Source organism: Ranitomeya imitator, chromosome 6 (genome assembly GCF_032444005.1).
Source record: "Ranitomeya imitator isolate aRanImi1 chromosome 6, aRanImi1.pri, whole genome shotgun sequence".
Classification (NCBI taxonomy): domain Eukaryota; kingdom Metazoa; phylum Chordata; class Amphibia; order Anura; family Dendrobatidae; genus Ranitomeya; species Ranitomeya imitator.
In genome coordinates this window covers 517,611,647-517,755,825 of record NC_091287.1, presented here as the reverse complement: position 1 = coordinate 517,755,825, position 144,179 = coordinate 517,611,647, and positions in this window count along the sequence as shown.

The window sequence follows — 144,179 nt, the reverse complement described above, 5'->3', positions numbered from 1 at the left end:
GTTTTACTTTTTCAATGTAGAATTGGCTGGAATTGAGATTGGACGCCATGTCGCGTTTGGAGAGCCCCTGATGTGCCTAAACAGTGGAAACACCCCACAAGTGACACCATTTTGGAAACTAGACCCCTTAAGGAACTTATCTAGAAGTGTGGTGAGCACTTTGAACCCCCATGTGCTTCACAGAAGTTTATAACGTAGAGCCGTGAAAAAAAAAAATCGCATTTTTTCTACAAATATGATCTTTTTGCCAACAAATTTTTATTTTCACAAGGGTAACAGGAGAAATTAGACCAATAAAGTTGTTGTGCAATTTCTCCTGAGTACGTCGATACCCAATATGTGGGGGTAAACCACTGTTTGGGCGCACCGCAGAGCTTGGAAGAGAAAGAGTGCCGTTTTACTTTTTCAATGTAGAATTGGCTGGAATTAAGATCGGACGCCATGTCGCGTTTGGAGAGCCCCTGATGTGCCTAAACAGTGGAAACCCCCCACAAGTGACACCATTTTGGAAACTAGACCCCCCATGGAACTTATCTAGATGTGTGGTGAGAACTTTGAATGCCCAAGTGCTTCACAGAAGTTTATAATGCAGAGTCATAAAAAAAAAAAATATATATATTTTTCCACAAAAAAGATTTTGTAGCCCCCAAGTTTTTATTTTTACAAGGGTAACAGGAGAAATTGGACCACTAAAGTTCTTGTCCAATTTATCCTGAGTATGCTGATGTATAACAGAAGAAAAAAACCCCCATAAAAAGTTAGATACTTTATTAGATAACAATAATTAAGGACATACAGGTAAAAACCTCAAAAAACCCCTATCTACTCCATCCGTCAGTCCTACAGGGGAGAGGATATAATCCCCTACAATACACCCTAATACATACTGGTAGAATGCCCCTCATAAACCATATATAGACATATGTGATTTGTGATACCAAATAGCAGCTATAAGGGTGTATTGATATAAGTGAAAATTACCCTAACAGCTACAAAAAATAAACCTAAAAGCTGATGCTACCTAGATGCGGAGGTTGGCACCCTAAGAGAAATAACGAGAATGGCGCCCCCGCTCGTGCGATGACTATCCCTGGTACTCCTCCTTCATGGAGATGCATGTGGTGTTGTATTACGCCCTTATTGTTCAGGTTTATCCATAGTATTGGCAACACATTGAATCGTCAAACAGGAAGTCATTATCCCTGAGCGTGTGTATATAAGTAGGACCCACGTGGTATTTACTGCAGCCCTATCTTTGCAATTTGTTACTGCCATGCTGTCATCTAGTCTCTCCTGATGAACCCAACTTTGTGGGGGAAACGCGTCGAGAGGTTGTCTGGAGGTGTTATTTGCCCAGTCATCATGGTTTGAGCCGCGACATCTGGATTTATTATCAGCTGTGGACGGTTGAATGCAGTGGATAAGTATATCATTACTATTTTGATTTTATGGTGTATTCACTGTACTATCCACACTGCTGTATGTATCGATTTATTTTGTATCCAGATATATGTGGTGGCGCTGTGTTATATATCTATGTGGTGTATATGTTTTGTATATTATTAGTTAGTCCTCAGTAGTGTTGGTCTTTGTATTATCCATGAGCCAACAAGAGTACTGGTTTATTCTGGTTGTCCTATTAGTTGCTATCTGCTATTTATTATATATATAGTGATGCTATAGTTGGTAAATATATCTATCCTTTGGTCTTACATCACACTGCGGGGGAGGGCCAGAGGTGCTATATTATTGGTATCACATATTTGTACAAGTTATTCTCAGCCATCTGGCCTTCTGTTTCTGTACCTATCTCTTATAGGGGGAAGGTAGGAGACCAGGGATAGTCATCGCACGAGCGGGGGCGCCATTCTCGTTATTTTTCTTAGGGTGCCAACCTCCGCATCTAGGTAGCATCAGCTTTTAGGTTTATTTTTTGTAGCTGTTAGGGTAATTTTCACTTATATCAATACACCCTTATAGCTGCTATTTGGTATCACAAATCACATATGTCTATATATGGTTTATGAGGGGCATTCTACCAGTATGTATTAGGGTGTATTGTAGGGGATTATATCCTCTCCCCTGTAGGACTGACGGAAGGAGTAGATAGGGGTTTTTTGAGGTTTTTACCTGTATGTCCTTAATTATTGTTATCTAATAAAGTATCTAACTTTTTATGGGGTTTTTTTTCTTCTGTTATACATTATTATGTTCCCTTAAGTGTATTGATTAGTTTAGTAAGTCGTTGGAGTATGCTGATGCCCCATATGTGGGGGTAAACCACTGTTTGGGCGCACGGCAGAGCTCGGAAGGGAAGGAGCGCCGTTTTGGAATGCAGACTTAGATAGAATGGTCTGTGGGCGTTATGTTGCGTTTGCAGAACCCCTGATGTACCTAAACAGTAGTAACCCCCCACAAGTGACCCTGTTTTGGAAACTAGACCCCCCAAGGAACTTATCTAGATGTATGGTGAGAACTTTGAATGCCCAAGTGCTTCACATAAGTTTATAATGCAGAGTCATAAAAAAAATATATATATATTTTTCCACAAAAAAGATTTTGTAGCCCCCAAGTTTTTATTTTCACAAGGGTAACAAGAGAAATTTGGACCCCAGAAGTTGTTGTCCAATTTATCCTGAGTACGCTGATGCCTCATGTGTGGGGGTAACCCACTGTTTGGGTGCACGGCAGAGCTCAGAAGGGAGGGAGCACCATTTGACCTTTTGAGCGAGCGCAAAATTGGCTGTCGTGTTTGGAGACCCCCTGATGTACCTAAACAGTGGAAACCCCCCAATTCTAGCTCCAACCCTAACCTCAACACACCCCTAAGCCTAATCCCAACCTGATCCATAATCCTAATCACTAACTCTAACCATAATCACAACCCTTACCCCAAAACAACCATAATGTCAACCCTAACCATAACCTTAATCAAAACCCTAAATCCAACACACCCCTAATACTAATCTCAACCCTAACCTCAAACCTAACCCTAATCCCAATACACCCCTAATCACAACCCTAACCTTAACCCTAATCCCAAACCTAACCCTAATCCCAAGCGTAACCCTAATGCCAACCCTAACCCTAATACCAACTTTAATCCAAACCCTAACCCTAATCCCAACTCTAACCCTAACTTTAGCCCCAACCCTAGCCCTAACTTTAGCCCCAACCCTAACCCTAGCCCTAAGGCTACTTTCACACTTGCGTCGTTTGGCATCCGTCGCAATCCGTAGTTTTGGACAAGAAACAGATCCTGCAAATGTGCCCACAGGATGCGTTTTTTGCCCATAGACTTGTATTGCCGACTAATCGTGACGGATGGCCACACGTCGCGTCCGTCGTGCACTGGATCAGTTGTGTTTTGGCGGACCATCGGCACAAAAAAAGTCTAATGAAACGTTTTTTTGTACGTCGCATCTGCCATTTCTGACCGCGCATGCGTTGCCGTAACCCCGCATGCGTTGCCGTAACCCCGCCCCCTCCTCCCCAGGACATAGATTGGGCAGCGGCTGCGTTGAAAAACTACATCCGCTGCCCACGTTGTGCACAATTTTCACAACGTGCGTCGGTATGTTGGGCCGACGCATTGCGACGGCCCCGTACCGACGTAAGTGTGAAAGAAGCCTAACCCTAAATTTAGCCCCAACCCTAACCCTAAATTTATCCCTAGCCCTAACCCTAGCCCTAACCCTAGCCCTAACCCTAGCCCTAACCCTAACCCTAGCCCTAACCCTAGCCCTAACCCTATTCCTACCCCTACCCCTAGCCCTAACCCTACCCCTAACCCTACCCCTAGCCCTAACCCTAGCCCTAACCCTAGCCCTAACCCTAACCCTAGCCCTACCCCTAACCATACCCCTAGCCCTAACCCTACCCCTAACCCTAGCCCTAGCCCTAACCCTACCCCTAACCCTACCCCTAAACCTACCCCTAGCCCTAACCCTACCCCTAAACCTAGCCCTAACCCTAACCCTAGCCCTAACCCTAGCCCTACCCCTAACCCTACCCCTACCCCTAGCCCTAACCCTAGCCCTAACCCTAACCCTACCCCTAACCCTAACCCTAGCCCTACCCCTAACCCTAACCCTAGCCCTAACCCTACCTCTAACCCTAATTTTAGCCCCAACTGCTGTTCTCCTGCCGGCCAGCAGATGGAGACAGATGGCGGGCGCACTGCGCATGCGCCCACCATTTTCTTTTCCCCGGCAGCCAGGAGGAGCAGCAGGAGGACCCAGGGACACAGGTGAGTATGCTAGGGTCCCCGTCTCCCCCTATTTCTCTGTCCTCTGATGTGCGATCACATCAGAGGACAGAGAATTACACTTTACTTTTTTTTTTTTTTGCGGTCGCCGGTAAACAGTTAATTACCGGCGATCGCAAAACAGGGGTCGGTAAAACCGAACCCGATCATGTTCTTTGGGGTCTCGGCTACCCCCGGCAGCCGAGACCCTAAAGATTCTCCCGGCGCCCACCGGGAGCCACGAGGAGCACCGGGGGAGATAGGTGAGTATTGGGGGGCTACCTGGGACCCCTTTTCTCTGTCCTCCGATGTGCGATCACATCGGAGGACAGAGAAATTAAAAAGAGATTGCGTTTTTTTTTTTCGATCGCCGGTAAACGGTTAATTACCGGCGATCGCAAATGCGGGGTCGGTTAAAAACCCCCCGAATCATGTTCTCTGGGGTCTCGGCTACCCCCGGCAGCCGAGACCCCGGAGAACATCCGACTCTGGGGGGCGCTATTCACTTTTTCCACAGCGCCATTAATTAACGGCGCTGTGGTTTAAGTACCCTTAGCGGCCGCCGTTAAAAGGCGTATCGGCGGTCGCTAAGGGGTTAAGCAGTAGATTGGTTTGTGTTGTTGACGGACTACTTAGGTTGTGAATATTATATAATTTAGCATGATTTGATGGAGTAATGTCCTTTTAATTGTAGATTTAATTTTGTAATGTTAGCTTTATACCATACCTAGAATCATAGCCTACTATTTCTTAGCTGGCCCCCGGTGCTGTATTTTTTGTTGCCACCTCCTATTGTACATGGCGTACTGTTATTTTTGGTACAAATTACTAACAATATAAAAAGGATTGTGCCTGAATATCAGTACAATAAAGGTGTCTAAATGACTAAACAGTCCTGCCACCACCGCACGTCACATTTGAAAAAAAAAATTCTGTACAGTAACACACATTACCGAGTCAATTCTCATCTTGCCAATTATCCAAGAACTATGGAGCTATGAATATGAGGATTTTGTGCTGCCAAAATAATGCTTTTAAATGTACAGAATGTGAATGAAAACGGTAGAAAAATGGCCAATACACTGGGCCTCTGTTATGATAGTATATCATATTAAAAAGGAGATGCTAACAATATCATCCAACATCATCATCCTTCATCAACATTCATCATCATCCATCTTCATCATCTCCTCCATCATCATTATCATCTACTCCATCATTACCATCTCCTCTATCATCAGCATCCTCATCTCCTCTTCCATCATCATCCTCATCTCCTCCTCCATTATCATTATCATCATCTCCTCCTCCATCTTCATCACCTCCTCCATCATCATTATCATCATCATCATCCCCCCATCTCTTTGTGTCAACAGCTGATCAGAGGGGGTGTGGCACCCCTAGGGGTATTTGCCACAAAAATAGTTACTGACAGTAAGTACAAATACTAAAATAGCAAGACTGCACTACCACCTCCGGCCAGAAGGGGGAGCTCCAGAGACTCCCCTTGATCCATTCTGGTCTGAGAGAAGAAATGGCAGTTGGGCTAAGGAGCTGAAAGTGAGAGGTCATACAGTTGAATCTCTAACAGCCCTGTGACTGTTACCAGGCCTAAATCACCGGCCTGAGGAGAAGAGGGATAGAGAAAAAGGACATTGTGAGAACCGGGTAGCATTAATCACTACCCAGAACAGGCGCAAAGACGGATACCGGATCCGTGGCTGTATTCATTACATATAATACAGCAACCGGAAAAACGTGAGGTGATATCAGCTTCACTAGGGTCGGACGCAGCAACAGACACAGAGTTCAGCGGTACTCCTGGAGGGGGTAAGCCGATAAAAGGACTCGGGTTGCCCGTCGAACCAGGACCCGGAGGGGACAGATTGGGCCGGCAGCCAGTTCACATACAGCAGCAGGGCCACACAGATATTGCGTACAATAAGAGGCGAAGACCCCGGCAGGGTCAAAGTAACTCAGAGTTCCCATACAGACTCCGGTGACAGGACTGGTTGTAAATCCTTTTTTGTTAAAGTAAACTGGTTAAACGTTTCAGTGCCTCAGTCTTTCATTTGGACAATAGCCATCTATCCAGGATTGGGATCATCACCGCTGGGAGAACCTGCTGCTGATCAAGTAAGTGCCTGTTCCCTCACGATACCCTTTACACTGTGCATTGCCTGAGGCCACAGCACCGGGTCAAGCCACCCGTGACACCCCCCTCAAGAGACAGACCCCATTGGTCCGGTGCTGGGTATCCCGGTCTCTTGGGCGTCACAATTGGCGTCACGAACAGGATCTAGCCAGCCCATATACCGGGTATTGTGTGCCGTGATTGGAGCCCAAAACTGTGAAAACTTGGATGAAAAATCTTGAAAATTGACTTTATTAAAGAAAAATCCATTCTCCATTGAAAACTATTGAAAGTGACTTTTCCCCATTGGTTATAATGGAGTAAAGATGGCCGCCATCCCCTGAGGTAATCACTTCATAACCGTTAGGCACGAGACTGTTAATTGAGCTACGCCATCACCTGAGCCCCAGTCTAACTGAAAAACTTCAGAATCCGCCATTACAGAGCGCGGTGGGTGGGAGCAGCAGGGGGCGTGTCATTGTGGGCGGCACCAAGCTGAGCGCTCTGACATCAGAGCAAGGGGAAAATCGATCCTGCTGCACAGCGGAACGAATCTACACTATCCCGACGGAAGCGGATGTCCGGAAGGGTCCGGATTAACTAAGGGGGCACAGTATGTCGCAGCACGGAGACGCCGCAGCACCCGGCGACGCTAATGCAGCTGAAAGACAGAGTGTCGATAGAGAGTCTGGTAGCGCAGCGGTGCAAGGAGTGGCGCCCATCATGCCGGTGCTGATGCCATATACCCCGGGTGGCCCATGGCTTCCAATGTATGAAGGTGAGCCTAATACCCTTGACGATTTCAGAGAAAAGATGCTGGCCCATTTTGACATGTTCCCTGTGGGTGAAGTTCAGCGTGTTAGTCTCCTGATGATGCAGTTAAGTGGCCATGCTAAGCGAGAAGTCACAGCATGGGCAGCTGATCTAAAAGGCACTGTTGAACGCATATTTGCTGGATTAAAAGCTACATTTGAAACCACTGCCAGCAGCAAAGCTAAAGTACGATTCTTTAATTGCAAACAAAAAGTTAATGAGGGCGTGAGAGACTTTGCCTTAAACCTGCAGGAAGCCCTTAAATCACTTACACTGGCTGAACCCATTTTTAACACCGGAGCGGATAAACTGCTAAGAGATCAATTTATTGAGGGACTCTACACCCCTTCTCACCGGGGGCATGTGAGCATGCTTGTTTTTAAGAACCCTGAATTGACATTTGCCCAATTAAAGGAGAGCGTTATACGTCTCCAGCTGGCAGAGGCACCTCGGGATCAGGATCCTGCGCAACTCATGGCAGAGGCTCCTCAACAACATGGAGTGCCAGTGACATCAGCTATGTCTGGGGCCATTGCTAAGCCCCTGGGGCCCAGTACTAATGAGGCTCTTCAACAAAAGCTTGACTCTTTAACTGATGTTGTTGCTTCAATGGCTAAAACCATGCAGGAGATGAGAGGACCCAAGATGGAGTTGTCAAACCGTAGAGAAGGTGTTCCATGGATGAGACCCCGGAGATACCCGACATGGAGAGGACGACCCCGCGACCGCTACCAACCGGATGGACAGCCCATTTGCCGCCGTTGCCAGCAGCCAGGCCACTTTGCACGAGATTGTGATTTAAACGGGAATCCCCTGGGAATGCGGGCCGCTTCGCAGGAATGAACTTTCAAGGCCCAACACCCTGGCACGACAGGTACATCGGAGGACGACCCATTATCCCTATCGTGCTGGACGGAATGCCCCTCAACGCTTTGCTGGACACAAGTTCCCAGATTTCATCTATACCGTATATCCTTTATAAGAGGTACTGGGCTGATGCAGATATTGATAAAGGGCCCTCTGATGTTGAACTAGATATATGGGTCAGTAATGGTAAGTTGGTACCGAAACTAGGATTCAGGGAGATGACCATAAAGATTGGTAAAGTAGAATTGAAGAAACAGGGTATAATTGTTGTTGATGTTGACCGGCGGAACTGTGAACCAACTGTATTGATAGGAATGAATGTGTTAGAGAACTGCTTTTCCGAAGTCATTTCTGTCTTACAGCAAATTGCTGAAACTGCCCAATCCTGCCAGCAGAGAGTTCTCCGGAGGGAAATAAAAGTATTGATGTTAAGGCAACAGGTAGAAGTTGCAGGTGGAGAAATCGGCAGTGTGAGGGTAAGTGATCCAACATCTATTGTAATCCCACCAAAAACAGAAATGCTGGTATGGTGTAGAGCAGCCATTGGTACTAAGGGACGAGATTATCAAGCCTTAATAGAACCAGTGTACACCGACAGCAGGCCCACTATACTCACAGCACGAGGGATAGTCGAGGTACACCGGGGACGAGTGCCGGTACGACTTTTGAACTGTGGAGAGGAAGAGGTCACTTTGCCAAGGTATGCTACAATGGCAAAGCTATATACTGTTGACAACAATGCCATCACAACCATTGAGCCCTTAGAACCAACCTGTCAGGTGGAAGGCAATGGCTCAGATGGAGAAATGGAGGATTGGTGCCAACAGCTACACGTGGGCATAAATTCAACACCTACCCATCAAAAACAAGGGGTGTATAGGCTAGTGACGGAATATGAACAAGTCTTCAGTAAACACCCATTGGACTTCGGACGGATAGAAGGGGTAGAACACACAATCCCCACCAGTGACCATCCCCCAATAAAAGAAAGATATAGACCCATACCGCCCGCTCACTATCAATGTGCAAAAGATATGCTGAGGGAGATGAAACAGGCCGGGGTAATAAGAGACAGCTGTAGCCCCTGGGCGGCCCCTCTAGTGATTGTCAAAAAAAAGGACGGAACCATGAGAATGTGCGTAGACTACCGGAAGATTAATAACATCACCCATAAAGACGCCTACCCCTTGCCTAGGATAGAAGAGTCCTTAACTGCTTTGAAATCTGCTAATTATTTTTCCACCTTAGACTTAACAAGCGGGTATTGGCAAGTCCCTGTGGCTGAGCGAGATAAGGAAAAGACGGCATTCACCACACCAATGGGTCTATGTGAATTTAATCGCATGCCGTTCGGACTCTGCAACGCATCCGGTACCTTCCAGCGGCTGATGGAATGCTGCCTCGGACACAAGAACTTCGAGACCGTCCTCCTGTACCTAGATGATGTGATCGTCTACTCAAAGACTTACGAACAACACTTAATAGACCTGGCAGAAGTGTTCGAAGCCTTATCCAGGTATGGCATGAAAGTCAAGCCATCCAAATGTCACCTTCTCAAGCCAAAGGTACAGTACCTGGGACACATCGTGAGTTCGGAGGGAGTAGCACCAGATCCCGAGAAAATAAGCGCCATAAGGGATTGGCCAAGACCTACCAGCGCAAAAGAAGTGAGACAATTCCTGGGATTGGTGGGTTACTATCGCAGATTTATAAAAGGATTTACCAAGTTGGCAGCACCCTTGCAAGACACCTTGGTAGGGCAGACGAAGAAACCTTCAAACCGAAACCCTCCTTTTCAGTGGAACGACGAAAGGGAAGACTCCTTTGAACAACTAAAGAAGGCACTAACCGGAGAAGAGGTTCTGGCATACCCAGATTACCATCAACCTTTCATCCTCTACACCGATGCCAGTAATGTGGGACTAGGAGCGGTGCTGTCACAAAAGCAAGAAGGTCGGGAGAAAGTCATCGCCTTTGCAAGTAGAAAGCTCCGGCCTACTGAAAGAAATTCAGAAAATTACAGCTCCTTCAAATTGGAACTACTGGCAGTAGTTTGGGCTGTGACTGAACGTTTCAAACACTATCTGGCCGCTGCAGAATTTATTGTCTATACTGACAACAATCCGTTGACCCACCTGGACACAGCCAAATTAGGTGCGTTAGAACAGCGATGGATAGCCCGGTTATCTAATTACAACTTCAAGATCAAGTATCGAGCAGGTCGCAAGAATGGAAATGCCGATGCCCTATCCCGGATGCCACACTTGAGAGATGTAGAAGAAGAAATGGGGGAGCTTGAAGAAATTGAACTACCAGCCTTCCATCATCCCAAGGCAAAACATCATCAGTCAAGTACCTATCAGAAACAACAAGAGGTGAATTTAAATCCGTTAGCACACCATAGATGGGCTGACACCCAAGACAGCAATCCGGCTGTGAAGTTGGTGAAGGAACTGTTAACTGAGCAAAGTGCATATCCCGATGAGGATGCCCCAGAAGAGACGCATCAACTCTGGAAAGAGAGAGGCAAAATGTTCCTGTATCAAGGGAAGCTCTGTAGAAGGTACACCAATCCGAAAACACATGAATTGGTTTGGCAGATTATCGTGCCTAAACAAGATGTCAAGATGGTCCTCGAAGCTTACCATAATGGTGCTGGTCACTTCGGTTGGAAAAAGTTAGAAGTACTTCTAAGAGAAAGATTTTATTGGGTCGGGATGAGAAAATCAATCGAACAGTGGTGCAGAAATTGTGGCCCGTGCAACCTCAGAAGAAACGATCAAAAGAACCAAAGAGCACCACTGCAGCCCATAATCACCAAACAACCACTTGAACTTGTAGCCATGGACCACGTGAAGTTGACACCAAGCCGGTCTGGCTATGTCTATGCCTTGACCATCGTGGACCATTATTCACGTTTCTTGGTAGTAGTACCCGTAAAAGATCTGACAGCAAAAACAGCAGCCAAAGCGTTCCAAACGTACTTTTGTAGACCCCATGGATATCCGGAACAGGTTCTCACCGACCAAGGTACAGCCTTTGAATCAGAGATCTTCAGAGAATTCTGTAATATGTATGGTTGCAAAAAGATCCGGACGACGGCCTATCATCCACAAACAAACGGCTTATGCGAGAAGATGAACCATATTGTAATAGACCTACTAAAGACTTTACCTGAGACAGAAAGGAATCAATGGCCAGAGAAATTGCCTGACTTGGTGGATCTGTATAATCATGTCCCGGTGAGCTCCACCAACTGCACCCCAGCTTACCTTATGCGTGCAAGACCCGGCCAATTACCAATCGATCTAGAAATGGGAATTCTGAAACCAGACGCAGAAGTTCAAGACTCCAATTGGGATATCATACGGCAAAAGCAGTATCGCCAAGTGCAAGAGAGTGTGGAAAGAAGCCTTCAGCAAACTAGAGAAAGACAAGAGCGAACTTTCAACCAGAATGCTCTAGCGACCCCATTAAGACCGGGTGACCAAGTGCTCAAGAGAAATCGTCGAACCAATAAACTGGACAATCAGTGGGAAGCCGTACCCTACACAGTTTTACCAACAAGAGTGGATAATCCTCAAATGTGTCTCATTAGCAAAAACGGAGGCTTAACATCTGTACTAGTGTCAAGAGACAATCTTAAATTGTGTCCGGAAGCATTGAAAGAGCCAGACGTTGTCCAGCCAGAACCAGAAGTTATTCAACCCATACAGGTTCAACCAGTAAAGGAAAAAGAAGAGGAAGTGTATCACACCTGTATAGGAGACTTTCCCAAAACCCTACTAACATACCATGGTGCAGTAGTGGTTCCCATGGTGGCCTTTTACCCAACACCGAACCCAATACCAGAAGTCCCAAGACAGGAAGAGGCTGACCCCGTACTACAGGAGGTTCCAGGCCAGGAAGAACAGATTCCTGGTCAGAGTAATCCCATTCACGGTGGACTTGCCAACTCCATAGTCATGGAATTATCTTTAGCAGAGCGGGCAGATACTACATCCGCAGTAGACAGTAGTACACCACATGAAGAGACACCGCTATTACGTAGATCACAGCGTAGTACCCAGGGTCAATTACCGGCCAGGTATGCAGATTACCAACTATAAAGCTCATAATGTGAATTGTATATATGTTATGCCGTATATAGTTAAACAGAAAATGTAGTATAGTCATTGTTATCAGTCTGCAACGTTTAAGCCCAGTGCCTACAGAGACTTGTCTGTATGAACTTCTTGCATATTCTTGAACTTTTTATCAGCCCGGAGGCACTAAATCAAAGCTCTGGAAAGACTGCTTTTTGAACTTTGCTCCTCGCTCTTTTTGAACTTTCTTTAGACTTTATATTGATAACTCCGTTGGAAAAATGGAACTAAATTCCTGGACACTAAGTACAGTGCCTTTCCTAATACCTTCAAGGATAGAACTGTATTAATGGACGCTATTTGAAGTGACTTTTTTACAGAACTCTATTTTTGTTTCCTTGAGTGGTTTTTGTAACTTTTCATTTTTAAGACTCTGTACATATTAATTGTTATTTCAAAATGTTATTGTCCCACAGTCCCGGAGTACTGTTCTTAACTAAGGGGGAATGTGGCACCCCTAGGGGTATTTGCCACAAAAATAGTTACTGACAGTAAGTACAAATACTAAAATAGCAAGACTGCACTACCACCTCCGGCCAGAAGGGGGAGCTCCAGAGACTCCCCTTGATCCATTCTGGTCTGAGAGAAGAAATGGCAGTTGGGCTAAGGAGCTGAAAGTGAGAGGTCATACAGTTGAATCTCTAACAGCCCTGTGACTGTTACCAGGCCTAAATCACCGGCCTGAGGAGAAGAGGGATAGAGAAAAAGGACATTGTGAGAACCGGGTAGCATTAATCACTACCCAGAACAGGCGCAAAGACGGATACCGGATCCGTGGCTGTATTCATTACATATAATACAGCAACCGGAAAAACGTGAGGTGATATCAGCTTCACTAGGGTCGGACGCAGCAACAGACACAGAGTTCAGCGGTACTCCTGGAGGGGGTAAGCCGATAAAAGGACTCGGGTTGCCCGTCGAACCAGGACCCGGAGGGGACAGATTGGGCCGGCAGCCAGTTCACATACAGCAGCAGGGCCACACAGATATTGCGTACAATAAGAGGCGAAGACCCCGGCAGGGTCAAAGTAACTCAGAGTTCCCATACAGACTCCGGTGACAGGACTGGTTGTAAATCCTTTTTTGTTAAAGTAAACTGGTTAAACGTTTCAGTGCCTCAGTCTTTCATTTGGACAATAGCCATCTATCCAGGATTGGGATCATCACCGCTGGGAGAACCTGCTGCTGATCAAGTAAGTGCCTGTTCCCTCACGATACCCTTTACACTGTGCATTGCCTGAGGCCACAGCACCGGGTCAAGCCACCCGTGACACCCCCCTCAAGAGACAGACCCCATTGGTCCGGTGCTGGGTATCCCGGTCTCTTGGGCGTCACAGGGGTTTTGTACTTCTTACCCCAAACCTTCTCATAATGATAACCCATCATCATCTCCATAGTCCTCATATCCTCCTCCTCCATCATCATCCTCATCTCCTCCTCATTCATCATCATCCCCATCCCTACTCCTGCATCATCATCATCCTCATCTCCTCCTCCATTATCATCTCCTCTATTATCATTATCATCAGCTCCTCCTCCATCTTCATCACCTCCTCCATCATCATTATCATCATCATCCTCCCCCCATCTCTTTGTGTCAACAGCTGATCAGAGGGGGTTTTGTACTTCTTACCCCAAACCTTCTCATAATGATAACCCATCATCATCTCCATCGTCCTCCTATCCTCCTCCTCCATCATCATCCTCATCTCCTCCTCATTCATCATCACCCCCATCCCTACTCCTGCATCATCATCATCATCTCCTCCTCCATTATCATCTCCTCCATTATCATTATCATCAGCTCCTCTTTCATCATCTTCTCCTCCTCCTTCATCATCTGCTCCTGCTTATCATCATCTGCTCCTCCTCCTCCATCATCTGCTCCTCCATCATCATCATCATCATCTCCATCTCCATCATCATCTGCTTCTCCTACATCATTATCATTATCTCCTCCTCCATCATCATCTGCTCCTCCTCCATCATCATCATCATCGTCATCTCATCTTCCATCATCTCCCCATCTTCATGTGGGAACTGCTGATCAGATGGGATTTTGTTTGTTTTACCCCCACCCTTCTGATAATGATGATCCATGGATAGATCATCAATAGCATAGTAATGGACAGTTCCTTCAAAAGTAAGCAGCCCTGGGGGGCTTTCACAATCAGCCCTAATTAGCTACAGGGCTGGAGGAAACATGGAAATGGGAACCTCTTTCTTTTATTGGATTTTACCCAGTGTTGATCAAGTGAATCAGGAATTAAATAATCTGGATTAGACTATACTCTGATTTTAGCAGTAACTGCAGGAGTGTGGCCAGAAGTAGCTAAACTCCCACCCTTGATCACATGGGCACAGCTGTTGCCAATATGTTGTGTGAAAAAGGGTTAATGAAAATACATTAGAAAGTTAATTCATTCTTTGTAGCACGGGAAACATCTGAAATATGGTGTTATCTGTACAGAATACAACTCTATATTTCCATTTATATTATTAGCTAGTTATCCTATCTTTGTTTTTTCTTCTCTTAAATGACCTCAAATCCTCAAATAATAATAATCATTTTCAATGAGCAAGAATAAATATATTTATAAAGAATAAACATGTTGTAATATACTTAGCTCACATATCTAGAAATCTAAGGTTAGTCAATTTCCATCCATAAGGTCAGCTTTGTGTAAATATTTCCATTCATAAACGAGTCTTGTTCAGGCTAACGAAGTGTTACATGCTGGAAAATAATGTTGTCACAAAGGAATTAATAGCTGTACTTATTCTGCCTATGTCTGACCATACTAGGTGGCACCAAGACAAAGAGTGGCTTTCACACAGGCTTCGAAGACGGAGAAAAACACAGTGTCTTGACCCACCTGGATTGGGAAAGCAGTTAATGTTGGAAACTGGAGGTCATATCATAATTTAATTGCCAATATCCATTTGCCAAGTGCTACAATAAACCGCAACAAGTAGGCCAGCAAATGTGTTTGACACTTTCATGCCTAATGATTAAATATAGACGTTATGGATGGGATTGAGGTGTTTGGAGCAATCTCAGGAGCTGAGCATGCTTCGCACTGGGAAGGTGCCAGCTGTGTTATCCAGTCAACATCTGCCTCTAACTGGAAGCTTCGATTATCGCTGCTAACCTATTGAATTCAACTGCCAATTATTGATACCGGCATTTAAGGCATGATATCCTGCCAGGATCTTCATTCTATAGACAAGTTTTTCCACCACACCCAATATTATTTTTTAGGCCGGGGTCACACTTGCAAGTGTGATGCGAGAAACTCACACGAGTCTCTCGCATCAATACCTGGCACTGCTGCAGGCACTCGGGATCGGAGCGTGTGGCTGCATAGAAATACATGAAGTCACACGCTCTGGTCTGAGTGCCGGCGACAGTGCCCGGAATTGATGCGAGTTTCTCGCAACACACTCGCAAATGTGACCCCGGCCTTAGAAAGAATACAGATTTGAAAAGTCTTATTGCACCCAGTAGCATCAATCCCACAAAAGTAATAAGTAAAAAAACAGAGCAGTTTGTCCCTTTTTCCAGAATTAATTGGAATCTACCGATGTCAGGGTTGAAAATGTTAAATGGTAAAATGGTTAAATATTGATGTAAACTACCAATCAGCAGCTACCGGGGAGATTTTTCCTATTTCTATCTTTTGTGGTTTATCTACTGGAATGCACTTGCAATCTTCAATATATTGGTCGGACCATTCAGCTCCTTAGCAGTAGAATGAACATACATGGACATAATATCAGGAATGGGACACTTAACCATAGATGGTCCAGTCATTTTCTATGACTATGAATAATCCCCCAGCAATTTACGGTTAACAATTCTGGAACAAATTTCTGACAATTTCCACTGGGAATCCTACTGGATTTTTGAGTAATCTACCCTTACACCTGAGAGACTCAATGAGAGTATAGAAAACACACATTAGCACATATATGTACTTTAAATTAGGGTGTTTTGCATGAGCATTTTGCATAAACTCCACCTTTTTTTTAGTAATTGTTTTAGTGTTTGTTTTTTTACAGAAATATTTTTTTCTCATTCTCCCCCCCCCCCCCCCCCCGTTTTTTATGCTAAATAACTATTTGGGGTATCAAAATTAATTATGGCTCATGTATATAATAAGAGCAGAATAATCACCGTATTTTCCGGCGTATAAGACGACTGGGCGTATAAGACGACCCCCCAACTTTTCCAGTTAAAATATGAAATCTTCTTAAAAGTCGGGGGTGGTCTTATACGCTGTATGTCGTCTTATAGGGCCGGTGACTAATGTGCCTTTTTGGTGGGGAGTGGTCCCGATGATGAAGGGGGCATCTCACAGGAAAGTGTGAGTGGAGTATGCCCCATTACCTCACATTGTAGCTGCAGCCAGCGTTAGCGTGGGGTGCTGGGGAGCGGCGGCGGCTGCTCCTCTTTGTGCCGCATGGGTGCTGTGGGACGGCGGCTCCTCTTCGTGCAGCATCGGGGCTCTGTGCTGTGGGGCGGCAGCGTATCTTCATGCAGAGCCAGTCGGGGCTCCTCCGGCATCTCCTGAAAACCCGGAGGCGCCGGCAGCTCCATTGCTGCGATGCGGTGGCCTCCAGGAAAATGGCCGCTGGGGGCGGCGCATGCTCAGATTCAGATCTCATCTCCCGAGATCTCGGGACGAGATCTGAATCTGAGCATGCGCCGCCCCCAGCGGCCATTTTCCCGGAGGCCACCGCATCGCAGCAATGGAGCTGCCGGCGCCTCCGGGCTTTCAGGAAATGCCGGAGGAGCCCCGACTGACTCTGCGGGAAGATACGCCGCAATTGCCGCCCCACAGCACAGAGCGCCGACGCTGTATGAAGAGGAACCGCCACCCCACGCGGCACAAAGAGGAGCAGCCGCCGCCGCTCCCCAGCACCCCACGCTGAAGCTGGCTGCAGCTACAATGTGAGATAATGGGGCATACTCCACTCACACTTTCCTGTGAGACGCCCCCTCCATCATCGGGACCACTCCCCCCCACCCACCCACCATATACACCCGGCGTACAAGACGATACCCGGCGTATAAGACGATCCCCGACTTTTAAGAAGATTTTCAGGGGTTAAAAAGTCGTCTTATACACCGGAAAATACGGTACATGGGAAATGTTGTTCTTGAAGTTTTTAATGAGATGATTTCCCACATGTTGCTAAGTTTTTGTTAGCTATTTGTCAATGTGTAAAATTGATCTATGACGTCACCACTTGTCCTCATGGAGATAAAGGGTGATATATCTTGCTTAATTGCACTTTACAAAGGAGACGGATCATCCCCTAATTGCGTAGTCCAAATAAAACGTTTCTCTGTTTCCCGACTCTGGTCATCCATATGTATGGCAGCGCCCAGATAACACCACACCTTCTTTTCCTCCCTGGCTGTTTGTTTGGGCACTCATCACCTTCCTACGTAAAACATGATTGCGCGGTACTGATGGACTGTCATTACAGCAAGTTTTCTGAAGGCCCTCTTTTGCTGTTAGCTTGGAAATTTTGTGAAAACTGTAGTGTAATTGCATTTTTTTCAACATTACACCTCACTTGAATAACGTGCCCCTTTTTCAGAACATTATTTGTAATATTTAATATAATATATATCATACATTAATATATGATAATACATACCAATATATCATTTATAAATTACATCTACATGTTATACATGTGATAAACATAAATGGCGTAATTCAAAATGAAAGCACAGAAAAAAACCTCATGCGGCTGTAATGACAGAAAAATCAAAAAGTGTCAATTCAAAGAAGAGGAGAAAACAAAATATAGTTATGAAAATTGGCTGCGTCGTTAAGGCTGTGTGTCTACGATGAGTTTTCACTTTTCTCTGCGTAAAAAAAACTCCAAAAAACACCAAAAAGAGAGAAAAGATGCAGCATCAAAAATGCGATAAAAACGCACTCAAAAACAAAAAGGAAAAGTGCAAGTAGCCTAATTTAATAGGTACAGAAATGGTGAAGAAAATCTGCAACATTAAAAGCTCACCAAAAGCTCATGGGAGTCAATGGGAAAGCCAAGCTTTTTTTTTTCTGGCAGGCCATGCAAAGAGGTCTGCGGGGCAATGAAAATGTTGAAATTCATGGAAAAATGGCTGAAAAGAAAGAGAGCACTCTTTCTCCCTCTGACTCCCAGATAGCTGCTGAGAACAGTGGTGTCACACTTTAACTCCACTTAAAGGGCTGACAACAAAATTCTAAATCATCAAGAAATTGGAGTTTACTATTAACCCCTTAAGCCCCGAGGGTGGTTTGCACGTTAATGACCGGGCCAATTTTTACAATTCTGACCACTGTCCCTTTATGAGGTTATAACTCTGGAACACTTCAACGGATCTTGGCGATTTTCTTGGGATATATTGTACTTCATGATAGTGGTAAAATTTATTCGATATAACATGTGTTTATTTGTGAAAAAATGGAAATTTGGCAAAAATTTTGAAAATTTTGCAATTTTCCAACTTTGAATTTTTATGCCCTTAAATCACAGAGATATGTGTGGCACCCCTAGGGGTATTTGCCACAAAAATAGTTACTGACAGTAAGTACAAATACTAAAATAGCAAGACTGCACTACCACCTCCGGCCAGAAGGGGGAGCTCCAGAGACTCCCCTTGATCCATTCTGGTCTGAGAGAAGAAATGGCAGTTGGGCCAAGGAGCTGATAGTGAGAGGTCATACAGTTGAATCTCTAACAGCCCTGTGACTGTTACCAGGCCTAAATCACCGGCCTGAGGAGAAGAGGGATAGAGAAAAAGGACATTGTGAGAACCGGGTAGCATTAATCACTACCCAGAACAGGCGCAAAGACGGATACCGGATCCGTGGCTGTATTCATTATATATAATACAGCAACCGGAAAAACGTGAGGTGATATCAGCTTCACTAGGGTCGGATGCAGCAACAGACACAGAGTTCAGCGGTACTCCCAGAGGGGGTAAACCGATAAAAGGACTCGGGTTGCCCGTCGAACCAGGACCCGGAGGGGACAGATTGGGCCGGCAGCCAGTTCACATACAGCAGCAGGGCCACACAGAAATTGCGCACAATAAGAGGCGAAGACCCCGGCAGGGTCAAAGTAACTCAGAGTTCCCATACAGACTCCGGTGACAGGACTGGTTGTAAATCCTTTTATGTTAAAGTAAACTGGTTAAACGTTTCAGTGCCTAAGTCTTTCATTTGGACAATAGCCATCTATCCAGGATCAGGATCGTCACCGCTGGGAGAACCTGCTGCTGATCAAGTAAGTGCCTGTCCCCTCATGATACCCCTTACACTGTGCATTGCCTGAGGCCACAGCACCGGGTCAAGCCACCCGTGACATCCCCCTCAAGAGACAGACTCCATTGGTCCGGTGCTGGGTATCCCGGTCTCCTGGGCGTCACAATTGGCGTCACGAACAGGATCTAGCCAGCCCGTATACCGGGTATTGTGTGCCGTGATTGGAGCCCAAAACTGTGAAAACTGGGATGAAAAATCTTGAAAATTGACTTTATTAAAGAAAAATCCATTCCCCATTGAAAACTATTGAAAGTGACTTTTCCCCATTGGTTATAATGGAGTAAAGATGGCCGCCATCCCCTGAGGTAATCACTTCATAACCGTTAGGCACGAGACTGTTAATTGAGTTACGCCATCACCTGAGCCCCAGTCTAACTGAAAAACTTCAGAATCCGCCATTACAGAGCGCGGTGGGTGGGAGCAGCAGGGGGCGTGTCATTGTGGGCGGCACCAAGCTGAGCGCTCTGACATCAGAGCAAGGGGAAAATCGATCCTGCTGCACAGCGGAACGAATCTACACTATCCCGACGGAAGCGGAGGACCGGAAGGGTCCGGATTAACTAAGGGGGCACAGTATGTCGCAGCACGGAGACGCCGCAGCACTCGGCAACGCTAATGCAGCTGAAAGACAGAGTGTCAATAGAGAGTCTGGCAGCGCAGCGGTGCAAGGAGTGGCGCCCATCATGCCGGTGCTGATGCCATATACCCCGGGTGGCCCATGGCTTCCAATGTATGAAGGTGAGCCTAATACCCTTGACGATTTCAGAGAAAAGATGCTGGCCCATTTTGACATGTTCCCTGTGGGTGAAGTTCAGCGTGTTAGTCTCCTGATGATGCAGTTAAGTGGCCATGCTAAGCGAGAAGTCACAGCATGGGCAGCTGATCTAAAAGGCACTGTTGAACGCATATTTGCTGGATTAAAAGCTACATTTGAAACCACGGCCAGCAGCAAAGCTAAAATACGATTCTTTAGTTGCAAACAAAAAGCTAATGAGGGCGTGAGAGACTTTGCCTTAAACCTGCAGGAAGCCCTTAAATCACTTACACTGGCTGAACCCATTTTTAACACCGGAGCGGATAAACTGCTAAGAGATCAATTTATTGAGGGACTCTACACCCCTTCTCACCGGGGGCATGTGAGCATGCTTGTTTTTAAGAACCCTGAATTGACATTTGCCCAATTAAAGGAGAGCGCTATACGTCTCCAGCTGGCAGAGGCACCTCGGGATCAGGATCCTGCGCAACCCATGGCAGAGGCACCTCAACAACAGGGAGTGCCAGTGACATCAGCTATGTCTGGGGCCATTGCTAAGCCCCTGGGGCCCAGTACTAATGAGGCTCTTCAACAAAAGCTTGACTCTTTAGCTGATGTTGTTGCTTCAATGGCTAAAACCATGCAGGAGATGAGAGGACACAAGATGGAGTTGGCAAACTGTAGAGAGGATGTTCCATGGATGAGACCCCGGAGATACCCGACATGGAGAGGACGACCCCGCGACCGCTACCAACCGGATGGACAGCCCATTTGCCGCCGTTGCCAGCAGCCGGGCCACTTTGCACGAGATTGTGATTTAAACGGGAATCCCCTGGGAATGCGGGCTGCTTCGCAGGAATGAACTTTCAAGGCCCAACACCCTGGCACGACAGGTACATCGGAGGACGACCCATTATCCCTATCGTGCTGGAGGGAATTCCCCTCAACGCTTTGCTGGACACAGGTTCCCAGATTTCATCTATACCGTATATCCTTTATAAGAGGTACTGGGCTGATGCAGATATTGATAAAGGGCCCTCTGATGTTGAACTAGATATATGGGCCAGTAATGGTAAGTTGGTACCGAAACTAGGATTCAGGGAGATGACCATAAAGATTGGTAAAGTAGAACTGAAGAAACAGGGTATAATTGTTGTTGATGTTGACCGGCGGAACTGTGAACCAACTGTATTGATAGGAATGAATGTGTTAGAGAACTGCTTTTCCGAAGTCATTTCTGTCTTACAGCAAATTGCTGAAACTGCCCAATCCTGCCAGCAGAGAGTTCTCCGGAGGGAAATAAAAGTATTGATGTTAAGGCAACAGGTAGAAGTTGCAGGTGGAGAAATCGGCAGTGTGAGGGTAAGTGATCCAACGTCTATTGTAATCCCACCAAAAACAGAAATGCTGGTATGGTGTAGAGCAGCCATTGGTACTAAGGGACGAGATTATCAAGCCTTAATAGAACCAGTGTACACCGACAGCAGGCCCACTATACTCACAGCACGAGGGATAGTCGAGGTACACCGGGGACGAGTGCCGGTACGACTTTTGAACTGTGGAGAGGAAGAGGTCACTTTGCCAAGGTATGCTACAATGGCAAAGCTATATACTGTTGACAACAATGCCATCACAACCATTGAGCCCTTAGAACCAACCTGTCAGGTGGAAGGCAATGGCTCAGATGGAGAAATGGAGGATTGGTGCCAACAGCTACACGTGGGCATAAATTCAACACCTACCCATCAAAAACAAGGGGTGTATAGGCTAGTGACGGAATATGAACAAGTCTTCAGTAAACACCCATTGGACTTCGGACGGATAGAAGGGGTAGAACACACAATCCCCACAGGTGACCATCCCCCAATAAAAGAAAGATATAGACCCATACCGCCCGCTCACTATCAATGTGCAAAAGATATGCTGAGGGAAATGAAACAGGCCGGGGTAATAAGAGACAGCTGTAGCCCCTGGGCGGCCCCTCTAGTGATTGTCAAAAAAAAGGACGGAACCATGAGAATGTGCGTAGACTACCGGAAGATTAATAACATCACCCATAAAGACGCCTACCCCTTGCCTAGGATAGAAGAGTCCTTAACTGCTTTGAAATCTGCTAATTATTTTTCCACCTTAGACTTAACAAGCGGGTATTGGCAAGTCCCTGTGGCTGAGAGAGATAAGGAAAAGATGGCATTCACCACACCAATGGGTCTATGTGAATTTAATCGCATGCCGTTCGGACTCTGCAACGCATCCGGTACCTTCCAGCGGCTGATGGAATGCTGCCTCGGACACAAGAACTTCGAGACCGTCCTCCTGTACCTAGATGATGTGATCGTCTACTCAAAGACTTACGAACAACACTTAATAGACCTGGCAGAAGTGTTCGAAGCCTTATCCAGGTATGGCATGAAAGTCAAGCCATCCAAATGTCACCTTCTCAAGCCAAAGGTACAGTACCTGGGACACATCGTGAGTTCGGAGGGAGTAGCACCAGATCCCGAGAAAATAAGCGCCATAAGGGATTGGCCAAGACCTACCAGCGCAAAAGAAGTGAGACAATTCCTGGGATTGGTGGGTTACTATCGCAGATTTATAAAAGGATTTACCAAGTTGGCAGCACCCTTGCAAGACACCTTGGTAGGGCAGACGAAGAAACCTTCAAACCGAAACCCTCCTTTTCAGTGGAACGACGAAAGGGAAGACTCCTTTGAACAACTAAAGAAGGCACTAACCGGAGAAGAGGTTCTGGCATACCCAGATTACCATAAACCTTTCATCCTCTACACCGATGCCAGTAATGTGGGACTAGGAGCGGTGCTGTCACAAAAGCAAGAATGTCGGGAGAAAGTCATCGCCTTTGCAAGTAGAAAGCTCCGGCCTACTGAAAGAAATTCAGAAAATTACAGCTCCTTCAAATTGGAACTACTGGCAGTAGTTTGGGCTGTGACGGAGCGTTTCAAACACTATCTGGCCGCTGCAGAATTTATTGTCTATACTGACAACAATCCGTTGACCCACCTGGACACAGCCAAATTAGGTGCGTTAGAACAGCGATGGATAGCCCGGTTATCTAATTACAACTTCATAATCAAGTATCGAGCAGGTCGCAAGAATGGAAATGCCGATGCCCTATCCCGGATGCCACACTTGAGAGATGTAGAAGAGGAAACGGGGGAGCTTGAAGAAATTGAACTACCAGCCTTCCATCGTCCCAAGGCAAAACATCACCAGTCATGTACCTATCAGAAACAACAAGAGGTGAATTTTAATCCGTTAGCACACCATAGATGGGCTGACACCCAAGACAGCAATCCGGCTGTGAAGTTGGTGAAGGAACTGTTGACTGAGCAAAGTGCATATCCCTATGAGGAGGCCCCAGAAGAGACGCATCAACTCTGGAAAGAGAGAGGCAAAATGTTCCTGTATCAAGGGAAGCTCTGTAGAAGATACACCAATCCGAAAACACATGAATTGGTTTGGCAGATTATTGTGCCTAAACAAGATGTGAAGATGGTCCTCGAAGCTTACCATAATGGTGCTGGTCACTTCGGTTGGAAAAAGTTAGAAGTACTTCTAAGAGAAAGATTTTATTGGGTCGGGATGAGAAAATCAATCGAACAGTGGTGCAGAAATTGTGGCCCGTGTAACCTCAGAAGAAACGATCAAAAGAACCAAAGAGCACCACTGCAGCCCATAATCACCAAACAACCACTTGAACTTGTAGCCATGGACCACGTGAAGTTGACACCAAGCCGGTCCGGCTATGTCTATGCCTTGACCATCGTGGACCATTATTCACGTTTCTTGGTAGTAGTACCCGTAAAAGATCTGACAGCAAAAACAGCAGCCAAAGCATTCCAAACGTACTTTTGTAGACCCCATGGATATCCGGAACAGGTTCTCACCGACCAAGGTACAGCCTTTGAATCAGAGATCTTCAGAGAATTCTGTAATATGTATGGTTGCAAAAAGATCCGGACGACGGCCTATCATCCACAAACAAACGGCTTATGCGAGAAGATGAACCATATTGTAATAGACCTACTAAAGACTTTACCTGAGACAGAAAGGAATCAATGGCCAGAGAAATTGCCTGACTTGGTGGATCTGTATAATCATGTCCCGGTGAGCTCCACCAACTGCACCCCAGCTTACCTTATGCGTGCAAGACCCGGCCAATTACCAATCGATCTAGAAATGGGAATTCTGAAACCAGACGCAGAAGTTCAAGACTCCAATTGGGATATCATACGGCAAAAGCAGTATCGCCAAGTGCAAGAGAGTGTGGAAAGAAGCCTTCAGCAAACTAGAGAAAGACAAGAGCGAACTTTCAACCAGAATGCTCTAGCGACCCCATTAAGACCGGGTGACCAAGTGCTCAAGAGAAATCGTCGAACCAATAAACTGGACAATCAGTGGGAAGCCGTACCCTACACAGTTTTACCAACAAGAGTGGATAATCCTAAAATGTGTCTCATTAGCAAAAACGGAGGCTTAACATCTGTACTAGTGTCACGAGACAATCTTAAATTATGTCCGGAAGCATTGAAAGAGCCAGACGTTGTCCAGCCAGAACCAGAAGTTATTCAACCCATACAGGTTCAACCAGTAAAGGAAAAAGAAGAGGAAGTGTATCACACCTGTATAGGAGACTTTCCCAAAACCCTACTAACATACCATGGTGCAGTAGTGGTTCCCATGGTGGCCTTTTACCCAACACCGAACCCAATACCAGAAGTCCCAAGACAGGAAGAGGCTGACCCCGTACTACAGGAGGTTCCAGGCCAGGAAGAACAGATTCCTGGTCAGAGTAATCCCATTCACGGTGGACTTGCCAACTCCATAGTCGTGGAATTATCTTTAGCAGAGCGGGCAGATACTACATCCGCAGTAGACAGTAGTACACCACATGAAGAGACACCGCTATTACGTAGATCACAGCGTAGTACCCAGGGTCAATTACCGGCCAGGTATGCAGATTACCAACTATAAAGCTCATAATGTGAATTGTATATATGTTATGCCGTATATAGTTAAACAGAAAATGTAGTATAGTCATTGCTATCAGTCTGCAACGTTTAAGCCCATTGCCTACAGAGACTTGTCTGTATGAACTTATTGCATATTCTTGAACTTTTTATCAGCCCGGAGGCACTAAATCAAAGCTCCGGAAAGACTGCTTTTTGAACTTTGCTTTTTGCTCTTTTTGAACTTTCTTTAGACTTTATATTGATAACTCCGTTGGAAAAGTGGAACTAAATTCCTGGACACTAAGTACAGTGCCGTTCCTAATACCTTCAAGGATAGAACTGTATTAATGGACGCTATTTGAAGTGACTTTTTACAGAACTCTATTTTTGTTTCCTTGAGTGGTTTTTGTAACTTTTCATTTTTAAGACTCTGTACATATTAATTGTTATTTCAAAATGCTATTGTCCCACAGTCCCGGAGTACTGTTCTTAACTAAGGGGGAATGTGGCACCCCTAGGGGTATTTGCCACAAAAATAGTTACTGACAGTAAGTACAAATACTAAAATAGCAAGACTGCACTACCACCTCCGGCCAGAAGGGGGAGCTCCAGAGACTCCCCTTGATCCATTCTGGTCTGAGAGAAGAAATGGCAGTTGGGCCAAGGAGCTGATAGTGAGAGGTCATACAGTTGAATCTCTAACAGCCCTGTGACTGTTACCAGGCCTAAATCACCGGCCTGAGGAGAAGAGGGATAGAGAAAAAGGACATTGTGAGAACCGGGTAGCATTAATCACTACCCAGAACAGGCGCAAAGACGGATACCGGATCCGTGGCTGTATTCATTATATATAATACAGCAACCGGAAAAACGTGAGGTGATATCAGCTTCACTAGGGTCGGATGCAGCAACAGACACAGAGTTCAGCGGTACTCCCAGAGGGGGTAAACCGATAAAAGGACTCGGGTTGCCCGTCGAACCAGGACCCGGAGGGGACAGATTGGGCCGGCAGCCAGTTCACATACAGCAGCAGGGCCACACAGAAATTGCGCACAATAAGAGGCGAAGACCCCGGCAGGGTCAAACTAACTCAGAGTTCCCATACAGACTCCGGTGACAGGACTGGTTGTAAATCCTTTTATGTTAAAGTAAACTGGTTAAACGTTTCAGTGCCTCAGTCTTTCATTTGGACAATAGCCATCTATCCAGAATCAGGATCGTCACCGCTGGGAGAACCTGCTGCTGATCAAGTAAGTGCCTGTCCCCTCATGATACCCCTTACACTGTGCATTGCCTGAGGCCACAGCACCGGGTCAAGCCACCCGTGACATCCCCCTCAAGAGACAGACTCCATTGGTCCGGTGCTGGGTATCCCGGTCTCCTGGGCGTCACATATGTCACACAAAATAATTAAAAAGTAACATTTCCCACATGTCTACTTTACATCAGCACAATTTTGGAACCAAAATTTTTTTTTGTTAGGGAGTTATAAGGGTTAAAAGTTGACCAGCAATTTCTCATTTTTACAACACCAATATTTTTTAGGGACCATATCACATTTGAAGTCATTTTGAGGGGTCTATATGATAGAAAATAACAAAGTGTGGCACCATTCTAAAAACTGCACCCCGCAAGGTGCTCAAAACTACATTCAAGAAGTTTATTAACCCTTCAGGTGTTTTACAGGAATTTTTGGAATGTTTAATTAAAAATGAACATTTACCTTTTTTTCACCAAAAAATTACTTCAGCTCCAATTTGTTTTATTTTACCAAGGGTAACAGGAGAAAATGGACCCCAAAAGTTGTTGAACAATTTGTCCTGAGTACGCTGATAACCCATATGTGGGTCTAAACCACTGTTTGGGCGCATGGCAGAGCTCGGAAGGGAAGGAGCGCCATTTGACTTTTCAATGCAAAATTAACTGGAATTGAGATAGGATGCCATGTTGCGTTTGGAGAGCCCCTGATGTGCCTAAACATTGAAACCCCCCACAAGTGACACATTTTGGAAAGTAGACCCCCTAAGGAACTTATCTAGATGTGTTGTGAGAACTTTGAACACCCAAGTGTTTCACTACAGTTTATAACGCAGAGCCGTGAAAGTAATTTTTTTTTCTTCACAAAAATGATTTTTTAGCCCCCAGTTTTGTATTTTCACAAGGGTAACAGGATAAATTGGACCCCAAAAGTTGTTTTCCAATTTGTCCTGAGTACGCTGATACCCCATATGTGGGGGGGGGACCACTGTTTGGGCGCATGGTAGAGCTCAGAAGGGAAGGAGGGCCATTTGGAATGCAGACTTAGATGGATTGGTCTGCAGGCGTCATGTTGCATTTGCAGAGCCCCTGATGTACCCAAACAGTAGAAATCCCCCACAAGAGACCCCATATTGGAAACTAGACCTCCCAATGAACTTATCTTGATGTGTTGTGAGAATTTTGAACCCCCAAGTGTTTCACTACAGTTTACAACGCAGAGCCGTGAAAATAAAAAAAACATTTTTTCCCATAAAAATGATTTTTAGCCCCCCAAATTTTTATTTTTCCAAGGGTAACAAGAGAACTTGGACCCCAAAAGTTGTTGTCCAATTTGTCCCGAGTACGCTGATACCCCATATGTTGGGGTAAACTCCTGTTTGGGTGCACGGGAGAGCTCGGAAGGGAAGGAGCATTGTTTTACTTTTTCAACGCAGAATTGGCTGGAATTGAGATAGGACGCCATGTCGCATTTGGAGAGCCCCTGATGTGCCTAAACAATCGAAACCCCTAATTCTAACTGAAACCCTAATCCAAACACACCCCTAACCCTAATCCCAACAGTAACCCTAACCACACCCCTAACCCTGACACACCCCTAACTCTAATCCAAACCCTAATCCCAACCATAAATGTAATCCAAACCCTAACTTGAGCCCCAAACCTAACCCTAACTTTAGCCCCAACCCTAACCCTAACTTTAGCCCCAACCCTAACCCTAACTTTAGCCCCAACCTAACCCTGACTTTAGCCCCAACCCTAACCCTGACTTTAGCTCCAACCCTAGCCCCAACCGTAACCCTAGCACTAACCCTTGCCCTAACCCTAACTCTATCCCTAACCCTAGCCCTAACGGGAAAATAGAAATAAATACATTTTTTTTAATTTTATTATTTTTCCCTAACTAAGGGGGTGATGAAGGGGGGTTCGATTTACTTTTATAGCGTTTTTTTATGATTGGCAGCCATCACACACTAAAAGACGCTTTTCATAGCAAAAAAGTTTTTGCGTCTCCACATTTTGAGACCTATAATTTTTCCATATTTTGGTCCACAGAGTCATGTGAGGTCTTGTTCTTTGCGGGACGAGTTGACGTTTTTATTGGTAACATTTTCTGACACGTGACAGTTTTTGATCGCTTTTTATTCCGATTTTTGTGAGGCAGAATGACCAAAAACCAGCTATTCATGAATTTCTTTCGGGGAAGGCGTTTATACCGTTTTGCATTTGGTAAAATGGATAAAGCAGTTTTATTCTTCGGGTCAGTACGATTACAGCGATATCTCATTTATATCATTTTTTTATGTTTTGGCGCTTTTATACGATAAAAACTATTTTATAGAAAAAATAATTATTTTAGCATTGCTTTATTCTCAGGACTATAACTTTTTTATTTTTTTGCTGATGATGCTGTATAGTGGCTCGTTTTTTGCGGGACAAGATGTCATTTTCAGCGGTACCATGGTTATTTATATCCGTCTTTTTGATCGCGTGTTATTCCACTTTTTATTCGGCAGTATGATAATAAAGCGTTGTTTTTTGCCTCGTTTTTTTTTTCTTGCGGTGTTTACTGAAGGGGTTCACTAGTGGGACAGTTTTATAGGTGGGGTCATTACGGACGCGGCAATACTAAATATGTCTAGGGGGGAACATCACAGATCGCTGATCTGACAGTTTGCACAACACTCTGTCAGATCAGCGATCTGACTTACAGCGCTGCAGGCTTACCAAGCACCTGTTCTGAGCAGGCACTTGGTAAGCCACCTCCCTCTCTGCAGGACCCGAATGCCGCGGCCATTTTGGATCCGGGCCTGGCTGCAGGGAGGAAGGTAGGAGACCCTCGCAGCAACGCGATCACATTGCATTGCTGCGGGGGTCTCAGGGAAGCCCGCAGGGAGCCCCCTTCCTGCGCGATGCTTTCCTGTACCGCCGACACACCGCGATCATGTTTGATCATGGTGTGCCGGGGGTTAATGTGCCGGGAGCGATCTGTGACCGCTCCTTGCACATAGTGCCGGATGTCAGCTGTGATAGGCAGCTGACACCCGGCTCCCCCCGTGAGCGCGGCCGATTGCATATGACGTACTATCCCGTCACTGGGAATTAAGTCCCAGGGCACCTTGATGGGATAGTACATCATATGGGATTAAGGGGTTAAAAAGAAATGTTAAGAAACATTCTTTCCTGTATAGTTACTTTTCTATAAGGCAAAATTTAAACAGTATTAAAAAAAATAATAATGTAAGTAAACCAAAACTAAATTTTTTTTGTGCAAAATTGGAAATTTCAGTGTAAATTATGAAGGAAACAAGAAGTGCCAAAAATTTGATGGAAGAGGGACTCCGATACTACAATACACCCTGTAATAGACATAAAGGAGGGCCTTATGCATATTCTGTTCTATTTGTCATGCTAGATTCATAAATGCTATGCACTAAGTGCAAAGCCTGCCAAAATTACAAACAGAATCATCCATACAGCCTTGAAGGCACCAGCTGTAGTATTTAATTCAAATATTGTATATTTGGGGTATTCCTCCACTCATAAAACTCCTGCACAGTGTGAAGCCTATACACAAAATCTAAATAATTATGTTGTGTATCCACTCAAATATAATATACCTATAGATGTAATACACAACTACAGCATATATAGTAGATCATAGTTTATTAAATCATAAAAGTTTCATAGTACATAATAACCATAAATACAGAGGAAGACAGATTTTTAGATTTAAAAATACGGGATAGTACAGGGTACATGTTATAGTTTACAATAATCATAATTCCAAAGCTAATAAGTCCACAACCACCTCTGTTAATAAATTAAACCACATAGGTATCAGATTTAAAGGGTATGTGGACATGGAAATATATTAATAGTATTAATAGTATAGTAATCCCTGTATTAGATGCCCACATTAAATGATCCTCAGAATAATAGAATAAAATATATATAGCACATATATACAGGTCCTTCTCAAAAAATTAGCATATAGTGTTAAATTTCATTATTTACCATAATGTAATGATTACAATTAAACTTTCATATATTATAGATTCATTATCCACCAACTGAAATTTGTCAGGTCTTTTATTGTTTTAATACTGATGATTTTGGCATACAACTCCTGATAACCCAAAAAACCTGTCCCAATAAATTAGCATATCAAGAAAAGGTTCTCTAAACGACCTATTACCCTAATCTTCTGAATCAACTAATTAACTCTAAACACATGCAAAAGATACCTGAGGCTTTTATAAACTCCCTGCCTGGTTCATTACTCAAAAACCCCATCATGGGTAAGACTAGCGACCTGACAGATGTCAAGAAGGCCATCATTGACACCCTCAAGCAAGAGGGTAAGACCCAGAAAGAAATTTCTCAACAAATAGGCTGTTCCCAGAGTGCTGTATCAAGGCACCTCAATGGTAAGTCTGCTGGAAGGAAACAATGTGGCAGAAAACGCTGTACAACGAGAAGAGGAGACCGGACCCTGAGGAAGATTGTGGAGAAGGACCGATTCCAGACCTTGGGGAACCTGAGGAAGCAGTGGACTGAGTCTGGTGTGGAAACATCCAGAGCCACCGTGCACAGGAAATGGGCTACAGGTGCCGCATTCCCCAGGTAAAGCCACTTTTGAACCATAAACAGCGGCAGAGGCGCCTGACCTGGGCTACAGAGAAGCAGCACTGGACTGTTGCTAAGTGGTCCCAAGTACTTTTTTCTGATGAAAGCAAATTTTGCATGTCATTCGGAAATCAAGGTGCCAGAGTCTGGAGGAAGACTGGGGAGAAGGAAATGCCAAAATGCCTGAAGTCCAGTGTCAAGTACCCACAGTCAGTGATGGTGTGGGGTGCCATGTCAGCTGCTGGTGTTGGTCCACTGTGTTTCATCAAGGGAAGGGTCAATGCAGCTAGCTATCAGGAGATTTTGGAGCACTTCATGCTTCCATCGGCTGAAATGCTTTATGGAGATGAAGATTTCATTTTTCAGCACGACCTGGCACCTGCTCACAGTGCCAAAACCACTGGTAAATGGTTTACTGACCATGGTATTACTGTGCTCAATTGGCCTGCCAACTCTCCTGACCTGAACCCCATAGAGAATCTGTGGGATATTGTGAAGAGAAAGTTGAGAGACGCAAGACCCAACACTCTGGATGAGCTTAAGGCCGCTATTGAAGCATCCTGGGCCTCCATAACATCTCAGCAGTGTCACAGGCTGATTGCCTCCATGCCACGCCGCATTGAAGCAGTCATTTCTGCCAAAGGATTCCCGACCAAGTATTGAGTGCATAACTGAACATTATTATTTGATGGTTTTTTTGTTTGTTATTAAAAAACACTTTTATTTGATTGGATGGGTGAAATATGCTAATTTATTGAGACAGGTTTTTTGGGTTATCAGGAGTTGTATGCCAAAATCATCAGTATTAAAACAATAAAAGACCTGACAAATTTCAGTTGGTGGATAATGAATCTATAATATATGAAAGTTTAATTGTAATCATTACATTATGGTAAATAATGAAATTTAACACTATATGCTAATTTTTTGAGAAGGACCTGTATATAAAGGTATAAAGGCAATTATGCCATAGTATAGACCAACAATAATAATGTGCTTAAAGAAGCAATAATATCTAGGCAAGGTGCCTTTGTGCAGTAAAGTAGAAGAGAGGAGACATAGTGGTATACTAACCAGTGGAGGAGCCCCGTAGCAGCCCGCACCTGCTCGACGCGCATTTTGCCTGAGCTTAAACAGAAAGCACTAAAACTGTATGTATGAATACCTGAATCCAGACAAATTTCTCAATGCTTTCTTTGTAGTGTTTGTAGTGTTTAATATACCAACAAAACGTACATAAGAACACGTACTTTATGGATGAACAATATAATACCTATAAATTTTTGAACAATTTTTTGGAGGGAAAGATACCCCCAAATGTACTGATGAAATGTACCCTAGAACATGTTATACTCTATGGATTACTAATTTCATCCAGATAGATTTTTGAACATTTCTATGAAGGGTTAGATTTCACATAAATTTACCCCAGACCATGGAATAGTGTATAGCTGAGAAATTTAACCTAGAAAAATTTGTTAACGCTTTTTTGGATTATTATATATCAAAGAAATGTATCCCAGACCATGGACTAATGTATGAGTGAGAAATTTAAGTTTTACATACCACCAAAATGTATCAAGAACCATGGTAATCCTCTTCAAGTGTCCACTTCTTCTTCACCTTCCTCAGGAAGCTAGGGGGACTGCCTCTACCGGCATCTTGGTGTCAATCTGTGACAGTCTTCGGTAAGGAAGGAGTGCCTCAAACTGTTTCTTGAACTGTGACCCTAACTATCCATGTTCGAGGGGGTACTCTTGAAGGTAGCTAGGCCTGAGTCTCCAATCTTACTATGCTTCTGTTAAACCCTGATCTGTCCCCACCCCCAACCAATGAGGCATGGGACAGAAATGTAATGTTAACAACACACAAAGCAAAACAAGGATAACAGAAAACCACTATTATACAAAAGCACTTACTAACAATAGGGAGAAGGATAGGAGCAGGGAGAAATACATTAAATGGGGCAGGGACCAGGAAATAGACACACACGCACTGCAGCAAAACACAGATAACGTCTACAACAACTCTATTTAAAACCACTTTGCTTTAGCACACAGCACAGGACAAATCTTTCACCACAGGAAGACAAATCTTTCACCAACTCTTTGCACACAGACAAGAAGGTCTGACCAGTTTATATAGGAAGCGGTAATTATCAGATTCCTAGCAGCTGAAATGGAGATCCTTGTTTCTGACCAGCATAGAAAGGGTCATTAACCAGCGATTCATTCCCGGATATGACCATCTAATTCCAGGTCTTCCAGGTGGATGTGATACCCTCGTGACACTTGGAGCTCGATTCCCAGGTGCCTGGGCTGTACGTGACCCAGCTTCCGATAGTGCCGGAGCACCATCATATAGAAATAGGCAACAGCCCCCTGAGTTACCTGCATCATCGGCTCTTCCCACAAAGGAGGTGGAGTGCTCCAATGACAATATGTGCTTCCGAGGGTGGTAGTAGCCCTGTCTTGATTCACCTTAAGGAGCCTCTCCCTGGCCTGTTCATTCCTCTAGAAGGGTTCATCCTCATACCTTCCATCTAAGATCACATCCACTGCATACCAGCGATGTTGCACCTCCATTTTGAGGAATGTGACCCTAGTTAAAGCCATCAGATCTTGTAGCCTAAAAGGCAAGTGTTCTGTCTCTTCTGCCTGATGGTTGAATGAGATGTGATGACTGGTACCAAATTCTTTAATGGATTCTCTTCTCTGCTAATGGTCATATGTAATGCCCTTCCCCACAAGATGCCAACTCTCAGTACCTTGCGGCTAGCGGGCTGATAACATTTCTCCAGACTTGGTCCTGGCTCACCTCCTTGTCTCTTGCAACCAGCCTGTGCCCCGCAATCTGCTCACCAGTTTCTGGATCCTGCCTCTCCTATCTGCAGTCCACAAGAATCCAAGCAGTAAAGGATGTGGCCTGCGTTTGGACCTTGGTGATTCTGGGCAATTGCTCGGATTTGTATCACAGGCTTCTGCTACCTTTACTGTTGCACCAGCTTCCTCTCGCTCCAATATTCCTCCAGTCACTCCCTCAAGAGTGTTGCATGGTTCTGCCATATTTGTGGCCCACTAAGCATGTTACACTACATGGATGACTAATTGAATATGTGCACCCCTGGAGTCTGGTTGCCACAATGGCATTGCCTTCCTCACAGGGGGTGATGCCATGCCTGGAAGCAAGAAGGGATCCCCTTAGCAGGTAACACTGGCATACAACACCTTTCCTTACTCCAAACCAGAAGAAGGAGCTCTAAACATGGTTTCAGGGGAACTTCCCTATAAGTTCTGGTCAGGAGGTGGGGTCAGTTAGAGTGAAGTGTGAGACAGTGAAGGTTGAGGAAGCATATGAGGAGAACCTGAGGGACTGGAGCTGCAACTGAGCTCACCCCAGGACTGAGCGCAAAAGAACAGACACCGGAGTCCGTTGTTGTGTGGGAACTGCAGGCCCCGCAGCCAAATCCGGAGGACAGGAGATTGCAGGTCTCCTTGCCCCATCTGATACCCGAAGGCACAGCAGCACACTAGAAGCCTGAGTCATCATGAGGGATGTCACCTGGGAAAGGCTCGAGCTGCCTGCCATGCGGGTATTGTTCTACTTAAAGGACAAGCTGAGAGAGGGTCTTGAAGAGAGCATAAAGCATCAGGAACCCAGAGAACAGTGCAGTAGGGAGGTCTCCAACACCACCTGGCTAGGGGAAATCTGAACTGCTTCCAGGTTGCCCATGTCTCCAACACCACCTGTTACCTGTGCTCCAGACTGCACCTACAATTAAAGGTAAAGAAACTAGAGTCCCTGTGTCCTCCAATAATTCCTGTACCACAACGTCCAGAACCCCTCATAGACTGTTCCGGTAGCCCTGGGGCTCACGCTCCACCTGTGGGGAGCAAAACCATCTAAGCTGCATCACCATCAACCCCAGCATTATAGCCGAATACCACAGGTGGCATCACAAACAATCACCTTCAAACATTTCTCTCAAAACCCCTTTTATTTCAAACCCAGGGCCACGGACCGGGTCAGTTGCTGCCGTGACAACCCCTTTAAGAACCATCTAACCCGGCTCCGAGTACCCCACGGCCCTGGTGGGTGTTGCAAATACTGTATGGATGACTAACTGAATACAGCAATTGATGTTAATACTTTTTTGGAGTGTTATATATCATACAAATGTACTCTAGACCACGGAATGCTGTATGGCTGAGAAATTTAACTCAAAAAAAATGTTTAAATGCTTTTTATGAGTGATAGATATCACAGTAATTTTCCACAGACCATGAAATATTGTATGGTTGAGAAATTTACCTAGTAACATTTTAGAACTCTTTTTAGGAGTGTTATATATAACAAAAATGTAACCCAGGCCTCAGAATACTCTATGGGTGAGTAGTGAGTAATTTAATCCAGATAAAAAAAGGATTTTTGTAGTGTTAAATAAAACAAAAAATTGAGCACAAATCACTTAATACTCAATGGATGATACAATATACCGTATCTCCCCTCCAGCACTTTCCAGTGACTTTGTTACAATATACAGCACTGGCAAAAATTAAGAGACCACTGCAAAATGTTCAGTTTCTTTGATTTTTCTCTTCATAGGTATATTTTTGAGTAAAATGTAAATTGTTCTTTTATCCTATAAACTTCTGACAACATGTTTCCAAATTTCCAAGCAATAAATTTTGTATTTTTTTTCTGGCAAAGAAAAATGGACAAAATTGAAACCCCCCCAGTGCTTTCAGACCTCAAATAATGCAAAGAAAGCAAGTTCATAATCATTTACAAACAACAATACTAATGTTGTAACTTAGGAAGAGTTCAGAAATCAATATTTTGTGGAATAACCATGATTTTTAATCACAGTTTTCATGCGTCTTGGCATGCTTTCCACCAGTCTTTCACAATGCTTCTGGCATCACACGTTCACGAACACAGTTCTTCTTTGTTTGATGGCTTGTGACTATTCATCATCATCTTGATTACATTCCAGAGGTTTTCAATGGAGGTTTTCACGTCTGGAGATTGGGCTGCCCATGACAGGGTTCTGATGTGGTGGTCTCTTAACTTTTGCCAGAGCTGTATAAAACGTCACTACTTCTCTTCTGAGCTCCGACATGTGCACAAACAGTGGTTTACCCCCCAAATATGGGGTATTGGGGTACTCAGGACAAATTGGACAACAACTTTTGCAAACCACTTTCTCCTTTTACCTTTGGGAAAATAAAAAAAATTGTTGCTAAAAGATCATTTTTTTACTCCATGTTGCTTCTGCTGCTGTGAAATACCTGAAGGTTTAATAAACTTCTTGAATGTGGTTTTGAGCACCTTAAGGGGTGCAGTTTTTAGAATGTTGTACTTTTGGGTATTTTCTGCGATATAGAACCCTCAAATTTACTTCAAATGTGAGGTGGTCCCTAAAAAAATGGTTTTGTAAATGTTGTAAAAATGAGAAATCGCTGGTCAATTTGAACCCTTATAACTTCCTAACCAAAAAAAAAAATTGTTTCCAAAATTGTGCTGATGTAAAGTAGACCTGTAAAAATGTTATTTATTAACTATTTTGTGTCATATAACTCTCTGGTTTAACAGAATAAAAATTTAAAATAAATAAATAATAATAATAATAATAAAAGTCTCTAACGAGAGCTGCTGTTAACCTGTGATTTCTGAGGCTGGTAACTCAGATAAACTAATCCTCAGAAGCAGAGGTGACTCTTGGTCTTCCTTTCCTGGGGCGGTCCTCATGTGAACCAGTTTCTTTGTAGTGCTTGATGGTTTTTGCCATTGCACTTGGGGACACTTTCAAAGTTTTCCCAATTTTTCGTACTGACTGACCTTCATTTCTAAAAGTAATGATGGCCACTCACTTTTCCTTACTTAGCTGCCTTTTTCTTGCCATAATACAAATTCTAACAGTCTATGCAGTAGGACTATTAGCCATGTATCCACCAGACTTCTGCACAACACAACTGATGGTCCCAACCCCATTTATAAGGCAAGAGTTCCCACTTATTAAACCTGACAGGGCACACGTGTGAATTGAAAACCATTCCTGGTGACTACCTCTTGAAGCTCATCAAGAGAATGCCAAGAGTGTGCAAAGCTGTCATCATAGCAAAAAGTGGCTACTTTGAAGAACCTAGAATATAAGACATAATTTCAGTTGTCTCACACTTTTTTGTTAAGTATATAATTCCACATGTGTTAATTCATAGTTTTGATGCCTTCAGTGTGAATGTACAATTTTCATAGTCATGAGAATACAGAAAAATCTTTAAATGATTTGCTGACACCAGCACAAGATTGCGGCGGCGCTCAGCATGAGGCTGCGCTATCGCTGCTCCATACATATACTTCTCTTTGCGGGAACACACCTCCTGCAGTATATGAATGGATATTGAGAAGGGGTTAACATTGAAACATGGAAATATAACATTTTAGTGGTAAAAATTGAATTTTTCTATTTACTGCAAATTTATCAGGTACGCAAGGGTTAATAGGTGAAACTAAACCAGACAATTTATTGCACAATTTCTCTTAATGTGGTGCTGCCCCATATGTTGTCAGATATTACTGTTAGCCCACATGTATGGGCTGAGAAAGAAGGAGTGAAATTTTTTTTTTTTTTTTTAAATTGCAAATCTGCCAGTCTAGTTCCCATACCTTATGTCCTGATACAGTGTAGAGACCCCATACATTGTGCCCAACTTGTGCTTCTGGTGATATGCACCCGTAAATTAAGTACCTTTTCTCCATTACAATAATGCCAAATATGTGGCTGCTGACTGTGGTTTAGGCACAGTGGGGCTCAGAAGGAGGGAGCACTTGAATTTGGAAGCAAAGAATTCAATGGATTTTATTTGAGGAAACTGGAGCCATGTCGCTTTTCCAGAGTCTTTGTTCTAGCAGTAATCTGGGAACCCCCCAGTGATAGGTAACAGACCTGAGTGCGGGCTAATTTTCCTTGGGATAAATTAGGGATTTTATCAGTAAAATTTTGGGGTACATAATAATTTTCTATCGCTTCATCAATAAGGCGGAGATCATAGTCTTGTGTGCTGATCACTTATGTTGGGGTTTCCGTGTTAATCCCACAAAAATGTGATTGAGACCAACCATAATGAGGCAGAAGGAGACACTTCGTACTCTGGTGTCTGCTTTAACCCCTTTACCTCCAAGGGTGGTTTGCACGTTAATGACCGGGCCAATTTTTTACAATTCTGACCACTGTCCCTTTATGAGGTTATAACTCTGGAACGCTTCAACGGATCCCAGTGATTCTGACACTTTTCTCATGACAAATTGTACTTCATAATAGTGGTAAAAATTCTTTGATATTACCTGCATTTATTTGTGAAAAAAATGGAAATTTGGCAAAAATTTAGAAAATTTTGCAATTTTCCAACTTTGAATTTTTATGCAATTTAAATCACAGAGATATTTCACACAAAATACTTAATAAGTAACATTTCCCACATGTCTAATTTACATCAGCACAATTTTGGAACCAAAATTTTTTTTTGTTAGGGAGTTATAAGGGTTAAAAGTTGACCAGCAATTTCTCATTTTTACAACACCATTTTTTTTAGAGACCACATCTCATTTGAAGTCATTTTGAGGGGTCTATATGATAGAAAATACCCAAGTGTGACACCATTCTAAAAACTGCACCCCTCAAGGTGCTCAAAACCAAATTCAAGAAGTTTATTAACCCTTCTGGTGCTTCACAGGAATTTTTGGAAAGTTTAAATAAAAATGAACATTTAACTTTTCTTCACAAAAAATTTAATTCAGCTCCAATTTGTTTTATTTTACCAAGGGTAACAGGAGAAAATGGACCCCAAAAGTTGTTTGACAATTTGTCCTGAGTACACCGATACCCCATATGTGGGTCTAAACCACTGTTTGGGCGCATGACAGAGCTCGGAAGCGAAGGAGCGCCATTTGACTTGTGAATGCAAAATTAACAGGAATTGAGATGGGATGCCATGTTGCGTTTGGAGAGCCACTGATGTGCCTAAACATTGAAACCCCCACAAGTGACCCCATATTGGAAAATAGACCCCCCAAGGAACTTATCTAGATGTGTTGTGAGAACTTTGAGCCCCCAAGTGTTTCCCTACAGTTAATAACGCAGAGCCGTGAAATTAAAAAATCTTTTTTTTTCCACAAAAATTATTTTTTAGACCCCAGTTTTGTATTTTCCCAAGGGTAACAGGAGAAATTGGACCCCAAAAGTTGTTGTCCAATTTGTTCTGAGGACGCTGATACCCCATATGTTGGGGTAAACCCCGGTTTGGGCCCACGGGAGAGCTCGGAAGGGAAGGAGCACTGTTTTACTTTTTCAACGCAGAATTGGCTGGAATTGAGATCGGACGCCATGTCGCGTTTGGAGAGCCCCTGATGTGCCTGAACAGTGGAAACCCCCCAATTATAACTGAAACCCTAATCCAAACACACCCCTAACCCTAATCCCAACAGTAACCCTAACCACACCTCTAACCCTGACACACCCCTAACCCTAATCCCAACCCTATTCCCAACCGTAAATGTAATCTAAACCCTAACCGTAACTTTAGCCCCAACCCTAACTTTAGCCCCAACCCTAACTGTAGCCTTAACTCTAGCCCCAACCCTAAACCTAACCCTTACACAAGCCCTAACCCTAGCCCTAGTCCTAACCCTAGCCCTAACCCTAACCCTAGCCCTAACCCTAACCCTAGCCCTAACCCTAACCCTAGCCCTAACCCTAGCCTAATGGGAAAATGGAAATAAATACATTTTTTTAATTTTTCCCTAACTAAGGGGGTGATGAAGGGTTTGATTTACTTTTTTAGTGGATTTTTATGATTGGCAGCCGTCACACAATGAAAGATGTTTTTTATTGCAAAAAATATTTTTTGCGTTACCACTATTTTATAGAAAAAATAATTATTTTTGCATCGCTTTATTCTCAGGACTATAACTTTTTTATTTTTTTGCTGATGATTCTGTATGGTGGCTCATTTTTTGTGGGACAAGATGACGTTTTCAGCGGTACCATGGTTATTTATATCTGTCTTTTTGATCGCATGTTATTCCACTTTTTGTTCGGCAGTATGTTAATAAAGCGTTGTTTTTTGCCTCTTTTTTTTTTCTTACGGTGTTTACTGAAGGGGTTAACTAGTGGGCCAGTTTTATAGGTCGGGCCGTTACGGACGCGGCGATACTAAATATGTGTACTTTTATTGTTTTTTTTTAATTTTGATAAAGAAATGTATTTATGGGAATAATATAGATATTTTTTTCATTATTTAGGAATTTTTTTTTTTTTGTACACATTTGGAAATTTTTTTTTAACTTTTTTACTTTGTCCCGGGGGGGACATCACAGATCGTTGATCTGACAGATTGCACTGCAGGCTTACCAGGCACCTGCTCTGAGCAGGCACTTGGTAAGCCACCTCCCTCCCTGCAGGACCCGGATGCCGTGGCCATCTTGGATCCGGGCCTGCTGCAGGGAAGGAGGTAAGGAGACCCTCGCAGCAACGCGATCACATCGCGTTGCTCCCGGGGTCTCAGGGAAGCCCGCACGGAGCCCCCTCCCTGCGTGATGCTTCCCTGTACCGCCGGCACACCGCGATCATGTTTGATCGCGGTGTGCCGGGGGTTAATGTGCCGGGAGCGGTCCGTGATAGGCAGCTGACACCCAGCCGCGATCAGCCATGCTCCCCCCATGAGCGCGGCCGATCGCGTATGACGTACTATCCCGTCGGTGGTCATACGGGCCCACCCCACCTCGATGGGATAGTACATCTAATGTCAGAAAGGGGTTAATGGTATCCATCTTTTTAGGCATGCACAGATATGTGGTCATCCACACTTATGTGCTAAAAATATGCCTAAAATTTTGGGACACCGCTGGAACACTTACCAGTCCAAAGTGACTCCATCTGCCTCATAAGTGAGTGGTTCCATCTGGGGTTTTGACTGAATCACGATTTTGGGGAATTTACATGGAAACAATGAAGTAAGAGCTCAACTTTTGGAAGGTAAAATGAACAAATAGACAGCAGTACAAGAGTAGTTCATATTTTTACTTTTGCGTGGTTCACCGTGTGGTAGAAGTGATGAGGCAGATGTATTCTTCAGGTCGGTGCGATTACAGAGATACCAGATTTATACAGTGGGGAAAAAAATATGCAAGTTGATGAAATCAACTGTGTGAGCAATAATAATACTTATTTTAAACCATAATATGCAACATAAATCTTGTCAAATCAGACAAGGTGATTTTCTGGATTTGTTTTCTCAATTTTGACTCTCATAGTTGTGGTCTACCTACGATGTCAATTAGGCCACTTACACACTAGCGTCCTTCGATGCACGTCACAATGCATCGTTTTGAAGAAAAAACGCATCCTGATAAGTTGCCTTCAGGATGCGTTTTTTCTCCATAGACTTTCATTAGTGACGCATTGCGACGGATTGCCACACGTTGCATCCGTCGTGCGACGGATGCGACGTGTTTTCGCAGTCCGTTGGGACAAAAAAACTTTGCTTGCAACGTTTTTTTGTCCGTAGGGTCCGCTTTTTCCGACCGCACATGCGTGGCCGGAACTCTGCCCCCTCCTCCCCGGACCTTACAGTGAGGCAGCGGATGTGTTGTAAATTTGTATCCGCTGCCCCGTTGTGCTTTTACTTCACAGCATGCGTCGGTACATCGGCCCGACGCACTGCGACGGGCCCGTACCGACGCTCGTGTGAAAGTAGCCTTACAGGTCTCTCTTATCTTTTTAAGTGGGAGAACTTGCACAATTGGTGGCTGACTAAATACTTTTTTCCCCACTGTAATTGATGATGGATCAAAGCTGTTTTGTTGGCACAAGTCAGACCTATTTTAGGCAGCTGGTTTTAATGCTTTGGTAACTCAATGTATAGGTGACCAAAACACTTATAAATATATTTATGTTAACCCTATAAGTTTGCATCATAACTTTTCATTTTTGAAATTCTCAATTGGGTTAATGCTTAGTTGATGTCATGGTGATAAAATAAATAATTGCACATGTGCAATATTAATTTCTGAAATTGTAATATATTGTGACTTAAAATACAAAGAGAACCATTCTTATTTGTAGGCACTCTTTAACCAGTAACCGTATAAAACCAGTTACTCATGGCCAATTGGCTTATATGTTATACGTACAGCTGGCGAGCTGAGCTTGAACAGGCACAATGAACATATTGTTCAAGCCAGAGGTACATGTAATGCCGTAATTTAGCATAGCAAAAATACATGTATTTTACACAAATTTAATCACGTTTTCATGGCTTGTGTTACTTTGTGTCCTTAATTCAAGGATAAATTATAGATGGGCAAATGTACTGTGATGAAATACAATAGATATAAGTTGAATTGATTATTGTGTTCTAGGCATGTGGTATTTCTAACATCTTCAATACAAATATTATTCCTTGAACAGAAACTATTGTTATTTAGTATTTTCGTCCTTCAGTAGGCATGAGCGGACCCGTGAATGTTCGGGTTCGGCGAGTTTGACAAAGCCAGTTAAACGTTCAGTTTGGGTCCGAACTTGACCACAAACTAGACCCTGAAACTGAACATAATAGAAGTCAATGGGGATCCAAACTTTGGTGCTTTAAAATGACTGTAAAATGTTTGCAGTAAGGGCTAGGGGATTGCAAAATGAAGCAAATGGGTAAGAACAGGACAATTGCTCTGCAAACAAATGTGGAGAGAAAAATGACTTAAATCCCTTAAAATAGTCAGTAAACAATGTGCCAGGCAGGATATAATCAATAAAATGGTGTGCGGCTAGACAACACACAATACAAAAGCAATGTAAGTTAATGTAGACTATTCTTAGCAATGTCACGTGCAAATATCCATCCATTCACACATCCAGAGTTAAATCACATTAGTAAGAAAAGCAGATAACTGAAAGCTAGGGTTATTATTCTGGAAAGGGGCCAATATCCATAAAGGTTTCCAGCCTATTAATAATAGCTCACTGCTGTCTGCATTTCCTTTACTGATTACTAGACAGGATGGATCCAACAAACAATGATGCAGGATCCCTCCTATTTTTAATAACAAGTGAAAGTAGACATCTGTGGGATGGTGTTATTATTCTGGGAAGGGGCCATTATCCATAAAGGTTCCCAGCTTTTTAATATCAGCTCACAAATGTCTGTTTAGCATTTGCTGATAATTAAAAAAGGGGCACCCCCAAAAATATGTAGTCTCCCTATTTTGAATAACTGTCATGGTTTACTGTGCTCTCGGGTCAGGTAGTTGCAGGGTTAACTCTGATGGCCTCTTTCTGGGTCCTGGGAGGCTTTCTAAAGCCTCACTCTGAGGTCAGTCCTTGTCGTTTATACTCTGACCATTGGCTGAGTGTGTCGGACCCTGGTGTGCCTCTGCTTTGTGCAAGTACTAGTCTGTTTGGTTTCTGATTTGGTTCTGTCACTGTTGTGTTTCCTGCCTGCTGTTTTTGTACCATCTATTGCCCATTCTGGTTTTTCTGATCTATTGCTACGTATTGACTATTCTTCTGATTGCCCCTGTGTACTGCGCCGCCCTCTCTGTGTATGAACCCCGCCTGTCCAACCTGAGTTCCCCTCTCCTTTACTTCAGTTTCCCTGTAAAGACTTACACTCATCTCCAGCAGCAGGACGCTAAGCCCCACCTCCTGTGGTCACATGATTGTAGGTCCTCCTGTTCTCTACCATACTCAGCACGCTGTGCAGGTCCCGTCTGTCTGAGTTTTCCTTGTGGTATCTGACCCCGGGTCCTTCTCTAGTGTGGGTGAGTCACCCTGTTCAGCCATGACAGTGCTTCGGTGCTGACAGGATCTTGACAATAACCAGCAAAGGCTACACAGAGAGCTGCAGGCTGATCTTAATAGGTTGGGAAGGGGCCATTGACATTGATCCCCTCCAAGACTAATAATACCAGTCCTTAGCCTTAGCTAAGTATTTGAGAGGTGTCTATCAGATACCCCCATTACAACCCAGTAAGTTAAAAGAAAAAAATACCACACTTGTTAAAAACATGTTATTTGAATAAAGACTCCCTGACACATTCCCTGGTTTATCCAGTTATTAATTAAAAAAAATCTCCGAAGATCCGACAACATCACACTAGATGCCAGGAAACCTAGTGGCTGTGTACTCTGGTAACGTTTAAGGTTACTTGAGTTCACAGCCACCGTGTCTCATGGTAGCTCAAGTGCTGCACTGTTAAATGCCAAAGTGCCAAGTGCCAGACTCCCAGTTGTTCATCTAGCTGGCACTGACACTTGACAGCGTGAGGTCCAGCTGTTATGAACTCAGGTGATCTTACAGTAAGGTTACCGCAGTTCACAGGTCAGCTCACCAAGAGCTTACTGTGAAAACCGCCGCCTGTGACCTGCGGTAACCTTAATTATGTGACCGCTCATCACTCCAGCCGGGTTCTCACAATACTCTCAGTGTGTTCCGGCTCTCGTGTTGAATAGTCACATTACTAATGTCACCATTCAGCATTGCATCCAGATGAAGCAGAGTTGGGAATTGTCATGGAGCCTCATCATTATGGATTAACAGCGGACAGGTGAGGATTACTTAGATTTTTTAATTTTTATGTTAATAAAGGGTAAAAGAGGGAAATTGTTGGGGAGTGATTTGTACAAATAAAGGACTTTTTGCTCTGTTTGTCTTTATTACTTTTGACTACGGGGTTAGTAATGGGGGTGTCTGAGAGACGCCACTCCATTACTAACCTCTGGGCTTGATGTCAGTGGACATTAAAAAGGTAACATCAACCCCATAAACTATTACCCTGGTTGCCAACGCACCATGGCAAGTGTGAAGAGCAAAGGCTAGGTGCCAGAATGCACCATTATAGGGGCATCTGAGGGCTAGTGTTATTAGACTGGAAAATGACCAATATACATGACCCCTTACCAGCCTATTAATATCAACCTGCAGCTGTCTCCTTTGCTTTAGCTGGATATTGAATTTGGTGAGACCCCAGATCAGTTTTTAGTGTCCCCCCTATTTTTAATAACCAGCTAAGGCAAATTGGACAGCTGCAGGCTGATATTAATAGGCTGGGCAGGTCCATGGATATTGGCCTTTTCCCAGCCTAAAAATGCCAGCTAACAGCTGTCTGTTTTTCCTCAGCAGGTTTTAAAGAGGAAGATTACAGTACGTCAATTTTTTTTTTTTAATTATTTATTTTTTTGTTTTAATTATTTATTTATTTTAACTGTCCGGCCAGTCACAGCCATGCCATTACTTGACATGGCTGTGATGAAGCCGAGAGTGCCCACAGCCTTATAAGTTGTTGATTGGCTGCATGGCAGCATTTCAACACGCTTTATTAGACTTTGAGACCCTAAAGGAAATTAGACATACAGTAAGACGTCTATATATTGGGTTTAGTTCCAGACACTAGAAGTCCGGTATAAACCCCTAACTTTCCAGTTTGGTTTCGCTCATCACTATCCTTCAACTTATTTCATTGAGTTCTAAAATTTTATGACTACTTTTCATCTGTTTTCAATACGACATCTACATTTCTCTTGGTTTTGACAGAAGATAATAATCATGTATGTCTAGCTCTTCTTCCAGTCAAAACGAACACCATTCCAATTAAGTGGGCTCTGTCAAGAGGTGCTTGTGTTCTTCATGTGAAATTTGAACATATCATAAGCTGACAATAAACTTTAGATATCTGTTTCTCACTTAAACATGATCCAAAAACAATCGCACCTATAGGTACGGTAATGTGTCTATATAAAAAAAAGGCCCGTGACATCTTGTAAAGAACTGTGACATTGTTGGTCTCTTAGTTATGGAGATTAATGTGGTTAGACATTCATGATCATATGTTGATTCACTGATGGACATAGACAGTCAGCAGCCCCTGTGCCAGGAGCATACATGGGATCTTTGCCGTCCAACAGCTCATCGTAATAATAATTCCAACAGCTTTAAAGGTGAAAATGGACCCCCTTAACTCTTATGCTCCTGTGCAGCTGCACAGGTTGTAACAATGATATCTGGGCCCCTGTTTTGATTGCCCTGCATTGGTTGCCTATCCTAAAGGTAATCTAATCTGCATTATTTTTAAATGCTTTCTCTTTGGGCAAGGGTTGCTTCAATATTGAAATAAAAATAAATCATGCTCACTTACCTGCTGAGCATCACTACTCCTTTCTGATCTGCATACTTCATCTGTCTGGTGCTTGACTTACCTCTTATGTGAGTGGCAGTACATAAGGAGTAGAGCAAACAGCAGCTACTGATCGGCTGCAGCTTTGACATTCCACATGCCACAAGCACATCAGAAGACCCAGGCAGCAAAACGGAATTGGTTGTTAAGGACTGGCGGAACGCACCAAGTATAAGATGATATGAAACTAGGTGCATTCGCAGTCCGAGGTCCACCGTGCAGGTAAAAACCCTGCTGCTAGTAAAGACGGACTATATGGTGGTACTATAAGAATACACACATGGGTTAACTTCACCCTGTGTGAAGGAAGCGACCCTGTTGCGTCACAGGACCGCGGTACCGCACATAGAGCGCAAGCAAGAAGTCTCTAATCTCAAACCCGAGACAGAGGATTTGAGTTCAGAAGACCTCATGCGCTCGACACCGCAACTGGGGTGTCAGAGAAAGATAAATAATAATATATAAAGGCACAAGAGTGCGTGCGGTGCCGCACTGACGGACGCCACTAACCACCCAGGATTGGGTTAGGTAAGCATTTCGTGCTGATGGCTAGTCGGGCGCTAGATAGCTACCATCATCCGCAAACAGTCAACAACACTAGGGAGGGATATTTAGGAGCTTTCATCCTTCGACATACATCCATCTACACACACACATAATATCAAAGACAATACTAGCGCATGGCCGTGCGGTCATGCGCAGCTTATATAGTTGCAGCACAGGAAGCTGCTACCGAAGTTTTGCCCTTTCAGGACCTTCCTGGAGGACCAATGGGATGTGCTGCAATACCTGAGCATGTGACCCTCGATCTCCAACGGGAGATCCTGCCCTGGGCATGCTCAGACAGAGAAAAGCAGGACTTAAATCCAGAAATGCCCACTCGCCGCTGCCCAGCACTGGCTTCAATGGCAGAAGCAGGAAAAGCAGCAGTAACTCTTCGCACAGAGTCAGACTGAGCGAGACGCTGGGATCGACGTCCCTGCTGAGCAGACTCCACTGCGGATGGAGAAGAATGGGAGACCGCAGCGGAGACGGATCGAGATTCCCCCTGTGCAGAGGCAGGAACTCGACCCCTAACATTACCCCCCCTCCTAGGGCCCCCCCTCCCTGGGCCTCGCTACGTTCGAAGGCAGCAATGAGCTGCGGGGCCCGAATGTGCTCAACAGGCTCCCAGGACCTGTCCTCAGGGCCATAACCCTTCCAGTCCACCAAATAAAATTTTTTTGCCACGTACCACCTTGCACCCCAAAATAGCGTTCACCTCATAATCGTCCATAGACGAACCTGATGTCCCAGCATATGACTCGGAAAACCGGGACATATACACGGGTTTCAAGAGGGACACATGAAAGGTGTCGGTGATACCCAGGCGTGGCGGAAGGGCCAAACGATGGACCACAGGATTAACCTGTTCGAGGACCTTGAAGGGACCCAAGTAGCGAGGAGCAAATTTAGTGAACTCAACTCGCAGCCTGATGTTACGGGCGGAGAGCCACACCAAGTCGCCAGGAGCAAAGGTCGGAGCGGGGCGCCGATGAGCATTGGCGGAGGACCTCATTCTCTCCTTAGAGGCCCGAATGGCATCCTGAGTGCGGTCCCAAATATCCCGTGCCTCCACAGCCCAGTCTGCCACCCTGGAGTCTGCGGAAGACACGGGCATAGGCACAGGTACCCGTGGATGCTGACCATAGTTGAGGAGGAATGGGGTTTGTCCAGTGGAGTCGGCTACGGCATTGTTCAGCGCAAACTCTGCCCATGATAGCAAGGATGCCCAGTCATCCTGCCTGGCTGAAACAAAATGTCGCAGGTATATGACCAAGGTCTGGTTGGCCCTCTCTACCAACCCATTCATCTCGGGATGATAAGCGGAAGAGAGATTCAACTCAATACTGAGAAGACGACAAAGCTCTCTCCAGAACCGAGACGCAAACTGGGGACCCCGGTCACTGACAATTTTGTCAGGCATACCATGTAGGCGGAAGATGTGTTTAATGAACAACGCTGCCAAGGCCCGTGCAGAAGGTAACCGTGGTAGCGGCACCAAATGCACCATTTTTGAGAAATGATCGGTGATGACTAGGGTTGAGCGACCTTGACCTTTTTAGAGTCGAGCCGTGTTTCGCGAAACCCGACTATCTTAGAAGTCGAGTTGAGTGGAATCGGCCGATTATCGCGAAAAGTCGGGTATCGCCCGAAACACGAAACCCAATGCAAGTCAATGGGGGAGCATAGTCGGCAGTGAGTGGAGGCCAGGAAAACACCTACACTGCCCATTTTAATGGCAAAAACATCCATTCTTGTTACAGAAGCTTGTCAATCGTAATTTACCTTATAATAATTGGAAGGCATTTGAAATTGGGGGTCATTTGGCTAAAGTTGTGGGGGGTAGGGCTGGTTCAAGTAATTAGTGGGCCCAGGAAATCTGGAACACGTCACGGCAGTGGAGCAGGGAGAGGTAAGTATTTCAACTTTGCAAGTGCTGAGATCCTGAGCAAGCAGGGGGGGCCCACTCGTTGGCAATGGCACTGGCACAGGGCCCCTCAAAGTACAGCGGTGTGTTTGCACGGCGGGGGCGCCTCCCACCGGCAGCAACACTTTTGCGTACTATGAGAGGCCCTGTGCCAGTGACGTCGCCAACTAGTATTCCTCCCCCCACCTGATGAAGGAACCTGCACTTTCATCTGCACCTTCCTCTTTGTCCCCGTGTAAGGTGGTATGGTATGCGGGAAGAGGAACCTGACTTTCAGCAGGGTCACAATCTTGCTGTGTAGCGTGCACGGGGAATTTTGCGTTATGGGTCAATGTACCAGCAGACTCATCTATCACTGGCTGGGCAATGGGCAGGATGAGGAGGAAACACAGATATAGGCCCAAAGAATAAAGTGGGCTAAATGCAGTTCAAAATTGGTAACACAGGACTAACCAGGGGGCATTGCAGTGGAGGACAACTGGAATGAGAGGCTGACACAGAGAGTAGGCCCAAATCAGTAAGTAGTCGAAATGCAGTTCAAAATTGGCAACCGTAGTAAACAGGCGGCACAGCTTTGTTCAGTGGAGGAGAACAGCAAGGAGTGGCAGACACCGATAGTAGGCCCCAACCCAACTAGTAGGCCAAATGCAGTCTAACATTAACAACTACTTAACGAGAGCCTGAAAATGGAATTTCAGGACAGGAAACCAGGAGAACAGCAAGGAGCGGCAGACACTGTTAGTAGGCCCCAAACCAACTAGTACGCCAAATGCAGTTGTTCCATTTAACCACTATTTAATAAGAGCCTGAAGATAGAAGCTCAGGAAAGGCAACCTGGAGAACACCTTGGAGTGGAACACACCGTCTCTACACCCCATACCCAATTTGTAGGCCTAATGCAGTGTAGTTTCCAACAACTACTAAACGAGAGCATTAAGATCGAAGCAATGGCGAGGAAACCTGGGGAACACCTTGGAGTGGAACACACCATCTCTCTACACCCCATACCCATTTTGTAGGCCTAATGCAGCGTAATTTCCAACAACAACTAAACGAGAGTATTAAGATCGAAGCAATGGCGAGGAAACCTGGGGAACACCTTGGAGTGGAACACACCGTCTCTACACCCCATACCCAATTTGTAGGCCTAATGCAGTGTAGTTTCCAACAACTACTAAACGAGAGCATTAAGATCGAAGCAATGGCAAGGAAACCTGGGGAACACCTTGGAGTGGAACACACCATCTCTCTACACCCCATACCCAATTTGTAGGCCTAATGCAGTGTAGTTTTCTACAACTACTAAACGAGAGTCGGAAGACCGAAGCAATGTGGACGAAACCTGGGGAACACCTTGGAGTGGAACACACCATCTCTCTACACCCCATACCCAATTTGTAGGCCTAATGCAGCGTAATTTTTAACAACTACTAAACGAGAGCATTAAGATCGAAGCAATGGCGAGGAAACCTGGGGAACACCTTGGAGTGGAACACACCATCTCTCTACACCCCATACCCAATTTGTAGGCCTAATGCAGCGTAGTTTCCAACAACTACTAAATGAGAGCATTAAGATCGAAGCAATGGCGAGGATACCTGGGGAACACCTTGGAGTGGAACACACCATCTCTCTACACCCCATACCCATTTTGTAGGCCTAATGCAGTGTAGTTTCCAACAACTACTAAACGAGAGCCTGAAGATAGAAGCTCAGGAAAGGCAACCTGGAGAACAGCTTGGAGTGGAACACACCATCTCTCTACACCCCATACCCATTTTGTAGGCCTAATGCAGCGTAGTTTCCAACAACTACTAAACGAGAGCATTAAGATCGAAGCAATGGCGAGGAAACCTGGGGAACACCTTGGAGTGGAACACACCGTCTCTACACCCCATACCCAATTTGTAGGCCTAATGCAGTGTAGTTTCCAACATCTACTAAACGAGAGCATTAAGATCGAAGCAATGGCGAGGAAACCTGGGGAACACCTTGGAGTGGAACACACCATCTCTCTACACCCCATACCCAATTTGTAGGCCTAATGCAGTGTAGTTTTCTACAACTACTAAACAAGAGTCAGAAGACCGAAGCAATGTGGACGAAACCTGGGGAACACCTTGGAGTGGAACACACCATCTCTCTACACCCCATACCCAATTTGTAGGCCTAATGCAGCGTAATTTTCAACAACTACTAAACGAGAGCATTAAGATCGAAGCAATGGCGAGGAAACCTGGGGAACACCTTGGAGTGTAACACACCATCTCTCTACACCCCATACCCAATTTGTAGGCCTAATGCAGTGTAGTTTTCTACAACTACTAAACGAGAGTCGAAGACCGAAGCAATGTGGACGAAACCTGGGGAACACCTTGGAGTGGAACACACCATCTCTCTACACCCCATACCCAATTTGTAGGCCTAATGCAGCGTAATTTTTAACAACTACTAAACGAGAGCATTAAGATCGAAGCAATGGCGAGGAAACCTGGGGAACACCTTGGAGTGGAACACACCATCTCTCTACACCCCATACCCAATTTGTAGGCCTAATGCAGCGTAGTTTCCAACAACTACTAAATGAGAGCATTAAGATCGAAGCAATGGCGAGGAAACCTGGGGAACACCTTGGAGTGGAACACACCATCTCTCTACACCCCATACCCATTTTGTAGGCCTAATGCAGTGTAGTTTCCAACAACTACTAAACGAGAGCCTGAAGATAGAAGCTCAGGAAAGGCAACCTGGAGAACAGCTTGGAGTGGAACACACCATCTCTCTACACCCCATACCCATTTTGTAGGCCTAATGCAGCGTAGTTTCCAACAACTACTAAACGAGAGCATTAAGATCGAAGCAATGGCGAGGAAACCTGGGGAACACCTTGGAGTGGAACACACCGTCTCTACACCCCATACCCAATTTGTAGGCCTAATGCAGTGTAGTTTCCAACATCTACTAAACGAGAGCATTAAGATCGAAGCAATGGCGAGGAAACCTGGGGAACACCTTGGAGTGGAACACACCATCTCTCTACACCCCATACCCAATTTGTAGGCCTAATGCAGTGTAGTTTTCTACAACTACTAAACGAGAGTCGGAAGACCGAAGCAATGTGGACGAAACCTGGGGAACACCTTGGAGTGGAACACACCATCTCTCTACACCCCATACCCAATTTGTAGGCCTAATGCAGCGTAATTTTCAACAACTACTAAACGAGAGCATTAAGATCGAAGCAATGGCGAGGAAACCTGGGGAACACCTTGGAGTGGAACACACCATCTCTCTACACCCCATACCCAATTTGTAGGCCTAATGCAGCGTAGTTTCCAACAACTACTAAATGAGAGCATTAAGATCGAAGCAATGGCGAGGAAACCTGGGGAACACCTTGGAGTGGAACACACCATCTCTCTACTCCCCATACCCATTTTGTAGGCCTAATGCAGTGTAGTTTCCAACAACTACTAAACGAGAGCCTGAAGATAGAAGCTCAGGAAAGGCAACCTGGAGAACACCTTGGAGTGGAACACACCATCTCTCTACACCCCATACCCATTTTGTAGGCCTAATGCAGTGTAGTTTTCTACAACTACTAAACGAGAGTCGAAGACCGAAGCAATGTGGACGAAACCTGGGGAACACCTTGGAGTGGAACACACCATCTCTCTACACCCCATACCCAATTTGTAGGCCTAATGCAGCGTAATTTTTAACAACTACTAAACGAGAGCATTAAGATCGAAGCAATGGCGAGGAAACCTGGGGAACACCTTGGAGTGGAACACACCGTCTCTTGTTATGTAGGCAATCCAGTGACACAGTGTGCCAGCAATCAGAGCACATACAGTGATTTGATAATAACCCAAAAACAATAGAATGAGCTCTGAGACGTGGAATCTCTGTAGACCGCAATACCTGAACCTATCCTAAACACAACTAAAGGCAGCTGTGGATTGCGCCTGTCACTACCTATGCAACTCAGCACAGCCTGAGGAGCTGACTAGCCTGAAGATAGAAAAACAAGCCTGACTTGCCTCAGAGAAATACCCCAAAGGAAAATGCAGCCCCCCACATATAATGACTGTTAGCAAGATGAAAAGACAAACGTAGGGATGAAATGGATTCAGCAAAGTGAGGCCCGATATTCTAGATAGAGCGAGGATAGCAAAGAGAACTTTGCAGTCTACAAAAAACCCTAAAGCAAAAAACCACGCAAAGGGGGCAAAAAGACCCACCGTGCCGAACTAACGGCACGGCGGTGCACCCTTTGCGTCTCAGAGCTTCCAGCAAAAACGAATAGACAAGCTGGACAGAAAAAGTAGCAACAAAAGCAAAGAAACACTTATCTAAGCAGAGCAGCAGGCCACAGGAAAGATCCAGAAGCTCAGGTCCAACACTGGAACATTGACAAGGAGCAAGGAAGACAAAATCAGGTGGAGTTAAATAACAAAGCAGCCAACGAGCTCACCAGAACACCTGAGGGAGGAAGCTCAGAAGCTGCATTACCACTTGTGACCACAGGAGTGAATTCAGCCACAGAATTCACAACAGTACCCCCCCCTTGAGGAGGGGTCACCGAACCCTCACCAGAGCCCCCAGGCCGACCAGGATGAGCCACATGAAAGGCACGAACAAGATCTGGAGCATGGACATCAGAGGCAAAAACCCAGGAATTATCCTCCTGAGCATAACCCTTCCATTTAACCAGATACTGGAGTTTCCGTCTAGAAACACGAGAATCCAAAATTTTCTCCACAATATACTCCAATTCCCCCTCCACCAAAACCGGGGCAGGAGGTTCAACAGATGGAACCATAGGTGCCACGTATCTCCGCAACAACGACCTATGGAATACATTATGTATGGAAAAGGAGTCTGGGAGGGTCAGACGAAAAGACACAGGATTGAGAATCTCAGAAATCCTATACGGACCAATAAAACGAGGTTTAAATTTAGGAGAGGAAACCTTCATAGGAATATGACGAGAAGATAACCAAACCAGATCCCCAACACGAAGTCGGGGACCCACACGGCGTCTGCGATTAGCGAAAAGTTGAGCCTTCTCCTGGGACAAGGCCAAATTGTCCACTACCTGAGTCCAGATCTGCTACAACCTGTCCACCACAGAATCCACACCAGGACAGTCCGAAGACTCAACCTGTCCTGAAGAGAAACGAGGATGGAACCCAGAATTGCAGAAAAATGGAGAGACCAAGGTAGCCGAGCTGGCCCGATTATTAAGGGCGAACTCAGCCAACGGCAAAAAGGACACCCAATCATCCTGGTCTGCAGAAACAAAACATCTCAGATATGTCTCCAAGGTCTGATTGGTTCGTTCGGTCTGGCCATTAGTCTGAGGATGGAAAGCCGAGGAAAAAGACAGGTCAATGCCCATCCTGCCACAAAAGGCTCGCCAAAACCTCGAAACAAACTGGGAACCTCTGTCAGAAACAATATTCTCAGGAATGCCATGCAAACGAACCACATGCTGGAAGAACAAAGGCACCAAATCAGAGGAGGAAGGCAATTTAACCAAGGGCACCAGATGGACCATTTTAGAAAAGCGATCACAGACCACCCAAATGACTGACATCTTTTGAGAAACGGGAAGGTCAGAAATGAAATCCATCGAAATATGTGTCCAAGGCCTCTTTGGGACCGGCAAGGGCAAAAGCAACCCACTGGCACGTGAACAGCAGGGCTTAGCCCTAGCACAAATCCCACAGGACTGCACAAAAGTACGTACATCCCGTGACAGAGATGGCCACCAGAAGGATCTAGCCACTAACTCTCTGGTACCAAATATTCCAGGATGACCAGCCAACACCGAACAATGAAGTTCAGAGATAACTTTAGTAGTCCACCTATCAGGGACGAACAGTTTCTCCGCCGGACAACGATCAGGTTTATTCGCCTGAAATTTTTGCAACACTCGCCGCAAATCAGGGGAGATGGCAGACACAATGACTCCTTCCTTGAGGATACTCGCCGGCTCAGATGAACCCAGAGAGTCGGGCACAAAACTCCTAGACAGAGCATCCGCCTTCACATTTTTAGAGCCCGGAAGGTACGAAATCACAAAATCGAAGCGGGCAAAAAATAACGACCAACGGGCCTGTCTAGGATTCAAGCGCTTGGCAGACTCGAGATAAGTAAGGTTCTTATGATCAGTCAATACCACCACGCGATGCTTAGCTCCTTCAAGCCAATGACGCCATTCCTCGAATGCCCACTTCATGGCCAGCAACTCTCGGTTGCCCACATCATAATTACGCTCAGCAGCCGAAAACTTCCTGGAAAAGAAAGCACATGGTTTCAACACTGAGCAACCAGAACCTCTCTGTGACAAAACCGCCCCTGATCCAATCTCAGAAGCATCAACCTCGACCTGGAACGGAAGAGAAACATCTGGTTGACACAACACAGGGGCAGAACAAAAACGATGCTTCAACTCCTGAAAAGCTTCCACAGCAGCAGAAGACCAATTAACCAAATCAGCACCCTTCTTGGTCAAATCGGTCAATGGTTTGGCAATGCTAGAAAAATTACAGATGAAGCGACGATAAAAATTAGCAAAGCCCAGGAATTTTTGCAGACTTTTCAGAGATGTCGGCTGAGTCCAATCCTGGATGGCTTGGACCTTAACCGGATCCATCTCGATAGTAGAAGGGGAAAAGATGAACCCCAAAAATGAAACTTTATGCACACCGAAGAGACACTTTGATCCCTTCACAAACAAAGAATTAGCACGCAGGACCTGGAAAACCATTCTGACCTGCTTCACATGAGAGTCCCAATCATCTGAGAAGATCAAAATGTCATCCAAGTAAACAATCAGGAATTTATCCAGATACTCACGGAAGATGTCATGCATAAAAGACTGAAACACAGATGGAGCATTGGCAAGTCCGAACGGCATCACTAGATACTCAAAATGACCCTCGGGCGTATTAAATGCAGTTTTCCATTCATCTCCTTGCCTGATTCTCACCAGATTATACGCACCACGAAGATCTATCTTAGTGAACCAACTAGCCCCCTTAATCCGAGCAAACAAGTCAGATAACAATGGCAAGGGATACTGAAATTTAACAGTGATCTTATTAAGAAGGCGGTAATCAATACATGGTCTCAGCGAACCATCCTTCTTGGCTACAAAAAAGAACCCTGCTCCCAGTGGTGATGACGATGGGCGAATATGTCCCTTCTCCAGGGATTCCATCACATAACTGCGCATATCGGAGTGTTCAGGCACAGATAAATTAAATAATCGACCTTTAGGGAATTTACTACCAGGAATCAAATTGATAGCACAATCACAATCCCTATGCGGAGGTAGGGCATCGGACTTGGGCTCTTCAAATACATCCTGATAATCAGACATGAACTCTGGGACCTCAGAAGGAGTGGATGACGAAATAGACAAAAATGGAACATCACCATGTACCCCCTGACAACCCCAGCTGGATACCGACATAGAGTTCCAATCCAATACTGGATTATGGGTTTGCAGCCATGGCAACCCCAACACGACCACATCATGCAGATTATGTAGCACCAGAAAGCGAATAACTTCCTTATGTGCAGGAGCCATGCACATGGTCAGCTGGGTCCAGTACTGAGGTTTATTCTTGGCCAAAGGTGTAGCATCAATTCCTCTCAACGGAATAGGACACCGCAAAGGCTCCAAGAAAAACCCACAATGTTTAGCATAATCCAAATCCATCAGATTCAGGGCAGCGCCTGAATCCACAAACGCCATGACAGAATACGATGACAAAGAGCATATCAAGGTAATGGACAGAAGGAATTTGGATTGTACAGTACCAATGACGGCAGACCTATCGAACCGCTTAGTGCGCTTAGGACAATCAGAAATAGCATGTGGAATCACCACAGTAGAAACACAGACCATTCAGACGTCTGTGTTCTTGCCGTTCAACTCTGGTCATAGTCCTATCGCACTGCATAGGCTCAGGTTTAATCTTAGACAATACCGCCAAATGGTGCACAGATTTACGCTCGCGCAAGCGTCGACCGATCTGAATGGCCAAAGACATAGACTCATTCAAACCAGCAGGCATAGGAAAACCCACCATGACATCCTTAAGAGCCTCAGAGAGACCCTTTCTGAACAAAGCTGCCAGCGCAGATTCATTCCACAGAGTGAGTACTGACCACTTCCTAAATTTCTGACAATATACTTCTATATCATCCTGACCCTGGCACAAAGCCAGCAAATTTTTCTCAGCCTGATCCACTGAATTAGGCTCATCGTAAAGCAATCCGAGCGCCAGGAAAAACGCATTTACATTACTCAATGCAGGGTCTCCTGGTGCAAGAGAAAATGCCCAGTCCTGAGTGTCGCCGCGCAAAAAAGAAATAATAATCAAAACCTGTTGAATAGGATTACCAGAAGAATGAGGTTTCAAGGCCAGAAATAGCTTACAATTATTTTTGAAATTAAGAAACTTAGTTCTATCACCAAAAAACAAATCAGGAATAGGAATTCTTGGTTCTAACATAAATTTCTGATCAATAGTATCTTGAATCCTTTGTACATTTGTAACGAGATTATCCATTGAAGAGCACAGACCCTGAATATCCATGTCCACACCTGTGTCCTGAAACACCCAAATGTCTAGGGGGAAAAAAAGACTGAACACAGAGCTGAGAAAAAAAAATGATGTCAGAACTTCTTTTTTCCCTCTATTGATAATCATTAGGTTGGCTCCTTGTACTGTTATGTAGGCAATCCAGTGACACAGTGTGCCAGCAATCAGAGCACATACAGTGATTTGATAATAACCCAAAAACAATAGAACGAGCTCTGAGACGTGGAATCTCTGTAGACCGCAATACCTGAACCTATCCTAAACACAACTAAAGGCAGCTGTGGATTGCGCCTGTCACTACCTATGCAACTCGGCACAGCCTGAGGAGCTGACTAGCCTGAAGATAGAAAAACAAGCCTGACTTGCCTCAGAGAAATACCCCAAAGGAAAAGGCAGCCCCCCACATATAATGACTGTTAGCAAGATGAAAAGACAAACGTAGGGATGAAATAGATTCAGCAAAGTGAGGCCCGATATTCTAGATAGAGCGAGGATAGCAAAGAGAACTTTGCAGTCTACAAAAAACCTTAAAGCAAAAAACCACGCAAAGGGGGCAAAAAGACCCACCGTGCCGAACTAACGGCACGGCGGTGCACCCTTTGCGTCTCAGAGCTTCCAGCAAAAACGAATAGACAAGCTGGACAGAAAAAGTAGCAACAAAAGCAAAGAAACACTTATCTAAGCAGAGCAGCAGGCCACAGGAAAGATCCAGAAGCTCAGGTCCAACACTGGAACATTGACAAGGAGCAAGGAAGACAGAATCAGGTGGAGTTAAATAACAAAGCAGCCAACGAGCTCACCAGAACACCTGAGGGAGGAAGCTCAGAAGCTGCAGTACCACTTGTGACCACAGGAGTGAATTCAGCCACAGAATTCACAACAGTCTCTACACCCCATACCCAATTTGTAGGCCTAATGCAGTGTAGTTTCCAACAACTACTAAACGAGAGCATTAAGATCGAAGCAATGGCGAGGAAACCTGGGGAACACCTTGGAGTGGAACACACCATCTCTCTACACCCCATACCCAATTTGTAGGCCTAATGCAGTGTAGTTTTCTACAACTACTAAATGAGAGTCGGAAGACCGAAGCAATGTGGACGAAACCTGGGGAACACCTTGGAGTGTAACACACCATCTCTCTACACCCCATACCCAATTTGTAGGCCTAATGCAGTGTAGTTTTCTACAACTACTAAACGAGAGTCGGAAGACCGAAGCAATGTGGACGAAACCTGGGGATCACCTTGGAGTGGAACACACCATCTCTCTACACCCCATACCCAATTTGTAGGCCTAATGCAGTGTAGTTTCCAACAACTACTAAACGAGAGCCAGAAGATCGTAGCAATGGAGAGGTAACCTGGGGAACACCTTGGAGTGTAACACACCATCTCTCTACACCCCATACCCAATTTGTAGGCCTAATGCAGCGTAGTTTCCAACAACTACTAAACGAGAGCATTAAGATCGAAGCAATGGCGAGGAAACCTGGGGAACACCTTGGAGTGGAACACACCATCTCTCTACACCCCATACCCAATTTGTAGGCCTAATGCAGCGTAGTTTCCAACAACTACTAAACGAGAGCATTAAGATCGAAGCAATGGCGAGGAAACCTGGGGAACACCTTGGAGTGGAACACACCATCTCTCTACACCCCATACCCAATTTGTAGGCCTAATGCAGTGTAGTTTTCTACAACTACTAAACGAGAGTCGGAAGACCGAAGCAATGTGGACGAAACCTGGGGAACACCTTGGAGTGTAACACACCATCTCTCTACACCCCATACCCAATTTGTAGGCCTAATGCAGTGTAGTTTTCTACAACTACTAAACGAGAGTCGGAAGACCGAAGCAATGTGGACGAAACCTGGGGAACACCTTGGAGTGGAACACACCATCTCTCTACACCCCATACCCAATTTGTAGGCCTAATGCAGCGTAGTTTCCAACAACTACTAAATGAGAGCATTAAGATCGAAGCAATGGCGAGGAAACCTGGGGAACACCTTGGAGTGGAACACACCATCTCTCTACACCCCATACCCATTTTGTAGGCCTAATGCAGTGTAGTTTCCAACAACTACTAAACGAAAGCCTGAAGATAGAAGCTCAGGAAAGGCAACCTGGAGAACACCTTGGAGTGGAACACACCATCTCTCTACACCCCATACCAATTTTGTAGGCCTAATGCAGCGTAGTTTCCAACAACTACTAAACGAGAGCATTAAGATCGAAGCAATGGCGAGGAAACCTGGGGAACACCTTGGAGTGGAACACACCGTCTCTACACCCCATACCCAATTTGTAGGCCTAATGCAGTGTAGTTTCCAACAAGTACTAAACGAGAGCATTAAGATCGAAGCAATGGCGAGGAAACCTGGGGAACACCTTGGAGTGGAACACACCATCTCTCTACACCCCATACCCAATTTGTAGGCCTAATGCAGTGTAGTTTTCTACAACTACTAAACGAGAGTCGGAAGACCGAAGCAATGTGGACGAAACCTGGGGAACACCTTGGAGTGGAACACACCATCTCTCTACACCCCACACCCAATTTGTAGTACTAATGCAGCGTAGTTTCCAACAACTACTAAACGAGAGCATTAAGATCGAAGCAATGGCGAGGAAACCTGGGGAACACCTTGGAGTGGAACACACCATCTCTCTACACCCCATACCCAATTTGTAGGCCTAATGCAGCGTAGTTTCCAACAACAACTAAACGAGAACATTAAGATCGAAGCAATGGCGAGGAAACCTGGGGAACACCTTGGAGTGGAACACACCATCTCTCTACACCCCATACCCAATTTGTAGGCCTAATGCAGTGTAGTTTCCAACAACTACTAAAAGAGAGCATTAAGATCGAAGCAATGGCGAGGAAACCGGGGGAACACCTTGGAGTGCAACACACCATCTCTCTACACCCCATACCCAATTTGTAGGCCTAATGCAGTGTAGTTTTCTACAATTACTAAACGAGAGTCGGAAGACCAAAGCAATGTGGACGAAACCTGGGGAACACCTTGGAGTGTAACACACCATCTCTCTACACCCCATACCCAATTTGTAGGCCTAATGCAGTGTAGTTTCCAACAACTACTAAACGAGAGCCAGAAGATCGAAGCAATGGAGAGGTAACCTGGGGAACACCTTGGAGTGTAACACACCATCTCTCTACACCCCATACCCAATTTGTAGGCCTAATGCAGCGTAGTTTCCAACAACTACTAAACGAGAGCATTAAGATCGAAGCAATGGCGAGGAAACCTGGGGAACACCTTGGAGTGTAACACACCATCTCTCTACACCCCATACCCAATTTGTAGGCCTAATGCAGTGTAGTTTTCTACAACTACTAAACGAGAGTCGGAAGACCGAAGCAATGTGGACGAAACCTGGGGCACACCTTGGGGAGGCAGACACCGTTAGTAGGCCCTACCAAAGTTGTACCCCCAATGCAGTTTTAAAATTCCTAGAGGCTGAAAACAAGACTATTGACGCTCAGCTTTTTTCAAAGGAACACAGCTGAATTGAGTGGCGCAGACAGACACAGGTAGTAGGCCTTAAACCAAAAATTGTGGCTCACTGCAGCTTAAAAAAGGTTACAGGGGTACACAGGCAGCATTGCTCTGGGCAGTGGAGGACAATTTCAATAGTGGACCGCAGACAGACTTTGTACGCCTACTATTAAAAAAAGGATGCTCTATGCAATAAAAAATAGGTTCCAGGGGTACACGGGCAGCAGTGGTCTGGTCAGTGTAGGAGTAGTAGAAAGAAGGGACCGCAGACAGGCTTCGAAGGCCTAACATAACAAAATAGGGCTGTTGGCAATTTAAAATTGGTTCCAGGGGTACACGGGCAGCAATGGTCTGGTCAGTGTAGTAGTAGTAGAAAGAAAGGACCGCAGACAGGCTTCGAAGGCCTAACATAACAAAATAGGGCTGTTGGCAATTTAAAATTGGTTCCAGGGGTACACGGGCAGCAGTAGAATGGTCAGTGGAGGCCTTGTGGAAGGAGGGACCGCAGACAGGCTTCGATGGCCTAACATAACAAAATAGGGCTGTTGGCAATTTAAAATTGGTTCCAGGGGTACACGGGCAGCAGTAGAATGGTCAGTGGAGGCCTTGTGGAAGGAGAGACCGCAGACAGGCTTCGAAGGCCTAACATAACAAAATAGGGCTGTTGGCAATTTAAAATTGGTTCCAGGGGTACACGGGCAGCAATGGTCTGGTCAGTGTAGTAGTAGTAGAAAGAAGGGACCGCAGACAGGCTTCGAAGGCCTAACATAACAAAATAGGGCTGTTGGCAATTTAAAATTGGTTCCAAGGGTACACGGGCAGCAGTAGAATGGTCAGTGGAGGCCTAGTGGAAGGAGGGACCGCAGACAGGCTTCGAAGGCCTAACATAAAAAAAATTGGGCTGGCTGTAGGCAATTTAAATTTGGTTCCAGGGGTACACGGGCAGCAATGGTCTGGTCAGTGTAGTAGTAGTAGAAAGAAGGGACCGCAGACAGGCTTCGAAGGCCTAACATAACAAAATAGGGCTGTTGGCAATTTAAAATTGGTTCCAGGGGTACACGGGCAGCAGTAGAATGGTCAGTGGAGGCCTTGTGGAAGGAGGGACCGCAAACAGGCTTCGGAGGCCTAACATAAAAAAAATTGGGCTGGCTGTAGGCAATTTAAATTTGGTTCCAGGGGTACACGGGCAGCAATGGTCTGGTCAGTGTAGTAGTAGTAGAAAGAAGGGACCGCAGACAGGCTTCGAAGGCCTAACATAACAAAATAGGGCTGTTGACAATTTAAAATTGGTTCCAGGGGTACACGGGCAGCAGTAGAATGGTCAGTGGAGGCCTAGTGGAAGGAGGGACCGCAGACAGGCTTCGAAGGCCTAACATAATAAAATTGGACAGGCTGTAGGCACTTTATAATTGGTTCCAGGAGTACACGGGCAGCAGTAGACAGGTCAGTGTAGTAGTAGTTGAAAGAACGGGCCGCAGACAGGCTTCGAAGGCCTAACATAATAAAATGGGCTGGCTGTAGGCAATTTAAAATTGGTTCAAGGGGTAGACGGGCAGCAGTGGTCTGGTCAGTGGAGGCCGATTGTAATGAGTGTCTGCCAGTTAGTAGTCCAAAACAATAAATAAATGTGAATGTCTCGCATTAAAACAAAACGAAAACACTAAAGGGTGCAATCATTAGGTTCAGGGGTGGGATCCTCTGCGTAGTTTCAGACCTACTAATTTAGCGCAAAGTATTTACTGTGGTAAATAGAGGACACTGCCCCTGACTATGTTAAGTACCATCATACATGTCAACACAATGGTATTGTCAGTGGCAGGAATGGAAGGATGTCAGCGCATAGACTAAACATTGGTGGAAGTGTGAGAGATAACTGTGGAAGTGGTAGAGCAATGTTTGACCTGGGGTTGGGTGAACTCTCTTGTGGCCGGCGGTACAGGCCCAGGGCCCCTCATGTTACAACAGTGTGTCTGATGTTGGGTGCGCACCACCACCGCCAAAGACACTTTATTGTACTATGAGGGACCCAGTGGCAGTGCCGTCGACCAAAAGCGGGCACACCCACCTCTTCACACAAACAGCACTCTCACGGGTGCTTGCGCCAAGTCGCGATACCACGGCCCCGTGTGGGGAGTTTGGCCATTTAGGGAGGTGTAAACATGTCGTATGCTGGACAATCAGCTGCAGCAAATTAGACATTCGAAAAGTAATTCACAGTAGTCCACAGGCAAGAGCTTTTCGTAGGAAAGCTAGGTGTCTGCCGGGCAAGGTGGGGCAAAAGAATTCGAAATCCAGTTGTGGTTCATTTTAATGAATAGTAGAAAGTATAATATCTGATAAACCAAATTAGTATTAAACCAAGAAAAACAAAGAAAACTAATCTATCCAATAAACTTTATTAAACAAAATAAGGATAAAAGACTGACACAACACCCAGACCCCTCTAAATGGGGGTGGGTCAATTAAAAAACCTGGCCCAAAAAGATTATAAAGGGCAAAGGGTGGGAGGGACAACGGGGCCGATAGCAAAAACCCTACACGTCCCTACAAATATTCCCTGCCTGTCTGCGGAGGTTGGCACCCTCTTGGACGCAATATGGCGCCCCCGCTCACCGTCGACTCACCCTTAAGGCCCTATAAGTCCCTCTACATGTATAAAGATACTATACCACAAACAACACCCAATACATGGCCTAACCAAACTCGGGACCAAAAAAAGAGAAAAAAACACCAGGTAGTGATTCACCAGTAAAGACAAACGGTCTGACCGTACCAATCCCTAATGCTAAAGTATAACGCCTGAAACTAAGGCTGATACACCCTAAGGAGTCCCTAACCGAGTCTCCCTACCTGCCAGCGGAGGTTGGCACCCTCTTGAACGCAAATGGCGCCCCCGCTCCTCGGCGGCTGCCCCTATTAACCCTGGCTGAATCCCTAAAAGAAGATATATCGGGATACTAAATACGGGTGGTGCCTTAGGGGCTATACTAGTGACCCAGATAAATAGGTCCCTATAGCTCGGTCAGACCCTAAAGATAAAGCAAATAGCAACAATACTTAAACCAATGCTTGCACGGCAATAGGAAAGATGTATATAACAGCTTAACGAATACAACTATATTATGATCACAGTTGGTAAAGTACTCGTATGCAAATACAATGGTTGCGGGGAAAAAAAAAAAAAAAACACACAACTGGTGAAAAACATATAAACTTAAAAGGCCTGAAACACTTATCTGTGTTCAGGTCTCGCCTCTACGCGTTTCCCCCCCATGATGTGGTTCCTCAGGAGGCATATGGGAAAAAGAGATACTGTGTGAATAGATCACATCAGAGATACATGTTGTGCCTGGTTGCAGGTCAAGGAAACACTGACTAAAACGCCATTAAATAGTCTCCTCCCCCCCTCCCCAATAGGGACAAAGGGTTAAGGGGCTAATTACCACCTGTGTTCGCCGCTTAAAAAAAAAAAAAAAAAAAAAAAAAAAAAAAATATTCATGTTCATATTCATGTCCACCCCGCTCCAACAGCGCATGTGCCTGGGCGCAATGTTTCTGTCCGGCATCTCATCCCTGGACAAACAGCAAAAGCGCATCGACGCCGACTTAAGGCTAATGTAAATAATGCCATAAACACCTTTGTTTTTTTTTTTTTTTTCCCCGCAACCATTGTATTTGCATACGAGTACTTTACCAACTGTGATCATAATATAGTTGTATTCGTTAAGCTGTTATATACATCTTTCCTATTGCCGTGCAAGCATTGGTTTAAGTATTGTTGCTATTTGCTTTATCTTTAGGGTCTGACCGAGCTATAGGGACCTATTTATCTGGGTCACTAGTATAGCCCCTAAGGCACCACCCGTATTTAGTATCCCGATATATCTTCTTTTAGGGATTCAGCCAGGGTTAATAGGGGCAGCCGCCGAGGAGCGGGGGCGCCATTTGCGTTCAAGAGGGTGCCAACCTCCGCTGGCAGGTAGGGAGACTCGGTTAGGGACTCCTTAGGGTGTATTAGCCTTAGTTTCAGGCGTTATACTTTAGCATTAGGGATTGGTACGGTCAGACCGTTTGTCTTTACTGGTGAATCACTACCTGGTGTTTTTTCTCTTTTTTTGGTCCCGAGTTTGGTTAGGCCATGTATTGGGTGTTGTTTGTGGTATAGTATCTTTATACATGTAGAGGGACTTATAGGGCCTTAAGGGTGAGTCGACGGTGAGCGGGGGCGCCATATTGCGTCCAAGAGGGTGCCAACCTCCGCAGACAGGCAGGGAATATTTGTAGGGACGTGTAGGGTTTTTGCTATCGGCCCCGTTGTCCCTCCCACCCTTTGCCCTTTATAATCTTTTTGGGCCAGGTTTTTTAATTGACCCACCCCCATTTAGAGGGGTCTGGGTGTTGTGTCAGTCTTTTATCCTTATTTTGTTTAATAAAGTTTATTGGATAGATTAGTTTTCTTTGTTTTTCTTCATTTTAATGAATGTTAGATCATCAACATTTTGGGTAGCCAGACGAGTCCTTTTTTCGGTTAATATTGAGCCTGCAGCACTGAATACTCTTTCTGATAGGACACTAGCTGCCGGGCAAGCAAGCTCCTGCAATGCATATTCTGCCAATTCTGGCCAGGTGTCTAATTTTGATGCCCAGTAATCAAATGGGAATGACGGTTGAGGGAGAACATCGATAAGGGATGAAAAATAGTTAGTAACCATACTGGACAAATGTTGTCTCCTGTCACTTTCAATTAATGCAGCAGTATCTGTCCTGTCTGCGGTCATAGCAAAATCACTCCAGAACCTGGTCAGAAAACCCCTCTGTCCAACGCCACTTCTGATGTGTGCACCCCTAACACTCCTGGTCTGCTGCCCCCTGGAGCTCGTGTGAGAACGATCATGTGCGCTGTGTGCTGGGAATGCCTGAAGCAAATGGTCAACAAGAGTTGATTGTTTGGTTGCTAATATTAGTTCCAAGTTCTCATGTGGCATAATATTTTGCAATTTGCCTTTATAGCGTGGATCAAGGAGGCAGGCCAACCAGTAATCGTCATCGTTCATCATTTTAGTAATGCGTGTGTCCCTTTTGAGGATACGTAAGGCATAATCCGCCATGTGGGCCAAAGTTCCAGTTGTCAAATCTGCGGTTGTGATTGGTTGAGGAGCAGTTTCAGGCAAATCTACGTCACTTGTGTCCCTCAAAAAACCAGAACCCGGCCTTGCCACGCAACCAATTTCCAGTGCCCCCGGGAAAGCTTCCTCATTAAAAATATACTCATCCCCATCATCCTCCTCGTCCTCCACCTCCTCTTCGCCCGCTACCTCGTCCTGTACACTGCCCTGACCAGAAAATGGCTGACTGTCATCAAGGCTTTCCTCTTCCTCTGGTGCAGACGCCTGATCCTTTATGTGCGTCAAACTTTGCATCAGCAGACACATTAGGGGGATGCTCATGCTTATTATGGCGTTGTCTGCACTAACCAGCCATGTGCATTCCTCAAAACACTGAAGGACTTGACACATGTCTTGTATCTTCGACCACTGCACACCTGACAACTCCATGTCTGCCATCCTACTGCCTGCCCGTGTATGTGTATCCTCCCACAAAAACATAACAGCCCGCCTCTGTTCGCACAGTCTCTGAAGCATGTGCAGTGTTGAGTTCCACCTTGTTGCAACGTCTATGATTAGGCGATGCTGGGGAAGGTTCAAAGACCGCTGATAGGTCTGCATACGGCTGGAGTGTACAGGCGAACGGCGGATATGTGAGCAAAGTCCACGCACTTTGAGGAGCAGGTCGGAGAACCCAGGATAAGCTTTCAATAAGCACTGCACCACCAGGTTTAAGGTGTGAGCCAGGCAAGGAATGTGTTTCAGTTGGGAAAGGGAGATGGCAGCCATGAAATTCCTTCCGTTATCACTCACTACCTTGCCTGCCTCAAGATCTACTGTGCCCAGCCACGACTGCGTTTCTTGTTGCAAGAACTCGGACAGAACTTCCGCGGTGTGTCTGTTGTCGCCCAAACACTTCATAGCCAATACAGCCTGCTGATGCTTGCCAGTAGCTGGCCCATAATGGGACAACTGGTGTGCAACAGTGTCAGCTGCCGATGGAGTGGTTGGGCGACTGCGGTCTGTGGAAGAGCTGTCGCTTCTGCAGGAGGACGAGGAGGAGGAGGAGGGGGTGCGAACGCCTACAGCCAACTGTTTCCTAAACCGTGGGCTAGGCACAACTGTCCCGAAATTGATGTCCCCTGTGGACCCTGCATCCACCACATTCACCCAGTGTGCCGTGATGGACACGTAACGTCCCTGGCCATGCCTACTGGTCCATGCATCTGTAGTCAGGTGTACCTTTGTACTCACAGATTGCCTGAGTGCATGGACGATGCGCTGTTTAACATGCTGGTGCAGGGCTGGGATGGCTTTTCTGGAAAAAAAGTGTTGACTGGGTAGCTCGTAGCGTGGTTCAGCGTACTCCATCAGGGCTTTGAAAGCTTCACTTTCAACTAACCGGTAGGGCATCATCTCTAACGAGATTAGTCTAGCTATGTGGGCATTAAAACCCTGTGTACGCGGATGCGAGGATAAGTACTTCCTTTTTCTAACCAGAGTCTCATGTAGGGTGAGCTGGACTGAAGAGCTGGAGATCGTGGAACTTGCGGGTGTGCCGGTGGACATGGCAGACTGAGAGACGGTTGGAGACGGTATTGTTTCCGCCGGTGCCCTAGATGCAATATTTCCTCCTACAAAACTGGTGATTCCCTGACCCTGACTGCTTTTGGCTGGCAAAGAAACCTGCACAGATACTGCCGGTGGTGCGGAAAATGGTGGCCTTACAGTGACGGAAGGGATGTTGCGTTGCTGACTAGCTTCATTGGCCGAGGGTGCTACAACCTTAAGGGACATTTGGTAGTTAGTCCAGGCTTGAAAATGCATGGTGGTTAAATGTCTATGCATGCAACTTGTATTGAGACTTTTCAGATTCTGACCTCTGCTTAAGCTAGTTGAACATTTTTGACAGATGACTTTGCGCTGATCAATTGGATGTTGGTTAAAAAAATGCCAGACTGCACTCTTCCTAGCATCGGATCCCTTTTCAGGGATTGCAGACTGAGCTTTAACCGGATGGCCACGCTGTCCTCCAACAGGTTTTGGCTTTGACACGCGTTTTGGGTCAGATAAGGGCCCGGCAGATGGAACCTGTTGCGATGTTGATGCCTGCTGCGGCCCCTCGTCCACCTCCGCTTCTGAACTACTGCCGCCTGCACCCTATTCCCCCAATGGCTGCCAATCGGGGTCAACAACTGAGTCATCTATTACCTCCTCTTCTAGCTCGTGTGCAACTTCGTCTGTGTCACCGTGTTGGTCGGTGGTATAGCGTTCGTGACGGGGCAACATAGTCTCATCAGGGTCTGATTGTGGATCAGTACCCTGAGAGGGCAATGTTGTGGTCTGAGTCAAAGGACCAGCATAGTAGTCTGGCTGTGGCTGTGCATCAGTGCACTCCATGTCAGAATCTACTTGTAATGGGCATGGCCTGTTAAGTGTTTCACTTTCTAAGCCAGGGACGGTATGTGTAAAGAGCTCCATGGAGTAACCCGTTGTGTCGCCTGCTGCATCCTTCTCTCTTGTTGTTGTTTTTGCTGAAGAGGACAAGGAAGCGACTTGTCCTTGACTGTGAACATCCACAAGCGACGTGCTGCTTTTACATTTACCAGTTTCAGAAGAGGAGGCAAAAGAGCTAGAGGCTGAGTCTGCAAGGTAAGCCAAAACTTGCTGTTGCTGCTCCGGCTTTAAAAGCGGTTTTCCTACTCCCAGAAAAGAGAGCATTCGAGGCCTTGTGTAGCCAGACGACGAACCTGGCTCCACAGCTCCAGACTTAGGTGGAATATTTTTTTTCCCACGACCACCTGATGCTCCACTACCACTACCATCATTACCAGCTGACAATGAACGCCCCCGGCCACGACCTCTTGCACCAGACTTCCTCATTGTTTTAAAAACTTAACCAAAGTAACTTTATTTGTTGCTGTCAAACAACTTACACGGTGACCTATAACTTCAGTATGATTTCAATATAACTTTACAGGTTGGTGAGACCACAAGGAAAATCAGGCACAATGTTACACACTCTATTTTCTGTGGCACCAAATCACAGAGATGCCACACACGCAGGACTGTCACTCAAGCACAAATGTCAATATTAATCTCCCACTGTTTTATTTTTTTTAATTTTTTTCAGGGAGACTTTAGAAACAAAATAAAATAAAATGATTTTTTCAGGAAGAATTTAGAAACCAAATAAAATAAAATGATTTTTTCAGGGACAATTTAGAAACCAAATAAAAAAACAAAAAAAGGCTTTCTATGGCCCACTGAGTGAGAGATGGCACACACAGGAGTCAGGAGTGGCACACAAGCCCAGAGGCCAATATTTATCTCCCACTGATTGATTTAGTGATTTTTTCAGGTAGAATTTAGAACCCAAATCAAGCAAAAAAATAAATAGGCTTTCTATGGCCCACAATTTGAGAGAGAGAGAGAGATGCCACACCCAGGAGTCAAGACTGGCACACAAGCAGAAAGGGCAATATTAATCTCCCACTGTTTTATTTATTTATTTTTTTTCAGGGAGACTTTAGAAACAAAATAAAATAAAATGATTTTTTCAAGGACAATTTAGAAACCAAAAAAAAAAAAAATGGCTTTCTATGCCCCACTGAGTGAGAGATGGCACACACAGGAGTCAGGAGTGGCACACAAGCCCAGAGGCCAATATTTTTCTCCCACCGATTGATGTAGTGATTTTTTCAGGTAGATTTTGGAACCCAAATCAAGCAAAAAAAAAAAATAGGCTTTCTATGGCCCACAATTTGAGAGAGAGAGAGAGATGGCACACCCAGGAGTCAAGACTGGCACACAAGCAGAAAGGGCAATATTAATCTCCCAACTATTTTTTTTTTTTTTTCAGGGAGACTTTAGAAACAAATTAAAATAAAATGATTTTTTCAGGAAGAATTTAGAAACCAAATAAAATAAAATGATTTTTTCAGGGACAATTTAGAAACCAAATAAAAAAACAAAAAAAGGCTTTCTATGGCCCACTGAGTGAGAGATGGCACACACAGGAGTCAGGAGTGGCACACAAGCCCAGAGGCCAATATTTTTCTCCCACCGATTGATGTAGTGATTTTTTCAGGTAGATTTTGGAACCCAAATCAAGCAAAAAAAAAAATAGGCTTTCTATGGCCCACAATTTGAGAGAGAGAGAGAGATGGCACACCCAGGAGTCAAGACTGGCACACAAGCAGAAAGGGCAATATTAATCTCCCACCTATTTTTTTTTTTTTTTCAGGGAGACTTTAGAAACAAATTAAAATAAAATGATTTTTTCAGGAAGAATTTAGAAACCAAATAAAATAAAATGATTTTTTCAGGGACAATTTAGAAACCAAATAAAAAAACAAAAAAAGGCTTTCTATGGCCCACTGAGTGAGAGATGGCACACACAGGAGTCAGGAGTGGCACACAAGCCCAGAGGCCAATATTTTTCTCCCACTGATTGATGTAGTGATTTTTTCAGGTAGATTTTGGAACCCAAATCAAGCAAAAAAATAAATAGGCTTTCTATGGCCCACAATTTGAGAGAGAGAGAGAGAGATGGCACACCCAGGAGTCAAGACTGGCACACAAGCAGAAAGGGCAATATTAATCTCCCACCTATTTTTTTTTTTCAGGGAGACTTTAGAAACAAAATAAAATAAAATGATTTTTTCAGGGACAATTTAGAAACCAAATAAAAAAGCAAAAACAGGCTTTCTATGGCCCACTGAGTGAGAGATGGCACACACAGGAGTCAGGAGTGGCACACAAGCCCAGAGGCCAATATTTTTCTCCCACTAATTGATGTACTGATTTTTTCAGGGAGATTTTGGAACCCAAATCAAGCAAAAAAATAAAATAGGCTTTCTATGACCCACAATTTGAGAGAGAGAGAGAGATGGCACACCCAGGAGTCAAGACTGGCACACAAGCAGAAAGGGCAATATTAATCTCCCACCTATTTTTTTTTTTTTTCAGGGAGACTTTAGAAACAAAATAAAATAAAATGATTTTTTCAGGAAGAATTTAGAAACCAAATAAAATAAAATGATTTTTTCAGGGACAATTTAGAAACCAAATAAAAAAACAAAAAAAGGCTTTCTATGGCCCACTGAGTGAGAGATGGCACACACAGGAGTCAGGAGTGGCACACAAGCCCAGAGGCCAATATTTTTCTCCCACTGATTGATTTATTGATTTTTTCAGGTAGGATTTAGAACCCAAATCAAGCAAAAAAATAAATAGGCTTTCTATGGCCCACTGAGTGAGAGATGGCACACACAGGAGTCAGGAGTGGCACACAAGCCCTGAGGCCAATATTTTTCTCCCACTGATTGATGTAGTGATTTTTTCAGGTAGATTTTAGAACCCAAATCAAGCAAAAAAATAAATAGGCTTTCTATGGCCCACAATTTGAGAGAGAGAGAAAGATGCCACACCCAGGAGTCAAGACTGGCACACAAGCAGAAAGGGCAATATTAATCTCCCACTGTTTTATTTTTTTTTTTTTTCAGGGAGACTTTAGAAACAAAATAAAATAAAATGATTTTTTCAGGGACAATTTAGAAACCAAATAAAAAAAAAAAAAAAAGGCTTTCTATGCCCCACTGAGTGAGAGATGGCACACACGGGAGTCAGGAGTGGCACACAAGCCCTGAGGCCAATATTTTTCTCCCACTGATTGATTTATTGATTTTTTCAGGTAGATTTTAGAACCCAAATCAAACAAAAAAATAAATAGGCATAGGCTTTGTATGGCCCACTGAGTGAGCGATGGCACACACAGGAGTCAGGAATGGCACACAAGCCCAGAGGCCAATATTTTTCTCCCACTGATTGATTTATTGATTTTTTCAGGTAGGATTTAGAACCCAAATCAAGCAAAAAATTAAATAGGCTTTCTATGGCCCACTGAGTGAGAGATGGCACACACAGGAGTCACAAGTGGCACACAAGCCCTGAGGCCAATATTTTTCTCCCACTGATTGATGTAGTGATTTTTTCAGCTAGATTTTAGAACCCAAATCAAGCAAAAAAATAAATAGGCTTTCTATGGCCCACTGAGTGAGAGATGGCACACACAGGAGTCAGGAGTGGCACACAAGCCCTGAGGCCAATATTTTTCTCCCACTGATTGATGTAGTGATTTTTTCAGGTAGATTTTAGAACCCAAATCAAGCAAAAAAATAAATAGGCTTTCTATGGCCCACTGAGTGAGAGATGGCACACACAGGAGTCAGGAGTGGCACACAAGCCCTGAGGCCAATATTTTTCTCCCACTGATTGATGTAGTGATTTTTTCAGGTAGATTTTAGAACCCAAATCAAGCAAAAAAATAAATAGGCTTTCTATGTCCCACTGAGTGAGAGATGGCACACACAGGAGTCAGGAGTGGCACACAAGCCCTGAGGCCAATATTTTTCTCCCACTGATTGATGTAGTGATTTTTTCAGGTAGATTTTAGAACCCAAATCAAGCAAAAAAATAAATAGGCTTTCTATGGCCCACTGAGTGAGAGATGGCACACACAGGGATGGCACTGTAGCAGAAATGCCAATCTTAATCTCCCACAAAAAAAAAAAAAAACAAGGACTGTCCTACAATTACTATCTCCCTGCAGTAATCTCAGCCAGGTATGGCAGGCAGCAATAAGGAGTGGACTGATGCACAAATTAAATAAAAAGTGTGGACAAACAAACAAGATAGCTGTGCAGAACGGAAGGAACAACAGGATTTGTGCTTTGAAAAAAGCAGTTGGTTTGCACAGCGGCGTACACACAGCAATGCAGCTATCAGGGAGCCTTCTAGGGCAGCCCAATGAGCTACAGCGCTGAGAAATAAAAAAAAAAAAATGTAGCTTCCACTGTCCCTGCACACCGGAGGTGGTGTTGGACAGTGGAAATCGCTACAGCACAAGCGGTTTGGTGGTTAATGGACCCTGCCTAACACTATCCCTCCTTCTGACGAAGCGGCAGCAACCTCTCCCTAAGCTCAGATCAGCAGCAGTAAGATGGTGGTCGGTGGGAACGCCCCTTTATAGCCCCTGTGACGCCACAGACAGCAAGCCAATCACTGCAATGCCCTTCTCTAAGATGGTGGGGACCAGGACCTATGTCATCACGCTGCCCACACTCTGCGTTCACCTTCTTTGGCTGAGAAATGGCGCTTTTCGCGTCATTGAAACGTGACTTTGGCGCGAAAGTCGCGTACCGCATGGCCGACCCCACACAGGGGTCGGATCGGGTTTCATGAAACCCGACTTTGCCAAAAGTCGGCGACTTTTGAAAATGGACGACCCATTTCGCTCAACCCTAGTGATGACCCAAATAATGGTACAGCCACGAGACTTGGGTAAACCCACGACAAAGTCCATCCCGACCATCTCCCAGGGCCTATCTGCCACCGGCAAGGGATAGAGCAACCCAGCTGGCCTTTGACGCGGAGATTTATTTTTGGCGCAGGAGACACACACCAGAATATGATCCCTGACATCCCGGACCATATGCGGCCACCAGTACGTCCTCGCCAGTAGCTCAGATGTCCTCTTTGTCCCAAAGTGTCCACCCACCCTGGACGAATGAGCCCAAGAGAGAACCTCCGGTTGCATATTAATGGGCACAAAAGTCTTGCCCGAAGGCACAGACTCTAGCGAAACCGGCGCCACGGTTCTCAGGCTCTCAGAAGGGACAATAAGCCGAGGCTCCTCTTCCTCCTCCTCAGTTGACATAAGGGAGCGAGAGAGAGCGTCAGCACGAATATTCTTCTCCCTGGCGAGAAAATGAAGGGAAAAGTGGAACCGGGAGAAGAACAAGGACCATCTGGCCTGGCGAAAATTTAGCCGCTGGGCTGTTTGCAAATAGACCAAATTTTTGTGGTCCGTGTAAACTTGGAAGGGAAACTGCGCACCCTCCAGAAGGTGTCTCCACTCCGAAAAGGCCAACTTCATGGCTAGCAACTCCCTATCCCCGATGGAGTAGCTTCTCTCCGCTGGCGTGAAGGTCTTAGAGAAGAAGAAGCATGGATGCTTCCGACCTTGAGCATCCTTTTGATAGAGGACTGCTCCAGCACCAACGGATGAGGCATCCACCTCCATTAGGAATGGCTTATCCACATCGGGACGATGTAAGATGGGAGTGCTAGCAAAGTGGGACTTAATAGAAGTGAAGGCCTTGGAGACCTCTTCCGACCACAATTTGGGATTCGCTCCCTTCTTGGTGAGGGCTACCAAGGGAGCTACCAGAGTTGAGAAGTGGGGATTGAACTGGCAGTAATAGTTAATGAACCCCATAAAGCGCTGCACCGCTTTAAGAGAATGGGGCTCTTGCCAGTCCATCACAGCGTGTAGTTTGGCAGGATCCATAGCCAATCCCTGGGCGGAGATGATGTAGCCCAGGAAAGGTAAGGACTCCTGCTCAAACATACACTTCTCCAACTTCGCATAAAGAGAGTTGCCCTTAGGAGGTCGAAGACTCTTACAACATCTCTCCGGTGGGAGTCAATATCTGGAGAAAAGATGAGAATATCATCTAGATAGACTACAACTGAGGTGGAAAGCATATCCCGGAAGATGTCGTTGACAAAGTCTTGGAAAACGGCTGGGGCATTACAGAGCCCGAAGGGCATCACCAGATACTCATAGTGCCCATCTCTGGTGTTAAACGCCGTTTTCCATTCGTCCCCCTCACGGATGCGAATCAAGTTGTAAGCACCCCGCAGATCTAGTTTAGTAAACACTCTAGCTCCCCGAAGCCTATCGAAAAGCTCAGATATCAAAGGCAAAGGGTACTTGTTCTTAACTGTGATAGCATTATGACCCCTGTAGTCTATGCATGGACGTAGTTCTCCATTCTTCTTCTGCACGAAAAAGAACCCTGCCCCAGCACATGACACTGACTTCCTGATGAACCCTCTTGCCAGATTCTCTTGAATGTACTGACACATTGCCTCCATCTCCGGGAGAGATAGTGGATAAACTTGACCCCGGGGAGGCTCAGCACCAGGCAAGAGATCAATAGGACAGTCATAGGGGCGATGGGGCGGAAGGGTCTCCGCCGCCTTTTTGGAGAACACGTCTGCATAAGACCAATATTGCTTGGGGAGAGAGGAAAGATCTGCGGGTACCTCTGTAGTAGCAACCTGAACGCACTCTCGATGACACCTGTTCCCACAAGATTCACCCCATCCCAGAATTCTGCCTGAGGACCACTCGATGTGAGGAGAGTGGTACCGTAACCAAGGTATCCCCAAGAGAACCTCATCAATTCCCTCAGGAATGATGAGTAGGGATATAATCTCCTGATGAGATGGTGACATGGACAGAGTAAAAGGGATAGTCTGATGTGTAATCTGTGCGGGCAGTGTCGATCCATTCACCACTCGTACCGTTACTGGTCAAGGTAGCATGACCAGGGGAATTGCGTGACGTTGGGCGAAGGCAGAAGACATAAAATTGCCCTCTGCCCCAGAATCCACGCAGAGTTCTACCGAGTGGGAGGACGGGCCTAATGTTATTGTCCCCTTAAAGGACAATTTGGAGGCAAACGTCGCCGTGTCTAGTGCACCTCCACCAACTACCACTAGACGCTGACGTTTCCTCGACCGCTGGGGACATCTGGAGGCAAGATGTCCTGACTGTTGGCAATGCTGACAAATCTGGAGTGCACGAGCGGTCCGGGACTTAGATCCCGCTCGTGACACTACCACAGGCTCATGGGACTCAGGAGCCTGGTCTGGAGATTCCAAAGGTTTGGCGAAGGTGGGAGCCAGCCGAAACCTCTGCCTACACTGGGCTCGCTCTAACCTCCGCTCGTGAAAACGGAGATCAATACGAGTGGATAGAGTTATTAATTCCTCCAGTGTGGCGGGAATCTCCCTAGTGGCCAGGGCTTCCTTAACGTGGTCAGCCAGCCCACTCCAAAATATAGGAATGAGAGCTTTATCCGACCACTCCAGCTCAGAAGCTAAGGTGCGGAAGTGGACGGCAAAATGGCTGACCAAGGACGAGCCCTGAGTCAATGCCAACAGTTGGAGCGCCGTATCATGGGTGACACGAGGTCCCAAAAAGACCTGTTTCAGAGTGCTCAGAAACAACGGAGCACTCTGCACCACATGATCGCCACGCTCCCATAGCGGCGTAGCCCACTGCAACGCCCTGTCCGATAGAAGAGACACAATAAACCCCACCTTAGCCCGCTCAGTAGGGAAACGAGAGGCCAGAAGCTCGAGATGGATAGAGCACTGACTCACGAAACCCCTACAAGACTTACTGTCACCAGAGAATTTCTCTGGTAGCAGGAGGCTGGTTAGAGTCGGGACAGGAGCGGCAGTGGACAAGGTGGCTGCAGCAACACTAGCAGCCTGAACAGCGACAGCAGTGACATCCACAGCTGAGGTTGAACGCTCAAGAGCCGCCAACCTTCTCTCCAGCTGCTGGATGTACTGCTGTGAACGCTGATCGTCCATCATTTACTAGCCAGACCATGGCGCTAGTATTATGTTAAGGACTGGCGGAACGCACCAAGTATAAGATGATATGAAACTAGGTGCGTTCGCAGTCCGAGGTCCACCGTGCAGGTAAAAACCCTGCTGCTAGTAAAGACGGACTATATGGCGGTACTATAAGAATACACACATGGGTTAACTTCACCCTGTGTGAAGGAAGCGACCCTGTTGCGTCACAGGACCACGGTACCGCACAGAGAGCGCAAGCAAGAAGTCTCTAATCTCAAACCCGAGACAGAGGATTTGAGTTCACAAGACCTCATGCGCTCGACACCGCAACTGGAGTGTCAGAGAAAGATAAATAATAATATATAAAGGCACAAGAGTGCGTGCGGTGCCGCACTGACGGACGCCACTAACCACCCAGGCTTGGGTCAGGTAAACGCATGGCGCCGTACAGGCGGTCACAGCAACTAGACGCTGTTATGTGTGTTTCGTGCTGATGGCTAGTCGGGCGCTAGATAGCTACCATCATCCGCAAACAGTCAACAACACTAGGGAGGGATATTTAGGAGCTTTCATCCTTCGACATACATCCATCTACACACACACATAATATCAAAGACAATACTAGCGCATGGCCGTGCGGTCATGCGCAGCTTATATAGTTGCAGCACAGGAAGCTGCTACCGAAGTTTTGCCTTTTCAGGACCTTCCTGGAGGACCAATGGGATGTGCTGCAATACCTGAGCATGTGACCCTCGATCTCCAACGGGAGATCCTGCCCTGGGCATGCTCAGACAGAGAAAAGCAGGACTTAGATCCAGAAACGCCCACTCGCTGCTGCCCAGCACTGGCTTCAATGGCAGAAGCAGGAAAAGCAGCAGTAACTCTTTGTACAGAGTCAGACTGAGGGAGACGCTGGGATCGACATCCCTACTGAGCAGACTCCACTGCGGCTGGAGAAGAATGGGAGACCGCAGCGGAGACGGATCGAGATTCCTCCTGTGCAGAGGCAGGAACTCGACCCCTAACATTGGTAAGTTTATTTTTATTTTTGAAAAACTTTGGGTTAATTGAGAAAAATTTTAAAATATTGAACAGCTTCTTTAATTCTCATGTCCATGTCATACAATGTTCAGACCACAATACACAGCTAAACCAGCAGTTTTCCTAAACTGGGATAACAGACATATAGACAATTATATATGTTACAGTCCCTATTCTAGTCCTATCAACTAATTTAAATTATTTTTTACTCAATTCTTTTTTTTTTCACAAAAAAAACAACAACCAGAGGTATGTCAGTGATCGTCACAAACCAGGGCTCAAAGGCTGTAGAATGCACACATGGATGTGGTGCAAAAGGGGATAAAAAAAAGACAGGAAAAAAGTCCTTGCTAAAAATGGGTGCTAATCAATGGTGTGCGTCTGATCAGCGGCTCAGTGGCTGTAGGAGGCACACATCGAACCTGGTGGTGCAAAGTGGGGAAAAGTTTGTGAAAAAATAAGTTGTGGCAAACAGGGAGCCTGAGTGCGGATCAGTGATTTGCAACCCTGATCAACGCTCGGAACCTGCAGAATGCATGCACAGAGGTGGAGAAAAGGGGGTACGATAGACAGGGATAAAAAAGTCCAGGAAAACAGCGAGCACAGACATTGATCATTGGGGAGAGGGGAAAAATGGAGAACATGGGGAGGAAAGGAGGGAGAGGTGGATTGGGGTGGATTAGAACTATCAGTCAAAGATCAGGAAGGGATAAGGAACTCGTCTTTCTTCTTCAGCAAGATCACCTGGAGCAGCGATGTACAGGCTTCAAAAAGTATGTGGCCCAGCACGACCACCGAGCGACAGAGTAACCGCCTTGTACAAGTCCGCAGCTAGTATGAAGAAGTACAGGACGGCCACTTCCAGGTCACACAGCATCTATGCGCTGTTATTGGTGCACCAATTGTAGACTGGACATCAGTGTTTCCAGCATTCTGATTGAAACACTGAAAAACATTGGAATTGACTTTTCAGAATTGAACAGCAAATCACAGCGATCATAGCTGCAGGGGGCGTTGCTACCCCCTGGGACAATTGTGTCATGTTACCTGCTGTGAACAAGAAGGGAAACAACCAAGCGATCACTGTGTACTTAGTCACAGTGATCGCATGATTAACATGACGTATATATATATATATATATATATATATATATATATATCTACATTGATTGGGAAGTCCTTCCTGACCATGATGTACAGGTGCTCCTCACAAAATTAGAATATCATCAAAAAGTTAATTTATTTCAGTTCTTCAATACAAAAAGTGAAACTCATATATTACATAGAGTGATTACAAACAGAGTGATCTATTTCAACTGTTTATTTCTGTTTATGTTGTTGATTATGGCTTACAGCCAATGAAAATCCAAAAGTCATTATCTCAGTAAATTAGCATAATTGTCAAAAACACCTGCAAAGGCTTCCTAAGCATTTACAAAGGTCTCCTAGTCAGTTTCAGTAGGTTACACAATCGTGGGGAAGACTGCTAACTTGACAGATGTCCAGAAGGCAGTCATTGAAACACTCCACAAGGAGGGTGAGCTACAAAAGGTCATTGCTAAAGAAACTGGCTGTTCACAGAGTGCTGTATCCAAGCATATTAATGGAAAGTTAAGAGGAAGGAAAAAGTGTGGTAGAAAAATGTGCACAAGCAACCGGGATAACCGCAGCCTTGAAAGGATAGTTGAGAAAAGGCCATTCACAAAGAGTGGACTGCTGCTGGAGTCATTGCTTCAAGAGCCACCACACACATACGTATCCAGGACATGGGCTACAAATGTTGCATTCCTTATTTTAAGCCACTCATGACCAATTCACAATGCCTGAAGCATCTTACCTGGGCCAAGGAGAAAAAGATCTGGACTGTTGCTCAGTGGTCCGAGGTGTTGTTTTCAAATGAAAGTAAATTTTGCATTTCATTTGGAAATCAAGGTCACAGAGTCTGGAGGAAGAGTGGAGAGGCCACAATCCAAGCTGCTGGAGGTCTAGTGTGAAGTTTCCACAATCAGTGATGGTTTGGGGAGCTATGTCATCTGCTGGTGTAGGTCCAGTGTGTTTTATTAAGACCAAAGTTACTGTGCTTGATTGGTCAGCAAACTTACCTGACCTTAACCACATAGAGAATCTATGAGGTATTGTCAAGAGGAAGATGAGAGACACCAGACCCAATAATGCAGACGAGCTCAAGGCTGCTATCAAAGCAACCTGGGCTTCCATAACCCCTCAGCAGTGCCACAGGCTGATCGTCTCCATTCCACGCCACATTGATGCAGTAATTGATGCAAAAGAAGCCTCGACCAAGTATTGAGTGCATTTACTGAAGAGAAGCAGATACATCGCCGCCCCAAATAATGATTTAGCCATGAGGGTGTTACAGTTCCACCTTACTAATTCAAATTTATATTTACATGATCTAATTGAATTTGCATTACAAGTTACTTTTTTTCTTTTAAAACACAATATTTTTTCATTTGATAATGCTATTTTTGCACTGAAGACTGGAGTGCCCATGGGAGCGAGATACTCCCCGTCCCTTGCTAATTTAACTATGTCTTTCTGGGAGAAAGAATACATTTATTTGGTGGACAATCCCCATTTGGCAGATCTCGTATGGTATGGCAGATACATCAACGACTTACTCATTATTTGGGGCGGCGATGTATCTGCCATACCTAGGTTTATTGAATATATCAACACTAACGAGCTTGGTGTTAGATTCACTCATAGATGCGATAAAAATCAGATATCACTCTTGGATTTGGAATTGAGTGGGATTCGTGGTGAAATAATTTATAGTAGAACATTTATCAAACCAATTAGCGGCAACACAGTGCTGCACGCTAAAAGTAGCCATCCTACGCATACAATAAAGTCTATACCAATTGGGGAATTTACAAGACTTAAAAGAAATTGCTTCAAGGAAGAGGATAGGATTAAATAATTTGATGCCCTTGAAAATAAATTAATAAAACGTAAATACCCCAAGTGGTGCCTTGATAGGGCTCGCAAAATAGTGGATAAAAAGAGAGGGCTGGTTTGTTAATACAGAAAAATAAGAACGAAATTAATATAGACAAAAGAAAAGAAAATCCATTTGTGTGCCTTCAATTTAGCCCCAATTTTCAGACATTAAGTCTATTATTCATAAGCGCTTGCCTGTATTATTGGAAGATGAGGAAACTGCTAAAATTTTAAGCAAGGGAATTAATATTGTTTCACGTAGAGCCCCCACAATTGGTAATATAATTTCACCAGGATTGTTCCTATCCAGACCTAGATCCCAAACCTGGCTGGATTCCGAGGGATTTTATAAGTGCGGCACTACGTCTTGCACCACTTGCGCTCACAGCCTGGCTGGCAAAACTTTTACCAATTACAATAATACAAAGGAATTTAACATAAAAGAATTTATCAACTGTCACTCTGAGAATGTAGTGTATAAAATTGGGTGTAGGGAATGTAAGGTTGCATATGTTGGGTGTACAACTAGGAAATTAAAAACAAGGATATCGGAACACCTGAGAGATATTACAAATTTTAATGCCATTAATAGAAATATATCTATGGTTTCAAAACATTTTGCAACGCACCAAGAAGGTAATATTTCTGCTATGTTCATTCAGGGGATTGAGCTATTAAAGAAGTCTATCCGTGGAGGAGATATTAAGAGACGCCTCCTGACAAGGGAGGCGTACTGGATATATAATTTACAAACTAGATTGCCTTTGGGACTTAACAAAAGGAACGAAATTATGTACCATTATTGTTAAAATGTTAATTTTAATCTACTTTTGCTTTTTTTTATTGTTATTATACGGTTTTTGCATGTTTGTATTGCTTGCAGGACCTGCGATCAGATCATGTGATCTGAAGTTTTCACTGTGATTTGCTAAAGCATTGTATATATACTTCCTCTGCATTTCTGTGTAGATAGCCATAATGAAGATCTTTTAGATCGAAACGCGTTGCTATTAGCAGGTTTTTGTCACTATTAGCAGGTTTTTGTCGCTGTTCACATTCACTTTTGTGCAGGGATGATTTTTAAGAATATGGATCAATAAAGGACTTTTAATCGGACAGGAGCTGGAACAATCTTCACATTTCTTACGTCTTCAGCTGTTGCTACGTCTGGGTCAGGACGGGTTCACGTGCTCCTGTGGTCTGTTGGTGAGCTGACTGGGCCTTTGGCCCCCGTATTTTTCTATTGATATATAATAGGAAATTACCACTGTTAAATTGTTGCTATCATCATTACTACTAATGTTGTGTCACTCGATACAGGGTACCTGAACGACTGACTGTTAGTCAGTTACTTCCACCTTGTCTCTATCTGAATGTTGCAATCTAGAAATCTGTTCCCACATGCATACTTGTTAATCTCCTTGAACATTGAGGAGGCTCTTAGAAAAACGGAAGACTTCTTAGATTCCTCTTGGAATTGTCACATCTGCTGGGTGCACCCATTGCTTTTCTGCATGCAGTGCTCTCTTTATGCCTTCAATATGTAGTAACAGAATGCAATGCCATCAGACTCAACCTTGAAGTTGGGATGCACAATTAGTGTCCAATGAATAAGAATGTACCCTCACAGACCAGTGTTAGGTCCTATGAAAAGTTGTCATCACCTCATATTCAGCTTCTACGCAGAGCTATGTCCTCTAATTTTTTAAAACTCCAAGAACTTTCGTAGTCTGATTGAGCAGGAAGTCACATGTTACTGTATATAAGAACACATGACTGTAGGATGAGACTACACGCAGGGATTGTTTGAAGTCTATGACCATGGAAGCGCATAGCACTGCAAAGGAGCTGTATACTCAAAACTAATGCATATTTGTTGTCCAGTATATAGGCAGACTTGCTTCAATTTTCATTTCAGAGCAATTAATGTAATTGCCAAAATGTACATAGTAGAGTTGAGCTGATCTTTTTCAATTTTAATTCAACGACTTCTACAATTTTTTCCCCAAAATACAGTTTGCGGACAATAAATCTGTATAAAACTCATTACTGTAAAGCTTGCAATAGCTCGTAAAATACACACAGAGCAGAAGAAAGAACTCCACTGACCATAAAAGCTTACATTCTACAGGAGAGAGAGAGAGAGGACCCCACTGATGATCAGAGCTTACACTCTACAGGAGAGACAAACTTAACCAAATGATTCTGGGATGGCAATGCCTCTACCGTACAGACTCCAGTCCAATGGAAACCGCTGATTGGAGGTGGTCCAGGTACTGATCACCACTGTACAAGGTGTGACAGTCCGCTACATGTCAGAGCTGCAGAGCACTTTGGGTAGGCCAGTACAACAACACAAAATGATGCTTGTCAGCTTTCTGATGTGTCACCTGTGTGGGAAATGGTGTCGGGCAAGTTCTTTTTTTGCAAATTGCAACTCGAATCCCAAAACGTTTGAATTCACGTGAAATCCAAATTTCAGGAAATTCGACCAAAACTCAATCCTCTGCACATTGATCCACACATCTCTAGTACATACCCTTAAGGAGCCAAACAGAACCAAAGTCAAATTTACCAAAGATAATAAGCATTCAATTATATTAGGCTACTTTCACACTGGCGTTTTTTGCCAGACGTCGCAATGCAGGATGCGTTTTTGCCCCATAGATTAACATTAGCGAAGCATTGTGACATTTTGCCACACGTCGCAACCGTCGTGCGACGGTTGCGCTGTGTTGTGGCGGACCGACGGGAGCAAAAAACGTTACATGTTTTTTGCTCCTGACGGACTGCTTTTTCCGACCGCGCATGCGCGGCCGGAACTCCGCCCCCACCTCTCCATACCTCACAATGGGGCAGCGGATGCGCCGGAGAAATGCATCCGCTGCACCCGTTGTGGAGTGCGTCAAACGCTAGCGTCGGAATCTCTGCCCGACGCACTGCGACGGGGAGATTCCGACGCTAGTGTGAAAGTAGCCTTATTCACATTCTAAATAATCTCTAAAATCCCCTCACTCCACAACTGTCTATACAATCAATCCATACAAAGTACGAAAACTTTCCTCCACTGTCCGCTGCTGATTTCATTCATTCTTGGCTTTTTCACTTCAGAAACTTCACTTTTGAATAGAATTGTTTACTGCTCTTTGAAGTAAGGCCTCGAAGGCAGAAAAAGCCGCTATTGTAGCGGAGTGTCGAACAGGTAAATCTGAGGAGCGAATTATTCCCCATTTTTCAAAGTAGCTATTGCTGAAGTTGTAGCAGATGGTATGAATAGAAGCCAAAAGCCTCATGTTTGCTTGAATTTCTCATCTATGTAATACATGGAGCAGCAAAGTTTTTCATTACTACAGATATAAATTACTTTCTCAATAATCAACCTTAAGTTAAGGTCAAGTTTCCTCCGGCATTCTGCAATGGGAATTTTTGCTCTGTTGCACACATACTGTATCAAGTCTGTTCTGTGATGCTACAAGGCTTAAAGAAAGAGACATTTTATTCTATTTTCAAAACATGTTGCTCCTTTGGATGAGAAAAATATCTTATAGAATCTTAGCAGGGAATAGGAAGAAAATAAATAAAAAGTATCAGATCATATGTTGTAATATCAAATGTGAAAAAATTACTTTTTCAATGTTCGGGAGGTTTACAACTTTTTCCAAGAAGCGGGAACATTTTCAAGTTTTCCTTCTCCTTAGTCATGAATTAGACACCCATGTGGCATGTATGTGTTTTATCTTGGATTTTTCTAGATAGAACACCTACCTGTTCACAACCCCACAAAAAAACAAAGATGTATCCATTTTTAATGGGATTTGTAGAACAAAATCACCCATTGAAGTGTCTGGGTCTGTAAAAACAAGACAGAAGACACTCTAATGCCATGTGTATGTTTAAAGAGTAGGAAAAGGTTGTCGATTGGAATTTTATTATTTTTTTTAAATATTAGACAAAATGAAAATCACACTGATGGTAACAATAGACACGCACCAAAAATGGATGAAAATTGGATCCAGAAAACTAACATAAAACAGTCCATTTTTCCTTGTGGGCAAAATGAAGAATAAAATGGACACCTGAATAAAGCTTTAGGCTGCAATATAACTTTAAGTGTAATGGTATTTTCAGAAAACTTTTGACTTTTTAAATATAGACATGCCACACGTTATGTTCAGTGGAGGTCTGATTGCTTAATTGGGAATCGATTGCTAAGGCGAAGGAGCAGAAACACTCAGCTAATCCGAGACTCAAGCTGGGTTCAATAGAAAGACTATGACTGCATATTTATTGCACAAGAGTGCAGCAACCGACTGAGCTCCAGAATTGGTGAGGGTAGCAGCGCAGTTACACTGAAAGGCTAGCTCACACGAGAGTATATGAATGCTACCCGATGTTTTATCTGATGTTATTCTTTGGGGCAGTGCAGCCATTTTTTTTCATGAAGGAAAAAAAATGACAGCATGCTGCGACAGGCTCTGCAAATCGGATGCCACTCACCCAATCAAGTCTATGGATGCGTGGAAAACATTGGACTGCAATGAGATGATATCTGCTTTCCACAGACTCACACAAGTTTGCAGCACCTATACTACGATTCTCTCATCCCAAAAAAACGGATCACACTAAGCTGACGCTCTGATCAAACTCTGATTAGAGTTTGATTGGAGTGTCATTACCATAATTATGTGACCCCGACCTACAGATGTATTCTCGCACAGATGTTTATGGTATATTGACAGTATGTCTATATTGCCTTCAAGTAATGCCAACCAGACAGTGTTCCCTTGTATCATCAACCGTAAAGTCACAACTATTAATGATTTTTCACAGTACTCAAAAAAAAGTGGAAGCTAATCATTTTCCACATAAAAGTGCCAGCTAAAAAATCCCCAAAATGGTGCACCCTCAAAATCATGGCAGTCAATGACAGTACACTGTTTTCCACATTCACGTCATTCTGAAATTATTGTGACACAACTATGACTGTGACCTGATGATTGGAAGCCAAACAAACAGGCATTCTAAGCCACATGTTGTGTACCCTCAGACAACTTCCAAATATTCTATCTTTAAATATGGGTATCATAAAGGTGCATTCCCTGCCTGCAATCCTTCTATGAAAACTACTGCTGATAGCCAATGTAGAAAACATGAATTGATGCCATGCAATAATGTACTGAAGGGGTGGGCAATTAATTTTCTTGAGGGGCCACATGAGAGACCATGACTGTTGTGGAGGGTTGAACCAATACACTGAAATTAATCCTACTCATAATTAATAATTAATATTATTAATTATGTACCAGGGCCCTGAGCAGGTGGGAGGTTTCACTCGTGGACCCTGGCACCAAGCCCTCATTGCTCACCGGTGTCCCCGACGGGGATGGATCTGTGCCCCGGCATTTGCCCAGTTGCACCGGGTGCTGACGCCGGCCTTGGTCAGAGAGGAACCCACTGACACAAACTGTGCTCCACTGAGGACCACTGATCTGTGATGACCCAAGGTACTGACCACCACTTTACAAGGTATGATAGTCCGCTAGAAGACATAGCTGCAGGGCATTATGGGAAGGCCTGCGCGGCAACTCAAAATGACGTTTACCTGATCTCTGATGCTTCATCAGTGTGAAAACTGGTTCTGGGCAATTTTTTGGCGAGCTGTAAATCGAATCACAAAATATTTGAATTTGCATAAAACTTAATTTCATGCAATTTGACTCAAACTCGATCTTCCGCAAATCAAACAGCTCATCTCTTACACTGTTTCATTTCCTGCTTCAGCTTTTAAACAGGCTATGATAGTCCCTATTTGATTGGCTATGTTATATCATTTGATTTGACAGCTTGCATAACTAAAAGGCATTATGGGGAAGACCTGCAACTTTGCGCCTGAGGTCTTTTCCGCTGTCTGCAGCTCAAATTATTTATTACAGTGTGTAAAATGACAGTGGTCATTTTTTAGGGAATTGCGAACTTCACCGGGACCTGTAAATGTAGTAAGATTCCACAAGAATTCGATTTACATTGAATAAATTTGCTTACCTTTACGACAACCAATGCAAGAATGAAGAATGGTGTACATTTCTAGACTCCCCATCATGTTCTAGCCAACACCTAACCAATTGTAGCTAAGACCAAGTCTTCTCTGGTGAAAAAAATGACTTTCTGGCTGCACAAATTAGAAATAATTTTAGTGGAATGCATAAAATGCAGTTGATTTTTCCTTTTAAAATTGATTAAGGACATTATAAGAGAATCTTAAATGTCTAATTTCACAATAGCATATAAAAATGCTTTAGAACACAGTTTAGCTTTGATTTGACCATACCGTAAAGCTATAATAATGTACTAAAATCTGTTTGTTAATGCCAATAAAATCATTGCTTGCCTTTTTTTTTGCATAGGTCACTATGTAGGTGACAACAGTACAAGAACTGTGCATGAGGGTGCATCTGGAGCTTCTTGGAATGGATTTCCATGGTTGAGCAGCTGCACATAAGCTTAATATCATCGCAATGACAAGAATGGTATAACACAAGCTTCAGGCCAGCAGGGAATGATGACAACTTGGCTTTAATGCAATCACAGTTGGGCATAATACAGCTATAATAATATTGTAAGACATGCATTTTAATAGTGCACCCAGAGGCACATCTCTACAGGAGAAGAGGGGACAGAAGTGGGTTAGCATCACATTCGTCTTCAGTACTTCAGTGTACACGGACTTCAATTTGCACTTTGTATTCAGTTGAAAGATCTACACTATTGTACCTGAAGATCAAGTCATCGAAACACGATTGACAGGTGTTGCAGAGTTTAAGTAGCTGTTGAAAAGGAGGCAGTGGCTGTGTGTTATTCTCAGAGGGGTGTAGAGGGCCCCAAACAATTGCAACGAAGTGTGGTGGACGTGTAGCCCAAAGGCCTGACCAAAAGCCAGATTGAGTCTCAAATAAATCTGATCGTGCCCTCTGAGTGGTGAAAAGGGGATATTTTTTAAAGATGACGGCAATAGAAAATACGATACACAGAGTTTAATGTAATCCTCTGCCAGAGCAACACTATATAAGCGCTTTTGCAGATTTTGGGTGCAAGATGTAACTTGGATGCATGCTGGGAGTCCCTAGAGGCAGCACAGAAATATCTAAAGGAAGAGCTAGACACATAATTGTGCCTTAATGCAAACACTTATAGGTGAAGTCTAGTAGCAGGCAGGGGTCCTGGAAATGGCCATGCTTGTGGTGAATAATCATGACTAGTGTTGAGCATTCCGATACTGCAAGTATCGGGTATCGGCCGATATTTTCTGTATCGGAATTCCGATACTGAGTTCCGATATGTTTGTGATATCGGAAATCGGTATCGGAGTGTGCGGTGCGTGTGGTTCCCAGGGTCTGGAGGAGAGGAAACTCTCCTTCAGGCCCTGGGATCCATATTAATGTAAAAAATAAAGAATAAAAATAAAAAACATGGCTATACTCACCCCTCCGAAGAACCCTGGCTGTCACCGCTGCAAGCGTCCGCCTCCGTTCCTGAGACTGTAGTGAGTGAAGGACCTTCGATGACGTCGCGGTCAGGTGAACGGTCACGTGAGCGGTCAGGTGACCGGACACCTGACTGCGACGTCATTGAAGGTCCTTCACTCTCTGCAATTTTCAGGAATGGAGGCGGACGCTTGCAGCGGTGACAGCCAGGGTCCTTCGGAGGGGTGAGTATAGCCATATTTTTTATGTTTATTCTTTACTAGATTGTGGCCCGATTCTAACGCATCGGGTATTCTAGAATATGCATGTCCCCGTAGTATATGGACAATGATGATTCCAGAATTCGCGGCAAACTGTGCCCGTCGCTGATTGGTCGAGGCAACCTTTATGACATAATCATCGCCATGGCAACCATTATGACATCTACGTCGATACTGTGCCCGTCGCTGAATCAGAAACGTGGGATTTCTACGTCCTTATGACATCATCATCGCTGTGCCCGTTGCTGATTGGTCGAGGCCTGGCGGCCTCGACCTATCAGAGACGCGTGATATCTACGTCCTTTATGACATCATCGTCGCTGTGCTCGTCGCTGATTGGTCGAGGCCTGGCGGCCTCGACCAATCAGAGACGTGGGATTTCTACGTCGATGCTGTGCCCGTCGCTGATTGGTCGAGGCCTGGCGGCCTCGACCAATCAGAGAGGCGGGATTTCCAGGACAGACAGACAGACAGAAAGACAGACAGACAGAAAGACAGACAGACGGAAAAACCCCTAGGCAATTATATATATAGATTTTTTACATTAATATGGATCCCAGGGCCTGAAGGAGAGTTTCCTCTCCTTCAGACCCTGGGAACCATTGAGGATACATTCCGATATTTGTGTCCCATTGACTTGTATTGGTATTGGATCTCGGTATCGGCGAGATCCGATATTTTGCCGGTGTCGGCCGATACCATCCAATACCGATACTTTCAAATATCGGAAGGTATCGCTCAACACTAATCATGACACAAAGTCTTTTCTAGCCTGCCCTAAAGAAGCTACAGCTATAATTCGGTAAGTCAAAATGACCAACACAAAATGAGTAAGTTTTACTTTGTGTGAATTCTGAATGATTTATAACATTAGAAAATAAAGAAAAATTGTGTGTGTCATTATAAATGATCAACAGTATAGAATGCAGCGCTCAGGCAAATTCTCATATCCATGGAGATAATATGTATCAAACCAAAAACAAGAGAATCTGCATCTGCAGCATACACTAAATTTAGCTGAGACACTTGTAGGATACGTAAAGTTGGTAAAAAACGAAAAAGCATCACATGATAAAAAGAAATACAATAATGGTGTAAAGATCAATACAGAGGAATTAATAATGTCCATAGTGCCTTCCTGGAGAAAGAGCTATAATGAGATTGATCAATCGAATTAATACATAAAATAGAGTCCATAAATAGAACATATAATTTATATTCCAGTTTACTGCGTTTTATTTCACTTTGATGCTTTTTGGCTATGATAGTAGAACACTCTGTACATTGGCCCTGATTCATCATTTATCCTTTTTTTAAAGTCTTCAATTTGGTGCACAAGATTCAAGACTTTGGTGCAAAGTGAAAAATGAACTTTTTTATGGCCTTGAACACTTTTTGCAATTGCTGCCAAAAGTTGCACATTTCACAAAATGGCACAAAATGTCTACCAACATACTGGCATACTTAAAAATACACTAGGAAGGAACTGGAGGTGAGTTGTGCCAACTATTATTACTTTTGAAAATGTCAAAAATGATAAATTAGGCGAAAACATCTGGAATTACTAAACTCCACTCACAAAGTGGAAAACAAGCAAACAAAAGAAACAGATGCGCATATATAAAAAAGGAGTTAAGAAAGATGCAAATAGAATAATATATTGGGTGTAAACAAAAAAAAGGAGCAAAACACAAAAAAACAGACAAAAAAATGTGCAAAGACAATCATAATTTGGGAACTATATAAATCAGTAGAAATATTTGGATTAGGGCTCCAAAATTTAAATTTCAAAATTTATTTTTTCTGTTGTGCTGTTGTCCTTGGTTCACAGCGCATACAAGTTTGTAATTGGTGATATTGGGACCTATAGAAGAACTGGAGATTCCTGAATTTTCAATTCTCCCATAATGGGTTTGTGGATTTGAAACAAGGAATTGCATGTCCCACCCCTATGTGCCCTAACTGGGTACAGATTAGATTCAGCTCCTTATATCGTGATTTTAGATGAGGACTTCCAATTAACACAACAAGTTATGCAGCACTTTCCACAATGGACCACCATCAACTTGTTTTAGCTATTGCTTTTAATGTGCACGGAGAGTGGTCGAATGTGCCTTTGGAATATTGAGAGCTAAATGGAGGGTGCTTATGTCAGCCCTCTAATTTAGCAAGCAATATGAAAACTCTGTAGTAGGGATGAATGAACATTAAAATCCTCGTATGCTCTTTATTCAAATTGAGCAATTCCTAAAACTTGGGTGTTCGTTTTGAGTAATGAGTGTAATGGGAGTCAATGGGAAATCCAAGTATTTTTCCAGCAGACCCTACAAGGGGTCGCTGTGACCAGTGGGGTACCGCAGGGGTCAGTATTGGGACCTGTTCTCTTCAACATATTCATTAATGATCTGGTAGAAGGTTTACACAGTAAAATATCGATATTTGCAGATGATACAAAACTATGTAAAGCAGTTAATACAAGTGAAGATAGTATTCTGCTACAGATGGATCTGGATAAGTTGGAAACTTGGGCTGAAAGGTGGCAGATGAGGTTTAACAATGATAAATGTAAGGTTATACACATGGGAAGAAGGAATCAATGTCACCATTACACACTGAATGGGAAACCACTGGGTAAATCTGACAGGGAGAAGGACTTGGGGATCCTAGTTAATGATAAACTTACCTGGAGCAGCCAGTGCCAGGCAGCAGCTGCCAAGGCAAACAGGATCATGGGGTGCATTAAAAGAGGTCTGGATACACATGATGAGAGCATTATACTGCCTCTGTACAAATCCCTAGTTAGACCGCACATGGAGTACTGTGTCCAGTTTTGGGCACCGGTGCTCAGGAAGGATATAATGGAACTAGAGAGAGTACAAATGAGGGCAACAAAATTAATAAAGGGGATGGGAGAACTACAATACCCAGATAGATTAGCGAAATTAGGATTATTTAGTCTAGAAAAAAGACGACTGAGGGGCGATCTAATAACCATGTATAAGTATATAAGGGGACAATACAAATATCTCGCTGAGGATCTGTTTATACCAAGGAAGGTGACGGGCACAAGGGGGCATTCTTTGCGTCTGGAGGAGAGAAGGTTTTTCCACCAACATAGAAGAGGATTCTTTACTGTTAGGGCAGTGAGAATCTGGAATTGCTTGCCTGAGGAGGTGGTGATGGCGAACTCAGTCGAGGGGTTCAAGAGAGGCCTGGATGTCTTCCTGGAGCAGAACAATATTGTATCATACAATTAGGTTCTGTAGAAGGACGTAGATCTGGGGATTTATTATGATGGAATATAGGCTGAACTGGATGGACAAATGTCTTTTTTCGGCCTTACTAACTATGTTACTATGTTACTATGATGTCTGGGGGCAGTGAAAATATTAAAAAGAAAGGGAAAAGTGCTGAATGGAAGGAAAACAGCATGGGGAAGACCCCTGGAAGCATCTCTGACTCCCAGATCGCTGCTGAGAACAATGGTGTTACACTTTGACTCCACTTTAAGGACTGACAATAAAACATTCAAAATCGACGAGAAATTGGAGTTTACAGGAAGAAAAATGTGAAGAAACATTCTTTCCTGTATAATCACTTGTACAGTATGTAAGGCAAAATTTAAAAAGAATTAAGCGACAAAAAAAAATTAAGTAAGACAAACTTAAATTTTTTATTAATTTTTCTTGCATTTTTATTAAAAAAATTGGAAGTTTCAGTGCAATTTATGAACGAAGCAAAAACTGCCAAAAAAATTAGATGGAAGAAGGACACCATGTATTAGACATAAAGAAGGGTCTCATACATATTGTGTTCAAATTGTCATGTAATAGTATTCCTAGAATAATAAAGGCTATGCACTGAGTGAAAAGCCTGCCAATAATTACAGGCAGAGTCATCTATGCATCCTTGAAGGCACCATTTGTAGAACCTCTTTCAAATATTGTGAACAAAGTGTAGTTGTGGTACACCTACACTCATAAAAGCTCTGCACACAGTATAAAGCCTGCCAAAAATTACAAGCAGGGTAATCCATACACCCTTGAAGGCACCAATTGTATTACCTCATTCAAGTGTTGTGAATAAAGTGTAGTTGTGGGACTCCTATGCTCAAAAAGGCTTTGCCCACAGCTTAAAGACAGTAAAAAATGATAAGGAGGGTCATCAATACATCCTTTTTGGAAGTGCATTTGAACAGCAAGGTGGATTGCTGTTGAGGGGAACTAGAGAAAAAAAAAATCTATAAATCTTCAGCATAGCGAGTGTGAGCGAGCTGAGTGTGACCAGAGCGTAAGTGTGGACGGCGGTAAGTGTGACTTGTGATCCAGTGACTTTGGAGTCAGGGAGTTTCCAAGGGAGGAATTACTGAATTGCTGTCTGTTTTGTATTAATACTTTGTATTTATTTATTTATTTTTTTATTATTTAACTTTTCTGTCTGGTGCAATCCCCATTAGGAAATGTGCTCCACGATTGTTAATGCCATCCAGTGCACATCTTGCCACATGTATGCAATCCTTGAGCAGCCGATCGAGGGTGCATACTGCTGTGCGAGATGTGAGCAGGTTGTGCATTTGGAAACCCAGATTCTGACTCTAAATGTGCAGCTGGCAACACTGAGATCCATAGACAATATGGAGAGGAGTCTTCTGCTCACGGAGCAGACGCTCAATGGGACAGATGAGGGGGGGATGGTAGGATGGAGCTGCAGGACGGTGAAGTAGAAAGCTGGGTGACAGTTAGGAAGTGGAGTAGAGGGAAGAGTGACAGGGAGGCTAGTCCTGATCTGGAACACCCCAATAAGTTTGCTAAGTTGGCAGATGAGGGGGGTGCCAGTACAGGGGTAGCACTGCTGCAGCCAGGCATGTCCTCTGAAAGCCGGGGGAGTGACTGCTCCAGTAAGGAGGGAAATAGGAGAGCAGGGCAGGCCAGACAGGTGCTGGTAGTGGGGGACTCAATTATTAGGGGAACAGATAGGGCAATCTGTCACAAAGACAGGGATCGTCGAACGGTGTGCTGCCTACCTGGCGCTTGAGTCCGACACATCGCTGATCGGGTGGACAGATTACTGGGAGGGGCTGGTGAGGACCCAGCGGTCATGGTGCACATTGGCACTAATGACAAAGTTAGAGGTAGGTGGAAGGTCCTTAAAGATGATTTCAGGGAATTAGGCTGCAAGCTGAAAGCAAGGACATCCAACGTGGTATTCTCCGAAATACTGCCTGTACCACGTGCCACGACAGAGAGGCAACGGGAGATTAGGGAGGTTAATAAGTGGCTCAAGAATTGGTGTAGGAAGGAGGGGTTTGGGTTCCTGCAGAACTGGGCCGACTTCTCAGTTGGCTACAGGCTCTACGCTAGGGATGGACTGCTCCTCAATGGGGAAGGTGCAGCTATGCTGGGGGAGAAAATGGCTAGAAGGTTGGAGGATTGTTTAAACTAGGGATTGGGGGGGAGAGTATTCAATTTATAGGAGGGGAAGATAGTGCAGACAGAGACCTGGGAACAAATAAGGAAGTTGGGGGTGGTGGTGGCATGGGGGGTGGGATTAGAACAGTTAATAATTTAAGAAAGAGTAGAGGTACAGAGAGGAACATCAAGTGCATGTATACTAATGCCAGAAGCCTCGCCAACAAAATGGATGAATTAGAACTAATGTTGTTGGAGCATAATTATGACATGGTGGGGATATCTGAAACGTGGCTGGATGAGAGCCATGACTGGGCTGTTAACTTGCAGAGCTATAGTCTGTTCAGAAATGACCGTACAGATAAGCGAAGGGGTGGGGTGTGTCTACATGTAAAATCGTCCTTAAAACCCATCCGGCGTGATAATATAGGTGAATTTAATGAAAATGTAGAATCCCTGTTGGTGGAGATAAGGGGAGGGGGAAAAAATAATACATTACTGATAGGGGTTTGTTATAAATCTCCAAAAATAATGGAAGCAATGGAGAATATCCTCGTAAAGCAAATAGATGAAGCTGCGACTCAAGGAGAAGTCATTATTATGGGGGACTTCAACTACCCTGAAATAGATTGGGGAACAGAAACCTGCAGTTCCAGCAAAGGTAATCGGTTTTTGACAACTATGAGAGACAATTACCTTTCACAACTGGTTCAGGACCCAACAAGAAGGGGGGCACTGCTAGACCTAATATTAACCAACAGGCCAGACCGCATAGCAAATATAAGGGTTGGGGGTCACTTGGGAAATAGCGATCACAATATAATAAGTTTTCATGTATCCTTTAAAAAGATGTGTAATAGAGGGGTTACAAGGACACTAAACTTCAGGAGGGCAAATTTCCAACGGATGAGAGAGGATCTTGGTGCAATTAAATGGGACGATATCCTGAGACACAAAAAATACACAAAGAAAATGGGAGACCTTTATTAGCATCCTGGATAGGACCTGTGCACAGTATATACCGTATGGGAATAAGCATACTAGAAATAGTAGGAAACCAATATGGCTAAATAGAGCTGTAAGGGGCGCAATAAGTGACAAAAAGAAAGCATTTAGAGAATTAAAGGAAGTAGATAGTGAGGAGGCATTAAATAAATACAAAAAAATAAATAAATTCTGTAAAAAGCAAATCAAGGCAGCTAAGATTGAGACAGAGAGACTCATTGCCAGAGAGAGTAAAAATAATCCCAAAATATTCTTTAACTACATAAATAGTAAGAAACTAAAAAATGATAGTGTTGGCCCCCTTAAAAATAGTCTGGGTGAAATGGTGGATGAGGATGAGTAAAAAGCCAAAATGCTAAATGACTTTTTTTCATCAGTATTTACACAAGAAAATTCCATGGCAGACAAAATGACTAGTGATAAAAATTCCCCTTTAAATGTCACCTGCTTAACCCAGCAGGAAGTGCGGCGGCGTCTAAAAATCACTAAAATTGACAAATCTCCGGGCCCGGATGGGATACACCCTCGAGTACTGCAGGAATTAAGTACAGTCATTGATAGACCATTATTTTTAATCTTTAAAGACTCCATAATAACAGGATCTGTACCACAGGACTGGCGTATAGCAAATGTGGTGCCAATATTCAAAAACGGGACAAAAACTGAACTCGGAAATTATAGGCCAGTAAGCTTAACCTCTACTGTGGGTAAAATCCTGGAGGGCATTCTAAGGGATGCTATACTTGAGTATCTGAAGAGGAATAACCTCATGACCCAGTATCAGCACGGGTTTACTAGGGACCGTTCATGTCAGACTAATTTGATCAGTTTCTATGAAGAGGTAAGTTCCGGATTGGACCAAGGGAACCCAGTGGATGTAGTGTATATGGACTTTTCAAAAGCTTTTGATACGGTGCCACACAAAAGGTTGATACATAAAATGAGAATAATGGGGATAGGGGAAAATATGTGTAAGTGGGTTGAGAGCTGGCTCAGGGATAGGAAACAAAGGGTGGTTATTAATGGAACACACTCGGACTGGGTAGCGGTTAGCAGTGGGGTACCACAGGGGTCAGTATTGGGCCCTCTTTTTAACATATTTATTAATGACCTTGTAGGGGGCATTCAGAGTAGAATTTCAATATTTGCAGATGACACTAAACTCTGCAGGGTAATCAATACAGAGGAGGACAATTTTATATTACAGGATGATTTATGTAAACTAGAAGCTTGGGCTGATAAATGGCAAATGAGCTTTAATGGGGATAAATGTAAGGTCATGCACTTGGGTAGAAGTAATAAGATGTATAATTATGTGCTTAATTCTAAAACTCTGGGCAAAACCGTCAATGAAAAAGACCTGGGTGTATGGGTGGATGACAAACTCATATTCAGTGGCCAGTGTCAGGCAGCTGCTACAAAGGCAAATAAAATAATGGGATGCATTAAAAGAGGCATGGATGCTCATGAGGAGAACATAATTTTACCTCTATACAAGTCACTAGTTCGACCACACTTAGAATACTGTGCACAGTTCTGGTCTCCGGTGTATAGGAAAGACATAGCTGAACTGGAGCGGGTGCAGAGAAGAGTGACCAAGGTTATTAGAGGACTGGGGGTCTGCAATACCAAGATAGGTTATTACTCTTGGGGCTATTTAGTTTGGAAAAACGAAGACTAAGGGGTGATCTTATGTTAATGTATAAATATATGAGGGGACAGTACAAAGACCTTTCTGATGATCTTTTTAATCATAGACCTGAAACAGGGACAAAGGGGCATCCTCTACGTTTGGAGGAAAAAAGGTTTAAGCATAATAACAGACGCGGATTCTTTACTGTAAGAGCAGTGAGACTATGGAACTCTCTGCCGTATGATGTTGTAATAAGTGATTCATTACTTAAATTTAAGAGGGGACTGGATACATTTCTGGAAAAGTATAATGTTACAGGGTATATACACTAGATTCCTTGATAGGGCGTTGATCCAGGGAACTAGTCTGATTGCTCTATGTGGAGTCGGGAAGGAATTTTTTCCCCAATGTGGAGCTTACTCTTTGCCACATGGGTTTTTTGCCTTCCTCTGGATCAACATGTTAGGGCATGTTAGGTTAGGCTATTGGTTGAACTAGATGAACTTAAAGTCTTCCTTCAACCTTAATAACTATGTTACTATGTAACTATGTAAATGTAGTTCATCATAAAAAAAATAAGAAAATGTAGTTGTGGCACTTCTACACTCATAAAGGCTTTGCAAACAGTGGAAATCCAGAAAAAAATTATAAGGAGGGTCATCTAGTCATCTATAGACCCTTGAATGCCTCAACTTGCGGGCCGCATTTAAACATTTTGAAAATGTAGTTGATATGCTCTTACACTCTTAATGGCTATGCACAAAGTGCAAAACCAGTAGAAAGTGATAAGGAATCTAATACAGTACTCCACTTTAGGTGTCTGCTTCTTCTTCTTGTTCCTTGGGAGAAAAGGGCGATAGAGCTCTGGGTTATCATCACCATTGCTTGCTCCAGCATAGGAAATTGGGAATCCCAAGGACAGTCTGATCTTTTGTCTTCAATTTTCCCTAAGCAACGTGAGGAACATGACCCTAGCTCCAGCCATCAGCTCTTGCAGTGGTCCATCTGTACTGGTGGCTGTTTGAACAAGATGTGATGATGGGAACCAAACTCTTCTATGATCCCCCATCTCCTCTGCCAGTCGTACATAACAAACTCCCCCTGGGATGTCAATTCTTAGCACCTTGTGGTTAGTGGGCCCGCTAACATTTCTCTACCCCTGGCTCACTCCGTTCTATATTAAGACCAGCCTAAGCCCCACTATCCGCTCACCAGTTGATGGATCCTGGCTCTTCCGTTCGCAGTCTGCAAAAACCCCAGCAATAAAGGCTATGGCTTGTGTTCCGGTCTTGGTGGTTCCGGGAAAGTGACTTGTTCACAACCACATGTGCCAGCCACCTCTGCTGTTGCACCAGCTTGGCCTGGCTCCAATATTCCTCCAGTGGCTCTGAGATTCTGCTATCCTTGCTGCCTTGTCGCCTGCTAAGCACTTTACACTGTATGGATTACTAATTCAATTTTCCCTGAAGAGGCAATTTGCATAATTTAATTCAGAATTTTTTAAACTTTTTTTGGAGGTTTATATACCACTGTAATGTAGCACTAACCTTGTTAAACTATATGAATGACTAATTGAATCTACAAAAAAATTTTGAACACTTCTCGGAGTGTTATATACCACCAAAATGTAACACAAAGTACGTAATCCTCTATGGATTACTAATTGAATGCACAAAAAAAAGTTTAACTCTTTTGTTGGAGTGTTTTATACCACTGAAATGTAACACAAAGTACGTAATACTCTATGGATGACTAATTAAATGCAGAAAAAATTTTGAACTTTTTTTGGAGTGTTATATACTACCGTAGTGCAACACAAAACACATAATACTCTATGCATGACAATATAGAAAATGTTTTCACCCCTCCAAAAAATGAATGTAGTCACTGGCAGCAGCTATATACTGTATTTTACAAAGCAGAATACAAAGAGTAAAGCATAATATTAGCTATCGGAAGGACTATTAGCTTTTTTAATAGTTATACTGTGTACAGACAGGCCTGCATAACTGCTCTCTCTCCAATCACAACTGTTCCTTTGCTGTGCATTGACAGCACCTGTCCTTGTATAACCTCTAATGAGGCAATGCGGCCAGTCAATCACAGTAATGCCACTGCCAAGATGGCTATAGCATTAATGTAATTGGCAGGCAATCCCTCCATGTTTATTGGCTATGTAGCACATGCCAAACATGTTTGGAGGGGATTCGAGCTTCAAATCAGAGAACCTTCCATTGCTCTTTGAGTGCTGAGCACATTCAAGCATTCAGATACTCGAGTGATATCTGAGTATTACCAAGCATGTTCACTCATCCCTACTTGGTAGTTAAGGCATGTATTATCCTCCACAACTATACAAGGATCTTTGAGAGTCTGGAGGATGAACGGCACAGACCCAATCCTCAAGCACTTCTACCTCTTCCAACTAAGCCTTCTGCACTTAAAGTATGGGACACTTTTGCTACACATTTCTTAGCCCAAGAATGAAGTACTCCCTGGCAACACTCCCATGTTGTTTGCTATTAGGATTTTTTTGAGTGCATGCCTTGCAAACATCATGTTTTTCTAGTAACAATTTTATTTTGTGTTCTGTTTTGGTTAAAAGAAAAACCTTTATGTAACACCACCTCTTGCACCTCTGCATGACTTCCCATCTCCCACCATGCAAGGACACCAACATACTCACCACCCCAGGCCATGCAGTGAGCTCTGTGTCCTCTGCTGGCTGTGTATGTTTCCCGGCTGCATGCTTAGGGTGCAAGCACAGGAAATTCCTGATTCTTAAAGAGACAGTACGTGCATGCACTCCTATGTGTCCCCAGCCTATTGCTGAGAGGCACTTAGAACTTAAGGCACCTCCACCTGGTTGAAGGTGCCTGAGCAACATTCCATTTCAGTGAGCTTGTGCAACTGCTGAGTTGACAGGTCCTTTCCTGTTTCTGCCACCCTGGGGGTGGTATACCCAGGTCTGAACCCTGAATCTGCACCTGTACCTTATTTTTCCTGAATACCCAGGCTTGAACCCTGAACCATGAACCTGTACCTGTGTCTGTCCTTGTTTGAATTAGGACCAATCCCTGAACCTGTTTGTATCCAAGTCTGGATCTTTACCTAAACCTACTGTGTCTGTACCTGTACATATCCCTAGAACTGCAGTGTCTGCACCAGTAGCTATCACTATACCTGCAGGTTGTGAACCTATACCTTTCTCTAAAACTTGCAGTGTCTGAAACAGTACCTATTGCAATACTTGTAGTGTCTAAACATTCACCGTTCTCTAAAATCTGCCGTGTCTGAACCAGTACCTATCGCTATACTCCCAGTGTCTGAACCAATACCTATACCTACCTTAATAACATGCAATGTCTGAACCATTACCTACCCTTATTCTGTTGTCTCTGTGCAACATTAGTGATCTGTGTGTACACTTGCTACTTCAATGTAAGTACCCTGTATGAAGCTGGTCATGTTTGTCCTGTGTGTACTTGTCCTTGCATTGGTTCTGTGCGAACTTGCTTCTGTCTGCCCTGTGTGTACTTGTCTTTGTAATTGTCCCATGCTTACCTGATTCTACCTCACCTGTCCACATCTGCAGTTCACTATCTGTTCGCATCTGCAGTTCCCTGCCTGTCCCCATCTGAGGTTCCCTGCCCATCTCCATCTGAGGTTCCTTGCCTGCCCACTTCTGTAGTTCCCTGCCTGTCCTCATCTGCGGTACCCTTCCTGTCCGCCTCTGCGGTTTCCTGCCTGGCCGCATCTGTGGCTCCTTGCATGACTGCTTCTGCAGTTTCCAGCTTGACTGCATCTGCGGCTTACTGCTTTACCATGTCTGCGGTTTCCTGCTTTACCACATCTGCAGTTTCCTACTTGTTCGTGTCTGCAGTTTCCTGTTTGTTCGCATCTGTGGTTTGTTTTCTGTCCAGTCTGTAGTATGTCCTACTTGCTCCTGTATTCCAGTCATACCTGCCAGTATCTCAGTCCTTCTTTAAACTGTTCCAGTCTGAACTGTGTCCTACCCGTTCCTGTATCCCAGTCATACCTGTCAGTGTCCCAATTTTTCTTGAAACTGTTCCTGTCCCTCCAGTCTGAACTGGCTCTTACACATTAGAAGTATCAGCTATGTTTGCCTGTCAGCAAGTATATATGAGCCATGCTCATCTGAGTGCCAGTATATCAGCCATGCCCACCAGCCATGTCCACCTTCCTGCCAGTGCATCAGCCATACCCACCTGCCTGCCAGTATACAATGCACATGACTTGTACCCACCAGCGCCTGTCTGCATACCACGGGTGGCTGCCAATAACTGCCTGTCTTTGAATCAGCTGAGCCAGACAGTATAGCTACTGTACGTGCCTACACCTGTCGTTATAGTGTCCTATCTCCTTGGGGGTCAACTGCTACTGCCAGACACCACCCTAGAGTGGAGCCTGGCAGCTACCTGCTGCACAAGCCTGACCTCACCAGAGGGTCCAGCGAACACCATGGTAACTACTTAGTTACGCCCCTCTGGGGATGTCTGGTCCGTGGCACAGTAGGGCCATGATCTACGCTCGCACTAAAGCATCTGGGTGTGAGCATAACACTTTACAGCATATAATGTGCACAGAAGATAAATAATGTGGCATAATATAGTAGAACTTTCATTTATATCTACGAAAAGAAGGGTAAAAAGACAAAAGGTGCCATGTTTTTGGCATATGAATGTTAATAATCTTTTTCTTTTAATTTTAAAAAATGAAAATATATAGGTCATCCTAAAAATAAACACACACATTACAGGTTGTGATAAGTGGTTGGGGAGGCTGGGAGGGTGAGGGCCAGGATTGGTGGTAATATGATGTTGGGGTAGAGGTTGACTAAGAGGGAGAAAGGATGAAGTAGAGTGAACATGCTTCAACTAAGGGTTACTAGGCTCTTTGGGACACATAGACTCTTGTGCCATAATATGTTTGTTCAACCTGATTGTGGCTTGTCCAAGGTTGGTGTTTTTGGCCTACAGTGTACGCATGGGTTTTAGGGTCAGATAAAGACCAGTGGTTCTTCAGGCTCAGGCATATGTAGCCAATTGGCCCTAGACTGCTTCCACCTTTCATGGTAGTTAAAATAATTTGTGGAGATTATTTGGGTAGCTGCAGGCATCTAACACAATTTGGACAGCGGTTCTTGCTCACAGCCTGACAGGTAGGGGTATTGCCTGTAAATAGTGTGCCAGGCCACGAGCATAGGTCTTTTCCTGATCATCATTAAAGGGGCATTTGGGACTTTACAAAAAACAAAAAATGTACCGTACTTAAGCACTAACAGGCAAGTAATTGCAGCATACCTGCTTGTTGTGCATGGCGCCGTCACATATCGCTCCTGCCGGGGATTTAAGTGCCTCTGTTGATGCAATGAGGCGGGACGTCCGGCATCATTCTGACTGACAACCAAATACACAGCAGGGACATAACTGTCAATCAGAATGACACCAGAAGTTACACCCCGCGACAAAGCAGAGCAGAAAAGAAACATCTGCTATGTAGACGTGACATCAGTAGTGGCTTCTGAATTCCCAGGAGGAGCAGTCTTTGACCGCTTTGTGCCGAGGAAGAATGGCACCGTGCAAAACAGGTAGGTAAGTTGCAATGACCTGCCTTTTAGTGCTTAGGTACATTTTTTGTTTTTTGTAAAGATCCGGATTCCCACTATAACAGTGGGAGCCAAATAGTTAAGTACCACACTACCTACCTCCCGCATGGTACTGAAGGTGAAGAGGTTACCCCTGTGCTACGGTCTTCTGGGGATGACAGTTCACAAATAGATGAACCAGCACTTCAAACAAAATGGAAAAATGTTATTCCTTCATTAATAACATCAAAAAGCCACACATCATCATAAATTTGGTAAAGTCATTAGAGGAAAAAATACCAAAGAGATTTAAAGTTTGGGTTGTTTTTGCGTGTTTAAGTAACAACTGGTTAAGAGTTGTAAGTATTACTTCAAAACACGCCAACCAAGACTTGGGTGCTGTGAGGCATCATGTTGCCCGCCCTGCTAGGGCGATGTCAATCAAGAGGTGGTTGGCGCACAGCGCAACATTTTTAAGGCTATAAAAAGTTAGGGATCCACTGAGAGGTTAACATATTAAATGGAAGCATACTCACCTACCACCCCCAGGATCCAGTGTATGCCACTCAGAAAGTGATGACTGCTCTGTTTGGAAATCACATGACCACAAAAGCTAGTGATTATCAGGTGACTAGAAGAGCTCAGCATCGGATATTTCTCATATGATGGGTTCTTCTAGTCACGTGACTGCTACAACCAGTCGCAGGCTTCAGTGGTCCTGTGTCTTCTGAATTAAGGAGGCCTCACTTGAAAAGCTGTGTCAGGTCCAAGGGCCTGCTGATTCTTGAGTATACCTTTGTTTTAATTTTAAAAGCATCCATTCCTACATTTTTATTCTGTGTTGAAAACCTCATTTAAATTAGTAAAATAGGCAAGTACCTGTGGTCTTAAAGTATTCAAAATATTGAGTCTGTGCTTGATTATTGCTATCTAGATCTGCACATCATGTTCATGTGAAATTCTCTTGAGTAATATCCCCCTAATTACACATACAATGTGAAAATGAATGGTAATAATAAAAATGAAGAAAAAAGGTGATATCAGAAGAATACAAAAAGTCAACAAGCGTGCTCATAAAGAGGAGATGTAAATAACATTAAAAGCTTATTAGGATTCATGGGCACAATCCACGTTGCCGTGCACAGGAAGGGAGTGACAGGGCAATTAGGCAACTGCAAAAGCGATCGTTCTGGATATACCAACTAAATGCTGCAGGTGATAAAGGTTTTAATTATACAATTGATTTTATCTCCTTTATGTAAGATAAATTTCTCCTACAAGCCAGTTTTGGTCAAAGGAGAGAGATTTATTACAATGGAAAACTGATAAATTGTGCTTGCCTGCCCCCAGGTTTAAACCTGATACAAATTTTCTTGTCCTTAGATTTAAAGATTGTGATAGATTACTGGATCTGATTAACATCATAATTTATAATTAACAATTTTAATATTAATGTCAATACACACTTCAGTGTTACAGCACAGGATGGCATTGAGATGAAAGAGGCACTAACTGGAACTTTGTAAACCTCTCATCTCATCATATGTCCAGAACAGAGTTATTTCAACTGGAACAAAACAGTCAAATTTGGACAAAAGATTTAATGTGCTCCAAATAAATTTTATCCAAATAGAAACTATGACTTAAGTGCCAAAGGGTTATATATACACTGCTCAAAACAATAAAGGGAACACTTAAACAACAGAATATCACTCCAAGTAAATCAAACTTCTGTGAAATCAAACTGTCCACTTAGGAAGCAACATTGTTTGACAATCAATTTCACATGCTGTTGTGCAAGTGGAATAGACAACAGATGGAAATTATTGGCAATTATCAAGACACACTCAATAAAGGAGTGGTTCTGCAGGTGAGGACCACAGACCACATCTCAGTACCAATACTTTTTGGCTGATGTTTTGGTCACTTTTGAATGTCGGTTGTGCTTTCACACTCATTTTAGCATGAGACAGACTCTACAACCCACACAAGTGGCTCAGGTAGTACAGCTCATCCAGGATGGCACATCAATGAGAGCTGTGGCAAAAAGGTTTGTGTGTCTGTCAGCGTACAGTCCAGAGGCTGGACGTGCTACCAGGAGACAATCCAATACACCAGGAAATGTGGAAGGGGCCATAGGAGGGCAACAACCCAGCAGCAGGACCGCTACCTCCGCCTTTGTGCCAGGAGGAACAGGAGGAGCACTGCCAGAGCCCTGCAAAATGACTTCCAGCAGGACACAAATGTGAATGTGTCTACATAAACAGAAACCGACTCCATGAGGATGGTCTGAGTGCCCAACGTCCACAGATGGGGGTTGTGCTCACAGCCCAAAACCATGCAGGATGCTTGGCATTTGCCACAGAACACCAAGATTGGCAAATTCGCCACTGGCGCCCTGTGCTCTTCACAGATGAAAGCATGTTCACACACTGAGCACATGTGACTGATGTGGCAGAGTCTGGAGATGCCTTGGAGAGCAATCTGCTGCCTACAACATAGTCAGCATGACCGATTTGGCAGTGGGTCAGTAATGGTGTGGGGTGGCATTTCTTTGGAGGGCCGCACAGCTCTCCATGTGCTCACCAGAGGTAGCCTGACTTCCATTAGGTACCGAGATGAGATCTTCAGACCCCTTGTGAGTCCATATTCCGGTGCGGTTGATCCTGGTTCCTCCTAATGCAGGACAATGCCAGACCTCATGTGGCTGGAGTGTGTCAGCAGTTCCTGCAAGATGAAGACATTGAAGCTATGGACTGGCCCGCCCATTCCCCAGACCTGAATCTGATTGAACACATCTGGGACATCATGTCTTGGCGGATGCTTTAGTCCAGGTATGGGAGGAGATCCCTCAGGAGACCATCCGCTGCCTCATCAGGAGCATAATAATATCATATGTCCATAAACAGTGTAGAACACACCTCAAATAATTCATATCAAAAACCACCTTCCCATAACCAAATACTACAGGAAAAAAAGAGGCTATAGCTGAGAATTTAAAATGATTAAACATTTATTAATGAAGATTAAAATTAACAAACAACAGAAAAATTCTTCCCTAAAATAAGCTAGGAACAGCACACAGTCAGGTCACTAGAGTCCAAAAACATACAGAAAGTATACATGTAGTTATAATAGTGTGACGGTCTAAATAAAGCAGCAGAAACACCAATGCATTAGCACAATATCATCTCTATTGCTAATAAAAAGGAAGAGACCTAGACTACAAATGCCCCAGCTCTAAATGAAGAAAACGCACTAATGCTGAAAGTATCCCCATAGAGGGTCTAAATCAATTCTGATGCCAGCAATCTATGTATATGACTATATAGCTGTAAAAAACAACAGCTAAGCAAGGTAAATGCCAAATCGGCACCCCGTAATAAAAAGGTGCAAAAATTACTAATGCTGCCACTGAATGTAGACTAACATGCACAACCTATGTCAATCAGTACTCATATATCTCCAATAAGGAGCATGTAAGGTGCATGATGTAATGACTAATAGACCGTATAAGTTCTAAACACTAAATAAGGTAAGTAGGGTAAACTTACATGGACAAATAGTCCTGACAAAGTGCGTTCCACAGCGACCCCGACAGCGCCGTTTCACTTGACTGGCTTCCTCAACAAGGGGGCGTAGAAATTACATCATGCACCTTACATGCTCTATGTAATGACTAAAGACTTACAACAGGAATATTTCATTCAGTGATGTCTAGGATGTGGGATTTTAGTGTTCCACATTATTTTTTTGACCAGCATATATATATATATATATATATATGTATATATATATATATATATATATATATGGAAAATAACTTGAAAGATACCAGCAAGCAGGCCACATAATGGTTCCAGACCAACAAGATTGATTTTATGATGTGGCCAATCCGATCCACAGACCTCAATCCGATTAAAGGGAATCTGCCAGATGATTTCTTCATAGCAAACTAATTGTATCCTGAAATAAGACTTGGGCAGCCCTTTCAGAATATGTCACGCTTATTGCTGTACCTTTGGCCTATTGTCTTGCTGTAAGCTGCGGACAATTCAGAGTACCTTGACGGCTAGTCACGCATATGTAATCCCATCCCTCTGTGCCAACATCAGTGATAGCTAGCCTGCAGTCAGGCTGCCATATTATTCTCCTGAAGATCTCATCTCAATCCTTGGATGAGCCGATGGTTCTCCTGACCTGAGCATGACAGCATGTATTTCTATATATAAATGAATAGAAATAAAGGTTATGCAACTAAATATTTTAGTTTATTCTGTAAATATTTGAGTTTGTAGCAGACACTGTGATTTTTTAACAGCCTATTATTCATTTTTCTTCATTTTCAGTTTAACAATTGATATTTTGTTCATGTTTTCATCTGGAATTGAATGTGCAGTGCTCCCAGTGCCTTTGTGTATGTGGAAATAAATTGAAATAAATGCAACTATGAGGATTGATCTTTTTTCAGGTGTTTTAAACACACTGCTAATATTTTGCACATAACTGTGTATGCTCACCTATCCACACATTTGTCACTGGAGCTACCAAGTCCTCTGCGCCTGTCTTCTGTTCTTCCATTCCAGGACTGATGTCAAACTGAAACCTCTAATTGACCCCATGTGTTGGGTGGCACATGCATGATCCCCTATGTATCTACAGTACATTAGATTGACTTCATATGGTCATGTCAGAGGGTGTAATGACATGCATCGCCCCTCACATGACAAAATGTGGCCAATCATAGGTCCCAAATTGGCATCAGTGCTATAATGGAGATCCTGAACAGCAGAAGTCCATGAAGCTCTGGTGGAGGTAGGTTTGGTACAGGTGTGGAAGGGTGAGCATATTTTTTTTAACTTTTTTTATATATTGTAACCCATTTTCACCCTTCAATAGTATCCAACAAAATGATGGACTTATCTCTAATTGTAACTTCAAGCTGAGAACTAATATTAAAAATTGTATAACCTTTTACTAGTCTACCACCCCTTTGATGCCCAAGATCACATAGCAATGGTCCCAGTCCATAGTTTTGCCAGGCATAAAGCTGCTTTTTTTTTTGGCACAATATCCAGTATTGCAGTTTCTTAGGAAGTGTGATAGTACATCATGCTCATTGTGTAGTAGTGTAGAACAATACATCAAATGGCCAAGCTTGGTATTGAATAGTGATGAGCGATTATACTCGTTGCTCGGGTTTTCCTGAGCACGCTCGGGTGATCTCTGAGTCTTTGTTAGTGTCAAGAGATTAAGTTTTCATCGCCTCAGCTGAATGATTTACAGCTATTAGCCAGGCTGAGTACATGTGGGGGTTGCTTGGTTGCTAGGGAATCCCCACATGTATTCAAGCTGGCTAATAGCTGTAAATCATTCAGTTGCCGCTATGAAAACTTAATCTCCGAACACTAACAAATACTCGGAGACCACCCGAGCGTGCTCGGGAAAACCCGAGCAACGAGTATTCTCGCTCATCACTAGTATTGTACAATAGCTAATATTGTGGGGGCTATCTAATTTTTATATCTATTGGTTTGCATACAATAAAGTCTTGTAGGGAATATGGATTTTTTGGTGAATGAGTGGAAAGTCTGTAAAGCTTTATACAGGCTACCTCTGTAATGGCAGTTTTTCCACTGGATCTAAGTAACAGAAACAAAAACGTTGATAACACAACCGTCCAACCCCTGTGCATATTTTAGCTTTAATGTTTCACCACACAAATTCAATATTTTCTAATACATTGAAGCAACATTCTTTATAGGATGCAATTCACAATGCAATCAGATATAGACACATATAGCATAAGCAACACCGACAGGTTATCACAAAATTACTTTCCTTTTCAAAGCTGATCATCTTGTGCCACTTGGGACATGTTGAGACAAGAGGAGGTGTTTAGGGGCCCATCTGTCAGGTACATTTTAATGGATTAATATGATGCATGAAACTATACAAAAGTACCAAATCTGAAATAGTAAAAGTCAATTTGATACTTTTCACACTTGTACATCTGTACTATTTAAGCATATTACTGAAAACCAGGCGAGCTCCAAGCCCTTCATACATCACTGCAGCTGCTTTCGACTTTGGAAGTTAATTCTGTGAGTAAAATTATGCTCCAAGACACAAAAACATTTTTGGATTACATTACAAAAAGCCTGTATGTCACAAAATGTTGACATCAGTGCATAAAACCAGGCAAATCTTTGGTAAATATGCAAATAACATACCCCGGTGGAACATTTTCTTATCGAGAGATGTTATTTATGATTCTTCCATTTTCTAAAGTGATTATGTTCAATAAAATCACATCTGACTTTATGAATATGAAGACAAAATTCTTCCTGACTCAGTAAAATGTCATCGTGTCAGACAGTCTGTGCTCGTAGATGAAATACTGTACAGTGTAAAAAGTACTTAGGCCACAAACATCGATGAGACCCTGAACAATTGAAAGATTTTTATGGCATAAACAAGTAATTCACATGATATATAAACTTGCATAATTCCATTAGAGGCATAGCTATTTCCATTATAACATGAAGGGTTCCTTCTAGTAATGACTGAGATGAGGAACGTCTGCAAAATATACTAATGGGGAGTAATCGTAAGTGGACAGCATAAAAGGAAAAGAAAATCTTGAATACTGTGGTTTTCAGACATTCATTAAACATTGATTTAAACTTTGCTGTGCAGATAAGGACAGGGTCAGCGGAGTCATCTCGTGATAATTATACAGAAGGATTCAATATTATATGACAAATGTAACACTAAATATTCACTCAAAGGTACAATTATCACACACCATATTCTAACCGGCAACGCCATCTTTTTAGGTTTGTCAGCAAACATGACTAAAACAAATATGGAACAAGACATTTAAGATTTTTTAAAATTAAAGAATAAATGTAATTTTAATTGCACATAAAAAAGCAACTATGTAATATGTTTTATCATAGAAATCTGTTTCTTTCTCCACCAGGATTGTTCATTCATTTTCAAAGTTCTAAAGTCGTAAGTAAAATCTGTATTCAGTGAAGACAGGTTATTACATTACTAAGATAGGATATGGCAGTCGCTACTGATAATATTTTAGAATGATGGTGAAGAAAAAAGGAGGAGCTAGAGGCAGAGATCCTGCTTCCAACTTCTTCGTATAATGTCTACATAGAATCTTATCCAAACCAACTGTCATCTCCTATCTCAGTAATGGGAAAGTCTGTCTTTGAATACAGATTTGACCCATTAATTGAGAATTTTGAAAATGAACGATCAGTCCTGGTGGAGAAAGAAACAGATGTCTCTTACAAGATATATTACCAATAGCAGCACGTTAACTACCATACGTAATTTAGAAACTGTTCACTCTCTCTCCGCAGTTATGAAAAGTTTGCATAACCAATCTCCATTGGGTTTTCTTGTCAACTCCACAAGTCCGCTGCATGCCATGACTTAATGAGCGCAGGCAGTTCACATTAGCATGAGCAACATGTGGCCTAACGTTGTCCTGTTGGAAAATGAAATAGTCGCACCAGTTGCTCCACGATCAAATCAGTCTCTCGAAAAGCTGTTATTGTACCTGGAATGAAGACCAGAGGTGTCCGGCTACCGTATATTGCCAAAATCCCAGGAGCAGGACACGCTCACTCACAAAAAGGCCTCTTCATGCTGTTTCCCATGAGGTCTCCAGACCAGTCTTTGGCTATAATTGCACCCAAGACAAAAGCGGGACTCATTGTTGAAGAGTATAGACCTCCATTCCAACCTCTAAAAAATATATTTAGTTTTTAAATGAGAATTCCCTCATCCAAGTGAACTTTGGTTGTTTTATCTTTTAAGAAACTGGAGTAAAATGAGTAGCGAGTGAACATAATAATGTTTAATAAGTGATCAACATTTTAAACAGCTTATGCTATAAAAGTACAAAAGGGTATGTGCAACAACACAAAGATAGACAAAGACAAAATCAACTAAAAGTCAATCCATCCATCAAGTTAGTTAGATTTGCACAATGATTGCTCAAAAGTGAGCATTGGTGAGAGGAAGGCACGTCCACATGAATATGATCCAAGAGTATAGGCCAAGTGGGACTGCTAGTATATGCACACTAGTAGGAAGATGGCTCTTACCCGACAGGTGCTATATCATAGTAGTAAAGTATGTAGGTGGAGATGAGCAAATATGACAAAATTCAATTCTCTAGATTTGCTAGTAAAATCCATTTACTTTGTTTTTAGGTCTCTCTATACCCTAGAACATAGGGGTTAAAAATAAAAAAAGCATTACCCTCATCTCATACCTCACCTGTCCTGCTTCCGCAGCTCCGTGCCTGATCCCCCATCTTCTTCACGCTTCAGCTAACTCCTCATCTACTATATAATTGTCTAAGGGTCACTTCTGTCTGTCTGTCCTTCTGTCACAGTTATTCATTCGCTGATTGGTCTCGCCAGCTGCCCGTCATGGCTGCCGAGACCAATCAGCAACGGGCACAGTCAGGAAGAAAATGGCCGCTCCTTTCTCCTCGTAGTCAGTGCCTGTCGCCCGCATACTCCCCTCCAGAGTGCTCTGTGCTGTATACTACATCACTGGGCAATATACTACATGACTGGTTAATATACTACGTGGCTCTGTGCTGTATACTACGTCACTGGGCAATATACTACGTCACTGGGCAATATACTACGTCACTGGGCAATATACTACGTGGCTGCGCAATATACTACGTCACTAGGCAATATACTATGTAACCGGGCAATATACTACGTGGCTGCGCAATATACTACGTCACTGGGCAATGTACTATGTGGTTGGGCAATATTCTACGTCACTGGGCAATATACTACGTGGTTGGGCAATATACTACGTGACTGGGCAATATACCATGTCACTGGGCAATATACTACGTGGTTGGGCAATATACTACGTCACTGGGCAATATACTACGTGGCTGTGCAATATACTACATAGCTGGTCAATATACTACGTGTCTGGGCAATATACTACATCACTGGGCAATATACTACGTGGCTGGGCAATATACTACATGGCTGGACAATATACTACGTGACTGTGCAATATACTACGTGGCTGGGCAATATACTACATGGCTGGACAATATACTACGTGACTGTGCAATATACTACGTGGCTGGGCAATATACTACGTGGCTGGGCAATATACTATGTGGCTGGGCAATATACTACATGGCTGGGCAATATACTACGTGGCTGGGCAATATACTACGTGGGCTGTGCAATATACTACGTGGACATGCATATTCTAGAATACCCGATGCGTTAGAATCGGGCCACCATCTAGTGTGATATAATGACATAATTCAAAGCTTAGTCAGGGGTGGAGGCACTGGAGAGTGAAGAAGACTAAAGACAAAAGAGAAGACTGAGGGCCAAAGTGAGAAAATGGAGAACCAATAGAAGAGATTCCGCATAGTACAGGTTCAAACACATTGTATTGCAAATAATTAAGACTCTGGTGAATCTGACTTTTTGGCGAAATTCAAAGCAAACTTGATTTGCATAGTCAATTCACTCATCCCTAATTACTAGTATTCAATTGAAACAGTAAAAGTTTGTAAAAACACAAAAGTATTTTTGGGTGAAATATATCTGCTATTTTCTGTTTATTTACATAGGATGGCTGTACCTGTTGTAGTACTGATCCGCGCCCTTTGGGAAGGTTCCAATACAAATAGGACAGGTATGTATTTTTGTCTTCCTTTTGGCTCCTGTGAGTTGTTTTAGGGGTAAATATTGTAGATAGAGCTCCAACCCAAATGTTTATGTACTTAACACAGATAACATTTCCAAATGTAATATAAGAGTACATGGAAAATTGAAACAATGAACGCTCCAAATTCCCTCATCTCCCATCTGTTGAGGAAGAATATCTTGAGAAATTACGGTATATAAAAAGTTCAGGGAAATTCTAGGAAAGCACAATCCTATTTATCAACATTTCCTTAAAGGCTTCAATTTTGAATAATAGAATTGGATTGTAAATATTAACATTTTTTTAGACTTCAGCAAACACAAAGAATATCCTATGGCAAAATAAACATCTGCTAGGAGACAGTCGGGTTTGGCAGGTTCTGAGCTATTGTTTAATCAAATATTACAGGATTACAGAACATCCTGCTGATTAAAAACACACAATTAAATTATATCTGTGAAAAATAAGACCTTTTTTTTTACAGACAAGTTTAGTTTTGTAGAACATAACTAAGGTTGAGAACACAACATACAGCACTTGCATACAGATTTGCTTCATAACCACTGTGTTATGAGCCACATGTGACTTCTGTGTAGTTTACATTTAGCCCTCCAGTTGATGGTGTCTCTAGATACAGCTATGACAGTAGACAGCATGTGGTAGCATACGTGAAACTCACAGTAGAAGCTGAATGAAATCCATATTACTGCCAGTCAAAGTTAGTGTTAGGTTTAAACTCATCATAAATCCATCTATCATAAAGCACTAGTCAATATCCCTCACGTTAAGAGAGATACTGTAAGCTAGAAATGAGCAAATGTGTTCAATGCAAATCAAATCAAGTTGAATTATTAGGAATATGGTGATTACACCAAATTTTTAACAACATGTGATTTATTTTGCTTAGAATCTCATAAAATGGAAAGATCACATGACTATCAGAGCCTGTATAAAAGCAGAAGCAGGAAATGCAGCAGCCTTTTTGTGGTAATTCTGGTAGTCAAAAAACATCGCATCTCTCAGTTTAGACATAGACATACAGGTGCTTAGAATAGCATCAAAAAAGTTAATTTATTTCAGTTGTTTAATACAAAAAAGTGAAACTCATATATTATGTACAGTCAATACAAACATAATGTTCTATTTCAAGTGTTTATTTTTGTTAATATTAATGATTATGGCTTACAGCCAACGAAAGCCCAAAAGTCATTATTTTAGTAAATTAGAATAACTAACAAAAAAACACCTGCAAAGGCTTATTGAGCATTTAGAAAGATCCCTTAGTCTGTTTTAGTTGGCTCCACAATCATGGTTAAGACTGCTGACTTGACAGGTGTCCAGAAGGCAGTCATTGACACAGTCCACAAGGAGGGTAAGCCACAAAAGGTCATTGCTAAAGAAGCTGGCTGCTCACAGAGTGCTGCATCCAAGCATATTAATGGAAAGTTGAGTGGAAAGAAAAAGTGTGGTAGAAAAAGGTGGACAAGCAACCGGGATAAATGCAGCCTTGAAAGCACTGATCAGAAAAGGCCATTCAAAAATTTGGGGGTGATTCACAAAGAGTGAACTACTGCTGGAGTAATTGCTTCAAGAGCCATCACACACAGACGTATCCAGGACATGGGCTACAAGTGTCGCATTCCTTATGTCAAGCCACTCATAACCAATAGTGTCATGACTCTGGATGGGTTGGTTCTGGATCCATCTTGAACAGGTCTGGGTTAATTTAGTCCGCCTCTCTTTGGTTCTAGGGCAGCTATTTAACCCCTTACCGGCATCAGACATACTATACCGTCCGATGCCGGCTCCCCTGCTTTGATGCAGGGCTCCGCGGTGAGCCCGCACCAAAGCCGGGACATGTCAGCTGTTTTGAACAGCTGACATGTGCCCGTAATAGGCGCGGGCAGAATCCCGATCTGCCCGCACCTATTAACTAGTTAAATGCCGCTGTCAAACGCAGACAGCGGCATTTAACTACCGCTTCCGGCCGGGCGGCCGGAAATGACGTCATCGCCGACCCCCATCACATGATCGGGGGTCGGCGATGCATGTGAATGGTAACCATAGAGGTCCTTGAGACCTCTATGGTTACTGATTGCCCGTCGCTGTGAGCGCCACCCTGTGGTCGGCGCTCACAGCACACGTGCAATTCTGCTACATAGCAGCGATCAGCAGATCGCTGCTATGTAGCAGAGCCGATCGTGCTATGCCTGCTTCTAGCCTCTCATGGAGGCTATTGAAGCATGGCAAAAGTTAAAAAAAAAAGTTTAAAAAAAGGTGAAAAAAATAAAAAAAACATAAAAGTTTAAATCACCCCCCTTTCACCCCAATCAAAATAAATTAATTAAAAAAATATCAAATCTACGCATATTTGGTATCGCCGCGCTCAGAATCGCCCGATCTATCAATTAAAAAAAAGTATTAACCTGATCGCTAAACAGCGTAGCGGGAAAAAAATTCGAAACGCCAGAATTACGTTTTTTTGGTCGCCGCGACATTGCATTAAAATGCAATAACGGGCGATCAAAAGAACGTATCTGCACCGAAATGCAATCATTAAAAACGTCATCTCGGCACGCAAAAAATAAGCCCTCAACCGACCCCAGATGATGAAAAATGGAGACGCTACGAGTATCGGAAAATGGCGCAATTTTTTTTTTTTTTTTTAGCAAAGTTTGGAATTTTTTTTCACCACTTAGATAAAAAATAACCTAGTCATGTTTGGTGTCTATGAACTCGTAATGACCTGGAGAATCATAATGGCAGGTCAGTTTTAGCATTTAGTGAACCTAGCAAAAAAGCCAAACAAAAAACCAATGTGGGATTGCACTTTTTTTGCAATTTCACCGCACTTGGAATTTTTTTCCCGTTTTCTAGTACACGACATGCTAAAACCAATGATGTCGTTCAAAAGTACAACTCGTCCCGCAAAAAATAAGCCCTCACATGGCCAAATTGACAGAAAAATAAAAAAGTTATGGCTCTGGGAAGGAGGGGAGCGAAAAACGAACATGGAAAAACGAAAAATCCCCCGGTCATAAAGGGGTTAACCCCTTAAGCCCCGAGGGTGGTTTTCACGTTAATGACCGGACCAATTTTTACAATTCTGACCACTGTCCCTTTATGAGGTTATAACTCTGGAATGCTTCAACGGATCCCAGTGATTCTAACACTGTTTTCTTGAGACATATTGTAGTTCATGATATTGGTAACATTTATTTTATATTACCTGCGTTTATTTGTGAAAAAAACAAAATTTGGCAAAATTTTTAAAATTTCGCAATTTCCAACTTTGAATTTTTATGCTGTTAAATCACAGAGATATGTCACACAAAATACTTACTAAATAAAATTTCCCACATGTCTACTTTACATCAGCACAATTTTGGAAACAATTTTTTTTGTTAGGGAGTTATAAGGGTTAAAAGTTGACCAGCAATTTCTCATTTTTACACCACCATTTTTTTAAGGGACAACAGCACATTTGAAGTCATTTTGAGGGGTCTATATGATAGAAAATACCCAAGTATGACACCATTCTAACAACTGCACCCCTAAAGGTGCTCAAAACCACATTTAAGATGTTTATTAACCCTTCAGGTGTTTCACAGAAATTTTTGGAATGTTCAAAAAAAATGAACATTTAACTTTTTTTCACAAAAAAATTACTTCAGCTCCAATTTGTTTTATTTTACCAAGAGTAACAGGAGAAAATGGACCCCAAAAGTTGTTGAACAATTTGTTCTGAGTACCATGATATCCCATGTGTGCATGTAAACCACTGTTTGGGCACATGGCAGAGCTCGGAAGGGAAGGAGCGCAGTTTGACTTTTCAATGCAAAATTGGCAGGAATTGAGATCGGACGCCATGTTGCGTTTGGAGAGCGACTAATGTGCCTAAACACTGAAACCCCCCCCAAGTGACACCTTTTTGGAAATATACCCCCTAAGGAACTTATCTAGATGTGTGGTGAGCACTTTGACCCACCAAGTGCAACACAGAAGTTTATATTGTGGAGCCGTAAAAATAAAAAATAATATTTTTTCACAAAAATTAAATTTTCACCCCCAATTTTTTATTTTCCCAAGGTTACCAGAGGAAATTGTACCCCAAACATTGTTGTGCAATTTGTCCTGAGTACGCTGATACACCATATGTGGGGGTAAGCCACTGTTTGGGTGCATGGAAGAGGTTGGGAGGGAAGGAGCGCAATTTGACTTTTCAATGCAAAATTGGTTGGAATTGAGATGGGACGCCATGTTGTGCTGGGGAGCCCCTGATGTGTCTAAACATTGAAACCCCCCACAAGTAGCACGATTTTGGAAAGTAGACCCCCTAAGGATCTTATCTAGATGTGTTGTGAGAGCTCTGAACCCCCAAGTGTTTTACTACAGTTTATAACGCAGAGCCATGAAAATAAAAAACATTTTTTTTCCAGAAAAATTATTTTTTCGCCCCCAGTTTTATATTTTCCCAAGGGTAACAGGAGAAGTTGGACCACAAATGTTGTTGTACAATTTGTCTATAGTACGCTGATACCTGATATGTGGGGAGAAACCACCATTTGGGCGCATGACAGAGCTCGGAAGGGAAGGAGTGCCATTTGGAATGCAGACTTAGATGGAATGGTCTGCAGGCATCACGTTGCATTTGCAGAACCCCTGATGTAACTAATCAGTTGAAACCCCAACAAGTGACCCCATATTGGAAACTAGACCCCCCAAGGAACTTATCTAGATGTGTTGTGAGAACTTTGAACCCCCAAGTATTTCACAACAGCTTATAACGCAGAGCCGTGAAAATAAAAAATGATTTTCTTCCTACAAAATTGTTTTTTTAGCCCCCCAAATTTTTATTTTACAATGGGTATCAAGAGAAATTGGACCACAGAAGTTGTTGTACATTTTGTCCTGAGTACGCTGATACCCCATATGTTGGGGTAAACCCCTGTTTGGGCGCACGGGAGAGCTCGGAAGGGAAGGAGCCCTGTTTTATTTTTCCAACGCAGAATTGGCTGTAATTGAGGAAAAAATTGGACTATTCTGAAGTGGCCTTCTATGAGCCCTGACCTAAATCCTATTGAGCATTTTTGGATACAGCTGAAACATGCCGTCTGGAAAAGGCAACCTTCAAACACGAGACAACTTGAGCAGTTTGCTCTTGAGGAGAGGGCCAAAATACCTGTGGAGAGGTGTAGAAGTCTCATTGACAGTTACAGGAATCGTTTGATTGCAGTGATTGCCTCAAAAGGTTGTGCAACAAAATATTAAGTTAAGGGTGCTATCATTTCTGTCCAGGCCTATTTCATGAGTTGTTTTTTTTTTTTTTAATTCTGTGGAAGCATGGTTGAAAAGCAATGTCTGACTTTCATTTGTTCATTTTCATAGCTTTTTTATTTATTATTACTTTGGTAAGATTCAAGTTATTTCTGTGACCATTGTTGGTTTTTCTGTCATTAAACGAGGGATACCAACAATTTTGACCACGTGTGTACCATTATATATTTTCCTGTTTCTGTTTGTACTGTCTGATGCCTGTAGTCACTGTATGTCATATAACGGTCATGTATTCTCCTATCTCATGTATGTGTTATAGTATGTGCACAGATATCAGATGTTATATACCGGATAATATGCAGCCAGTATAATATCTACTGTCTGTAGTCATAGTATAATATATATCTTTATATATCCTGTATATGACATCTGATAACTGCAGTCAATCTGATATATAAGAATATACCATCACATACTCTGTATCTGGGGTCTATAGTCATATATTCTCCTGTATACTTGATGTGCTATACTGTGCGCACAGATATCAGATGTATATACAGGATAATACAGTGGGGAAAATAAGTACAGTATTTAGCGGTTTATAATATGCACCGGATTATAAGTCAAATAGGAGCCTTTTTTTTAAATGGTGGTGCTTCTTATAATTTATGCATCTTATTGCTTACCAGTGTTAGCTGCTGTGGTGGAGCGGGCTCACCGGGTTACTGCTGGTGGAGGCAGGAGTGGGGCGATGCTGTGGACCCCAGGCTGGCAGAAAGGGGTGTTCAGAGGGGTGACATTGTGGGTGTTTTGGTGGTGTGGAGGCTCCACAGACATTTTGCGGAAGCCTGGAGACCCCCCAATTCCATGGCTTACATTACGGTGGACTCCAGCAAAATAGCCACCCGGGGTGACGCATGTCCAGATGGAGGTCTCTGCTCTCTTCTCCTGAAAGCATCGCCACACTCCTGCCTCTTCCAGCAGCGACCTTGGGACCCCACTTCTCCACAGCCAGTAAGGTATATTCGAATTATAAGAGGCACCCCAATTTTCCCAAAAAATTTGTTGAAAAAAAGTGCTTCTTAAAACCCGAAAAATACGATACTTGATGCACTGCCAATTTTCCAAGTTTTCCCACCTACAAAGAATAGAGAGGTTTGTAATTTTTATTGCACGTACACTTCAGTTGTGAGAGACAGAATCTTTATTGCATGAAATAAGTATTTGATACAATAGAAAAACAGAACTTAATATTTGGTACAGAAACCTTTGTTTGCAATTGCAGAAGTCAGATGTTTCCTGTAGTCCTTGACCAAGTTTGACCAAATGCTTCTTATGGAACCACTCCTTTGTTGCCTTGGCTGTGTGTTTCAGGTCATTGTCATACTGGAAGAGCCAGCCACGACCCATTTTCAATGCTCTTACTGAGGGAAGGAGGTTGTTGGACAAAACCTTATACATGACCCTATCCATCCTCACTTTAATACATAGCAGTCGTCTTGTCCCCTTTGCAGAAAAGAACCACCAAAGTATGATGTTTTTCCCATGATGCTTCACAGTTGGGATGGTGTTGTTGGAGTTGTATTCATCCTTATTCTTTCTCCAAGCACGGCGAGTGGACCTCATCTGACCACATGACCTTCTCCCATGCCTCCTATTGGATCATCCAAATGGTCATTGCTGAACTTCAAATGGGCCTGCACATGTGCTGGGGTGAGCAGAGGAACTTGCATGCCCCATAGGATTTTAATCCATGACGGCATAGTGTGTTACTACCAGGGTCCTCCCATGTAGTTATGGGCTGATTCCTGACCTTTCTGAGAATCATTCTTACCCCGAGATCTTGCATGGAACCTGAGACTGAGGAAGATTGACAGTCATCTTGTGTTTCCTCCATTTTCTAATAATTGTGCCAACAGTTGTTACCTTCTCACCAAGTTGCTTGCCTATTGTCCTATAGCCCATTCCAGCCTTGTGCAGGTTGACAATTTTATCCTGGTGTCCTTAGACAGCTCTTTGGTCTTGGCCATGGTAGAGAGGTTGGAGCGTGACTGATTGAGTGTGTGGACAGGTGTCTTTTCTACAGGTAATGAGTGCAGAGTTGGAGGGTTAAAAACTAATAGGTCCATGAAAAGCAGAATTCAAATACTTATTTCATGCAATAAAATGCAATTTAATTTTTTCCATCAATTTAGTTATGTAAAAATCATACAATGTGATATTCTAATTTTTATTTTTAGATTTTGTCTCTCACAGTTGAAGTGAACCTAAAAATTACCTTTTTATTCTTTGTAGGTGGTAAAACTTGCAAAATCATCAGTGTATCAAATACTTATTTTCCTCACTGTATATAACTGATATATCCTTTATTCAAAGCATCTGAGTACAATAAATACAAGAGTGAATACACCACTCTCGGTGCATATGAGAACTTATCACACCTCGGACCGTTTAATCTCCGCTTTTGGGGTACTGTATATGCCATTTGAGCTTGGATCCAAGGAGAGGAGATTTGATTAAGTTTCTTCTGCAAGAAGATTCAAGATGGATTTTCAGGCTTAACTCCCGTAGCCCTATTGGTTTGAATGAGGGCTTCATTTACACTGCAGTTTTATGAGAATGACTAAGTACTGTATGTATCTAAGGGAAAATGTAATTACTATTTGCATATACCTGTCATTATTAACATAATTTAAATGTTAGTACATTTTATTTAGGAATAATAAGTGCAATAATTATTGAACCTATGACCCCCAAAGGTTTTTTGATTGGTAACCATATAGGGCAACAAAACTAATTAATGATTAAATATTTTATTTGCTTAATTATGGCTGCTAATTAGCTAGTGTGCTTATTATAGGCAACTTAGTTAATGATGAAATCAAGAAATAATTATTAATATATATGTACCATGAACTAATAAGAGATATGACCTTTAACCTTAAATAATTATCAAAACTGCAGTTATTATGAAGCACATTATTATTTGTTTGTTAATTAACTGTTTTAACTTGTATTGAGAGTGTGGTGAAAGTTCTCAAGGTAGTGTTAATGTACCATATTTTCCGGCATATAAGACGACTTTTTGACCCCTAAAAATTGTCCCAAAAGTCGGGGGTCGTCTTATACGCTGGATACGGCGTGTGCAGGGAGCAATCCTGGATGTCGGCGTGTGGTTCCCTGGGTCTGGAGGAGAGGAGACTCTCCTTCAGGCCCTGGGATCCATATTAATGTAAAAAATAAAGAATAAAAATAAAAAACATGGATATACTCACCCTCGGACGGGCCCTGGCTCACAGCGCTGCTAGCGTCTCCCTCCGTTCCTTAGGAATGCGGTGAGTGAAGGACCTTCGATGACGTCGCGGTCACAAGAGCGGTCAGGTGACGTCATTGAAGGTCCTTCACTCACCACAGTATATCTATGTTTTTTATTTTTATTTTACGTTTTTAGCTGGGGGGGCAATATCCATGGTCCCACTCTGGTGGAGAAAATTGCGCGGGAGCCCACGCCAATTTTTTCTGTGATTTAACCCTTTATTTTAACAGCTACAGCCATGAAATTTTGCACACATACACTTCTAACATTAGTAGTGAGGAATATTTAAAAAAAAAGAAGGGATATGAAATGGTTTACTGTATGTAAACCATGTCTCATATCCTGTCAGGTTTGGGAAGGAGATAGCAAAAGCCGGCAATTGAATTACCGACTCTTCTATCTAGCGCTGTATTAAATATAAATATATATATGTCTCACTGACATATATATACAGTATATATATGTATATATATATATATATATATATATATTTATATATATATATACAGTGGGGCAAAAAAGTATTTAGTCAGTCAGCAATAGTGCAAGTTCCACCACTTAAAAAGATGAGAGGCGTCTGTAATTTACATCATAGGTAGACCTCAACTATGGGAGACAAACTGAGAAAAAAAAATCCAGAAAATCACATTGTCTGTTTTTTTATCATTTTATTTGCATGTTATGGTGGAAAATAAGTATTTGGTCAGAAACAAACAATCAAGATTTCTGGCTCTCACAGACCTGTAACTTCTTCTTTAAGAGTCTCCTCTTTCCTCCACTCATTACCTGTAGTAATGGCACCTGTTTAAACTTGTTATCAGTATAAAAAGACACCTGTGCACACCCTCAAACAGTCTGACTCCAAACTCCACTATGGTGAAGACCAAAGAGCTGTCAAAGGACACCAGAAACAAAATTGTAGCCCTGCACCAGGCTGGGAAGACTGAATCTGCAATAGCCAACCAGCTTGGAGTGAAGAAATCAACAGTGGGAGCAATAATTAGAAAATGGAAGACATACAAGACCACTGATAATCTACCTCGATCTGGGGCTCCACGCAAAATCCCACCCCGTGGGGTCAGAATGATCACAAGAACGGTGAGCAAAAATCCCAGAACCACGCGGGGGGACCTAGTGAATGAACTGCAGAGAGCTGGGACCAACGTAACAAGGCCTACCATAAGTAACACACTACGCCACCGTGGACTCAGATCCTGCAGTGCCAGACGTGTCCCACTGCTTAAGCCAGTACATGTCCGGGCCCGTCTGAAGTTTGCTAGAGAGCATTTGGATGATCCAGAGGAGTTTTGGGAGAATGTCCTATGGTCTGATGAAATCAAACTGGAACTGTTTGGTAGAAACACAACTTGTCGTGTTTGGAGGAAAAAGAATACTGAGTTGCATCCATCAAACACCATACCTACTGTAAAGCATGGTGGTGGAAACATCATGCTTTGGGGCTGTTTCTCTGCAAAGGGGCCAGGACGACTGATCCGGGTACATGAAAGAATGAATGGGGCCATGTATCGTGAGATTTTGAGTGCAAACCTCCTTCCATCAGCAAGGGCATTGAAGATGAAACGTGGCTGGGTCTTTCAACATGACAATGATCCAAAGCACACCGCCAGGGCAACGAAGGAGTGGCTTCGTAAGAAGCATTTCAAGGTTCTGGAGTGGCCTAGCCAGTCTCCAGATCTCAACCCTATAGAAAACCTTTGGAGGGAGTTGAAAGTCTGTGTTGCCAAGCGAAAAGCCAAAAACATCACTGCTCTAGAGGAGATCTGCATGGAGGAATGGGCCAACATACCAACAACAGTGTGTGGCAACCTTGTGAAGACTTACAGAAAACGTTTGACCTCTGTCATTGCCAACAAAGGATATATTACAAAGTATTGAGATGAAATTTTGTTTTTGACCAAATACTTATTTTCCACCATAATATGCAAATAAAATGATAAAAAAAACAGACAATGTGATTTTCTGGATTTTTTTTTCTCAGTTTGTCTCCCATAGTTGAGGTCTACCTATGATGTAAATTACAGACGCCTCTCATCTTTTTAAGTGGTGGAACTTGCACTATTGCTGACTGACTAAATACTTTTTTGCCCCACTGCATATACAGGTCCTTCTAAAAAAATTAGCATATAGTGTTAAATTTCATTATTTACCATAATGTAATGATTACAATTAAACTTTCATATATTATAGATTCATTATCCACCAACTGAAATTTGTCAGGTCTTTTATTGTTTAAATACTGATGATTTTGGCATACAACTCCTGTTAACCCAAAAAACCTGTCTCAATAAATTAGCATATTTCACCCATCCAATCAAATAAAAGTGTTTTTTAATAACAAACAAAAAAACCATCAAATAATAATGTTCAGTTATGCACTCAATACTTGGTCGGGAATCCTTTGGCAGAAATGACTGCTTCAATGCGGCGTGGCATGGAGGCAATCAGCCTGTGACACTGCTGAGATGTTATGGAGGCCCAGGATGCTTCAATAGCGGCCTTAAGCTCATCCAGAGTGTTGGGTCTTGCGTCTCTCAACTTTCTCTTCACTTTCCTGGGTTCAGGTCAGGAGAGTTGGCAGGCCAATTGAGCACAGTAATAACATGGTCAGTAAACCATTTACCAGTGGTTTTGGCACTGTGAGCAGGTGCCGGGTCGTGCTGAAAAATGAAATCTTCATCTCCATAAAGCATTTCAGCCGATGGAAGCATGAAGTGCTCCAAAATCTCCTGATAGCTAGCTGCATTGACCCTGCCCTTGATGAAACACAGTGGACCAACACCAGCAGCTGACATGGCACCCCACACCATCACTGACTGTGGGTACTTGACACTGGACTTCAGGCATTTTGGCATTTCCTTCTCCCCAGTCTTCCTCCAGACTCTGGCACCTTGATTTCCGAATGACATGCAAAATTTGCTTTCATCAGAAAAAAGTACTTGGGACCACTTAGCAACAGTCCAGTGCTGCTTCTCTGTAGCCCAGGTCAGGCGCCTCTGCCGCTGTTTATGGTTCAAAAGTGGCTTTACCTGGGGAATGCGGCACCTGTAGCCCATTTCCTGCACACGCCTGTGCACGGTGGCTCTGGATGTTTCCACACCAGGTCTGGAATCGGTCCTTCTCCACAATCTTCCTCAAGGTCCGGTCTCCTCTTCTCGTTGTACAGCGTTTTCTGCCACATTGTTTCCTTCCAACAGACTTACCATTGAGGTGCCTTGATACAGCACTCTGGGAACAGCCTATTTGTTGAGAAATTTCTTTCTGGGTCTTACCCTCTTGCTTGAGGGTGTCAATGATGGCCTTCTTGACATCTGTCAGGTCGCTAGTCTTACCCATGATGGGGGTTTTGAGTAATGAACCAGGCAGGGAGTTTATAAAAGCCTCAGGTATCTTTTGCATGTGTTTAGAGTTAATTAGTTGATTCAGAAGATTAGGGTAATAGGTCGTTTAGAGAACCTTTTCTTGATATGCTAATTTATTGAGACAGGTTTTTTGGGTTATCAGGAGTTGTATGCCAAAATCATCAGTATTTAAACAATAAAAGACCTGACAAATTTCAGTTGGTGGATAATGAATCTATAATATATGAAAGTTTAATTGTAATCATTACATTATGGTAAATAATGAAATTTAACACTATATGCTAATTTTTTGAGAAGGACCTGTATATATATATATATATATATATATATATATATATATATATATATATATATATATATATATAGACTGCATTTATGCTTTCACGAATATTTGATCCCATAGATCCATTCTACAGTATGTCCATTTTGCAAGCCAGCGAGAAAATCTCGCCATACGGATGCCATACGGATGACACACGGATCATTTTTGGAGAAAAAAATCGCATCCTCGCATTGAATACGGATCAATATTCAGGAGCTTAAAAAAACGGACCGCATTTCCCTACACTAAGTGTGACACCGGCCTAATTCTATACAGCACTATTTAGCTTTCAAAATTATAAAAAGGCCACATATGTGCCAGTGTGGTATTCCCATGACAGCCCTCATATATCTGCGTGCTTCAAGTATGGTCATTGTAGGCCAGTGGACCCCCTTTTTTTTGCTGTCTGTTACTCTACTTATATACAGCACTATTTTGCATTAATTCACTTCACAAAAAAGCCCCCAAAATTGAATACAGTCTGTTATATCAGGCTGAGGCCTGCCTGATGATTGGGTTTGAAAAATTGTAGATTTGCAGGCATACTGATCAGATATTATTTCGCTACTAATAAATATATTTGTGTTGAGCATTTGAAAAAGTGCAGTAGCCATTTTAAAATGGGAAAGGCAAGGGGCTGGGGACAGGGAAGTGGAGGTGATGATGATGGTGCATGCAGAGGAGCAGGCCATGACCAAGGTGAAAGTGGGCAACAGCGAAGACCCACATCTTCTAGCTCGTCCTTCCTGTCCCAGTTTCTAGGTGACCGCAGCACACCACTATTGAAACCAGAGCAGTGTGAAACGGTTGTTGGTTGGATAGCGGATAATGCTTCCAGTCACTTAGCCACCACCACCACCATGTCTTCCACACGTTCAAGTCTGAGTAGCCATCAGTGTGGCCCGGAAATTCCTCACCCTGATCCTCCTTCCTCCCACCATGCTGAGTGCCCTGAGACAACTGATCCCACACTTGGACACTCTGAAGTGCTGTTCAGCTTTCCATTTCAAGACTCAGAACTCTCGGCCGGTCAACTTGAAGTGGGGACAGATGGGATCACATGTAGAGATGCCCAAAGCTTTGACCAGCCCCGGTCACGCGAAGGCGGTGGTGGGAAAGTGTCAGAAGAGGTGGACGATGATGAGACACAATTGCCAGAAAGTCAGGAGGAGGAGCAGGGTGCGGTTGTGGAAGACGAGGTGGTGGATGACTATGTGACTGACACAACCTGGCAGGAGGACATGCAGAGCGAGGGCAGCAGCACACATGGGGAAGGAGGCATATCACCCCAGCAGGCAGGAAGAAGCAGTGTGATGGCCACAGACAGAAGGCATGCATCCATTCCCCGAAACACCAACATGAGGGAAGTTGCCATTCCAACTGTGAGATCTTCCCGAGTATGGTTATTTTTTAAAGACTCTGCCGATAACTCCAAACATGCCATTTGCAGCGCCTGCCATGCGCGAATCAGCAGGGGTAGCAAAACAACCAGCCTGATCACCACTAGCATGATCAGGCACATGGCAACAAAGCACCTGACTTTGTGGGCCGTACATCTGGTTCCAGGACCACTGCCTGCAGGTCAAACCACTGCTTCTTCCATTGTTTTGCGTAGAAGACAATCTCCAGTACACCGTGCATGTGAAGATGCCTCTATCCCTTTACCTGTTGTGGCCTACAGTCAAGAAGCACCATCATCAAGCCCGTCCACATCCTTGTCCCAGCACAGCCTTCAGTTGTCTATAACCCAGTCTTTGGAACGCAAGCGGAAATACCCAACCAATGCCTCACAGGCCACAGTCCTAAATTGTAATATTTCTCTTTTGCTTCCACTAGAAATTCTGACTTTTAGGCTCGTTGAGACAGAAGCTTTCCGCAACCTGATGGCGGCAGCCGTCCCAAGGTACTCGGTCCCCAGTCACCACTATTTCTCCCGGTGTGCCATACCGGCATTACATTGGCATGTGTCCCACAACATTACCCGTGCCCGCAACAATGCTGTTACAGGGAAAGTCCACCTAACCATGGACACATGGACAAGTGCTTGTGGGCAGGGATGGTACATCTCACTGATGGCACACTGGGTTAAGATAGTGGAAGCCGGGACCCAGTTGGAACTTGGGACGGAACATTTCCTCCCCACACCAAAGATTGCTGGCCCTACATCAATCAGGGTTGCCCCCACAGTCTACAGCTTATGCACCTCCTCCTCCTATTCATCCTCCAGCTCTGAAATCAACACATCAGTCAGAAGCTGAAAGCACTGCAGAACTGCCTCAGCCAAGTAGCAACAGGCTGTGCTGAAGCTAATCTGCATAGGTGACAAACTGCACAATGCAGAAGAGTTGTGGACAGTGCTGAAAGAGCAGTCAGATGTTTGCATGACACCACTGAACCTACAGCCAGGCATGGTCGTGTGTGACAATGGCCGTAACCTGGTGGTGGCTCTGAGGCAAGGTGAGCTCACACATGTACCTTTCTTGGCCCATGTACTTAACTTCATGGTTCAACGTTTTCTGAAAAGCTACAGGATCTGCTAGTGAAAGTACACCATCTGTCTGCCCATTTTAGAAAGTCAGCTACAGCTTCAGCCGCCTTTGCCATGCTTCAGCAGCGTTTGCAGCTTCCAACTCACCAGCTGGTGTGTGATGTCTCCACGCGCTGGAACTCTACGCTGCATATGTTGGAAAGGATTTGTGAGCAGAAGAGGGCAGTTGTTGACTACCAACATCAACAAGGCAGTCAATATTCAGTTCAGACTCCACACATAAGATCTCAGGAGTGGACATGGATGTCCGACATATGTACCATCCTCCAAAACTTTGAAGACTGCACCAAGATGGTGAGCGGCGATGACACCATAATTAGCATCACCATCCCGCTTCTCAGCATTCTGAAAACCTCTCTGCTCACAATTAAAGAGGAAACATTGTAGGCAGAGCACGAGGACATGGAGCAAGGAACCATACAGGGGAATTACACTCAGCCCAGCCACATGTCTTCTCATTGTGGATTGGTAGTCAATGAGGAGGAGGAGGAAAAACAGGAGCTAGTTTCATGTGCTATAGACAGTACTACAAACAAATGTCATACCGTCTGTTCAGCGGGGATGGCCTGAGGACAGGGAGGAGAAGGATGAGGATGATGAGGAGGAGGACAGCATGGACAGTCGTCCTGTTGGTGAGGACACGGAAGTCTTACCTGTTAGCAGTCTGAAAACACTACAAAAAGAAACCCAGAGTGATATGAACCTAAATAAAATATAATAAAAATATATATAATGAGGACAAAAATGTATTTTAAAAGCCTTTATTACAATATTTTGGCAGTGGCATTAACCATGTGCCTGTATCTGGAGTTTATAAAAAACATATAAAAGAACATATACTGTATATGTACATAGATGGAGTATATGCTATGGACGGACTAAAAACATAATAATAAAAGACTGAAGGTAAAAAATATATGACATATATTGTCTCAAAAACCGTGTGACACCAGTGTCACCCAAAGTAGTTCACATGTATAGCTATATCAAAGTAGAGCATAATATAACATAAATTCACATTATAGTACCATAAACATACAGCGAAGAAAAAACATACATGTAGTGAAAAAATATATTGTATATAAATGTGAGTACCAAAGGGTAAAAAATAACCTGAATGAATAAAAGTGTGTAGGGGCTTAGTAAAAATTTTTTTTTCATATCACTCAGGGGTTTCTTTTTGTAGTGTTTTCATTCATTACACCGAGTGGTCGGCCACTCTACTCTTTGTGTCTTGGCCATATTCCAGTAGTTTATAGTAATATATACATTTATGCTTAACTGGTTATTATTATTCTTTGCTATTTTGGATTGGCTTGGTACATTTTTTCAACTGTTAGCAGTCTGGCACGCATGGCTGACTTTATGTTGCGCTGTTTCACGTGACCCTTGCATTATAAAATTTTGGGTGACACTCATTACTGGTTGGTGACACTTCTAGACCCACGCTACAAGGGAAACTTTCAATCTCTTCTACCAGAGGCAGAGAGGTGTACTAAAATGTTGCAGTACCAGAGGGCCCTTGTTGCAGAATTACTTAGAAAATTCCCATGTGAGAACGCTGGCAGCAGACGTCAAAGTTTGTTGTACAACCAAGGAGTCCAAGTGAGAGAGACAGAAGTGCAATCCAGCTCAGGCAGGGGAACAATGGCATAGTTAATTTAAAGGGGTCTGAATACTTTCCGTACCCACTGTAGGCATATAATAACATTGTATTGTTATATGTGCATAACAGTTTGTCATTAATATGTTTTGATAAAGTGTCTATTGTGTGAAGTTTTGATTGTTTCTTATCCAAATGCCACCTATATATCTAAAGAAGTTGTCCACTACTTTTACATTCATGACCTATCGTTATGATAGGTCATCAATGTCTGATCGGCTGGGGTCTGACATCCTCCACCCCCGCCGATTAACTGTTATCGATGTTGGCTGCAGATGAGACTACTCATTGTGAAGCTGGCCATCTTCTGATAGTGGCTGCCAAAAGGTTTTGCACATTATTCAAATCAATAGGAGGCGGATGTGCAGTACCATGCCTTGGCCACTACCAAAAGACGGATCAGCTCGGCAAGTCAGTATTTCCGGCTGGCAGCCGCTTCCGCCAACACCGATAATAACTGATCATCAGGGGTGTAGAGCATTGGACCCCGGCCGATCAGACAACCCTAGGGATAGGTCATTATTGTAAAATTAGTGGACAACATCTTTAAGTCTATTAGCTATTCTATCACATACACACCTATGAAAAATCCCATGACTGCCTGTTTGGGTTGCTCTACTATGCTTTTTCATACATTTATATCCAAAAGTACACAAAATGTTCTTGGTGTTGCAGGAAATTGCTCAAGAGCCCTGACCTTTTTACTCCATGGGGCCCAAATATTTCAGAGGTGACCACGGTCGTACCCATTTCAGCTTAACATGGAAAAGATATATGTAAGGAGGAAGACCAGGCTGCAGATGCCTGCATCATGCTGGATCCGGAACTGCTGAGGCTGTGTCCCATGTTGCCTGGGCGAAAAAATACGGGACAGGACTGGCCCCATGAACCAGGAAGAGGGGTTGTGGCTAAGCCAGGCAGTGAGGGGAAAGTGCGCAAAGAGTCAGTTTCACACCAGCATTGGAGGCAGAGGCAGCCTCCGGGGAGACAGTGTGTGGGCAGAGCACCGTGTGCCCAGCTGTGCAGAGTGCGGTGCTCGCACGGAGGAGCAGGGGCTGGGTGTAGGATCCTGAAGTGTGTTCCCCGAGACTGATAGATGCACAGCAGCACCAGTGTTGCTTGGAGTTCTCCGAGCGAGAGTTGGTTGGGAAAAGCTCCCGGCAGAAGAGCACAGATCTGGGACAGCTGTGTGAGAGACTTACTGCGTGAGAGATTTACTGGTATCGTTGGAAGTGCAGAGCAGTGCAAACCGAGCAGAGCTGTGCAGAGCAGCCATTCAGGTGATGGCAGCTGCTCAGAGAGAGACACATGCGCTCCATGACGGTGAGTACAGTGCATAGAGAAAGCCAAGTACTGGACAGACATTTGCGGACTACCTTGCCAGTTGACACTTGCCAGTCCACGTTGGACTCTGATAGAGCGGCGACCCTGTTTGCTTTGGTTCCACCAACTTTTGGACTAGGAGCTCAGTGGAAGGTGCCGGAGACCGACCACTGCTGCTAGATGAACCGTTGTTTGCAGGACCCCACTTGAACAGCACCGCGCCAGCTGTTGTTGGTGCCACTGCCTTCAAAGCTTCATTTGAGAACTGGGAAGCCTCTGACACGATAAGTGATTTAAAGAACTGCCGTTATCTTGTTTATTGCTCATTAACTTTGCCTATTGTTTGCCATTGAACTGTTTAACCCTTATTTAACCATTTATCTCCGTGCGAGGAGTTAACCCCCTTTAAATTAAAACTGTTAAATTTGTTAACTCATGCTCTGCCTTCTGTCTGTCACTACATCCCGCAACCTGCTTACATATACTGTACAATATGTGGGACCAATAACTGTAAATGCAGTTCCTTTATATACAAGCAGTCATTCGACTAAAGGTGAATTAATGGCATCAGGAAACCTAAAACCCATAACATTCTAATGTGTAGCTATAAATATATTACTCTTGTTTGCACAACACAGTGTGATGTACCATTCTGCAAGAGCGCGAGTATTGTATGAAGCATCATTATGAAAGCTTGAGGCTATGTGACAAACAAGTGGTTGTTGTAGCCATGTAACACTAAACACTACATGATTTCTGTAAAAAAAGCACAAATTGTTTCAGAGTGACTCCAGGCCTTTTATTTCTGTTCCAATAATGTGCATTGATGCACAAGAAATAAAAAAAAACAAGATATGTGAAGGGAATCTGGAAAATTAATATATTTTCAGGTATAATTGAAGTAAATAAGGGCTTTAGACCTTTTCCTTTTAATGATAACATAATGCCAGTTTTCAGAATAAAGACAACATTTTGGAAATGTTGCAGAAAGAAATGTTTTTTTGAATCATCTGTAATATATTATATCATAGTGGGGCTTAAAAAGAACCTATCACTTGCTCTAAATATGGATTTTTCTTGCTCTACTGTTTTCTTTTTTCTTTTTTTATTTGCTGGTTTCCCATTCCCTACATATGGCACCCTTGTCTTTTTTGTGCCCTGTATGTACATCTTACTCTTGATAGCCAAGAAGGCATGGTCTTCAAAAAGTGAAGAGGTGAAGTTTACATCCACTTGACAAACAAAGCTAGAATTATGCACATGGTGTTAAAAAAAATAAAAAAGGGCCATATCTCAAGACTGGGAAGGGTTCAGGACGGCAACGACAAATAATCCAGATGTAGCACTTGTATACTTCATATAAGGCACAAATGTCAAATGCGGGGATTATTTTTTGGAACATATTAAAATTTTTTTTTCACACTTATGCTCTTTTTGGGATATTTTGGTATCCATCACATTAATTATGAATTTTTGATTTCAACTTCTCATGAACCCCCAAACAGCTTTACCTTGATGGAAGTAGCAAGGAGCTGTATGGAGTTGGGCAAGGTCCAAACATGGCAGATCAGGGAAGTTTACCCCTAAGGTGACCCTATCAATATGGAATCATAGAATTATGGAATCTACCGTAAGTGGTTAGCAAGAAGTGACCCACTCTGTATCACATCCAGCACTCCCCAACTGTCCTGCTGCCGTCACAGAAGTATTTAACTACATCATGTTTAACTCCCCAAGGAGGCTAAAGAAAAATGTTTAAAAACGTTTTATCGTAATGAAAAAACATAAAAGCTTATTCCCCTTTATCACCTTTTCCAATGTGTGAAATATAAAACAAATATAAAAGATAAACATAATTGATATTAACACATCTGTGAACGTCCAGACTGCTAAAATATCTCATTATCAATCCGAATGGTGAACACTAGGGTTGAGCGAAACGGGTCGGCCATTTTCAGAAGTCGCCGACTTTTGGCAAAGTCGGGTTTCATGAAACCCGACCCGACCCCTGTGTGGGGTCGGCCATGAGGTCGGCGATCTTCTGAATCTGGTATCGGAATTCCGATCCCAAGTACCGATATGTTTGCATTATTGGAAATCGGTATCGGAATCCATATTTAAGTGTAAAATAGGAATATACTCACCCTCGGACGCGCCCTGCTTCTTTCCGGCAGCCTTCCTTCCTAAGAATCAGCGCTTGAAGGACCTTCGGTGACGTCGCGGCTTGTGATTGGTCGCGCGAGCAGTCATATGGGCGGTCGTGCGACCAATCACAAACCGCGACGCCATCTAAGGCCCTTCACGCGCTGATTCTAAGGAAGGAAGGCTGCCGGTCAGTACCAGGGCGCGTCCGAGGGTGAGTATAGCAATATTTTTTATTTTAATTCTTTATTTTACACTTAAATATGGATCCCAGGGCCTGAAGGAGAATTTCCTCTCCTTCAGACCCTGGGAACCATTGGAAACCCAATGCACTACATTGGGTTTCGTGTTTCGGCCGACCCGACCCCGACTTTTTTATAGGATCGGCCGATTTCACTCGACCCGACTTTTGAAAAAGTCGGGTTTCGTGAAACCCGACCTGATCCTATAAAAGTAAAAGTCGCTCAACCCTAGTGAACACCATTAAATGAACAAATAATAATAATAATTCCTATTTTTTTTGTTAACTTAATTTAAAAAAAAAGAAAGGAAAAGCAATATAAAAGTTTTATGTACAGCATGCTAACAAGCTAATGGTAAAAACTACAGCTTCTCTTGCTGATTTTGTAAGTTTGCCCACTGGCAAAGACATGAACAGTCTATAGTTTTAAGGGTAGGTTCATTTTAACATTGAGAGATAGAATATCAAAAATAAAATCTAGAAAATCACATTGTATAAATTATATAACTTAAGTTGCATTTTGCAGTGAGAAATAAGTATTTGGTCCCTCTAGCAAACAAGACTTAATACTTGGTGGCAAAACACTTGTTCGCAAGCACAGCTGTTATGGACCTGGTGGTTAAGAGCACCCGGAACGACCTGATGGTTATACTCACACAGGACAAGCTCTGGGAAGTGGGAACTCTGCTGACCGCAACCCCTAATCCTGTCACACAACTAGAAATAGCCGTGGAGCGTACCTAACACGACCTAGATGCCTCTTCACAGCCTAAGAGCTAACTAGCCCTAGAGATAGAAAATAAAGCCTACCTTGCCTCAGAGAAATTCCCCAAAGGAAAAGGCAGCCCCCCACATATATTGACTGTGAGTTAAGATGAAAGTCACAAACACAGAGATGAAACAGGTTTCAGCAAAGGGAGGCCAGACTTACTAAACAGACTGAGGATAAAAAAGGTATCTTTGCGGTCAGCACAAAAAACTACAAAAAATCACGCAGAGTGTGGAAAAAGACCTCCGCACCGACTCACGGTGCGGAGGTGCCACTCTGCATCCCAGAGCTTCCAGCTAGCAAGACAAAATCATGATAGCCAACTGGACAAGGAAACAATGAACAAATAATTAGCCAGCAGGGACTTAGCTTCTGCTGGAGTAGACAGGTCACCAGAAAGATCCAAGAGCGAACTTAACCAGTACAAGAACATTGACAGCTGGCATGGAGTAACGATCTGAGTGGAGTTAAATAGAACAGCCAGCCAAAGAATAAACTATGTCACCTGTGGAAGGAACCTCAGGAGCAGCAGCTCCACTCACAGCCACCAGAGGGAGTCCATGGACAGAACTCGCCGAAGTACCATTCATGACCACAGGAGGGAGTTCGAAAACAGAATTCACAACAGTACCCCCCCTTGAGGAGGGGTCACCGAACCCTCACCAGAGCCCCCAGGCCGATCAGGACAAGCCAAATGAAAGGCACGAACTAGATCGGCAGCATGAACATCAGAGGCAAAAACCCAGGAATTATCTTCCTGACCATAACCCTTCCACTTGACCAGGTACTGGAGTTTCCGTCTCGAAATACGAGAATCCAAAATCTTCTCCACCACATACTCCAACTCCCCCTCGACCAACACCGGGACAGGAGGATCAACGGAGGGAACCATAGGTGCCACGTATCTCCGCAATAACGACTTATGGAACACATTATGGATGGCAAAAGAAGCTGGAAGGTCCAAACGAAATGACACAGGATTATGAACTTCAGAAATCTTATATGGCCCAATGAAACGAGGCTTAAACTTAGGAGAGGAAACCTTCATAGGAACCTGACGAGATGACAACCAAACCAAATCCCGAACACGAAGTCGGGGACCAACACAGCGCCGGCGGTTAGCGAAACGTTGAGCCTTCTCCTGGGACAATGTCAAATTGTCCACCACATGAGTCCAAATCTGCTGCAACCTGTCCACCACCGTATCCACACCAGGACATTCCGAAGGCTCAACCTGCCCTGAAGAGAAACGAGGATGGAAACCAGAATTACAGAAAAAAGGCGAAACCTAAGTAGCCGAGCTGGCCCGATTATTAAGGGCGAACTCAGCCAAAGGCAAGAAGGACACCCAATCATCCTGATCAGCAGAAACAAAGCATCTCAGATATGTCTCCAAAGTCTGATTAGTTCGTTCGGTTTGGCCATTTGTCTGAGGATGGAAAGCCGAAGAAAAAGACAAATCAATGCCCATTTTAGCACAAAAGGACCGCCAAAACCTCGAAACAAACTGAGAACCTCTGTCCCAGACGATGTTATCCGGAATGCCATGCAAACGAACCACATGCTGGAAAAACAATGGCACCAAATCAGAGGAGGAAGGCAATTTAGACAAGGGTACCAAATGGACCATCTTAGAGAAGCGATCACAAACCACCCAAATGACCGACATCCTTTGAGAGACAGGGAGATCTGAAATAAAATCCATGGAAATATGCGTCCAGGGCCTCTTCGGGACCGGCAAGGGCAAAAGCAACCCACTGGCACGAGAACAGCAGGGCTTAGCCCGAGCACAAATCCCACAGGACTGCACAAAAGAACGCACATCCCGTGACAAAGAAGGCCACCAAAAGGATCTGGCCACCAAATCTCTGGTACCAAAGATTCCAGGATGACCCGCCAACACCGAACAATGAACCTCAGAGATAACTCTACTAGTCCATCTATCAGGGACAAACAGTTTCTCCGCTGGACAACGGTCAGGTCTATCAGCCTGAAACTTCTGCAGCACGCGCCGCAAATCAGGGGAGATGGCAGACAAAATTACCCCCTCTTTGAGAATACCCGCCGGCTCAGGAACACCTGGAGAGTCAGGCACAAAACTCCTTGACAGGGCATCAGCCTTCACATTCTTAGAGCCCGGAAGGTACGAAACCACAAAATCAAAACGGGAGAAAAACAGCGACCATCGAGCCTGTCTAGGATTCAACCGTTTGGCAGACTCGAGATAAGTCAAATTCTTATGATCCATCAAGACCACCACGCGATGCTTGGCTCCTTCAAGCCAATGTCGCCACTCCTCGAATGCCCACTTCATGGCCAACAACTCTCGATTGCCAACATCATAATTGCACTCAGCAGGCGAGAATTTTCTAGAAAAGAAGGCACATGGTTTAATCACCGAGCCATCAGAACTTCTTTGCGACAAAACAGCCCCTGCTCCATTCTCAGAAGCATCAACCTCGACCTGAAACGGGAGCGAAACATCTGGCTGGCACAACACAGGGGCAGAAGAAAAACGATGCTTCAACTCCTGAAAAGCCTCTACAGCCGCCGAGGACCAATTGACCATATCAGCACCTTTCTTGGTCAAATCAGTCAATGGTTGAACAACACTAGAAAAATTAGCGATGAAGCGACGGTAAAAATTAGCAAAGCCCAGGAACTTCTGCAGGCTCTTCACAGATGTCGGCTGAGTCCAATCATAAATGGCCTGAACTTTAACAGGGTCCATCTTGACAGTAGAAGGGGAAAAAATGAAACCCAAAAATGAAACCTTCTGAACCCCAAAGAGACATTTCGACCCCTTCAAAAACAAGGAATTCGCACGAAGGACCTGGAACACCATTCTGACCTGCTTCACATGGGACTCCCAATCATCCGAAAAGACCAAAATATCATCCAAATATACAATCATAATCTATCCAGGTACTCTCGGAAGATGTCATGCATAAAGGACTGACACACAGATGGAGCATTAGAAAGCCCGAATGGCATAACCAGGTACTCAAAATGGCCCTCGGGCGTATTAAATGCTGTTTTCCATTCATCGCCCTGTTTAATTCGCACAAGATTATACGCCCCTCGAAGATCTATCTTGGTGAACCAACTAGCCTCCTTAATCCGAGCAAACAAATCAGACAGCAACGGCAAAGGGTACTGAAATTTGACTGTGATCTTATTAAGAAGACGGTAATCAATACAAGGTCTCAAAGAACCATCCTTCTTGGCCACAAAAAAGAACCCTGCTCCCAACGGTGATGACGACGGGCGAATATGACCTTTCTCCAAGGATTCCTTTATATAACTCCGCATAGCGGCGTGCTCTGGCACAGATAAATTAAACAGTCGGCCCTTAGGAAACTTACTACCAGGAATCAAATTAATAGCACAATCTCAATCCCTATGAGGAGGTAAGGCACCGGATTTGGGCTCTTCAAATACATCCCGGTAATCTGACAAAAACTCATGGACTTCAGAAGGAGTGGAAGGCGAAATTGACAGCAATGGAACATCACCATGTACCCCCTGACAACCCCAGCCGGACACAGACATAGATTTCCAATCCAATACTGGATTATGGACCTGTAGCCATGGCAACCCCAAAACGACCACATCATGCAGATTATGCAACACCAAAAAGCGAATATCCTCCTGATGTGCAGGAGCCATGCACATGGTCAATTGAGTCCAGTATTGAGGCTTATTCTTGGCCAAAGGCATAGCATCAATTCCTCTCAATGGAATAGGATACTGCAAGGACTCCAAGAAAAAACCACAGCGCCTGGCAAACTCCAAGTCCATCAAATTCAGGGCAGCGCCTGAATCCACAAATGCCATAACAGAATAGGACGACAGAGAGCGAATCAGAGTAACGGACAAAAGAAATTTAGACTGTACCGTACCAATGGTGGCAGACCTAGCGAACCGCTTAGGACAATCGGAGATAGCATGAGTGGAATCACCACAGTAAAAACACAGCCCACTCCAACGTCTGTATTCTTGCCGTTCCGCTCTGGTCAAAGTCCTATCACATTGCATAGGCTCAGGCCTATGTTCAGAGAATAACGCCAAATGGTGCACAGCTTTGCCCCTCACGCAAGCGCCAATCGATCTGAATGGCCAAGGACATAGACTCATTCAGACCAGCAGGCATGGGAAATCCCACCATGACATCCTTAAGGGCTTCAGAAAGACCCTTTCTGAAAATTGCCGCCAGGGCACACTCATTCCACTGAGTAAGCACAGACCACTTTCTAAACTTCTGACAGTACACCTCCGCTTCATCCTGACCCTGACACAAAGCCAGCAAGATTTTCTCTGCCTGATCCACTGAATTTGGTTCATCATAAAGCAATCCAAGCACCAGAAAAAACGCATTAACATCATGCAATGCAGGATCTCCTGGCGCAAGGGAAAATGCCCAGTCTTGAGGGTCACCAAGCAACAAAGAAATAATGATTTTTACTTGTTGAACGGGGTCACCAGAGGAGCGGGGTTTCAAAGCTAGAAACAGTTTACAATTATTTTTGAAATTCAGGAATTTAGATCTATCCCCAGAAAACAAATCAGGAACTGGAATTCTAGGCTCTAACATCGGATTCTGAACCACAAAGTCTTGAATGTTTTGAACCCTTGCCGTGAGATGATCCACACAAGAGGACAGACCCTGAATGTCCATATCTACACCTGTGTTCTGAACCACCCAGAGGTTAAGGGGAAAAGAAAGACAAAAAACACTGCAGAGAAAAAAAAATGGTCTCAGAACTTCTCTTATCCTTCTATTGAGATGCATTAATACTTTGGGACAGCTGTACTGTTATGGACCTGGTGGTTAAGAGCATCCGGAACGACCTGATGATTATACTCACACAGGACAAGCTCTGGGAAGTGGGAACTCTGCTGACCGCAACTCCTAATCCTGTCACACAACTAGAAATAGCCATGGAGCGTACCTAACACGACCTAGACGCCTCTTCACAGCCTAAGAGCTAACTAGCCCTAGAGATAGAAAATAAAGCCTACCTTGCCTCAGAGAAATTCCCCAAAGGAAAAGGCAGCCCCCCACATATATTGACTGTGAGTTAAGATGAAAGTCACAAACACAGAGATGAAACAGGTTTCAGCAAAGGGAGGCCAGACTTACTGAACAGACTGAGGATAGAAAAGGTATCTTTGCGGTGAGCACAAAAAACTACAAAAAACCACACAGAGTGTGCAAAAAGACCTCCGCACCGACTCATGGTGCGGAGGTGCCACTCTGCATCCCTGAGCTTCCAGCTAGCAAGACAAAATCATGATAGCCAACTGGACAAGGAAACAATGAACAAATAATTAGCCAGCAGGGACTTAGCTTCTGCTGGAGTAGACAGGTCACCAGAAAGATCCAAGAGCGAACTGAACCAGTACAAGAACATTGACAGCTGGCATGGAGTAACGATCTGAGTGGAGTTAAATAGAACAGCTAGCCAAAGAATAAACTACGTCACCTGTGGAAGGAACCTCAGAAGCAGCAGCTCCACTCACAGCCACCAGAGGGAGTCCATGGACAGAACTCGCCGAAGTACCATTCATGACCACAGGAGGGAGTTCGAAAACAGAATTCACAACACACAGCAGTCAGTCTTTTTTGTAGTTGATTATGTGGTTTACGCACATGTCAGGAGGAATTTTGGTCCACTCCTCTTTGCAGATCATCTATAAATCATTAAGATTAATAGGATGTCGCTAGGCAACTCGTAGCTTCAACACCCTCCATAAATTTTCTATGGAATTAAGGTCTGGAGACTGGCTAGGCCACTCCATGACCTTGATGTGCTTTTTTTGCCACTCCTTTGGAATCACAGAACTCTATCCCAGGAAACAGGATTAGAGTTCATGTAGAACTCTTGTGCTCAACACCACAATTGGGGTATCAGAGTAACTGAGAAAGTAACTTAAATGCACAAGAGTGTGTGCTGTGCTACTCTGGCGGACGCCACTAACCACCCAGACTTGGGTAAGGAAAGCGCTCTAATAGCGCACGGTGCCACACTGGTGGTCACAGCAATAAGATGCTGTTTTGTGTGTTATTGTGCTGATAGCTCAGCCGGGCGCTAGATAGCAGACATCCACCTTACGTGAGCAGTCATGCACAAGGGAGGGGATGTTTAAAGAACAACTTGCACTCATCAACACACACACATTTTCAAATGTACACTAGCACATGGCCAAGTGGTCATGCAAACCTTTTATAGCGGCAGTGCTACAAAACCTTCCAGATGGACCAATAGGAGCCAAAACAGGACCTGAGCATGTGACCCCCGACCTCCAATGGTAGGTCGTCCCGTCGGCAAGCTCAGAAAGAGCTGCTCGCTGCTGATCATTGCTGGCTACAAAAACAGAGTCTGGAAGAGCAGCGGTAACAAGTCATCCAGTATCTGCCTGAGCTAGGCACTGGGACCGACGTCTTTGCTGAGCAGGCTCCACTGCAGCTGGTGAAGAATGGGAGACCACAGCAAAGATGGTTTGAGATTCCCCCTGTGCAGAGGTGCGAACTCGACACCTAACATTACCCCCCCTCCTAGGGCCCCCCTCCCTTGGCCTTGCTACGCTTGAGGGCAGCAATGAGCTGCGGAGCTCGAATGTGCTCAGCAGGCCCCCAGGACCTGTCCTCTGGGCCATAACCCTTCCAATCCACCAAATAAATTTTTTTTACCACGTACCACCTTACACCCCAAGATAACGTTCACCTCATAATCATCCGTAGATGAACCCGATGTCCTGGCAGATGACTCGGAAAACCGGGACATGTGTATGGGCTTTAAGAGTTTAAGAGGAACACATTAAAGGTGTCGGTGATACCAAGGCGTGGAGGAAGGGCCAGACGGTAGACCACAGGATTAACGTGTTCGAGGACCTTGAAGGGACCAAAGTAGCGAGGTGCAAACTTAGTGGACTCAACTCGCAGCCTGATGTTACGGGCGGAGAGCCACACTAAGTCGCCAGGAGCAAAGGTTGGAGAGGGGCGCCGATGTGCATTGGCAGAGGACCTCATTCCCTCCTTGGAGGCCCGGATGGCAATCTGAGTGTGGTCCCAAATGGCCCGTGCCTCCAAAGCCCAGTCTGCCACCCTGCAGTCGACGGAAGACACGGGCATAGGCACAGGAACCCGCGGATGCTGTCCGTAATTAAGAAGGAATATGGTCTGACCAGTGGAGTCAGCTACGGCATTGTTTAGCACAAACTCCGCCTACGGTAGCAAGGATGCCCAGTCATCCTGCCTGGCTGAAACAAAATGTCGCAGATATGTGACCAGAGTCTGGTTTGCCCTCTCTACCAACCCATTCGTCTCGTGATGAGATGCTGAAGAGAGATTCAACTCAATGCTGAGTAGACGACAAAGCTCTCTCCAGAACCAAGACGCAAACTGGGGACCCCGGTCACTGACAATTTTGTCCGGCATACCATGTAGGCGAAAGATATGCTTAATAAACAACGCTGCCAAAGCCCGTGCAGAAGGTAGCCATGAAAGAGGCACCAAGTGCACCATTTTGGAAAAATGGTCGGTGACCACCCAAGTAATGGTGCAGCTACGTGATTTGGGTAAGCCCACCACAAAATCAATCCCAACCATCTCCCAGGGCCTATCCGCCACCGGAAGGGGGTAAAGTAACCCAGCTGGCCACTGTCGAGGGACTTGTTCTTGGCGCAGGAGACACACGCCCGAACATAGTCTCTGATGTCACTGGCCATATGCAGCCACCAGCTCAGATGTCCTTTTGGTCCCAAAATGTCCACCCACGCTGGATGAGTGAGCCGAAGAGAGAACCTTCAGATGCAAATTAGTTGGTACAAAAGTCTTGCCCGGGGGCACAGACTCTAGCAAAACTGGAGCCATGGTTCTCAGGCTCTCAGAAGGGACAATAAGCCGAGGCTCCTCTTCCTCCTCCTCAGATGATACCACGGAATGAGAGAGGGTGTCGGCACGAATGTTCTTCTCATCGGAAAGAAAATGGAGGGTGAAATGGAACCGGGAGAAGAAGAGGAACCATCTGGCCTGGCGAGAATTTAGCTGCTGGGCTGTCTGTCAGTAGGCCAAGTTTTTGTGGTCTGTGAATACTTGGAAGGGAAAGCGAGCCCCCTACAAAAGGTGTCTCCACTCAGAGAAAGCCAACTTCATGGCTAGCAACTCCTTGTCCACGATGGAATAATTCCTCTCCGCTGGTGTGAAGGTCTTGGAAAAGAAGAAGCAGGGATGCTTCCGACCTTAAGCATCCTTTTGGAAGAGGACTGCTCCAGCACCAACAGATGAGGCATCCTCTTCCATTATAAATGTCTTATCAACATCGGGGTGATGTAAGATGGGAGCACTAGCAAAATGAGACTTAATAGAAGTGAAAGCCTTGGAGACCTCCTCAGACCACAATTTGGGATTTGCTCCCTTCTTGGTGAGGGCTACCAAGGGAGCTACCAAAGTTGAGAAATGAGGGATGAACTAGCAATAATAGTTAATGAACCCCATGAAGCGCTGCACCGCTTTAAGAGAATGGGGTTCTTGCCAGTCAATCACAGCCTGTAGTTTGGCAGGATCCATAGCCAATCCCTGGACAGAGATGATACAGCCCAGGAAAGGTAAGGCCTCCTGCTTAAACACACATTTCTCCAACTTGGCGTAGAGGGAATTTGCCCGTAAGAGGTCAAAGACTCTGCAAACATCTCTCTGGTGGGAGTCAATATCTGGAGAGTAGATGAGAATATCATCCAGATAGACTACGACTGAGGTAGAGAGCATATCCCGGAAGATATCATTTACAAAGTCTTGGAAAATGGCTGGGGCATTACAAAGCCCAAAGGGCATCACCAAACCAGGGATTCAAGCTTCAGGAGGCTAATTTGCATATTCCAGGTGCCTTCTGGGAGAAGCGAAGTCTCCCTAAGCTAGAAGATCGTTGGGTACAGCCGGGACCAGCTGCTTCGAAAGCATCACCAAACCAGGGATTCAAGCTTCAGGAGGCTAATTTGCATATTCAAGGTGCCTTCTGGGAGAAGCGAAGTCTCCCTAAGCTAGAAGATCGTTGGGTACAGCCGGGACCAGCTGCTTCGAAAGCATCACCAAACCAGGGATTCAAGCTTCAGGAGGCTAATTTGCATATTCCAGGTGCCTTCTGGGAGAAGCGAAGTCTCCCTAAGCTAGAAGATCGTTGGGTACAGCCGGGACCAGCTGCTTCGAAAGCATCACCAAACCAGGGATTCAAGCTTCAGGAGGCTAATTTGCATATTCAAGGTGCCTTCTGGGAGAAGCGAAGTCTCCCTAAGCTAGAAGATCGTTGGGTACAGCCGGGACCAGCTGCTTCGAAAGCATCACCAAACCAGGGATTCAAGCTTCAGGAGGCTAATTTGCATATTCCAGGTGCCTTCTGGGAGAAGCGAAGTCTCCCTAAGCTAGAAGATCGTTGGGTACAGCCGGGACCAGCTGCTTCGAAAGCATCACCAAACCAGGGATTCAAGCTTCAGGAGGCTAATTTGCATATTCCAGGTGCCAGGTGAATTTTTGCCTGTAGGACATTATTGCAAGAGAGCTTGGCTGAGTAGATTACACAAGAAGGAAAACACACAGCAAGTCAGCAGGATCTAGGAGCAACATGGCAGATGTGACAACCTACATGGTGAGCTGCAGCATGTGCTACATGTTCACAGATCGACCAGAAGAAGAATCCAATTTCACCTGTCAGAAGTGTAGACTAGTGGCCCTTTTAGAAGAAAAGGTGCGGGGTTTGGAAGAAAGAATAGCAACTTTGAAACTCATCAAAGAGAATGAAGACTTTCTAGACAGAACAGAAGCATCTCTACTGGTCACAGAAGGTGCAAAAAGTGTCAGAGAACCTCCAAAAGCAGATGAGTGGAAGCATGTGACCAAAAGAAGCAAGAAGACCATGGAGAAATCACCAACCACACAACTGAAGAACCAATATCAAATCTTTGTAGAGGATGAAGATGGCACACCTAAGAATGAAGCAATACCAGCAAGCAAAAAAGAAAAGGGCACACAGCAACAAGTGACAGCAAAAAGTACAGCCAAGAAGCAACGAAGAGTGGTGGTGGTGGGAGACTCACTACTGAGAGGCACAGAAGCAGCCATCTGCAGACCGGACATAACTGCAAGAGAAGTATGCTGCCTTCCAGGTGCGATGATCAAGGATGTGACCGATAGGATACCAAAGCTCTTCAGCTCCAAGGACGTCCACCCATTTCTTCTGATACATGTTGGCACCAATGACACGGCAAGGAAGGACCTACCTACAATCTGCAAGGACTTTGAAGAGTTGGGGAAGAAAGTAAAGGAACTGGATGCACAGGTAGTTTTTTCTTCTATCCTTCCAGTAGATGGGCATGGCACCAGGAGATGGAACAGGATCCTTGATGCAAACAACTGGCTAAGACGATGGTGCAGACAACAAGGATTTGGATTCCTGGACCACGGTGTGAATTACTGATATGATGGACTCCTCGCCAGAGACGGACTACACCTCAACAAACCTGGGAAACACACATTCGCCAGAAGACTCGCTACACTCATCAGGAGGGCGTTAAACTAGAAGAAGAGGGGACGGGAAGAAAAACATTAGACTCGAACAAAGACGACCCAGGAAAACATACTCAGAAGGGAGGTAAGAACATTTCTAAAACAATCCACAGTGAGGAGATTGGAACAAAACAAAATCCTCTAAACTGCATGCTCGCAAACGCCAGAAGCCTGACAAACAAGATGGAAGAACTAGAAGCAGAAATATCTACAGGTAACTTTGACATAGTGGGAATAACCGAGACATGGTTAGATGAAAGCTATGACTGGGCAGTTAACTTACAGGGTTACAGTCTGTTTAGAAAGGATCGTAAAAATCGGAGAGGAGGAGGGGTTTGTCTCTATGTAAAGTCTTGTCTAAAGTCCACTTTAAGGGAGGATATTAGCGAAGGGAATGAGGATGTCGAGTCCATATGGGTTGAAATTCATGGAGCGAAAAATGGTAACAAAATTCTCATTGGGGTCTGTTACAAACCCCCAAATATAACAGAAAGCATGGAAAGTCTACTTCTAAAGCAGATAGATGAAGCTGCAACCCATAATGAGGTCCTGGTTATGGGGGACTTTAACTACCCGGATATTAACTGGGAAACAGAAACCTGTGAAACCCATAAAGGCAACAGGTTTCTGCTAATAACCAAGAAAAATTATCTTTCACAATTGGTGCAGAATCCAACCAGAGGAGCAGCACTTTTAGACCTAATACTATCTAATAGACCTGACAGAATAACAAATCTGCAGGTGGTTGGGCATTTAGGAAATAGCGACCACAATATTGTGCAGTTTCACCTGTCTTTCACTAGGGGGACTTGTCAGGGAGTCACAAAAACATTGAACTTTAGGAAGGCAAAGTTTGAACAGCTTAGAGATGCCCTTAATCTGGTAGACTGGGACAATATCCTCAGAAATGAGAATACAGATAATAAATGGGAAATGTTTAAGAACATCCTAAAT